We start from the raw sequence: 144,179 nt of genomic DNA on the forward strand, positions 1-144,179 counted from the left end.
AGCAGCAAGGGAAAAACAAAAAATAACATATAAAGAATTCCGATAAGGTTATCAGCTGATTTTTCAGCAGAACTCTGGAGGCCAGAAGGGAGTGGCAGGATATACTTAAAGTGATGAAAGAGAAAAACCTACAACCAAGATTACTCTACCCAGCAAAGACCTCATTCAGATTCAAAGGAGAAATCAAAAGCTTTTCAACAAGAAAAAGCTAAGAGAATTCAGCACCACCAAACCAGCTTTACAACAAATGCTAAAGGAACTTCTCTAGGCAGGAAACATAAGAGAAGAAAAAGACCCACCAAAACAAACCCAAAACAATTCAGAAAATGGTAATAGGAACATACATATCAATAATAACCTTGAATGTGAATGGATTAAATGCCCCAACCAAAAGACAGAGACTGGTGAATAGATATAAAAAGAAGACCCATATACATGCTGTCTACAAGAGGCCCATTTCAGACTTAGGGACACATAGAGACTGAAAGTGAAGGGATGGAAAAAGATATTCCATGTAAATGGAAATAAAAAGAAAGCTGGAGTAGCAATAATTGTATCAGATAAAATAGATTTTAAAATAAAGACTATTACAAGAGACAAAGAAGGACACTACATAATGATCAAATGATCAATCCAAGAAGAAGATAAAGCAATTATAAATGTTTATGCACCTAACATAGGAGCACCTCAATACATAAGGCAAATGCTAAAAACCATGAAAGGAGAAATCAACAGTAACACAATAATAGTAGGGGACTTTAACACACCACTTACACCTGTGGGCAGATTGTCCAAACAGAAAATAAATAAGGAAACACAAGCTTTAAATGACACAGTAGGCCAGATAGATTTAATTGATATTTATAGAACATTCCACCTAAAAATGGCAGAATACACTTTCTTCTCAAATGCACACAGAACATTCTCCAGGATAGATCACATCTTGGGTCACAAATCAAGCCTCAGAAAAGTTAAGAAAATTGAAATCGTATCAAGCATCTTTTCTGACCACAACGCTATGAGACTGGAAATCAATTACAGGAAAAAAACTGTAAAACTCACAAATACATAGAGGCTAACCAGTGTGCTACTAAGTAACTAAGAGATCACTGAAGAAATCAAAGAAGAAATAAAAAAATACATAGAAACAAATGACAACGAAAACACGATGACCCAAAACCTATGGGATGCAACAAAAGCAGTTCTAAGAGGGAAGTTTATAGCAATTCAATCTCACCTCAGGAAACAAGAAAAATCTCAAATAAACAACCTAACCCTACACTTAAAACAACTAGAGAAAGAAGAACAAAGAAAACCCAAAGGCAGTAGAAGGAAAGAAATCATAAAGATCAGAGGAGAAATAAATGAAATAGAAAAAAAGAAAACAATAGCAAAGATCAATAAAACTAAAAGCTGGTTCTTTGAGAAGGTAAAAAAATTGATAAACCTTCAGCCAGACTCATCAAGAAAAAAAGGGAGAGGATGCAAATCAGTAAAATTAGAAATGAAAAAGGAGAAATCACAACTGACACTGCAGAAATACAAACAATTATAAGAGACAGTTACAACCAACTATATGCCAATAAAATGTACAACCATGAAGAAATGGACAAGTTCTTGGAAAGGTACAATTTTCCAAGACTGAACCAGGAAGAATTACAAAATATAAACAGACCTTTCATAGGTAATGAAATTGAAACCATAATTTAAAATCTTCCAACAAACAAAAGTCCAGGACCACATGACCTCACAGGCGTTCTATCAAACATTTAGAGAAGAGTTAACACCCATCCTTCTCAAACTCTTCCAAAGAATTGCAGCGGGAGAAACACTCCCAAATTCATTCTATGAAGCCACCATCACCCTGATACCGAAACCAGAAAAAGATATCACAAAAAAAGAAAATTATAGACCAATATCACTGATGACCATAGATGCAAAAATCCTGAAAAAAATACTAGCAAATAGAATCCAACAACACATTATAAGGATCATACACCATGCTCAAGTGGGATTTATTCCAGGGATGCAAGGATTCTTCAACATATGCAAATGAATCAATGTGATAACCACATTAACAAATTAAGGAATAAAAAACATATGATGCTCTCAATAGATGCAGAAAAACTTCTGACAAAATTCAACACCCAATTATGATAAAAACTCTCCAGAAAATGGGCATACAGGGAACCTACCTCAACATAATAAAGGCTATATATGACAAACCCACAGCAAGCAACATACTCAATGGTGAAAAACTGAAAGCATTTCCACTAAGATCAGGAACAAGACAAGGATGTCCACTTTTGCCACTCTTATTCAACATAGTTTTGGAAGTCCTAGCCATGGCAATCAGAGAAGAAAAACAAATAAAATGAATAAAAATTGGAAAACAATAAGTAAAACTGTCACTGTTTGTGGATGACATGATACTATACATGGAAAATCCTAAAGATGCCACCAGAAAACTACTTGAACTACTCAATGAATTTGGTATGGTTGCAGGATACAAAATTCATGCACAGAAATCCCTGGCATTCCTATACACCAACAATGAAAAATCAGCAAGAGAAATTAAGGAAACAATCCCATTTACTATCACAACAAAAAAAATAAAATACCTAGAAATAAACCTGCCTCAGGAGGCGAAAGACTTGTACTCAGAAAACTGTAAAACACTGATGAAAGAAATCAAAGATGACATAAACAGATGGAGAAAAATACCATGTTCTTGGATTGGAAGAATCAATATTGTGAAAATGACTATACTACCCAAGCAATCTACAGATTCAACGTAATCCCTATCAAATTACCAAAGGCATTTTACAGAATTAGAACAAAAAATGTTTACAATTCATATGGAAACATAAAAGACCCCAAATAGCCAAAGCAATCTTGAGAAAGAAAAACGGAGTTGCAGGAATCAGGCTCCCCAGCTTCAAAGTATACCACAAAGCTACAGTAATGAAGACAGTACGGTACGGGAACAAAAACAGAAATATAGATCAATGGTACAGGATAGAATGCCCAGAGATAATTCCACGCACATATGGTCACCTTATTTTTGATAAAGGAGGCAAGAATATACAATGGAGAAAAGACAGCCTCTTCAATAAGTGGTGCTGGGAAAACTGGACAGCTACATGTAAAAGAATGAAATTAGAACACTCCCTAACACCATACACAAAAATAAACTCCAAATGGATTAAAGACCTAAATGTAAAACTAGACACTATAAAACTCTTAGAGGAAAACATAGGAAAAACACTCTTTGACATAAACCACAGCAAGATCTTTTTTGACCCACCTCCTAGAGTAATGGAAATAAAAACAAAAATAAACAAACGGGACTTAATTAAGCTTAAAAGCTTTTGCACAGCAAAGGAAACCATAAACAAGATAAAAAGACAACCCTCAGAATGGGAGAAAATATTTGCAAATGAAGCAACAGAAAAAGGATTAATCTCTAAAATATACAAACAGCTCATGGAGCTCAATAGCAAAAAACCAAGAAATCCCATTAATAAATGGGCAGAAGACCTAAATAGACATTCCACCAAACAAGACATACAGATGGCCAAGAGGCACATGAAAAGATGCTCAACATCATTAATCATTAGAGAAATGCAAATCAAAACTACAATGAGGTATCACCTCACGTCGGTCAGAATGGCTATTATCAAAAAATCTAGAAACAATAAGTGCTGGAAAGGGTGTGGTGAAAAGGGAACCCTCCTGTACTGTTGGTGGGAATGTAAATTGATAACAACCACTATGGTAAACACTATGGAGGTTCCTTAAAAAACTAAAAATAGAACTACCATATGACCCAGCAATCCCACTACTGAGCATATACCCTGAGAAAACCATAATTCAAAAAGAGACATGTACCACAATGTTCATTGCAGCACTATTTACAACAGCCAGGACACGGAAGCAACCTAAGTGTCCATCGACAGATGAATGGATAAAGAAGATGTGGCACATATATACAATGGAATATGACTCAGCCATAAAGAGAAACGAAATTGAGTTATTTGTAGTGAGCTGGATGGACCCAGAGTCTGTCATACAGAGTGAAGTAAGTCAGAAAGAGAAAAAACAAATACTGTATGCTAACACATATATATGGAACCGAAAAAAAAATGGTACTGATGAACCTATTTGCAGGACAGGAATAAAGAGGTAGATATAGAGAATCGACTTGAGGACATGGGATGGGAGGAGGAAGCTGGGGCTAAGTGAGAGTAGCATCGACATATATACACTACGGAATGTAAAATAGTTAGCTAGTGGGAACAAGTAGCATAGCACAGGGAGATCAGCTCTGTGCTTTGCAATGACCTAGAGGGGTGGGATAGGGAGGATGGGAGGGAGGCTCAAGAGGGAGGGGATATGGGGACATATGTATGCATGTGGCTGATTCACTTTGGTGTACAACAGAAACTAACACATTATTGCAAAGCAATTATACTCCAATACAGATCTATTAAAAAAATAATAAAGCATATGTACGTTCATCATACTTGAGCATCATACGTTGAGCATCATACGTTGATGGTGTAGCTCCTACTCTATGAAATCTCTTCTGAAGAGAGAGATGTCTCAAAAATTATATGTTGTGCCATCCAGAGCTTTGGGCAAATTCCTTAACTACCAAATTAAAGGTTCTTCTTTGTACTGCAATGACTTCTAAACTACATGAGAAAACACATTCTGCATATTCTCACTTCAGTGCTCTTTATAAAATAAATTGGTAGGCTGCCAACTTAATTTTTTTCATCAGAAGTGAAGTCGATTTCTCAGGTGTTTGGTTACCTACTCCTATTTTTGTAATGTGTTATAAAAAATCAGGTTTTTTTGGGCTTCCCTGGTGGTGTAGTGGTTGAGAGTCTGCCTGCCAATGCAGGGGACACGGGTTCGAGCCCTGGTCTGGGAAGATCCCACATGCTGCGGAACAAATGGGCCCGTGAGCCACAACTACTGAGCCTGCGCGTCTGGAGCCTGTGCTCCGCAACAAGGGAGGCCGCGATAGTGAGAGGCCCGCGCACCGCAATGAAGAGTGGCCCCCGCTTGCCGCAACTAGAGAAAGCCCTCGCACAGAAACGAAGACCCAACACAGCCATAAATAAATAAATAAATAAATAAATAAATAAATTAAAAAAAAATTAAAAAGATAAAAAATAAAAAATAATCAGGTACTTATTTTAAAAAATCAGTTTTTTAAAATAAACAAGACAGCAATATTGTTGATACATTTAAAAAGACAAGGTTTATCCATTGCCTGGCTTACAACAGATGTGTTCTAAATTTGTGGGCCCATCTATGCAAGGAACTGGTAATAGCCAAAGGCACCTTATCTGCTTTTATATAGAAAACTTTAATTTGCATGAAGTGTATTAAATTTTCTGATTGATTTTATTTTTGAAAACATCTTTTGTTGGGAGAATATGCTTCTCTAGTATACTGGAGATACTGCTGTAACAATAAATGTATGCTGGATTTATTTATTTTTAATGTATATTTTATGACTAATAGTGATTTGATGAGAGACTCTCCCTTAATAGATGAAAGATGAAACAATAGGCAAGTCAAAATACAGTTGGAGAAAATGAAATTTTGGAATTTATCTTATGCTCATCTCTCACAGTTTCAACAAGCGGTATAAATAGTACTAGAGATCCTTGTGCATTTAAAAATACATATTTATATCAGATAAGGTATCAGTTACGGTTGCACATAAATAAAAAGATCCAGAAACAACTTAGATTTGAGTTATAGCTTTCTGAGGGTTACTTTTAAAAAAATAATTAGCCTCATCAATAAAATCTACAGTAGAAATTTACCAAGCAAGTAGATATTTTAAAAGTATAAAGTTTATTTGTATAATATTATAAAATGAAAATAAAATATTTCCCTCTTCCATTTTGTAGTTATGTTATAAATGAACTACACAAAGACTTATGCCAGTAATTCTTAAAAATTTGAAGAATTGTAATTTGTCATATCATTAAGAACCATTATTTTAGAAACTAAACAATCTAAAATTGGAATTGAATCTCATAAAACCTTCTCTACATGGCAGAGGTATGATGTATCTGCAAAGGGAAAGGAGATATTTTGCCTAAAATATGTTGATGGATATTATTTTGTACGTATTTATTTTTGTGGTTTTTGACTCTCAGCATATCACTATTTAATCTGCCATTTATCACAATCAACAAAGCATTCAAGTGATCACCACCTCCTAATAAGTGGTTGGATTGTTAGAAATCACAGAATGAATCAGCTAATTTTACTGAAACACAAAATACAATAGAAAACAAAATTGCTAGATTTTTTAAAACAAAAAGTATGAATATTTCATAATGGTAGTGGTCTACAAGATATTACTCAGAAAATGCTAAGGTGTGTCACATGAGTAAACATCAGCAATGCTGTTGAGTTGATATATATCTACTTCAAGTTGCTGTGCAACTTGTCAAGTTGTTGAGAATACTAGAAATTAGAGCATTACAGGAAACAGTAATATCAGGCAATACACTGAAATTTTCATGTTAGCCATTTGTGTAAAACTCTTCCTCCACCAAAGCATTCACCATCACTGCTATGAAGCTGTGAAATTGATTGATTGGATTTACACCTCCTCTTTCTTCCCTTCCCACCTTTTTGTTGACAGTGCTAGTGGACTGTCAAATGGCTAGAAACAAACAGTCAAATCCTGGCAGCAAGAATATGCAGAAGTGAGGGGCACAGAGTTAAGCCTATTAAGTAATCTGTTGTTTTTTTTTAACTAATTGAGAGGTGAATGTAATGAGCCTTTGCTTACTTTGGGACATCCTCAATTTTTATCATCTGGATCGTATACTTCGTATATCTGGCACACAAAATAATATCAGCATAACAGAAGCAATTCTATTGACACTTTAACTGTCTAAATATAACCCATTAATCTTAGCATTTACCTGAAGAGAATGTGTTAAAGGAGAAAGTCATTGATTTGTATCAGAAATCTTCATTAAAGAACTGTCAACACACTCTTAGTTCTGGTGTCAAAAGTAGAATTTCTTTAAGCACTAACTACATTCTTTGGCAGAGCTTGGTAGGCAGGTGCCAAGTCTACATTTGATTCCTATAACCAGAAAATTAACATGGAAAAATACTGCTTCCTACTCTCTTGATCAAATATCACTGATATTTGACAAAACATAGTCTTATCTAAAAGGAAAATTAAAGGACATTAAGTGACATGTTAGAAATTAAAGTTTACTTTTACATAAAAAGAGTTTCAGCAACAGGGTGTACTGATAAAGAGTATTTAGAACAATACTCCAAATAGTCATCAGTGAAGGTGTATGGAACTAATTTGACCAGAACAAGTAGGTTCACTAATACAGGCTGATGAACTTGCACATGGAGTACTGGGTTTGGGGTTGCTGAAGGCTGAGTGTCATAGGGACACTGAAGTATTTGATATATAAGAATTGAAGAATGTTTAGCCTATAGAATTTAAGAATAATATCAGTTTAATAATTAACATTTATTATTATTCATATTATTAAATCAGTAATTAAATAATAATTAGAATTCTATCTGGGTGTAGGGCTGACTCAAATGAATGTGAGTCATAATTTTTTCTGGGCACCTGCTTTCCCAGAACTGTTCAGGAACCTCAAATGGCTTTGAACTATTTAGGTCTTACTGTTTCCATATCTGGTATTTCTTTTGGGGGTTACTTCTTGTCTTGACCTTTCCACTCTCCACTTAACTGATACATTACTACTTATCCCCATTCTGATATCTTAATCTCTGGAGATCTAACTCATTTAGTTCTTCCTGTCTGGTCCCAATAACTGTCACTTACGTTATCTTGCCCAGTGTTATCTTCTTCATGGTTGATTCTATCATTCCACTAGGCAGTCCTGCCCCTCTGCCTGGTATGTATATTTATAATTCATGGCTCTATGGTTATTTATCACTTCAGCCAACTATATGTAGTTTATTGTTTTCTATCTTCAGTTCAAAGTTGAGTTGTCAATAGCCATTGCTTCTTAAAAGTCCGTGTAGTAAATATCTTCCTGTCTTGTTCTGTTTGTCTTCTTGCTCATGTCAATTTGCTACATGGTGGGCAAAGTTCTCTGAGTTTGGTACCATATGGGAAAATAAACATTAGAGATGCCACAAGGTTCTCAGTGACTTAATCTATTTAAGGTTAGTTTGGTGGGATTTTAGAGCAGTTGGCTTTGAATTTGTTTTAAATCAAATTATTCTTTTAAAATATATTTCAATAATATAAAAGAGACCTTTTCTGGCATTATGACCCAGCATTGCTGTAGGGAGAATTACAGGATTTGTAACAGAATATACAACCATCTGTTCCTTCTCAGAGCCTGCTCTGGAGATTCTTGAGAGTAACAGTGACTTCAATCAACATTATTATCAGAAATATACTCTCCAAGTTCTCTTAAATAAACCAGGCAGAATCAGAATACTCTACATATCATGAATATAATTTCAAAACAGCAAGATCAGGAATAGCAGACCTTAAGATCTACCACTGGGGCTTCCTTTGGTGGCGCAGTGGTTGAGAATCTGCCTGCCAATGCAGGGGACACGGGTTCGAGCCCTGGTCTGGGAGGATCCCACATGCCGCGGAGCAACTGGGCCCGTGAGCCACAATTGCTGAGCCTGCGTGTCTGGAGCCTGTGCTCCGCAACAAGAGAGGCCGCGATAGTGAGAGGCCCGCGCACCGCGATGAAGAGTGGCCCCCACTTGCCGCAACTGGAGAAAGCCCTCGCACAGAAACGAAGACCCAACGCAGCCAAAAATAAATAAATAAATAAAATTAAAAAAAAAAAAAAAAAAAAGAGTCAATTTGTATTTGTAACCTAAAATATTAAAAAAAAAAAAAAAAAAAAAAAAAAAAGATCTACCACTAACTATTATCTGGGGTAGAGGGAGATTACTGATTAGACATTCTTCACTACATGCCCACCCATTAACTAAAACCCTGTATTTTTTTTTTTTAACCAACACTACTCCATAGCTGGAAGTTAAATATTGTAACTGAGGCAGTGAGACTGTAACTAGAGACTCTCAGCTCCTCTACCCTACTTCAGCATTAACTTAGCTTGCTGTTGATGGAGAAAGTTGTTGATGCATATCAAGATTGAAGATTAGTTGTTCTATAGGATATACCCTTGTGCCTCATTCTCCAGGAATAGCTAACCAAAGATTTATGGCTCAGATAATACTCCAACCTCAAGCAAGACCTGACAGCTACTTGGAACCACGTGATTGAGACAACCATCTCTGAAAATAGAAAGATTACCTACTCCCCAGCACGTAGCTCCTTCCTCTTTTCCCTGTATAATCTCTGAGCAAAACCTGGGGAGTTGGGACTTGGTTCTTAGGGGCATGAGGCCACCTTCTCCCCAGGACTGCCAGTTTCCTCAATAAAGCTATCTTTCCTTTACCCAACATGTGTGGTAACAATGTTAATGTATTACACCTCACTGAGTATAAAGAATATCCACATGATATTTCGAAGTCTATCTAAAAAGCGTACACTCTGAACCTCTATTAAGCAACGTTGTAGCCAAATATTAAGAAAGCAGTCTGTCCAATGTCCAATCTAGGACATTTTCCTTCTGTTCAGATTCACATCTTCAAAGGTTAACAGCTAACAGCTTAGTTAAATTTACCATCCCAAGAAAGTCCTTACTAACTCTGATTAATTACTTGGAACTCAGAATACTTACTTACAAGAATACAAATCTCTGTAGAACAAAATCTGAATATCGAGAGTTTCTTTCCAAAATGAGACTTTCAGAAAAACATGACTAAAAATGGAGGATATATGTGGAAATCATTAAGCACTTTGAACTCAGTATTATGAAATTTTCAGAGATTTGTTCTTGTAAACACCTAGCACAATCTATTTTTATATATGAATTTAAGAGTAAATATTTAACTTATTTCTTATACTCTTAAAGTTAGGATTCATAATCATCAAGCTCAATTTCTCTCTTGGTTCAAAAATGTCTCTTGCCTCTTTGAAAGAGGGGCATTTGACCTCTTCTTGGCCACCATTAGATCTTTCTACTTTGGGACGTTTCTGATTTAAAATTCTTCCCCACATTGCTCCAAAACCCACCCTCTCTACTCCTGCCCATCAGAGTAATACAGCACTGGTGTTTCCTCTCTTCTATATGACAACAATTTAAGGGAAGTCTCCAATTGTTCATAAAGTCATTTCACATATCCTATAAATTATAGAGCCTTCCCGTCTTGATCACATACTAGTTGATCAGTGTGCTTCTTTACATGTTCTATGTCATATTTTAGCCTAAAGTAATTTTAGGATGAACAAAACCAACATCAGTTTTTCCTTTGAACTATTACCCAGGCAAGCCTGCATTACTTATCATTTGAGAAGTTGTTATATGAATGTGAACATTTATATCTGTTAAGTTTCATTGTCGTCACCTACCTTACCCATGCTCCCTGCTGAGCTGACTCTGGATCAGGTGATCCCAAACTCTGATCACAACTGATTGGACTGAGTGTGGTTCCACACCTACTTATTCAAGAGCAGTCATTTTATTGACTGTTCAGGGACATATCTCTTTGGCGACCTATATCAGAAAGATGGGAAGAGCTGATTAGGTCAGTCATCTCAAGAATTAAAACAAAAACAGTATATCTGAGTGTGATATGTATACCAGTAGTAGCATACAAAATTACTTTATGTGGCATATGCATGAATTAAACAAAGGATGTTGAACATGTTTGATTGTCTATAATTAGTAAAAAATAACACATCAAAACCACTATTTTATGGACAGTGATTGTTTAGAGCAGGTTAAGAAAAAAAGATAAATTTGAAGTTGGTTAAAAGAAAAAAATACTAAGTAAATAAAAGAGCCCTAATGAAAACTAACGACCAGAACATATTTTGAGAACAATTCCTCTGATATCAGTTTTTATTACAAAATACATCTAGCCTTCCTAAGAATGTACACATTCAAGTTTTATAACCATGTATTCCATAGATCCTTTCAGTCACCGATAAATTCGGGATTGAGATTCATAGATAGAAAGAAAGGAAACTACCAATTATTGGTGCTTATTTTCTATCAAATAAAATCCCACTTCTTACAGATCAGCTAAGGCAAAACCTCCCCCATCTACCAGGACAGATTTCGTAATTCTGTGTCTGTGCTCCCATAGCTGTTTTCATTTCTGCTTTCTGGAGTTTTAGAATCATGTCTATTTTGTTGACTTTCCAGGAGTATATGAGTATATGTACATAGTATCTGAGGTATAGTGCTATTATTTTTTTAATCAAACAAAAGACTGTAGTTGAAACTCTGTTACCACTACACAAGTTATTTTTTCATACAAAGGTGACAGGTAAAAGTAAAGATAGAAATATCAAAAGACCTGGAAAGGTGGCCTTTCTATGATGAGGAAATAGGGAACAAAGTAAAGAGAAGGCTTAGGACAAGGCAGACATGGATTTGAGGTCCTGCTCTTCTACTTAGCAGCTAAATGAATTGAAGCAAATCATTTGTCATTCCTGAGACTGAACTTCCTTGTCTATAAAATGGGAACCTGCATGTAAAGTGCCAGGGACAAAGTAAATCCATCCAATAACTACTATCAATAAGACTGCATGATTCTTAATTCAGAAAAAAATTGATGCAAGTGTTACCAAACTCAGGTTTGGCTGCTTGCTGCTCGAAAGCCAGTACTCAAGAGACAAGTGTTGGTTGAAAAAGGAAAGGTTGCTTTATTCAGGAGTTTGGCAACCTGGGGAAAAGGTGGACTCATGTCCAAAAACAAATTCTGAAGATTCTGCTCAACCATAAAGTTTTTAAAGGGAGAGTCATTTGGGGGCTGAGTCAGAGTCTTCGTTTTCTTCCACTATGTGCAGACTTTCTTTTGATTGGTTGGTGGTGAGGTAACAGGGCAGTGTTCCAGGAACCTTGTGCTCAGCCTGAAGTTACCATCCTCCACCTGGGTGGAGGCCTTAGTTCCTACAGAAGAACTTAAAGGTATCACTTATATTCCTTGAGGAGGAACCAGGACTCGGTCCCACATCTGCACTATTGCTTCTTGACTGCTACTCCTTTGTTTCTGCATTCCCTCCCTTCCCTGATAAGCAACTATTTGAATCTGCCCTTTGGAACTCAGGGAAGGTCAGGGAGGCTGAATGAAGTGAATGAAGCCTATTTTCTACAAACAAGAAACAAGGGACATGGAAGGAATCTGTACTTGGGTGGGCCCCACAGGGTCCTGCTCCATTTCACAAGGTTTTGAGAATAAACTTTCATGTGACTCATAAAAACTTTTTACCAGCATTCCTTCTTAAGTAAACAATCAAACAGACAAAAACACTGTATCAGTAAAATTCACTTTATGCTAAAGCTTATGAATGATCCAAAAGTTATAAATAATTAAAGAGAACACACTTGAATTCCCTATTTTATAGTTTTCTTTTGGATTCTTATTAGTTTAATGATATTGGGGTTCTTCTATTTTTATATAGAAAAAATATGTATCTTTTAAATCTTAAACTCTTTTTTAAAACAGTCGATACCCTGGTAAAAGTTTATTCCAATTAAAATGAGATTCATTAATTAAAATATTTTAATTCTAATTGATAGAGATTAGTTAATTAAAAGTATGTTAATTCTAATTGATAGAAATTCATAGTTACAAAGTCTTTAAATTCATAGTTACAAAGGTACAAGATACCTAAGGTAATCTTTTCAAGTATAATATAAAATTGGACTAGTTTCACATCTCCCCAATAAAATCTGAATCTCCTCAGAGCATTTACTCGGCGATATCTGAGTAGAAGTTGGTTGGCTTTTTATTTTAAAATTTTTCACCACTAGTATTCACATATATGCAATTTCAGAAATTTAAAGTCAATGACATGACTTACACTCAAATGCATTTGGAGAGGGAAAATACACAGTGATGGAATTTTATTCTGTGTTTCTTAGAGGCTGATGCACAAGAAAGATTTGATAAAAGAATGACAGAGAGTAAAATATGATATTTTAAAAAATATACAGTCAAAACTGGAATTTTTTAGTCTTCCTTCTAATTAGATATTGTCACTATGGTAGACGAGTTAAGTTTAGAGTGTGTCTTCTCCAGAGTAGAAGTGTGAAATGAATGTGCAATTTCAGAGGAGTGTAATATAATTAGAAAATCCTTGGTGAATTGTTGACATCAGGAAAGACATTAAAAACTCAGTCATGGATCTTTTAAAAAATCAAATTCCATTAAATGGAAAACCTGAGAAGATCAGTGAACTCAGTCACAAAGGTAAAATAAGATTGAAGTGGTCAGTACTTTGCAGCCCCATGTGCTCAGCTTTCCATGATTTGTTTTTGAAACAGTGACCCTGGTGGCAGGAATTGAAAGCAAGTTACCCCTTCATAAATTGTTCCCTACTATGTGTCATTTAACAAGTAATGGTAGTTCCACAACCAGAAACCATGCTTGAAGATGGATGAACACTCAGGCAATGCAAGTGGCTTCCACTGTTACTGAATACAAAAAAAATCCAGCCACTTTTCTCCATGGCACTTATCACATCTAACATACTATATACTTTACATATTTAATTTGTTAATAAAATATCTTTCCTCACCAAAGTTAAAGTTCCTTAATGACACAAATACCTAGAAGAGAACCTGGGACAAAGTAAGTGCTCAATGTTTATTGAATAAATAAATAAGGGAGAGAATGAATGAATGAAAATAATGATTTATCTTTGAATCATACCTCTTAACACAGGAAAGGCAGAGTGCTAATTTTAATTAAAGTTGCCAGGATTAATCAGACATGGACTCTTTCTTCAAAATGCTTATGATCTAGTAGAAGAAATTAATCATCTTTATAAGTAACTTTAACATATTATAGAGAATGCTGAGCACTTAAATGTCAATGAGGTCAATAAGACAGAAAAAATAGACTGCATTCGGCTCACAAAAGGAGAGAAGCTTCATGGAAGAGATGACATTTGAAGTTGTTTTAAAATATAGAGAAGAGAGAGTTCCCAAAATAGCAGAGTAGAAAGACCTTGAGCTCACCTCCTCCCATGGGCACACAAAAACTACAACTATTTGCAGAAAAACTATTGATGACAAAAACTGGAACCTACTGAAACCAGGCAGGACCCTGTGGGGCTCCTGGGCATGGAAGCCTTTCCATGCCCTCCATTTCTTGTTTGTAGGGAACAGACTCCAGCCTTCATGACCTTCCCTGAGTTCCAAAGTGCAGATTCGAACTGTTGCTAATCAGGGAAGGGAGGGGATGCAGAGGCAAGGGAGGAGCAGCCAAGAAACAATAGTGCAACCTTGGGGAAGGGTCTGGTTCTGCTTCAGGGGATACACATAACAATATCTTTGAGCTCTTTACAGAACTAAAACCCCCAACAAATGGAAGGTGTTAGCATTCTTCATTCCAGAGAAGACCACCTGAAGCCAGAGTAAAGGAATCAGAGAAGCTCATCAAGAGATTACCGGAGACCAGATTAAAGGAGTGCAGGCCCTGCACACACCCTAATCTTATCAGCAACTCCACCCTTGAACCATTGCTATAAAACTCCTTACCAAATTCTCCCAGGTTAGGACATATAGTTTTTGAGGGGCATGAGCCCACTGTGTCCCCCTTTGCCTGGCAAAGCAATAAAGCTATTCTTTTCTACTTCACCTAAAACTCTGTTTCTGAGATTTGATTTGGCACTGGTGCACAGAGGGCGAGTTTTTCGGCATCATTATCAGAAAAGATCTTCTACAACTAAAGATATAAAGAAGGAACCACAACAAGATGGGTAGGAGGGGTGGAGTTGCAGTATAGTCAAGACCCATACCCCTGGGCGGGTGACCCCTGAGTGACAGAATAATTACAACTGTAGAGGTTCTCCCCAGCTTGGGGGTTCTGTGCTGGAAGATGAGCCCCAGAACACCTGGCTTTGAAGACCAGCAGGGCTTACTTTCAGGAGACCTAGAGGGCTATGGGAAGTAGAGACTCCACTCTTAAACAGCACAAACAAAATCTCACACTCCCTGGGACCCACAGCAGAAGCAGCAATTTGAAAGGAGTCTGGGTCAGACCTACCTCCTGATCTTGGAGAGTCTCTTGGAGAGGCAGGAGGAAACTGGAGCTCACCCTGGGGACACCAATACTGGCAACAGCCATTTTGGGGAGCTCATTCTACAACATGGACACTGGTGATGGCAAACACCATTTTGGAATCCTCCCTCTAGCTTATTAGTCTCTGGACCCAGCCCTGCACTTACCCACCAGGCTATAGGCACCCATACTGGGACTCCTCAGGCCAAGCAACTAACTGGGTTGGGACATAGCCTTACCCACCATCAGACAGGCTGCCTTAAAGACCCACTGAGCCCACAGTAGCCCTTGGACATGGCTCAGTCCACCAGAGGGCACAGATCACAGCCCCACACACCAGTGTGCAAGCACTAGACCCAAGATCCCCAGGGGCCTGCAGTCAGGGACACCGGGATCCAGCTGCACCCACCATTGGGCAGGCACCAGACCCAGCATCCTCTAGACACCTGCCCTGCATACTAGTTAGCCTCCTCTAGCCTCAGGACCAGCTTCACACACTAGTAGGTGGACACCAACTCCAAGACAACCACAGCCCCACAGCCTGCTGTGTCAGGACCCAGGTCATCCATCCACAGGCCAGAACCAGCCCTGGGACTGGCCGGGCAAGAGCACCACCCACCAGCAGGACAATACAAGCTTCAGAACACCCTGGACCCTGCAGCCAGCTATGTCAGAAACCAGCCCCACCCACCAACAGTATAATGCCAGCTCTGGGTCTCCTGGGCCCTGTAGCCAGAGCTCAGGACACAGCTCTGCTCACCAGTGGGCTGGCATTAGCTCCAGGAAATGGCTTCACTCACTTGTGGGCTAACACAAGACCTTATATCTCCTGGAACCTGACTCCACTCACCAGTGAGCCAGGACTAGTCCCAAGGCCCCGTGGGGTTCAGCAGCCAGTTGCCTCATGACCTGACCCCATGAATCAGTGGCTGGCAGCCTCCAAACAAGGCAGGGCCTGGCAACCGAGAAGGCCAGGGGCCAGCCACACATACCAGACCACTCACAGTAGTCAGCCTGCCACAACAGAAGGACCCACACAGTACACAGAGGGGGCACCCCTAGAGCATACAGCTCTTGTGGCCAGGAGGGAGTGTGATGCTGAGATGCATACACATCTCCTACAAAAGGCCACGTCTTAAAAGCTGGAAAACATAACCAACCTACCAAATACACAGAAATAAAAACAGCAAATTAGACAAAATGAGGTGACAGAGGATCTTGCTCAAAACAAAGAAACAAGATAAAACTCCAGAAGAAGAACTAAATGAAGCGGAGATAGGCATTCTATCCAAGAAAGTGTTCAAGGTGATAATCATAAAGATGATCAAAGAACTCAGGAGAAGAATGTGTGTCAGACCAAGAAGTTAGAAGTTTTTAACAAAGATTTGGAAAGTATAAAAAACAACCAAACAGAGATGAAGAATACAATAATGGAAATAAAAAAATACACTGGAAGGAATCAACAGTAGACTAAATGATACAAAGGAACAGATCAGCTAAGGGCAAGATAGTGGTAGGGGATTAAGAGGTACAAACAGCTATGTATGAAGTAAATAAGCTGTAAGGATATATTGTACAGCACAGGGAATATAACCAGCATTTTATAATAACTATAAATGGAGTATAAGCTATAAAAATTTTGAATCACTATGTTGTACACCTGAAACTAACACACTATTGTAAAACAACTATACCTCAATTTAAAAACAAAAAAAAAATGAGAGACAGAGAGAGAGAGGATTTAGATATGTTCATATGAATGGGCAGGGAGAGTAGTCAAGAAGAAGACAGTGTAAACAAAGGCTCAAATCTGTGTGGCCTCTAAGCACAAGTACATTAAACTCCTCTGTTTGGCTGCAATATAAGCCATATAAAAGAGAACACAGAGAAAGAAGATTGGAAAGAAGAGTCAAATTATGAACATTCCCATCAAAGATGAAGCATTTTAATATGATTTATTGCTATTTGAATGTAGTTGCTTTGATCCTTGCTTAAACCTTGGACTTTGTCCCCCATGCTTTGTCCTAATCACCTTTGAAGTTTCATTTTCTTCTGGGAAAGTCTTTGGCAATCAGTAAAAAGTAGAATGTTTCCTTGGGGTCTTTGGGGCAGTTAGGGATTCTTCCTCTTCCCACCTCTTCTCTATTTTCTTAGGTCACTTATCTGCCTGATGGATCAAGGTGCCAAGCTGTGTCCTTCACAGCTAGAGGCTTAAAATCTTACCTGCTATTGGGGCATTTTGAGGCAGGTGAAAAGTAGTTATATCAGGGAAATAGCTTCAGTAGGGATCTGTTAACTAAGAGAAATTAGATCCAAACTAAGAAATTTATGACTAACTCTGTCTACTTTGAATCAGTCTTTTGAAATTTTTAATCTGAATTTTTTTTAGTCTCCTTTACTTTTCTCTTAAAGCTAAACTTTTTATTTATATATTGAAAATATATTACTTATGTTTCAATTACTTATTAAAAATAATTTATTTACTTCAAATGTTTCTACTTTTTAAATAATGTTTATATTTTTGCTCCTGACCTTTTTTATTTCTTAATTAGAGCTATATTTGGATCCAACTTGAAATTTTTTCACTCTCCCTCATGGGTCCTCATTTCTTGTTTTTTGTATCTCATTTGATTATTTTTAAATCTTGTTAGCCCTAAGCCTTTTTTCTTGCTTTGAATCCTTCCATAAACCCTTAATGTATTTAAATGTCTTACTATGGAACTTTACATTTTAGTTTCTCCCTCTCTCCACTTATTTTTACATGCATAACTTTACACCTTTCAACCCTATATGTTTTCCACTTATATGATAATCTATTTTTGCTATTCTCTTCTTCTCCTTTTACCTTTTAACAATCTACTGAAAAAAGTTTTTTGAGAATTCCCTGGTGATCCAGTGGTTAGGACTCCACACTTTCACTGTTGAGGGCCCGGATTCAATCCCTGGTCAGGGAACTAAGATCCCACAAGCCATGTAGGGCAGCCAAAAAAAAAAAAAAAAATTCATACAGGTCAACAAGAATTTCATATGTGGAATCTATAAAGTAATGCAAATGAACTTATTTACAAAACAGAAACAGACTCACAGACATAAAATACAAACTTATGGTTACCAAAGGGGAAAGGAGTGGGGAAGGATAAATTAGGAGTATGGGATTAACAGATATATACCACTGCATATAAAATAGATAAAAAACAAGGATTTACTGTATAGTATAGGGAACTACATTCAATATCTTGTAATAACATATAATGGAAAAGAATCTAAAAAAGAATATATATATATATATATATATATATATATATATACACAAATGAATCATTTTTCTGTACACCTGAAATTAACACAATATTGTAAATAACTATAGTGTAATAAAAAAAGTTCAAATGCAAGATGGAAACATGAATAAAAGCCAAACTATGCATAAATATGGTAAGAAGCTTTCTCAGTTTTCCAGCACCACATCCCCACCTCTATCCTTCAACAACACATTTAGTTGAGAGGGATAGCGTTCCAAAAAATTAACCTGGAAAACATCAGGGCACTCATGAGTTAATTCTCCCAAATGTTATAAGCAACCACCACCACCTGCCACACACACACACACACACACACACACACACACACACACACTTATACAGCACCATTAATTTTCTTGGGTTACATTACATGCTTACACCATCCTACCCTATCCTTACATGAGAAAACCATGTCCCTGATACATGCTCTCTGATACAGATAGGCACTGCATACTTAGAAAATCATGGACAAATAATGCCATAAACTAGGAGAGGATGTAATGAGAAGTGTCATATCAGAGAAAAGACCTTTGATTGCTTCGCTCAGATGATGAATCCAAGAGTGTTACAGCTCCTAATAGATATCCAAGGAAGGAGGAAAAGGAGGGATTTCTCATCCAGATATTTTGCACTAATTTTAAACTAGCCTGGTTTTAGTATATTCTCTCTGTTCTTACCATTAGGATCAAGGAAAATCCCCTGTAAAATAAAATAAATAGATTAAATTTGATCAACTATGTCCCTTTTTATGAGATTCCTTTATCATCACAGGCGCTACTGTATAATTCAGACCAGCCCAGGGGTTAAAACGTGAGGAGAGCTGACCAACTCAGTGAGCCTATTAAGACCTAACTTCTAAGGCCATTTTTGAGTACCTGAGACAGTACAGAAAGTTATTCTGGGGAGCCTTGATTCCTTAAAGGTGATATATAATAAATTTAGATGGATGTCATTTTGATGTTTTTGATTTTATGTCATTTTGACCTACTGGATCTCTTATTTAGTCTCTTTTCCCTGGTTGGGAGACTTTAGTGGAGTTTCTCTAGATTATTACACTTTTGCCTCAATTTCAAAATGTGATATCTCCCTTTCAATTTTCTGGCTAAGAATTTGATCAACTTGCCACCATCACTCACTATTCTATTCTTATTCTTCTTTTGGTTTCTTTACCAGTAAGTCTCACTCTGGCAGCGGAGAAAAACTGGCCCCCAAAGAATTTACATAACACAGAAAACCTGGATAGAAATGTCCTAACTTAGTTCAGAAATGCCACTATGTGGGGACAAGCCCTTGTTACAGTTGGAAAGACATTTAGTGGGACCTAAATGGCAGCTCTAGAGATCTGGTAGACCTAAAAGGTTTTGACCCACAATGGCAAAGACTTCTCTCCTGGAATATAGCACAATGCATACTTAAAAGTAAGCCTACTTATATTCTGAGATACTGGAGGAGATTTACTACTTTTTTTTAACCATTGCAAGTCTCGAAGGAAACTCATTTTGAATAGCTTTAGGACAACTGAGAGGGATTTCACATAGCTCCCTAGGCCTCAAAACTTAAGACCAAATGACTGGAAGTAGTATCAGGAAATTACATAGACCAGACGTTACGTTTTATAAAAGAGAGAATAAGGCATCTTTTTCCCAAAATGTCTATGATATGAGTTCAAAGATTAATTTAAAAGGTAGCTTTTAGGAAAGAGAAATAGAGGAAGGAAAGAAGAAAGGAAGGAAGGAAAGAGGGAAGGAAGGAAGGAAAGAAGGAAGGAAGAGAGGGAGGAAGGAAAGGGAAAGGAAGGAAGGAAAGGAAGGGCAGCCTAAAACTTTTCTGAGTGTATTTTAATATAGAAGGTTTTTAATTTCTTCTTTACATTTTTTCCTCACTTTAATTTTCTCCATTATGGTTTCCATAAGAAGCATATGAAATTATCAGGTACTAATATGGTACTCAATACATACTTTTACTTTGCTTTTATTTTGTTATTTTTATATCTGTTTTATCCCCCCATTTTAATTCCACTTATTTTCACACTTCTCTGTCCTAATTTCCTTCTAATCCCCATTCCCCTCTTTCAGAAAGTACACATTTTCATCCTTGCTTGTGACAGAAATAAGATGAGCACCTCTCACTAAATGATGTTATCAAAAACACCAAATAGTTTGTAACATCCATTCCATATGTAATGCACCCTGAAATTCTCTCCTTAGCACATGGAGAAGGGGAAGTGGTTTGACCTCACTGTCACTGACGAATGGGATACCAGTGTCGGGCTTTAGCAAGATTCACCAACTTCTGATTATTTTTTCTGCCCTGAATATGCCCCAGTGTGTCTCACAGGCACTGCTGCCCTGCTGTGAAGACTCATTCAGTTCCATTCCCCAGGTCTCTCTGAAGATCACTCTGAAGCCCAATATGGGCTTGTGCCAGGCAGGAGGTTATTTCATGAAAATCAGCCAAGATTTCTTTCATTTCCTTTCATCACTTGACTCCCTGTTAAGCCTCTAGTGGGGGAATTTTTGACGTTACCATCCGGTAGCTATAGCTCAAGGAGGACAGTTGCACTCTGTAATTGGAGGCTTCATCTCAGCTTTAGATTGGAAATTTAGCACAGAGAGTGTTTGAAAGTCAGAAGCAGAAAACTGGGAAATGAGGAACCTCTGTCATTTACATACTCTCTCTCAATATACAACAGTGTCTGGAGATGTCATCTACAGGCACTCTTAATTTAAAAATTAGATGGTAGATATACAGAAGTATGAAGGCTTTCCTCTAAGCTCGTTTACATTATTCAACCTTTTCATATGTCCACCAAAGAAAAAAATTTTTTAAAAATTAAACAAAAGAGGAGGGCAGCAAAAGCCCAGAGACTGGAGAGTTCTGTTTTGCTTAATTTAATATCATATTAAAACTATATGAACAGTTTCATATAAAGTTTGAAATCTGATGGGACAATGATGATTTCATCTCACTATATTAAAGTCAGTATATATAAATTTAGAATACATTAACTTTCAATTTGTGATAATTTGTATATTGCTACGATTATTTTCCTTTCATTGTTGAAAACAAATTGGACTCCAAAGAAAATATATCATATAAGAAGAGGGTATAACCAATTTATAAAACAAACCACTTTCAATCATTTTTTAGATATACTTTCAAACAAGTATGTTAATTCCAAATCCTTTAAGATATATTGATTAAAGTGGAACCCCTAACCAGCAGACTTTTTCCTAGTATGGTTTATATCAATTGTACTAGGGAATTAACAGAGTATTTCTAATAAAATACCCTCCAATTGAATAGAATAAAATTCACTGATTTATAATGTTTTTTCCATCCAATTAGGCTTCTCAGTTTTACTTGAAATTCACGGGGCTTTGTAACACTGTTACTTGATGTCTTCCAAAAATTTTGGAAAATTACTATCTCTGCAAATATTTCTTCTGCCTTTTGGCTACTGGACATAAGATCATAAAGGTTATAGACACCTAAACATATAAAGCCTTGTAGTCTCTGAACCTGAAATGCAGCACCACTGTGAGATTTTAAGCAGAAGAGTGACATCATCTCATATTTTAACATGATTACTCTAACTGGTAGATGAAGATAGATTGGTAGGGGCAAGGGTAGAAGCAGGGACACCTGTTAGGAATCCAGGTGAGAGATGGTAGTAAAATGGAAGTAGCTGGGGAAGTTACTGGAAGTGTAATTCTATAATCCACATTTATTTTCTGTCTCTAGGTAGGAATACAGGTATCCCCAGCCAGACATATTGCTCCCTACCTAACCAGAAGGTAGGACACAAGAAATGGCAAGGACTCAGGATGACAGTGGATGCTGAGAGAGCCAGGGAGAATCCTTGAGCTTTGACTAAGACAGAGAACCCATGAGAGTGAGCAGATCATCAGGTAGAGCAGCCATGGACTTCAGCAATAAATACCTGGAATAAAAGACATCAACTAGGAGAGAATACAGGACCACACAGGATCTGAGTCTTTCCCTTCACCACAGGGATGCAACACCCTCCTCTCAAATACAAGACAGAGAAGCTATATTAGAGAGAAGCTGGGGGAGGCAACTTGAAAACTTGATCACTTCTTCCTTAGAAATAGTTTATTTTATTTTATTTTATTTATTTTTTTATACAGAAGGTTCTTATTAGCTATTTATTGTATACATATTAGGGTATACATGTCAATCCCCATCTCCCAATTCATTCCACCACCACCCCCAACCCCCCGCTTTCCCCTCTTGGTGTCCATACGTTTGTTTTCTACATCTGTGTCTCTATTACTGCCTTGCAAACTGGTTCATCTGAACAATTTTTCTAGATTCCACAAATATGCATTAATATACAATATTTGTTTTTCTCTTTCCGACCTACTTCACTCTGTATGACAGTCTGTAGGTCCATCCATGTGTCTACAAATGACCCAATTTCATTCCTTTTTATGGCAGAGTAATATTCCATTGTATATATGTACCATATCTTCTTTATCCATTCGTCTGTCGATGGGCATTTAGGTTGCTTCCATGACCTGGCTATTGTAAACAGTGCATATTGGAGTGCATGTGTCTTTTTGGATTATGGTTTTCTCTGGGTATATGCCCAGTAATGGGATTGCTGGGTCATATGGTAATTCTATTTTTAGTTTTTTAAGGAACCTCCATACTGTTCTCCATAGTGGCTGTATCAATTTACATTCCTACCAACAGTGCAAGAGGGTTCCCTTTTCTCCACACTCTCTCCAGAATTTGTTGTTTGCAGATTTTCTGATGATGCCCATTCTAACCAGTGTGAAGTGATACCTCATTGTAGTTATCATTTTCATTTCTCTAATAATTAGTGATGTTGAGCATCTTTGCATGTGCCTCTTGGCCATCTCTATGTCTTCTTTGGAGAAATGTCTATTTAGGTCTTCTGCCCATTTTTGGATTGGGTTGTTTGTTATTTTGATATTGAGCTGCATGAGCTGTTAATATATTTTGAAGATTAATCCTTTGTCCATTGATTGGTTTGCAGAAATTTTCTCCCATTCTGAGTGTTGTCTTTTCGTCTTCTTTATAGTTTCCTTGGCTGTGCAAAAGCTTTTAAGTTTCATTAGGTCCCATTTGTTTATTTTTGTTTTTATTTCCATTACTTTAGGAGGTGGGTCAAAAAAGATCTTGCTGTGATTTATGTTGAAGAGTGTTCTTCTTATGTTTTCCTCTAAGAGTTTTATAGTGTCCGGTCTTACATTTAGGTCTTTAATTCATTTTGAGCTTATTTTTGCGTATGGTGTTAGGGAGTGTTCTAACTTCATTCTTTTACATGTAGCTGTCCAGTTTCCCCAGCACCACTTATTGAAGAGGCTGTCTTTGCTCCATTGTATACTTTTGCCTCCTTTATCAAAGATAAGGTGACCATATGTGCGTGGGTTTAACTCTGGGCATTCTATCCTGTTCCATTGATCTATATTTCTGTTTTTGTGCCAGTACCATATTGTCCTGATTACTGTAGCTTTGTAGTATAGGCTGAAGTCAGGGAGTCTGATTCCTCCAGCTCCGTTTTTTCCCTCAAGACTGCTTTGGCTATTCAGGGTCTTTTGTGTCTCCATACAAATTTTAAGATTTTTTGTTCTAGTTCTGAAAAAAATGCCACTGCTAATTTGATAGGGATTGCATTGAATCCATAGATTGCTTTGGGTAGTATAGTCATTTTCACAATATTGATTCTTCCAATCCAAGAACATGGTATATTTCTCCATCTGTTTGTGTCATCTTTGATGTCTTCCAACAGTGTCTTACTGTATTCGGAGTACAGGTCCTTTACCTCCTTAGGTAGGTTTATTCCTAGGTATTTTATGTTTTTTGTTGCAATGGTGAATGGCATTGTTTCCTTAATTTCTCTTTCTGATCATTCATTGTTAGTGTATAGGAATGCAAGAGATTTCTGTACATTAATTTTGTACCCTGCAACTTTACCAAATTTACTGATGAGCTCTAGTAGTTTTCTAGTAGTCTAGTAGTTTTCTGGTGGCATCTTTAGGATTATCTAAAGATGTTGTCCTCTGCAAACAGTGACAGTTTTACTTCTTCTTTTCCAATTTGTTTTCGTTTTATTTTTTTTTTTTCTGATTGCCATGGCTAGGGCTTCCAAAACTATGTTGAATAATAGTAGTGAGAGTGGGCAACCTTGTCTTGTTCCTGATCTTAGAGGAAATGCTTTCAGTTTTTCACCATTGAGAATGATGTTTGCTGTGGGTTTGCCATATATGGCCTTTATTATGTTGAGGCAGTTTCCCTCTATGCCCACTTTCTGGAGAGTTTTTCTCATAAATGGGTGTTGAATTTTGTCAAAAGCTTTCTCTGCATCTACTGAGATGATCATATGTTTTTTCTTCTTCAATTTGTTAATATGGTATATCACATTTTTTGATGTGCATATATTGAAGAATCCTTGCATCCCTGAGATAAATCCCACTTAATCATGGTGTATGATCCTTTCAATGTGTTGTTGGATTCTGTTAGCTAGTATTTTGTTGAGGATCTTTGCATCTATATTCATCAGTGATATTGCTCTGTAATTTTCTTTTTTTGTAGTATTTTTGTCTGGTTTTGGTATCAGGGTGATGCTGGCCATATAGAATGAGTTTGGAAGTGTTCTTCCCCCTGCAATATTTTGGAAGAGTTTGAGAAGGATAGGTGTTAGATCTTCTCTAAATGTATGATAGAATTCACCTGTGAAGCCAGCTGGTCCTGCACTTTGTTTCTTGGAAAATTTTTTTTTTTTTTTAATAAATTTATTTATTTATTTATTTTTGGCTGCGGGCAGGCTTTTCTCTAGTTGTGGCGAGCGGGGGCTACTCTTCGTTACGGTGCACGGGCTTCTCATTGCAGTGGCTTCTCTTGTTGCGGAGCATGGACTCTAGGCACGCGGGCTTCAGTAGTTGTGGCACACAGGCTCAGTAGTTGTGGTGCACAGGCTTAGTTGCTCCGCGGCATGTGGGATCTTCCTGGACCAGGGCTCGAACCCGTGTTGCCTGCATTGGCAGGCAGATTCTTAACCACTGCACCATCAGGGAGATCCCCTTGGAAGATTTTTAATCACAGTTTCAATTTCATTACTTGTGATTGTTCTGTTCATATTTTCTATTTCTTCCTGGCTCAGTCTTGGAAGGTTATACCTTTCTAAGAATTTGTCCATTTCTTCCAGGTTGTCCATTTTATTGGCATAGAGTTGTCTGTAGTAGTCTCTTATGATGCTTTGTATTTCTGCGGTGTCTGTTGTAACTTCTCCTTTTTCATTTCTAATTTTATTGATCTGAGTCCTCTCCCTCTTTTTCCTGATGAGTCCGGCTAAAGGTTTATCAATTTTCTTTATCTTCTTAAAGAACCAGCTTTTAGTTTTATTTTTCTTTGCTATTGTTTTCTTTGTTTCTATTTCATTTATTTCTTCTCTGATATTTATGATTTCCTTCCTTCTAGTAACCTTCGGGTTTGTTTGTTTTTCTTTCTCTAGTTCCTTTAGGTGTAGGGTTAGTTTGTTTATTTCAGATTTTTCTTGTTTCTTGAGGTAGGACTGTATTGCTATAAAGTTCCCTCTTAGAACTGCTTTTGCTATGTCCCATAGGCTTTGGATCTTCGTGTTTTCGTTGTCATTTGTCTCAAGGTATTTTTTGATTTCCTCTTTGATTTCTTCAGTGATCTCTTGGTTATTTAGTAACATATTGTTTAGCCTTCATGTGTTTGTGTTTTTTACATTTTTTCCCCTGTAATTGGTTTCTAATCTCACAGCATTGTGGTCGGAAAAGATGCTTGATATGATTTCAATTTTCTTAAATTTACCAAGGCTTGATTTGTGACCCAGGAGGTGATCTATCCTGGAGAATGTTCCATGTGCACTTGAGAAGAAAGTGTAATCTGCTGTTTTCGGATGGAATGTCCTATAAATATCAATTAAATCTATCTGGTCTATTGTGTCATTTAAAGCTTGTGTTTCCTTATAAACTTTCTGTCTGGATGATCTGTCCATTGTTGTAAATGAGGTGTTGAAGTCCCCTACTATTATTGTGTTACTATTTCTCCTTTCATGGTTGTTAGCATTTGCCTTATGTATTGAGGTGCTCCTATGTTGGGTGCATATATATTTATAATTGTTATATCTTCTTCTTGGATTGATCCCTTGACCATTATGTAGTGTCCTTCCTTGTCTCTTGTAACATTCTTTATTTTAAAGTCCATTTTATCTCATATGAGTATTGCTACTCCAGCTTTCTTTTGGTTTCCATTCGCATGGAATATCCTTTTCCATGCGCTCACTTTCAGTCTGTATGTGCCCCTAGGTCTGAAGTGTGTCTCTTGTAGATAGCATATATATGAATCTTGTTTGTATCATTCAGCAACCTTGTGTCTTTTGGTTGGAGCATTTAATCCATTCACATTTAAGCTAATTATCAATATGTATGTTCCTATTACCATTTTCTTAATTGTTATGGGTTTGTTTTTGTAGGTCCTTTTCTTCTCTTGTGTTTCCCACTTAGAGAAGTTCCTTTAGCATTTGTTGTAGAGCTGCTTTGGTGGTGTTGAATTCTCTTAGCTTTTGCTTGTCTGTAAAGCTTTTTATTTTTCCATTGAATCTGAATGAGATCCTTGCTGGGTAGAGTAATCTTGGTTGTAGGTTCTTCCCTTTCATCACTTTAAATATATCATACCACTCGCTTCTGGCTTGTAGAGTTTCTGCTGAGAAATCAGCTGTTAACCTTATGGGAGTTCCCTTGTATGTCATTTGTTATTTTTCACTTGTTGCTTTTAATAATTTTTCTTTGTCTTTAATTTTTGTCAGTTTGATTACTATGTGTCTCAGCGTGTTTCTCCTTGGGTTTTTCCTGCCTGGGACTCTCTGCTCTTCCTGGACTTGGATGGCTATTTCTTTTTCCATCTTAGGGAATTTTTCAACTATAGTCTCTTCAAATATTTTCTCAGGTCCTTTCTCTTTCTCTTCTCCTTCTGGGACTCCTATAATGTGAATGTGCATTTAATGTAGTCCCAGGAATCTCTTAGGCTGTCTTCATTTCTTTTCTTTCTTTTTTCTTTATTCTGTTGCACTGTAGTGATTTCCACCATTCTGTCTTCCAGGTCACTTTTCCATTCTTCTGCCTCAGTTATTCTGCTATTGATTCCTTCTAGTGTATTGTTCATTTCAGTTATTGTATTGTTCATCTCTGTTTGTTCTTTAATTCTTCTAGATCTTTGTTAAACATTTCTTGCATCTTCTCGATCTTTGCCTCCATTCTTTTTCCGAGGTCCTGGATCATCTTCACTATCATTATTCTGAATTCTTTTTCTGGAAGGTTGCCTATCTCCACTTCATTTAGTTGTTTTTCTGGGGTTTTATCTTGTTCCTTCATGTGTTACATAGTCCTCTGCCTTTTCATTTTGTCTATCTTTCTGTGAATGTGGTTTTCGTTCCACAGGTTGCAGGACTGTAGCTCTTCTTACTTCTGCTATCTGCCCTCTGATGTATGAGGCTATCTAAGAGGCTTGTGCAAGCTTCTTGATGGAAGGGACTGGAGGTGGGTAGAGCTAGATGTTGCTCTGGTGGGCAGAGCTCAGTAAAACTTTAATCCACTTGTCTGCTGATGGGTGGGGCTAAGTTCCCTCCCTGTTGGTTGTTTGGCCTGAGGAGACCCAGCACTGGAGCCTACCCGGCTCTTTAGTGGGGCTAATGGTGGACTCTGGGAGGGGTCACACCAAGGATTACTTCCCAGAACTTCTGTTGCCAGTGTCCTTGTCCCTGTGGTGAGCCACAGCCACCCCCTGGCTCTGCAGGAGACCCTCCAATACTAACAGTAGTTCTGGTTGAGTCTCCTATGGGGTCACTGCTCCTTCCCTCTGGGTCCTGATGAGCACACTACTTTGTGTGTGCCCTCCAAGATTGGAGTCTCTGTTTTGCCCAGTCCTGACAAAGCCCTGCAGTCAAATCCTGCTAGCCTTCAAAGTCTGATTCTCTGGGAATTCCTCCTCCCATTGTCGGACCCCCAGCTTGGGAAGCCTGATGTGGGCCTCAGAACCTTCACTCCAGTAGGTGGTCTTCTGTGGTATAACTGTTCTCCAATTTTTGAGTCACCCACCCAGCAGTTACGGGATTTGATTTTATTGTGATTGTACCCCTCCTACCGTCTCATTGCAGCTTCTCCTTTGTTTTTGGATGTAAGGTATCTTTTTTGGTGAGTTCCAGTGTCTTCCTGTCGATGACTGTTCAGCAGTTAGCTGTGATTCTGGTGCTCTCACAAGAGGGAGTGAGCGCACGTCCATCTATTCCGCCATCTTGAGCCAATCTCTAGAAATCTTTTTAAGGATAATTTAAGTAGTCAGTTTGAATTAAACTTTAACCTGGAAAAAACACTTTTTAACTTTCTTCTCCTCTAGCCAGCAGGTGGCAGCTAACAAGAAGGCAAGCATAGCAGTAGACAAAATTACATATTTTCTCCACACCAAAATTAGAGTTACATTGCATGATTCTATTTTGTGTTTGTTTACCTATATTAAAAAAAGAATTCCCTTAACCCTAACTGTCTTATCAACTACAATCCCTATTTCCTTCATCTCCAAATCTGTTGAATTAATTTTCTTCCTGCTAACACCAATATCCTCTGCTTCCATTCTCTCTTCACCTCTACTCTGATTGCTCATCCCTCCTCATCACATTACTACAATCCTTCTCTTCAAGATCACCAATAAGCTGCAAGTTGCCAAGGTCAATGTGCATTCCTCTGCACTCACTTTACCAATCTCTCAGCACCATTTGGCACAGATGACCTTCTCCTCTCTCTAAAATAGCTTATTCTGGATTTTAGTATTAGCTTATCTCTTCTGCCTCACCTGATGCAACTTTTCTATTCCTTTTGCTCAGTATTTAACCCAATTATCTTTTCCACACTCTTCCTGTGTGACCGTCTCTATGTCCATGGCATTTTTAACATACTATCTATCCAGCAATGACTCCCATCTCTTTTCAGGAGTTCCAGACATTATGCTTGACTGTGCCTTTTTTCCTCACACCCCATATCCAATCTCATCAGCAAATTCTCTGGCTCTACTTTTCCAAACCTACAGACTTATTACCATCTCCAAGACCACTACCATCTTCCAATCATCATTAGTCCTCAGCAAGACTAACCCATTAAGCACTGAACTGGTCTTTCTTTGTATCCCTTTTGTCCCATATTCATAATAGCCACAGTAACTTTGTGACATTTTCTCTTTTAAATTATTTATTTATAAGAAAATAATACAGTTACAGGAATGTTTGTTTGGTATTGAAAAAATAAAATGTCTATTGCAGAAGTCAGTTTGACTATCTTGCTCTCATAGAGGAGGCCTACTGTGGAGTAGCCATATGTATTAGTTTAACCAGTGTGTGAGGTTTGCATTTCCCCAAAAGCAAATGCATATGTATAAAAGCAGGCTCACACATAGATTATTTCTTTGAGTACAAGAAAGCTGAGAACAATTTTAAGCAAAAGGTGTTCTTTAGAAGAGATATACAGATTGACAGAGAGACCTATAGCAGAATGAGAGAAAAGAAAATGACAAAGTATCCCATAAGCACAGTGAATGTTCAACAACTATTTGTTGTTGTTTATGATGAAAAGGCTTTCTAATGGGATCAATGCAATGCCTGGTAGTGAAATTTTTTCTCATTTTTCCAAAGTTGAGAGAAATAAAGGAGTTATTTAGTTGCATGGATTCCATAAAGTTGCATGGATTCTGTTGAGCTGAAGAGGGTAGATGGACATCTCTTTAGAAAAATGACAACAGCTCTGGTCATCCATCTAACAAATGTGTATCATTAATCCAGTGGAGACAGTGAGAAAGAGCATGAATCAAACCAAATCTGAGGTAAAGCAGAAACGGTGCTGAGCTGGGAGTTACAGAATCTGAGTACTAGACACGAATCTCTTATTAATGGGCAGTGTCACCTTGTGCAAGTCTTTAAGCCTCTGGCTGCTTATAAGGTAACTGGACTAGATAAACTTCAAGGTCCTTCTACGTTATACCCTTCTAGAATTTATAATTCTAATCCTGCTATTGGAAATACAACAGATGCTGTACTGAATACGGAAGATTAGTAGAATTATCCTCATATACAAAGAAGGCACAATGCCTTTAGACATGTGGGGGAGCTATCCAGTTGAGCTGTCCCCTCACAGAGTATTCCGAATCACTTACTGACTGCGACTCCAAAGTTCCCATTACTTACACGAATTTATGCTTCTGGAACTTACCAGGGGTCCTTTGCTTGAGGACAAGGAGAGGTCAATTCTTTATTGTAGAGCTGTCTGAAATAAAAAGTTGGAAAAGTTACTATGAGGCATAAAATGTCTTAGGTATATACATTATATACAAAATCCAGAGCATAAAATTGTCGAATTGTGTTTTCAAAAAGTGTGTATCAGAATACATAAAGCTGGAAATTTAAAAAGTACATGAGGTTATACAATAGATTAGATTTGCTATGGTTTAAAATAAGATTTCTTAAAATACAAGATTCATTATATTCAAGAAAAGGAAAAAAATAAGAGTTTAGGCAATACATTTGGCCCACAATTTGGATAACAGATTAAACTAAGGTTTACAGCTCTGAAGGAAGGTGGAGCTCCCTGAACAACTGAAATGTAGGCTCTGAGAAAGCTTATCTTTTATGGAACATTTTGGAGGAAAGTGCCATGAGCTAAAGAAGAACCCCAGTTAAAGAAACAGTGTAGTGATAGGCATATGATAGCAAAAAATAGAGTCATCTAGAAGGAGAAGGTACCCTCATTAAAGTGAGGCCCTTGGATAACATGGTAAATAACAAAAATTAAGATACTTATCACTGACTTAGTACCTCCTACATTCCAGGCCAGTACTAAGTACTTTACATTTCCCATTTCATTCACCCTCACAGCAAACCTAGGAGTTATATAATATTATTCCCATTTTGCAGTTGAAGAAACTGATGCTTAAAACGATGAGGTAATTTTCTATAGTGACAAAGGCAGTATGAAACAGAGTAAACAGTAAAACTCAGGCCCATCCAATTTCTAAGCTAATGCAGTTTCAGTTACTTTAAGCTACCTAAACGCCTAAAACATCATTATGCTGAGAAGAAGTTGTACAGGAGAATCAAGTAAAGGATAGGTACATCACAAAATAAAAAAAAAAAAAATACTTGAAGCCAAAGTGATCTATGATAACTTAAGAAAAGAAACTCATTGCTTCTGTAGTATTGGAATAGCAAATTTCAAACTTTTTACCTGAATGAAAAAAAAGCATTCATATATAAACTCCACATTACTAAATAATCAAAGGAAATAGTTTCAGTTGCAGTTTTGTATTTAATAAAAGCTTGGATATATTTGATTTGAAATTTCAAACACTACCCACCTTATCAAAATACAGCTTTATACATTCCATAAGAAGGCCAAGTACTACTTCAAACAGACTTTATTTTTTTAACCAGAAATTTATTGAACTCAAAACTAACCTGGAAGACAATTTGTTTGGTGTGCATAAACTCTAATTTGTTAATGAAAAAAGGAGACTTTGGTTATTCAATAAGAATTGATAAAATGTTACCAAAATTTTCAGTTGATAAGGGAAAATTTGAGTCTATTGCTTATTGCAGTAAGAGTGATAACTATCTCAACAGAATTTGGGTAGCATTTCAGAGGAGGAACAGCAAAACTGAGACTTCTATGAGGTTTGGCAGCCTGGCTTAAGGCAATGTATTTCATCAGGATTGGGTAAGGTTCATAATATAATAGTTTAGGATTGATGGACATAGCAAGCTAAGGTTTTAAGAAAAGAGTTTCAAAGGGAGTCTTCAGAAGCAGTCTTTTCATTCTACCTATTGTAAATTGAACAGTCTTATGTTCATTTTAAATGGGCTTCTGGGAAGTTCTTAGAATGAACAATAAAGTTATTTGCAATTTTTCTCTTCCTGAGCAAGAGTTAACTGGATAGTAATGTCATGCTAATGCAGAAAGGAAGTTGGTAGTTGTAGATAGTTTTGGTTCCAGAATCATGAAAATAGAAAATGATTTTAGTTGGTTATTAATTTGTCCTAAGAAAATTAATTCTTTATTACATTTGATTTATTATCAATCTTTGCATAGTTCGAGGAAAAATTTGAAGAATAATTTTTCATGAAGTGTGATTGAGAAACTTTATGTTAAGAGAAGTTTTGATTAAATTCTGTTCATTATTATTTATAATTGCTATTATTGACGGACATTTTATGATATTTAAATAAATATGATTCTCATTTTGCTGTTTTCATCCAGAAACACTGTCTTATGACACAGAAAAAGACATTTCTATGGGCAAATACTTAATTCACCATTTTTTATCCTATCAATAAGACTAATAAAATCATTTCTTCAACTACTGAACTGCTAAAAGTAGAAAAGGCATAATTTAAAAAATAAAATCAGATGGACTAGATAGATTAGCTTTCAGTTAATTTTTAAACTTAGTTGAAAATAAAGTTAAATGGTTAACGTGGCAAGAACTATAAAAGACACCGAACTCAATAACACAACAGGGATTAAAAAAGAAAAAGAACTATTAGTTCTTACTACTGTTGGTCTCCAAATTGGTACCAGTACCAGAGGGCAAGGAGAGACTGAAGATAGAGGCAGGCCACTCCAGATTGGTAGGTGGTGAGTTTCGTAAGCAAGGGAATTTACATACGAGTCTTGCCTTGGGCGGCTGAAAACCACTGGATTGCTACATCTGCCACCAGAATCTTAAAAGTGTATATAGAGGCCTTACTTAGGTTCAGTCACCTATTTATTTAGTCCAGATGGTCTCAACAACACCTTACCCTCTCAAGTCTGTGTCCTTGAAAACAGTTCCCACTGTGGGAACAGTGGGCAGAATGTGCATTCCAAAGACAGGGGAGATGGTGAGGAGCCTCCTATGGCCTTGGTCTAGCTCATGGGTCAATCCGGCGGTCACGTCCTCTCAGTGACCTCCTCCAACAACTACTGATCCCAGTAAGTGTCAGTAAGGAAGTGGTGTTTGAGCTAACCTTGAAGGAGGTGAAAGGCATTCCTAAATGAGAGGATAGAAAGGCCCAGTAGGCTAAGAACACAGGCTAATGGGCCAAATGCATATTGCCTAAGCTATTATATTTTCCTTTTTTTGAATACAGTGAATCCTGTATTTAAAAAACCTTATTTTTTTTTATTTTTATAAATTTATTTATTTTATTTATTTATTTTTGGCTGCATTGGGTCTTTGTTACTGCGTGCAGGCTTTCTCTAGTTGCGGTGAGCAGGGGCTACTCTTCGTTGCAGCGCACGGGCTTCTCATTGAGGTGGCTTCTCTTGCTGTGGAGCACGGGCTCTAGGGGCGTGGGCTTCAGTAGTTGTGGCATGCGGTTTCAGTAGTTGTGTCTCGCAAGCTCTAGAGCACAGGCTTAGTAGTTGTGGTGCACGGGTTTAAGTTGTTCAGCGGCATGTGGGATCTTCCCGGACCAGGGCTTGAATCCGTGTCCCCTGCATTGGCAGGCAGATTCTCAACCACTGCACCACCAGGGAAGCCCCAAAACCTTATTTTAAACCATAGCAAATCTAATCTATCATATAACCTCATGCACCATTAAAATGGCCAATCTTTATGTATTCTGATATATACTTTTAAAAAACATTACCAGTCCCTCAGCCATAAAAAGAACAAAATAATGTCATTTGCAGCAACATGGTTGGACCTAGAGATTGTCATACTGAGTGAAGTAAGTCAGATACAGAAAGACAAATATCATATGATATCGCTTAAATGTGGAATCTAAAAAAAATGGGTACAAATGAACTTATTTACAAAACAAAGTAGAGCCACGGATGTAGGAAACAAACTTATGGTTACCAGGGGGTAAGGAAGGGTAAGGATAAATTGGGAGATTGGGATTGACAGATACACACTACTATATATAAAATAGATAACTAATAAGGACCTATTGTATAGCACAGGGAACTCTACTCAATACTCTGTAATGGCCTATATGGGAAAAGAATATTTTAAAAAAAGTGGATATATGTATATGTATAACTGATTCACTTTGCTGTACAACTGAAACTAACATGACATTGTAAATCAACTATACTTCAATAAAATTTTTTTTAAAAATTACCAGGCTAATGGAATGGGAAGCTCAGCCTGACAGGAAGTTGCTCTTATTGCTTTCTCTTCTTTTTTTATAAATTTATTTATTTATTTATTTATTTATTTATTTATTTTTGGCTGCATTGATTCTTCGTTGCTGCACACGGGCTTTCTCTAGTTGCCACGAGCCAGGGCTACTTTTTCTCACATGCGCAGGCTTCTCATTGTGGTGGCTTTTCTTGTTGCACAGGCTCTAGGCACGTGGGCTTCGGTAGTTGTGGCACACGAGCTTCAGAACACAGGCTCAGTAGTTATGGTGCATGGGCTTAGTTGCTCTGCGGCATGTGGGATCTTCCTGGACCAGGGATCAAACTCGTGTCCCCTGCATTGGCAGGTGGATTCTTAACCACTGTGCCACCAGGGAAGTCCCTCTTTCTCTTCTTAAACTTAGTTTCTTTTCTTGGCCAGAACAAGAAAATCTTTTAAAAAGCAATTCATTTCACTCCATTAAGCTGTTAAATTGGTTATAATGTCAATGGAATATTCAAATGAAACTGCAAATATGTTTTCTCAATAGCGTTTAACACAATTATAAATTAAATAATTATATATGAGTGACACCTATCTTCTCTGACATGCATCATCTTTGCATCTCTAGTGCCAGGTCCATGGTATGATTGAATTATTAAATGACTATATCAAGTGTATGATTTGATTTGGTTTGTCTTACAATGGAAGTTTGTTTTTGTCCTCAGAAAATATCCACTTTGAAAGCTAACCACTTTTATACACACACACACACACACACACACACACACACACACTTATGTATATATACACACACACTTATATATATGAGGTAGTTATTGTTTGGGAATCCCAAGTCATTTTTCAAATGCTAAAAACCACTCCTGGTTATAACAGTCAATAAGGCATCCCTGGGCCTTGTAAAATTATGCATTTTTAATATGTTTGTGTTAGCATAGCATACCCTTTAAGTTGCTTTTCTAATTTTACTTGCTAGACCTTTACCTTTGTTGTTACTCTTGTGAAATTTTTTTTTCTATGTTTGTCTTATGTTTTGTTATTTTTTCTCTGAAGCTAGGTGGTTCATACAAGGATGGAAACCTTGGCCTTTGCTTCAAAAGCACCTGCTCTCCACAGGGAATATACTTATTCCAAAGAGAATAAGAATATACTTATTACAAAGGAGTAATTTAGGAGGGACAGAAGATTTCAATAGTAAATGCTAAATGTCCACACTTCTTTAATCTAGATGTTCTCTTGTTGACCCTACTTGTCAGTTATCCATCTGTGACCTTTCTACTGGTAAGAGGAGTTATCTAGAAATTTGATATATCCTCAAATCTTACATTATCAATTGTCTTTGGTGTGTTGCTTCACTTCTAACTCATTATTACTCTAACCTGGCAGGAATCAGCTCTATTATGCTAGATACAGGGCACACAGGCTTTCCTTCCTTTCGTGTCCTTGGTAGCTCTCACCAATGTATTCTGATACTCTTCACCTCTAGGTGAGGAGGGACACAGTTTCAGAAACCGCAACACAAAACTGCAGCATCCAGGGGCATTAGTTTTTGAAATTAAATCTCTTTGCCACCCTTAAATTTTCCTTAGTATTTTCCCCCTTTCTCACATGGAAATTTTTTGGAAGTTTGTACGAGTATACCTTTTATAATAATATTAGTGGAGAGCGGCATTTTTGCATTTGAGGAAATGTCCTTTTCTTTGCTTTTATGTATCTCATTCATTAAGAGAAAGGATAGGCATTATATTAACGGCCTGTAACTATACTCACTGAATATGTGTTTCTTTATTTTACTTTAAGAGGTTAATAAGCACCAGAAATCTAGCCAGACAACTGGACTAACTCTGTCAGAATCACACCACTGGTCACAATTTAAAATCAGCCAGATGCAACCATGTTGCTTCAGAAATAGCTTTTGTTTAGAGGCAGAATACGGCAATTTGTTCCAGTACAAATTCAACTGGAAGGGACAATAAAAATTACTTCTGTTGCTTTTGGAAAGTTATCTCTTTCAAATATTCTACTGATGAATGTGTATTTTTACACAGATTTCCCATAAACAGGGAGAAAAGAGTAGATGGGTCAGTTTACAGGGAGGGGTTCTCATTGCTTCATATCAATGAAGCACAGTGTAGGGCATGACAAGAGTTCATTTACAAGGTTCATGTGCCTCCCTCAACAACAGGCAGGTTTAAGCCTTTATATTCCTAATTGGGGCATTTCTTCAATGTCAGTGACACATATTTAGAATAGCATAAAAGAAAAGAATAATTGGAAATGTGTCAATTAGGTCTCTTACTCTGAGAGTTTTAACATTTAAAGGAAAAACTGAAAGCCACAGCACTGAATATGCCCTAGTTGTACAAGACATCAAAGGAAGGTATGATTTCATTCTACATGGAATTCTTCAGCCAATTCCAACTATATTATTTACATCCATGCTTCATAAGATTGATTATATTGAGTCTTAGCTATCTTTATATAAATAATATAGTCAAAGCTTGTTGACATGAATTCAATTATATTAATTTTTTTTGACAATGTAATTGGCATCAAATCTAATTCTAATGATCTGCTAAAGTTATGGTTTCTTTTGTCTTCCTAATTGTAATGGAGTTATTTAAAAGAGCAAGGCTATTGTCATCTTCTCTGTTACCCTTAAACAAAAAAAAGTATTTAGTTTAAATTTATTCATACCAGAGAAAAGAATACCAACTAATTATTATTCACCATGTTAAAAAAATCCTAATAGGTGGTTCACATTAAAGATGAAAAAAAACCCAACAAACCTGCTAACCATTTATTTTCTAGAGGTTCACCCCTTGCTAATAAGTGACCTTAACCAAAGGAATGCTTCTTTATAAAACAGTTGTAACTTGCTGAATCATCTTCATGACTTGCTTATAGATGTCTCTTTCTGTCATGGCACCTAAAATTCCTTCTCGTATGAGCCTTTATATACTGAATGTGGGCACTGTTTTGCTATTGATTATAAGCAAATAGAGTAAAATTCGAGGTGGGAGCTTTTAAGTTCTCTTGCTCCACAGAAAGTTCAAAGCAAACCGGTTTTCTTGAGGTCAGTGCCACTCCTGAACATTCTCCCTCAACTGCTTTCTTTTTTCAGAGCTATTCTTATTTCTAGGAAATAGCCCTGCAAAAATGAGCTGCATTTCAAAATTGGTATGGGAATCATGATGGATATAGTGTTCATGTTAATGATGGACCATTGGAAGAGCATGTGTTCGCAGATTTACTCCCATAGCAGTGAGGAAGGTGTATTTTCTGTTATTTTTCACTTTTACCAACGCTTTCTCTCTGGTGAGCTACTCTTTTATGTTCTCTCCATCTTACCCTGGCTGCTAGTATCCCCACCCAGGGCTGCACAAAGACCATGTGCTCTATTGTAGAATATATTTCTTCAAGTGAGCTCTAAGAGCTCACTTTGAGTGGTAAGTTCCCTTCAGATTTCTCTTAACCTAACACTCCATCCCATGTAGCAACTTTACAACAGCGTACCCCAGGAATTTGCTTTATTCCATCACTGACTAAAAGGGAATGATACACCTCAAGTATATTAATGGCAAGATTATACATATATAGTTAGTTAGTTAAAATATGTTTTAAGTTTTAGCTGCTACTCTTAGTTCTGCTCTGTGCTAATAAAGAACATATCTAAATATTCTTTTACATAGCAATCCATTAAATATTTTCATTTATTTATCATGCATCTACATTAAGTCCTCCATTTTTCTAGCTTCTATTCTTGCTATTACCTATATTATCTCATAGTATGGAGGTCTCAACACATCCTTACAACAGGGTGATAATTATGAAAATAATGCACAACACACTCTCTTTCATCTTGGACTCTCTCAAAGTTTGCCACCCAGAAAATAGAAACTAAATACTACAAAATGGTTGTTAACCAGCCAGGTCATGCTATTATCTAATGTTAACATTTTTGCCAACAAAATTTTGCTACATATTTCTTCCAAGAACTCCTGCCAAGCCAATTTTTTTCCCCATCTTGTACTTAATGAGATATGCAGGATTTAACTTTTGTCTATTATGGATTTCAGCTTGACATATCAGCCTATCAGATAATTTTGAGTCTGAGTTGACATTAGACACATTAATTTCATTTAAATTTATTGTCACTTGAAGCATTAGATCTCTAATATATGAAGAGATTCTGAAAACAAAGAAGGGACTACCCAAAAAACCTTACTGAAAATTCAATCAATACATGCAGAAAAAGCATTTGACAAAATCCAACACCCACATTCTCATCAAACTGGGAATAGAAGGTAACTTCCTCAACATGATTAAAAGTATCTACCAAAAACCTACAGCTAACATTTTACTTAATGGTGAGAAAATAGATGGTTTTTCCCCAAAGGTTAGGAACAAAGCAAGAATGTGCTCTCTCATCACTCCTATTCAATGTCATACTGGAAGGCCTAGCTAATGCAATAAGAGAAGAAAATAAAATACAAGGTAAATAGACTGGGAAGGAAGAAAGAAAATTGTCTTTGTTCACAGATGACATGATTGTCTTTGTAAAAAACCTCCAAAGAAACAATAACAACAATAAAACTCTTGGAACTAATAAACAATTATAGCAAGTTAGCAGGATACAAGGTTAGCCTCCAAAGCCAACTGCTTTCTTATTTACCAGCAATGAGAAACTGGAATTTGAAAATAAAAACACAGTACCATTTATATTAGCATTCCTCAAAAGGAAATATTTAGGTATAAATCTAACAAAATATGTATAAGATCTATATGAAGAACACTGTCAAAAACTGATTAAAGATATTAAAGAAGGTCTAAATAAACAGATATTTCATGTTTTTGGAGAGAAAGACAATATTGTTAATGTTGTCTCAACTTGATATATAGGATTCAACACAACCCCAATCCCAGTCTATATTCCAGCAAATTATTTTATGGATATCAACAAACTGATTTTAAAGTTTATCTGGGAAAAACACAGAATAGGCAACACAATAATGAAGAGGAAGTTTAGAGCACTGGTACTACCTGATTTTAATACTTACTGTAAAGCTTCAGTGATCAAGAAATGTGGGGTATTGGGGTAAGAATACAGAAATAAGTCAGTGGAACACAACAGAGGTTCCAGAAATAGATCCACACAAATATAGTCAATGGATCTGACAAAGAAGCAGAATAAATTCAGTAGAAAAAGAATAGTGTTTTCAACAAAGTGTTCTGGAACAACTAGATATCTATACACAGAAAAGTAAATCTAGATACTGACCTTATACCTTTCATAAATAACAATTTAAAATGGATCACAGACCTAATTGTAAAATGTAAAACTACAAACCTTTTAGAAGATAACACAGGAGAAAATCTAGGTGACCTTGGATTTGGAAATGCCTTTTTAGATACAACACCAAAAGTACAATCCATAATAGAAAAAATTGGTAAGTTAAACTTCATTAAAATTAAAAACATCTGCTTTGTGAAAGACATTCCTAAAAGAATTAAAAGATAATCCACAGACTGAGAGAAAATATTTGCTATCCACTTATCTGACAAAGTTATACATTTGTCAAGACCATTAGAAATGAACATCTTAAAGAGTGAACTCTAATGTAATCTATGGACTTTAGTTATAAAAATGTATCAATATTGCTTCATTAATTGTAACAAATGTACCACATTAATGCAAGATGTGAATAATAGGAGAAGCTCTGTGTGGGGAGAAGGAATATTTGAGAGGGAAATCTCTGTACTTTCTGCTCAATTTTTCTGTAAATTTAAAGTTGTTCTAACCAATAATTTTTCAATAAAAAATAATAAAAAAAATTGAACTGGAACCATGAAAATAGAGTACATTACAGATAAAAATCACTGAAATATGCCTGGAAATTACCACATTACCGAATTGAAACTAGTAAATATAGGAGGGAAATTAAGTATTTATTCTGCTTTTTTATATGAGCTATACTATAATTGAAGAGGAGAAATTTCTCTTTTTGGAAATGTTTAAACTGATACACAGTGAAAAATGATAGAAGTAGAAAATCACCATTCTGCCGTGCCCTAATGGATTAATGGACCTAAACAATGATCATCAGTTACTGATAACATCAGAAAGAGGAAAAAACATACTTACAAATCTCCTTACAGAAGTACACTACACTGCCTATTAAGTAGTTTATCCAATACTAACTGAATACATTAAAAAAAAATTGAACCTGAATTTGATCAAACATTTAGATCTAATATCAATTTATGATAAATTCAAGGTACAGAGAAACATGTTTAAAATAGCACAAACATACAGCTCCAGTTTACACTGGAGAACTTTTGCAAGAAAAATCTTCTGGTTTCTCATAGAAAAACATTGTAAAAAAGAAAAAAGATGCAGGAGGAAACTAGAGTTTAAAAGAGTCTAAAACCTAAACATAATGTGACCTCCTGGAATGGATCCTGGATTAGTGGTAAAACTGGTAAAACTTGAATAAAGTCAGTAGTTTAGTTTATAATATTGTATCAATGTTAACTTCTTCATTTTGATGTATCATGGTTTTATAAGATGCTAAAATTAGCAAAAACTGAGTAAAGGACATTGAGGAACCCACTCTACTATCTGTGCAGCTTTTCTGTAAATCTAAAATTATTCTAAAATAAAAAGCTTATTTGTAAAAAGACACTTAAAAGACATATCAACTAATATGGGACATTATTTTGATCCCAATGCAAAGACTGTAAAAAATAACAATAATTGCAAGGCAATTGGAGAAATATGAACATTGGCTGAATATTTGATGTTATGAATTAATGATAATAATATTAATTATTGTTAATAATTTAGGTATCATAATTTCACAAAAGTTATGTTATTAAGGAATTTCTTTAGTGTTAAAGATATACATTGATATACTTCAAGATGTAACATATCTGGTAATTGCTTCAAAATAACGTGGGTGGGAGTGTCCATATAGTAACAAGTTTTAAAAAAAGATGGGTTGTTATAATAATTTTATAATATAGACATTATACAACTGAATAACTCAAGTATCAGAGTGGTTAATTATCTTTCCCTAAGACAAAAAAACCATTAAGTAATAGAGCCAAGATTAGAATCCAGATCTGTGTGTCTCTGAAGCTGGTGCCCTTTTCTTGAGAAAATACTTTCTAGTAAGTGAATTGTTTCAGGATCACAAGCTCCAGACCACAGGTAAGAGAGCAAACCTTGCATACCGAGAACTCATTCATAGGTGATGCCACTGTGCCACGTGGGGTGCTGCGAAGACTGGCTGTATTGGTTTGTTTCCTAGCAATGGGGATAGTTTACACTCCCCCAACCACGTAATTATATTTAGTCCCTTCTAATACCAACAGGTCACCCTCAAAATGATAGATGACTGAGGTCAGGGATGCAGGCTGAAGTCACTTTTTTCATTATCTGAAACCAACATGTGATTAGAATATGTAAAATGATGATGATGATGATGATGATGATAATCATATTGACAGGACCATGTCCTAATGAGCTGCCATCCAGATGCAAGTAAGGACAGGGACAGACTTCCTGCATCACATCTTGCAGCAAAAGCTTGAGTTTATTGCAATTTGGTACGGATAAATCTCATGGTTTTAGGATGAAGCCTCAGTAGATTTCCATATGAAAAGATATCAGAGGGACGGTAATGACAACCTGTAGTGTTCATCCTATGGGAAGTTTCGAAATGATCTTAAAATGCTCCTTATGGTAATTACTATTTGAATGTACTTGTAGCTGGCACTGATTCAAGGATTCTGTACAACCCTTTTATACAACTCAACATATTTTGATATTAAATATTAATAAGTTAGATACAATGAATGCTAAAGTATGTCAACTCTGTAAGTGGTTATACCACTACATTTTCATATTGTTCCTTAATAATAATAATGTTAATAATAATAGTCAAAAAACCCATATCCTGTTCTTTTCCAGGTAATGTGACTCTATATGAGTGTCCTCATTTTAGTCTCACAACAACCCCTTGGAAACAAAATTATTGGCTCTATTTTATAAATGAAAGCACATAGAAAATATAACTATTTGTATAAGGTCAAGCAGCTAGATCAGCCCAGATCATGTCTCTTCTGTGAGGTTATTATTTTTCTGGTATTAAGGAACTGCCACCATAGCTCCTGCTCCTGCTGCTGCTTTGAAAGATGACATTTCCTTGGCAGAGATACCTTATATTCTTCCTCTGCCATCCTAATGGCAAGTGGGGAATTGTCCAAACAGAGCCACACCCTCTGGGGAATGAAGTGACAATCTCAGCACTGTATTATAGGTAGGTTGGTGGCTCTTAAGAAAATTCACTCAGTGAAGTTTTGTTCTCTGCCTGCTCTGGGATCAGAAGTGATATCAGTCATAGCTATGGGGAGAACTTCTGCCAAAAAGATATCATTAGAAAACAGTAATGAAAAAGGGGTAGGGGATCTCTGGTTCTCCTATATAAAGCTGGTGTTTATGGGTTTTGTCATCCATTTTGCAGATGTATTGCTTTAGGTTCTGAAATTGGCCAAATCTTTTCAAATCTTTTTATAGGTAGTATGTATATATGTTTATTGTGTGTGTGTGTGTGTGTGTGTATGTGTGTGTGTGAGAGAGAGAGAGAGAGAAAGAGAGAGACTGATTAGCAGATTAGAGATAGCTGCAAATTTTCTGTCATTCCTCCCATTGAGAGATGGTCTCTGTGTCACCTCCCCTTGAGTATGGGCAGGCTCTGTGACTGCTCTGATCAATGGAATGTAACACAAGTGATGCTATCCTAGTTTCCAGGCTGAGGTCAGCTCCTATTTCCTGTCCTGGGAAACATTTCCTGTCTTATTCATGGAACATTTGCTCTTGAGGAAGCCAACTGCTATGTAGGAAGTCTGACTAGCCTGAGACTGCCATGCTGTGAGAGCCCAAGATACATGAGGAGGACACAGAAGATCAGACGGCGAGGTGGAGAGAGAGAGGCCAGAAAATACTACGGTGCCAGATATGTGAGGGAAGACATCCTTTTGGAGCCAGATCCCTTACGTCTGGGGTACTCTGATGATGTCATATGAATCAGAGACAAACCACTCAGTCAAGCCCTTCCAGAATTCCTAGACTCACAAAGTTGTGAGCAACATAAATTGTTATTTTCAGCCACTAGGTTTTGGGGTACTTTGCTTTACAACAATAGATAATTTTAAAAATATACTAAAAATAATCAGATAATCAGTTTTTTTAAAAAAGTCTTTCTGAAATAATTAGGAACACAAATCCAATACAGGAAACTTTGGTTGAAAGGAAAGGGGTGAGCAACCTTTTCCAAAGTGGAAACACTCATTTGTTACAGTTAAAACTTAATCTTAGGCATTTGTGATTAATACCTAAGATTAATGGTTCAGAATTTAATGGTATGGGAAAAAAATGGCAAGGGATTCATTTTATAGTTTTCATATAAGGTAGTAATTTTTCAGAAAATTAAAGGTCTATGATGGGCACTTTCCTATGTACTAGATTATTAACATAGTAAGGGATAATATCTCTCCTGTAGGAAAACAGATAATGTGCTTGCAGAGGGACCTGGAACATAAGAGAACTCCCAGTTCTTGTGACAATTATGATATAGAAGTGAGAATAATAAATGTTTCAAAGATATAGAATCTTTTTCCTCAAGGAGGCCAAAAACATTGTAGGACCCAGAAATATACACAGATTTTTCATATGCTTGAGTATTTATCAAAGTACATTAACATTTGGTTAATGACAGTGCACTGAATGCATAAATTTACTTTTGCTTCCCTTCAACAGCTTCATTAAAACAACGGTAAAAGATGTTTCAAACATCATAAACCCCCAACAAAAGGCAACAAAATAGGAAAGAAGATAAGAGCAATAAAATTTTGGAACCTGGAAAACAGAACCTTAAATTGACTTAGCAGTCAGAAAAAAGCAGAGATATAATCTGATGCACATTGTTGATTCTCCAAAAAGAACTGGGGGCAAAAGGTATATTTGCAAAATGGAATGAAGATTGGTCTGAAAATAGACTCTTCAAGATGTAGTTAGTTCTCCTCCTCTACAAAATATCCTCTCCCCTATCTTGTTATAAGACTAGAGGTTTATGTTTTGCAGAGGTTAATATAGAGGATCCTGGGGTTTGGGAAGAGATTGAAGGTAGGGACACCATACCAGCAGCAGGAAGATAAGAGAACACACACATATTGAATACTGAGGCCCAAATTCAACTCCATTTCTTGAGTCTGCTTTCAGATAAGGCAATTAATTCTATTCCTTCCATACAAGAAATTGAAAGGTCCTTCTCCAGGAAATCTGACCAGTTCTAGTGGGGGTAACCTAAAATTACTGACATCAGAGGCTCCTCAAAGAAACAGACCTGGCAAATCACCCTACAGCAAAGCTCAGAGTGGATAAACTCACAAACACACTCAAAGACTCCATCTGTATTCACAATGCTCACTCTTAAATCTGAGTAAACAACCTAAGTTCGCCAGGTTCAAACTATCTGAAGAAAAATTCCCATGTAACAAGTAGAGAACAAATCAAACAAAAGCAATAAGCAAGTTGAAGAAAAGGAGAATATGTAGAGAAAAGAAGACGACGATGGAGGAAAAAGTTATATTAATACCCTCAGAGAGGTAAGAGAAGAAGCTGAATTTATGAAACAAGAACAGGAATTCCACTAAGAAAGAATAAGAGGAAAGGAACTGTCTTCAGATAAAATTAAGGGAAAAGGGCAATGGAGCAGAGAGAAACGTGGATGATGTTAACAAACTGGGTGATGAGGAATCCCAGAAGCTCTAAATTGTGGATGGGTGTACGCAAACCCTCCCCTCTCTCCTTTTACCCCCTCCCCCCAAGAGCAGGGTCAAGAAGAAACAGCAATTGTGTGGCAGGAGCAGCAGGAAATGAAATGGAATCAAAGATGGAACCCCAAATAGGCAACATATCCCTCCAATGAGAGAGGATGCTACTATAAATGGAAACTGAGTCTGAGAACAACTAGCTGAAAGGGAAGATGGCCCCACAGCCTCCAAGTTGTGGGTGAGTGCAACAAATACCTAATGAGTCACTAAGAAATTAAAAGAGATAAGGTACCAAAGAGTACTGTAACAACAAAAGATCAGCACAGCTTCTCAAGGTGAGAGCACCTTCTCCAAAGGTAAAGCTTGATGCACTCTGGGAAACCTGGATGAGGGATAGGAAACCTTTCAGAGCCAGGCCTAGCTCTGATTCAGAAGCAGTTCACAGAGGGCCAGAGGGCCATATCCTAACCACTGAGAATGAAGCCCTGCAACTTTATCAATAAACACATGAAGGATTCCTTGTTCACCCAAGACTGAATTAATCTCTTGAGACAGTTCAACAGAAATATTCCTCAAGAGATTGCAGTCCCTTTGAGTAGAAACACTATTCACGCATGACACATTACTAACGTTAAAAAGGTCCCTGACTGGTTGGGTTATTAGGTTCGAAGTTATATCAATACATATGAAAGTCAAAATACACTCTTCACACCAGTTCTGCCATTAACAAATTACACTTTTTCAATCTTGGGCCTTCCCTCGTCTTCCTGTAAAACAGGGACAATAATAGAACACTCTCATGGGTATTTTGTGAAGATTCAGTAACATAAAACATTGAAAATAAGTCTGGCACATAGTAAGCATTAAATAAATATTTGCTTATGTCATTATGATTAATATCAATATTATCCAGTTGTACAGTTATGGAACACACTTTGGGCCCTGGTCAGCCTCAGTGCATAAAAAGATCAGGAAGGATCATGTAGTGAAAAGATAGGGATACACCCTTAAACACCAAAGAGACTCAGGTGCAAATCCATAAACCCAGAAGAGACTCTGGATTTCCCCTCTGGAATCTCATTGCCTGCGATAGTATCTGATACTCAATGAATTCATAGTAAATAAGAAGCAAAGAACTTTCACCACTCCTAGAGAAATAATTCAAAGCCCACATTCAATATTCAATATTTAAATACTGCCAGCTTCTTGCAATTATTATGTCTGAGAAGGTATAATTTTTGACTTTATTGTTTTTATTTTCTGCACAAATAAATCATGAATACATTTTCATCATACAAATTTAGTATGGTTTTTGCTTGTTTCAGAAAATTTTTAAATGAAAGAAGAAATATACATAACTGCAATTTTAAAAATTAAAATAGTGTTCTTAATATTAGTATACAAGATAGTATAGTTATTCTAAGGCTAAGAACAATATGTATTGTCCAGGTAATTTAAAATATTAAGCAATAAAAATATCACAATTATATTCATATTCTCATTCAGCATTCAGAAATAAATGTTTTACTCTTTTTTTCTTTAAGAAAAGGACATAGAACTCTTAGCAAACACCTTTTATTTTTCTATATGAAGTGGACAATACACCTTGTGAGACAGAATATGCTGCTCTTCTGATTTTGAGCCAAAACATGTTTCAATAATCCATATTATATCAAATGAAAAAGGTATAAGTCCACTAGATGCCCAACCTCAGGGTAATAGTCTAAGTATTTAACTGATTCTGTCTGGATATTGACCAGTGATAAAGGATGTAAGCTAGCAATTCTTTATCACTGTGACCTAGCAATTCTACTCCTAGGTATATATCTAACGAAATGAATGCTTATGGCCACCAAAAGACATGTATGAGAAAACAGAAAATGCTGATAGACAATTACCTGACCATGAAGAGCTTAGCGTGCCAGGCCAATAGGAGACCAGAATTCCCCAAAGCAGGCTGAAGTTCCTCAAATGGCCATGAGTTAATAATATCAATACAATGCATACCTTAAACAACACTAAATTGAGAAAAATAACATCTTACATTTATATGAATCTCTATTTTTCAATATTTTGTAAGCCATATTGATTAGTTGTAAATATATGGAGAAAGATACACATTCAAGCAATATTCAGGAGGTAAACTCAGGAATGGGGTAAAAGAGCAGGAGGAGTCAGAGATTACTTTCAGTTTTCCTGTTTGGATGACCAGATGGTTGGTGGCAATAATAAATAATGTTGAGAATATAGGGTGAAGGTAATGTTTGAAATAAAGTTGACTAGTTTACTTCTGTGTTAGACACTGAGCTTGAGGTACCTGTATAGAATGATCATGCATCGTGGTTTGCCTGAACTGTGCTGATTTATGCCTGTTATCCTAGCTTAGTAATAGCACCCTCTTTCCTCTCAAAAGTCTCTTGTTCTGGGCAGTAAATTATATCATCATTCTTAACCTATAAAACTTACAGGTGAAGATGTCCTTCAGATGGTTGCATATGAGTCAAAATAGAAATCTGGAGAGGTCACATGATTTAAGGGTGATCTGAATATTTGTTGTACTTGAAACTGAGTGTGAATGAAATTACCTAGGTAAAGTACATTTTTGTCATTATGGATAAAGATGGATTCCTTGTTGACAGCAACACTTTCATGACAGGTGGGAAGCGAAGTTCTCATACATATAATCAGAGAAGAAGAAAAAAGTAAAAGAAAACAACCTCCAAAAGTCCTCCTTGAACTTGACAATTGCAGAATCGTTGCTAAAGGGGGCAAGAGTCATTTAAGTAGAGGGTTCAAACTGGAGGCCAGATTGCAGTGGGTTGAGAAGTAAAGGAAAGCTGAGGAAATATAATTTTGAAATATCTTTTATAGGAAGGAGACTGGATGATAGTTAAAGCGGTATGTATGGCTAAGGGAGTTTGAGGTCTTTGGGTTTTTTTTAGAATCAGAGAAACTTGAGAATGATTGAAGATAAGGATTCAGGAGACAAAAAGGAAGAGGGAGAGGGAGGGTCAGAGGGAAAGAGAGAGAAAGAAAGAGAGAGGGGAGGAAGAGAAGAAAGGGGAAGAAGAAGAGAGAAAAGAAGGAAACAGGGAAATACAGACAAAATCTACAGGAAAGAGAAATGGATTACCAATGATGCAGATACCTGGAAAATAAGAAAATAAAAGAAATTGGAGGTGGAAGAGCTGGACTTGAATTGGGTGTTGGGTATGTCATCCTCTGTGCCTGTGGCTGTCAGTTTATACTTAACCCATCATAAACAGAAGGTGATTCTCAAGGACAGAAGTCGGTCAGGGGTTGAAGAGTAGAAAGTTTGTCACTAAGGGGGCACTATCAGCAGATACTGGAAGAACTCATGAAGGGGCAGGCTAATGCAGATGCCAAGGAGGCTCTGATTCCATAGCAATAGGATTTTTTTCCAAGGCTCAAGAAGATAGAAGGTTTAAATTATAGACTGAATACTGAGTTCATGGTTTTACATGGGTGGAAAGGGAGTGCAAAAGCTAAACTCCTCATACTTTGGAGAGAGAGGAACTAAATCTACATTCTAAAAACTGAAGTGGGCCCTGGGTTCTGGAACCCCTAAAGCAGGTTCTGATGTTGTGCTATTGGAGCTATCAGAAACCCAGAAGATTTTGTTCCTGGTGAAATTTTGGGACCGTGTCTGAAGCTTAACACTAATCTTCATTCCCAGGAAGTAAAGAGATCTAAAAACATGATACAGACTTCTAGGAGGAAGTTGAGACAATCGAGTGTGTCTCAGCACCTAAGAAATAGAAATAGTAGCAAGGTCTGAGACACAGATGAACATTCTAAAGGAGCAGAGGAAGTCAATGACGTGTGGAGAAAGTAGATCCTCAGCTATACTTCTAACTCATTATGTGAAACTGTACAAATTGCATAACTCTCTAATCCTCAAAACCTCTTTTTATCTCAGAAAAAGAGGTTCTTGTGGAGGCAAACTATTTTCAAGGGCCTTCCTGCTTTAAAGTTCTTTGATGAATGTGGGCTTAGGATGATGTAGGAGCAAACAGCAAGATTCCGTTTTTAAGTGAACAAAGAAAAAATATCAGTCAAGGAACAAATTAATAAATCCATTTTGATTTTAATTGTACTATATAAGTCAAAGATATCTTTGTGTAATGAAAGGAGATAGAGTTTGAATCCAAATAGTCAGTGAGGTAAAGACTTAGAAACCAGATGAATAGCAATGGATCAAGAGATGCACGACTCAAGCACAGGCCTAGGGATAACTGATTTTCAGGGGTCAGTGTCCAGGGACATACGGATCAAAAACCAGCAAGAGGAACTGAAGGTGCGTAGCAATGTGACTGATGTAGTGCTGGATGGATATCATACAAAGGCAACTACTCCTTTCAGGTTTCCTGCCCAAGTTGAAATTAAAGTCTAGACTTATAGTTTATGGATTCTTAGCAAATATCAAGCTAATATCAATGCTAAGCTGTGCTGCAAACTAGAATCAAAAATTAAACATAATACTACCCCTACCATCAAGGAGGTCACAATCTGGATAGTACTGAGTATGAGGTAAGGATATCTGACCAGAGCTCAGTCTCAACAGCCACAAACTAGTCTATTCTCAACAAGGAAGGAAATATTTCTTTAGGCCATCAGTCCTCCTTAGGTTTGCTAGGTTCCATCATTTTAGTGCTGAGGAGCCAGTGCAACAAGTAAGAATATTGGGTTATAAAACTTAATTTAAACTATCTAATACAAATATATCTACAACTTTGGCCTAGAGGTCTAAGCATCACTTTGTGCAAGTAAATTAGGGTCTCGTAGTTCTGCTGGGTTTCCAGTGAAAAAGGCAATAGTGCCCCTTGAAGATATAAATAACTAAATCCATTTTAAATTTAATTGTACTACTCAAGTCAAGGATACCTTAGGGAATGACTATAAATATTATCTTGAATTCAGGTATACATAGTGAAACAAAGAGGCAATAGGGAAAAGGACCTAGTGTTGATGTAATCATATTTCCCATCAGATTCTTGCAAATCTAAGTTTGTCAATGAATAGCATGTGAAAGACACATATATAACCTTATCTGTCTACTTAATTCTCTAAAAATAAGACTCTTATTTACACTAACTTGGACCCATCATGCATTCTATGTTCTTACACAAATTGTCAACTTCATGAAACTGCTATTGCAGACTAACTATAGTTAGAATTTCAGATACCTGGAAAATATGATAGGTACCCATCACTTGCCTTCACAATGACACCGTGGATGATTCTTCTGCCCCAGCTAACCCTTGGGTAGTGCGAGGCAAATAGGGAAAAGCTTATTTTGTCATAGTGGTATGTGTTGATCACCCTTGAAAATCTTAAACTCAGTCTCAGCAGGTTTTACTAGTGACAGGAAGGAAAGCCAGCATGTCTAAAAGGATGTAAAATATTACCTACCATAACAAGGCACTCAATAAATATGGATACATGAATTAAACTGGGATATCAGTGTCTGCATTAAAGAACTAGATGTGTGCGAGATCAAAATAAATAGGTAAAAAGATATTTTTTAAAAAATTTTTCATGTATTTCTAAAAAAATCAGTCAGGTCTTCCAGAAAATTTCCACATGTGATGTTAGAAAAAATCTTTTCACATCTGTGTTCAGTTGTATAATAAAGTCTGACATGTGAAATGACTCATTAAATGTCTACTCTTCATCCAGGCACTTTGGTCTTGCACAGAAATGGATTATGTCCATACTTTCTAAAAAGGAAAAAAGGCCTCTCCTTTTTCCTCTGAAGCTGACTATGGTATGAATCCACTATCCTGTGTTCAACTAGTATATATTCATCCCTAAACCTATTCCATCCAATGGTCAGTCTGAAGCCAGCTGTGAACAGGAAGTACAGCTATAGGAATAATGCTCTTTACATTTTCCATATCTCAGCACACTTAGCGTCACCATTTCCTAAACTATAAGTTCAATTGAGAAGATAAACACCTCACCAGAATGGATCCTTGGTCCATTCAGCTCAGTGACTTTTTCTCTGACAGAAGCACCAAAGTATGTGCCATGTGTACAAAAGATTAATACACTCCTTGAACTAGTAGCAAAAGTTTAGGGTTATTTCCCAAGTAGCATGCATCACATAATAAATTTTATTATATATTATATTTTCCAAAACTTATCTATAGCCATTTATAGACTTTATTTTAAAATTCATGATGTCCCAGATCATAAACTATGTTGGGTATAAATGAACTTCTTTTGAACTTCAAGAGAGTGATCCTTAGTATCAGATCAGCATCAAATATTTGATTAATTTATATATATATAAATTAATATATATTTTATATATATATATTTTTAAGGGCCTCTTTATCCCTCACATAATTATCCATTTTAACTTTGATTCTTCAAAAATGGGCAGTTTAATCATTAAGTTTTGACTTTGACAGCAGCTGTTTTGTACATATCCTCACCTCCTTCTCTTAATCAGTTTGATTCTTATTCTTTGACTACCTCCCACTTGAATTATTTGATTCTAGAGTAAGGTAACAAAATCTGCATGCATTCCTTAAATATTCCAAGGGAGAGGACATCACAGTTTTATAAAAGTAAAGGATAAATTATACTTTTGCCACACTTGAACAAACTCTTCAGCATTCGCTCAGGATCTCATTTTGAGATTCAAAAGAGTAACCTCTTTGTATTTCATTAACCGAACATGAATATGATCCTGGCCTCTCATTCAACTCTATAGGCTTAACTTTACTGTTAATTTTATTATAAAGTTGGGTGTAAGGGTTTCCATTAAAATGATTTTTTTATGTAAAATAAAACCTGTTACTTTCTCAATCTTTCTTGAGGTTGCTGTGGCTATTTTATATATGTTCAATGGCTGTCAGAGCTATGCCTTACTTATGAGTACTGCACAGGTGTGTTGTGTCAGCACTCTTTTCTTCCTATCTCATCATAATGGCAGCAAATTTGAGGATTTCAGGAAGATGTTTACCTATAAACATTGGACAGAATTAAAGGGCTCAGTGTAAAATGAAACCAAATGTCATTATTACTTTAAAATTTATTACTAAAGATTTGTAGATCACAAAAAAATGCTAATTATATCTACTCACCATTTTGATTGCTTTTTGCCATAATTACTCTGTGATGATATTTGTCATTTTCATTTCCTTAGAGAAACTGAGAATTAGGCAACCTCTCCCATAGTATGCATACTTCTCCATGTCTTCAGAACTCCTTCCAAGTCCTATGTATTTCAGTACCAATAGTGATTTTTAAACACTAAAACATTTGTTTGGTTTTCTCCTCATTGTAATCAGCTCTGTCTCAAGCTGCCAAGATCACCCCTTCCCTGTTCTCATCCACGTGGTACATAGAGTTCAAGAAATAAACCTTTTTTTAAGCAGTAAACTACTCTCTGTGTTCCGGAGACAGACAAGAAAGGGAGGATAAGCCTCCTATTTCATATCTCTTTCCAGTCATAAAACATGCAGGTTGTTTCTGACCTCTGCCACATGACAGAGGAGTGGAAAGAAAGGAGCAGGTACACAGATAATAGAAACTCTGTGAATCTATATGAACTTTAACATATCTTTTGTTGTGGAAGATTGACACTGAAAATCCATTTTAAAAGCAACATAACAATCTGGGATGGTGCTAGGCTGTGAGAGCCGGAAGGCTAAAAGAATTTGGTAGGAGGATCAACAGGGCAGTGAAGCCTTCTTCAGAGAACTAGACATTTGGATCCTCACTTGGCAGAGTGAAAGGTTCAACAGAAGAACAGGACAGAAAAGGAAAAACACAGATTTTAGAAAAAGATTTAACTTCACAAGAGGGAATAATTCATCTGTGGGAGTTACTGTAATATATACCTATAGATTGACAGAATACAGTCCACCTATCAATCAAACCTCCACTCACATGTTTAACAAACCTTTGATTTTTTTTGTAGCAGGCACTGTTCTAGGTTCTAGAAAAAAAAAAAAGAACATGGCTCTTATAGGGGTTTCCATGTTAGGAAGATGAATATTGGTTAGATGGGCACACCACAAATTTAGAGACCCATTTAAAGTCATTGCAAAGCAAATGTAGGTATTCAGGGTAGCCTACAAAACAAAGACAGAAGTACCTATGAGCTATGCAGTCTTTGAGAGTACACCTTTCCTTAAGCAGAAAGAAAAGGGGGACCAATCTGATTAGTTGCTGTTTAAAGGGTGTATTTATCTTGCTTATTTTCATCACTGAAGTCCATTTCCAAGTGGCTTCAAAGAGCACTGATATGTTCTTGGAACTTGGCCAGAGCCGCTTTGGCTTTTCTATTTGCACCGGCAGGAAAAGATTGGTGCATGAACTGTAACACCTATGACAACTAAGATCCTAGAATATTAAATTGCATCATTTTTTCAAAGACAGAGTGGAGTACCACTTTCCAAGTGCAGGCACTCTAGAGATGAGTTTTAGGTCAGCCTCTGTGAAGGTTTCCCAAATAACGCCAAATATGACCTGAATTTGGAAAACACAATTTGCCTTATATATTGTTATTACTGAACTATTATGTTTAAAGAAATGACTATTTTCAATGTGAATTAGCCCATTCTAGGCAATAAGTGCATGAAATAAATAAAAAATAATACAAGTGAAATTGAAGCAGATGTCTTTGGATAAAGAAAAGTACTCAACATAACAATTACAATTGTTCTTATTTCTTACTTCAATAAGAAACAAAGTCCCATGAATACAAAAAAGGTTGGAACCTAATAGTTACTACGCTTCTCATGCCAATTCATAGCTTGGTAAGATTTCCTATTCCTATTTACTCCACTGGTTCCAAAAGGAAATAGAAATTCCACAGCGCTTCCGGATAGGAAAGTAGAGAATGCCAACAGGATTATAGCTCTTCACTTATGCTGGTGTCTATGATAAAATGTGCAAGATTTAAAGAGAGAAGGTAAAGATATATTAAATTGGGAATTATTACTGGGCCGACATTGTTCCACTAGCCAGGATCTATTCCATCAAGTGGAAAAATCAAAAACAGAAGTGCCACAATAGACTGCTGCTACGCTTGTTAATATTAATGTGATGTAATGAGATGTACGAACTACCAAAGTTTCTCAGGAGTTGGGAGTGGAGGGAGTAGTCGCTGAAAAAATTACCGTCCATATTCCAACATTATTTTAGTGAAAATTATTTTTTTCCACTCTCAAAATAATATGTTTACCCAGTATGCATTTAATTACAGTTCCCAATTCATCAGTAAGGAATTTCAAATACAATGCATTTTGAAAAAAGGCTATAAACAGACAGTATGATTCACTCAAATGAAAGAAGAAATACTTAAATTAGATTTATAATGTAGTGGTATAGTCAATGCCTGTGTTTATTTTTATTTTTATTTCTCAGAGGAAATAATGCTTGAATTAGAATTGATAGGTAGAAGATTTTCTAGTCTATTGATCTTCGCGCATTGTTTTAATGTGCAAAAGCTTTTATTCAAAAGCAATCTAAAAAAGAAATCCAGCAAAAATAAAGCTGTTCTTGCTGATGTGTAATCTTCCATGAGATGGCTCTGTCTTTGCTCTATCTTCGCTCTCTCCCTACCCCTCAGATCCCATCTTTATTTACTTCACTAACTCCTCTTCCCACTTCCAGCTTGTAGACATATTTCCCCAAGTGTAGGACTTGACTCCTCTGTTCTTCTCTCTTTCAACTCAGTTTCTTAAAAGAACAGATTTACTTCCCCCCACCCAAATCCTTAGCACATCCTCTAGCCAGAGAGCCTCGGAAACGTCAAGAAACCTTTTCAACACTTTATTGTCTCATTTCTAACTCTTCCATCCATAGACAGCATGACTGGGGGTTTCTTGGAGTAGAATTTGAATTACAGGAGAAATGGAAACAGCAGATTACTTATTTGAGAACTTTGTCCAAGAAAAGAAGAGATCAAGCATTTCCCAGAAGAGCCAAGGAAGAGTTGAATATACAACAGGCCAATTCTATAAGATAGAATGTTAATACCCCCAACATAACACAATTCTCGGCATACATTGGTCCCTGTGGTTCTGTTTTGACTGTTCCTTGTTTTTCTCCCCAAATAATGGGAACCAACTTGGGTTTTGCCTGTCCATGGCCTTCATACATGGCCCACTCTGCAGAGCTGGAATAGCACTAAACAAACATAGACAAGGCATTTTTAAAGGTTCAGGTCAAGTATGCCCCATTAATATGTTATGTGGAAAACACGTCTATGCACCATAGGAAAGATAATTCATTATCATGTGTGGAAGGTGACACTACTGGTCTCATAGGCACTTATGCAAAGCTTGTCTTCATCCTTTGTGAGGCATGCCTTATTTCAAACGACTAGTTTTGCTCCTTTCTGTATAGTTTTCCTTCATCAATAGTAACAGGAATAATTCTCTAATTTATGTGTTTATAGTTACAAGCACTTTTTCTCACAAATTATTTTACTTGATCTACCAACAAACTGGCCAGGTATTTATCAGATAAGGAAACTGAGAACCAGTTAATAAGTGATAAAAGTAAGTCTAAAGTTACGTCTATTGTCTATCATCCCTTCACTCTGGTCTTGACAACTACATTCTGCTGTGTCACATGGAACACAGTAATAAAAGATATTCTATTTAAGAGAGTGAAAACATAAAAGCACACTTGAGAGACCCTAAAACATATAAAATATAATAAAAACATAAAATAAATACAAGTGAAAGGCTGGCTGATATGCTGAGGCTCCTGCGACAAACACCAGTGAAACTTGACCGCTTGACACCTGGCATTTTCTTGAAGCCAGTAGAAGTCTACAGGACTCACGATTTTTTTCACTGTTGTTTTTCCTTGGATTATTGGCAATAACACCAATTTTCAAGAAATAAAAATCTAAGGAATACCATCAAAATTTGCACAAAACCTGACAGCCTCTTTGTACCTACAAGATTTTTTTTCATGTTGAACTTTCCTGATTAAAACAGAAATGTTAAAAAATAATAAAAAAGGGGCTTCCCTGGTGGCGCAGTGGTTGAGAATCTGCCTGCCAATGCAGGGGACACGGGTTCGAGCCCTGGTCTGGGAAGATCCCACATGCCACGGAGCAACTGGGCCCGTGAGCCACAAATTACTGAACCTGCGCGTCTGGAGCCTGTGCTCCGCAACAAGAGAGGCCGCGATAGTGAGAGGCCCGTGCAAAGCGATGAAGAGTGGTCCCCACTTGCCACAACTAGAGAAAGCCCTCGCACAGAAACGAAGACCCAACACAGCAATCAATCAATCAATCAATAAGAACGTGAATTTCTAAAAAAATTAAAAAAATAAAAATAAAAATAAAAAAATAAAAATTAAAAAATAAATAAATAAAATAAAATCTCTTTAGAAAAAAAAAATAATAAAAATATTATTCTAAGCCTACATACAAATTTTATTAAAGAAGTTATTACCAGCAGAGACAAATGATTTCTGCACTCGATTAAGGGTGCCATGATAAATATTAACATTTGCAATATTTTGAGAAAAATAAGCAGTAGATCTGTAATTTACCCAGAGTAACACTGGCACACATCAATATCAATACAATGTCAAAAGACTTTCATACAGTGGCAGACAGAAAAGGTAGTCAAAAAGTGAAAATGGGTGTAAGAAACATTTTATAGTTTATGTACTGTTCCTTATTTTTTTAAGCCTGGGGTACACAAAAATCCCTAGGAGATACAGAGTTGGGTTGGAGACCAGACATAAATCACATTTCCCCTGCATAACTATGATTTTCCAGGTAAAATTATGACAAAATGAATGTCAAGAGGAAAAGCAGTTATAAACGGGAAGGCCTACATTGTGGTATAATGAATATAGAATGTTTAATATTTGTAGTTTTAGATTCACAGAACAATCACAAACATAGTAAAAAGATTACCATATACTTCATACCCCAATTCCCCATTATTAATATCTTACATTAAATTTTGTTACATTTGTCATAATTAATGAATTTACTACCAATACATTATTATTAACTATCCATATTTTATTCAACTTTCCTTAGTTTTTATCTAATGTCTTTTTTCACCAAGGTGTTTTGTAGAGTGACTCTTAATTGGTAGCATTTGGGCCCTGGGGAGGAAGATCACAGAAGTCAAGTGTCATTCTAATCACACATATCAAGGGTACATACTATCAATATGACTTACCACTGTTGGTGTTAACTTGTTCACCAGGCTAAGGCAGTGTTTATCAGGTTTCTCCACTGTACAGTTACTCTTTGGAAGGAAGTCACTACGCACAGCCCACACTTAAGGACTGGAGAGCTTTGCTCCACCTCCGTGAGGGAGGAGCATCTATATAAATTATTTGGACAACTTTTATATAGGAAATTTGTCTATTCTCCCCATGTATTTATTTATTCAATCATCTATATAAGTATGGATCCAGGAACATTTATTCTATGCTTTGAAATATAATCCAGTATACTTTATTTTGTTGTTCAAACTGTTCAAGCCTTAGCCTTTGGGAGCTCTTTCAGTTGGTTCCTGTGTCCCTTTTGGCACACCCTATTCAATGCATCTGTTTGTTTTTTTTTAAACTATCTTACTTTCCATCACTACAAGATGTTCCAGGCTCATCTTGAGTATATTCTATTCCAGTCCTAGAATCAGCCATTTTTCAAAGGAGTAGAATGGGTTTTAATACAGAAATATATAGATTCAAATCCTGGCTCCATACATACTCACCTATGATCTTGGGCAAGTTATTTAGCATCTCTGAGACTCAGTGTCCTCACTTGTAAAATGAGAACAGTACTAACCTCAAAGGTTAAGACTAGTACACTAGTACAAAGAACTAATAACTGTTAGGTCTAAACAAGACAACAAATGTAAAAGCCTAGTTCCCAGCTCTTTAAATACTTAATAAATATTAATTCTTTTTCATCCCCCTCTCTTTATCACCAGTGAGCAGAGCAACCTACTTCTTCCCTGCTAGTAGTCTCCCTGAATCACTGCCCATCTTCTCCCAACTGAGGCAGCCTTCAAAACAACTAGCCTGGAACAGTGACTCTTAGTTATTAACAATCTAGGGATGTCTCTCTCTGTGCATAAACTAAAACTTACACACACACACACACACACACACACACACACAGATGTTATGTTACTTCACATAAGTGTAAGATATTTCCAAGCTAACGTCTGTCCTTAGTATAACATACCTTTTATATTAAATGCATCATAGTAGCAATTTTGAGACACTAGTATTTCAGATGATTAATTTAGAGAAAAAGGAAAAAATCTGTCAGAATGAATAGCTACCATAACAACTACATGCAAGTGTTTTGTTTTGTTTTGTTTTGTGTGTGTTTTTTGGCAGTCACTTCATCATCATTTAAAAAATCTCAGTTTCCATGACAACCAAATGCAGTTAACATTACCTCTAAATATACTCCCCAGGTATTTTTTTTTTCTTTCATTTTATACTAAAGGTCTTTCATTTTATACTAAAGAGGTCAAGGCTATCTGGAGAAACTTACTGTAAAATCTATCAAAGACAATCCTTTATCATGAAAAGATGATCAATATCAAATAGAGTTGGATACTATGGATATTTTTTTCTCTTAATCATGTTTATCAAGGAGTTTTAAGAAAAAATACTAGAAATGATCAAAGGAAATTTGGCTAAATTTCTAGCACAGGTTATGCCCAAAGAAATAAATATTTAGTTCAGAGAGTCAGACCTCATCCTGTGTTATTAGCTTGTATTTTTATAGCACAGCTAACCTTTTAGTCACTTAGAGACATGAAACACACAACTCTGGTCCCAGTGTAGTTCACTTATCTGCAAAGGCTTTCATGGAACTGAACTTATTTCTGTTGAAGCTGAAGTTGTAATTTCATTTTTTCCCTCTACTAGTCCTGTTCTAACTTCTCTTTCTCTTTTTTCATTTATTCTCCCTTAATCCTCTCCTACTCTTCTCCTATTTTCTCCTCTTTCCTTCCCTTCACCTTCTCCTTTTCTCTCCTTTCTTCTCCACCCATTACCCACTGTGTTATATTCTGGTAGCAATAGTAGTGGTAACGGTAGTAACACAAGTCAGGGATGATGTGCTTAATAAACATTTTCTTGAGGTCAAAATACTACTTGGGAAAAACTGTAATCAAAATTTCACAGACATCAAAATACAAATACTTTATAAAAAGAACACTAAGGTGGGGACTCAGTATCTACTTAGCTTTCAGAATCATTTAATTTGAGGGTTCATTATCATGAGGCTGACTCTATAATGTACTAGTGAGTATTAGAAAAGCATATGCCTCTATTTCAGCAATTGCAAGAGATAGACAAGTATTGTTCTGTATCTATTTTTGTTCAGATATGTTCTCAATAGGCATGCCAGAAAGGTATACATAACAATTGACCTGAATGAGATCTTTTTAAAGATTCTGCAGCTACTAATTTGCCCGGGATCAACTTAATGCTAATCAACATTGTGATACCACATGATGCTGTTATTTTTCTGAGCCTTTTATAAACTTAAACCCTATAAAATCAAGCATAACATGAAGAGGTAAAGCAATCATGGTCCCACAGTTCAATTATTTTTACTGGTATCAGCTTTACCTTTTCAGAAAGGTCCTCAGTTAGTAATTTATAGTTGTATTTTCCTTTCAGTATTCCTCAGAAAAATATTTTATATGGAACAGGTCTTACCCACTCACTTTGATTTCACTTTTGATCTAAGAACAGGGGGTGGGGGAAGATTTAATTATCACAAAAATATATAAACTTGGGAAATTGCAGATAATGTATCAAACGTAAAAGTTTACATATTATAGTTAGGATATTATTTCAGCTGTATGTAACACAGACCCAAAACAACGGTGATTTAAACAAGATAGAAGTATTTTATGTTCTCACATAACAGGTTTCTATAACAGCTGTGGTCACTTAAGGACCCTGGTGCTTTTCCTTTCCTGGGATGTCATCTTGGTTCAGGATGTGATATAATCATGTTCGTGTTCCAAGCAACAGAATGGAGGCCGGGTGTGAGAAAGGCATGACCCTCCCTTTTAGGACATGAGCTAGAAGTTCCACATTTCACTTCTGCTAACACCCTACTGTCCAGAACTTAGTCTAGTTGGTCATGTGACAGTTAAAAATAGATTCTATTTTTATGAGAAGGAAGTAGAGAATAGATACTGGGAGACAGCTGTCAATCTCTTAATTTCCATTTTCTCTAGAAAGGTGTGTGTGTGTGTGTGTGTGTGTATTTCTAATTTCCCCAAATTCAAAGGAGATACAGAAGAAACCAAGATAATTCTTTAATCTTAAATAAATTTGGGCCTATAAATTGGTTAAAACTGTCCAGCAAAATATGCCATAGGAAAATATCAAGGCCTAACCATAGCTCTAATTTATGTACATCAAAGTATGGAGAAAGAACTCCAAGCACTTTAGCCTTTAGGAAAAACCTATCACAATTAAGAAACCTTGATTTAGCACCTGAAAAAGTATAGAAAGATCCATCTTTGTAATGTACCATGGAAAAACTGGTGTCTTCTATATATTTTTCAGAGAAACCAAGTAGGAATTATAGAAGTATAGATTACTTTCAATATCAAAATCAGCTTTAGGCTTCAGACATAGTTTCCAGACAATGATTTCATTTCAACAATATCTACTTGGCAAATTTTTAGTATGTCCAAGAAAATGTGGTATCAACTTCTGAAAGAAAAATCTAATTTTCCTATAAGAGATATGGTTTATGAATATATAACTCACATTTCCAACTTACAAAGTCCTTAAATTATAGTGATTTACCATATCTACTACAAACAGTCTAAGATATAGTTCAATATGGTAACTCATACAGGGTTGAAGACTGGGTTATCTAGGGGCAGAACTTGAGTCAGGGATTCAAGTGCACATGACTTAGTGCAGAAGTGCAATTCAGGAACAGCCTTCAAAGAAAGGAGGAAAACAGGAGCAAGGATGTGGTTTCAGGTAAAGTCTAGCTTTGACCTGATTTGTGGGGGTTTCGAGGCTCTCATAGTTCTTACTCTATAGGTCACAGAATCAGCGTGAAGGTTTTATCAATGCTAAGTGTATTTCAATCGTACATTGGGCAACAGGGAAATGACCATTGGATGTGTCCACACACCCAGTGGACCTACAGTGAGATGGACCTGAGCCATAAGTCGAGTGTCTGACTCATCTGTGCCTGCTCTATCAGAGGAGTCTTAATGATGGTGCTTTGGGTCCTTGAGTAACAGAGTCAATTTAGACCCCACATCCAACAGCCCTTGAAAGGTCCAGTTAGTCCTCATTTCTCAGGGTATGGTTTCCAAAGTAAATAGCTGTAGGTCTTATAGGGAAGAACTAGGTGAATCGTTACTGTATATACTTGCCTTGTTCTTGTTGTATGGTCCTTCCTAAAGTGTTTTTGCCTTTCCTTCAGTTGATGGTTTCTGGGTCTGATACCAGGATCAGTTTTTAAAACTAGTCAAGAGTTAGTGACTTTCTAATGGGGTATCTGACCTCAGCCTTTTGTTGACCTATTCTTGAACTCTTTTGGTTGTATATATTAAGCAATATTCTCACTGGCTGCCCCTCTATCTTTTCCCTAGAAACAGCATTCTCTGCTGTCTATCTCCATAGATCTTTGTAGATGCTCTTCTAACTTTTCTGCCCATAAAGGTAATCGTGTCTCCATTGGTTTAGACACTTAAGAGCTGTCAATTGGCCTCTGCTATTGTAGGGTCTTGGCATCTACTACTATCAGCCCTGGCCTAAAAAGAATAGGCACTACAGTGCTTCTCACTGATGTCAGTGCCCCTCACCAGAGCATTATACATTGCTGTGGTATATGCAGTGTCCCCTGAGGCCCTTTTCAGGTAGCTGCTAGGCTACCAGTCAGCTGCTAGGCTTTCCAGTCTTATGTAGTGGACCATCACACCATGCATGCTTCTCTCTGGGCCTTTTGATTCCATCCTCCATGGTCTGCCATAGCAGTTCTGGAATCTCTTTTCCAAGCCTCTTTGAGTTTTCACAGAAGCATATTAAAACTGGGTGTCAGGGTGTATCACAGGAGAATTTTCCCATATTAACAAACTCTCCCTTACTAGCTTTATATTCTGCCCTCCTTGACCCAGTACCCTCAGGTTTAGCATCTGCAAGTTTAATTACTATTGCTGCCTAAGTTACCTATGACATTTTCACTCAATCAGCATCAAATGAACACCTAGGGGTGTGAGAGCTATGCTAAACCTAACTCTAATAAAAGTTAGTAAAGCAGTATCAGATAAAATTAATGTTGCTGTGAGTGTTTTCGGTGCCCTCAAAAGACTGGACAGTGGTTTGCTTTGTATTTAAAATTAATATTCAGATTATTACAGTTATAAATTCAAAGCCCTATTTTTATGCTAAATCTTTAAGTTTAGCATACAAATCTTATTTTTCTATTTATAAACCTAGCAAATTTAAATAATTACTTTCAAGGGACTTTGAATAATGCTTGGCTCCTTTTACAAATTTTATTGTATACCCTCAAATATTTCAATTACATTTGCAAATTTAATTAAGTGAATTTATATTTTAAAGTACTTTATCTACTTTAGCAAACAAAACCTTCCAGATTATAGTATAAATAGTTCACATAAATTAAATCAACTTTATAAGAACTGTGAATATAAATTTATCTTAGATATTTCAAAACATCACATAAACTTAAGATTTCAACTGAAAATCATAACAACTATGTTTTACTACAATTATGTTTTTTCTACTCAATTTTACACTTTAAATTATTGGGCTTATAAGATTATCACACTAATACATCAAATTATCTTAAAATTTGTAAATAGATGAAAAGTATCTATCACATATCTTCCAAAGATTAAAAATTAATTCTAATATTTTTACTTTTTAATAATTTTGTTCTTAATTTTAAGTATCCTGGAGTTGAAATATGTGTACCCACTAAGGAAGAAAATTATCTCAGTTAATTGAGGTTATATAACATCTTGAACAGGAGACAGAGCTGTCAACTTCTAGAGAGATTTGTTTCAAACCTGCACAATGAGGCTGAGCCCTTTTCAATACTTCAAACCTTTCAGTACTTCAAAACAATTTATTCTTGCAGTTCACACAACCTACTTTTTATTTCAGTTCTCACCCAGGTTGATCATTTGATTGAATTTTGCATTGAGGGGGTTTTAAAAGATCTAAATTTCTTCCTGCCTAACCCTAAAGCCCTTTGAATTTAACACAATCCTAGGTTATGTATTTGTTTGTTATTTTTCTTTTAATTTAAAGACCCTGATTGAGTTTTGGCAGACTGCATTTGTCTGTGTCCTTAATACCATGCAACTCTTCTGTATATTTAAAATGATTCCCAATTAATTTTGATATTTCACATTAGCTTTACTTGACTGTAGATGCAACTTACAAAGTCCTTCTATTGACAAATAATAAGGTACCATTGCACACTCAGAAAGCAATCATTTCTTCATCTGAAGTTCCCACTGCTGCAAATTTGTCTAACCATCCATCCATTCATTCATTCACTGAACATTTAGCAAAGCCCTCACTGCTTATGGAATACCTTCTCAGGGAGGAAATCAACTAACTGAGAATTTATTGCCTCTTGTTGAGGAGAAATATGTAAGAAAAGAAGCATTCCAAGTTCTCTCATCTGTATGATGAGAATAATGAATATAAAACTGCACAGTGCTGAGGAATATAGTCAACCTTGAATAAAGGTATACCAGAGCACTTAAGATAAAACTGGACTCTGTTTGGAGGTGTATTCCTGGGAAATGAGCATAAGGATCACCCCATCTCTTTGTAAACAATCAGGAATTTGGTGAGGTTGTTTGTTACTTGTCTGTGACTGGGGTGAATATAAGGCATTTAGTTTCACTCTCAGTGGTTTCTTAAATGACATTGGAGCTTGGAGCATCATGGTATTTATCTATAGTCTGAATACACGTTTCTACAGTTTGTAGAAACGAAAAAAAAAGAATTCATTAACAAGTATCTGTTAAGCATCCACTGCTCATCCATTATTCAGCACTGTTCTGCATGCTGAGGATACAGGAATGAACAAAACAGATAGACCAAATTCCTATTTTCATGGAGCTTACATTCTGGTGGCTATTGTCTCCAGATGACTAGGGTATAAGAGGAAGCCAAGAGGATTTTTTAAAAATACCTGTAAAAATGTGGAAAAGAAGTTTTTCATGCCTGGTATAACCCACTTTACATGGGAGGTATCATCAGTAATCTACCTGTCCCTGTGGTGAACTCTGGAGCATTCTGTGTTGTTTCTTGCTTTGTTTTGTTTTAGCAACCCCAATTAATTTGTATATATGTACCATTGAGGACAATTTATTAAGACTTTTTTTTGGTGCCTTTCCGTCATTGCATTATGAAAACCACAGAGCTAATAAATGTGAAAAAAAGTAATCATGGTATATAACATGAATTATTACTATACTATAATTTGTGTTGAACTGCACATTACAATCCTATTTCAAAACACTACACTTTAAGGCAGCTTGAACTGATTTCTTGGAATTTTATACTTTCTCTTAAGACTTTTATGTGACTGATTCAAGACATCTGATGAAAAGTGACTGGAACTGTAATTTATGTAATTATTTAATGTTCTTTGGGATTTATTCTAATGAATTGAGTGTCATAGTCTAGCACTGGACTCTTCTCATACAGTCTTTACTCCATTGTGTTGATAAACAATGTTGTTATAATCTTTACCAGCATGACAGCTGACTTATGTGGCTGATCTCTAGCTATTCTAGAATTTGCATCTCTGTGTTTTCCTGGTGAGCTCACACAGTTGTTATGTTATGGGTGCCACATATACTGTATTTTCATTTTTAATTTCTGTGATTGATAGTGATTCAGCCTCATTGCCCATTACCTTTTCTTACATGATTTGATTTTATTTTAATTTTTTGATGAGGACATTTAAGTTCTACTCTCTTCTTAGATGATTTTAAATTTCAAATCTTACTCAGTGAAGCTCTATTGCAAAGCTTTATTATGAACTCCACATGCAAAGTTTTTCCTGACACATGGAGGTGAGAAATTTCCAAACTCGTAGTGTTAACAGAATTATTACAGCTCTGCAATATAAGTAGGTAGTTCAATTTGTGAAGTTGAAATCCTATAAGTGAGTCAAATTGATTGAGTCTCAGAAAGAAAATTCATAAATGTTCATGTTCATCATTTAAAATCACCAAAAACTGGAAATAACACAAATATCCATGAACAGGTAAATAAACAAAATGTTGTATGTGCAGAGAATAAAACATTACTTGGCAGTGAAATGAAATGAACTACTGATATCATGGATGGTTTACAAAAACATTATGCTGAGTCAAAGAAGCAAGAGAAAAATAGAATACATACTCGATTCAATTTATATAAGATGCAAATTAATCTACAATGACACAGAGCAGATCAGTGGGGCAAGGGGTGGGAAGAGGGATCGACTACAGAGGGACATGAGGGTTTTTGGGGGGGCAGTGAAGATGTTCTGTTCTGTAATGAGGTGATGGTTTCATTAGCATCTACAATTGACATGATTCACAAAACTATATACTTTAAATGAATAAATTTATTGCATATAAATTATTCCTCAGTAACATCGATAAGAGAAATAAATTTCTTGAGAGAATGAAAGAAAAATCACGTATAAAGTGAAGACAATCTATTGGGTTGGCCAAAACATTCCTTTGGTTTTTAAGTAAAAAAAAACACATTTTTCACTTTCACCAAGAACTTTATTGAACAATGTATTCATCATTTTGTTCCACTACCTTCTGCCATTTTTCAGGCAACTTCATAATTCCATCTTTCCAAAACTTGTTATCTTTTTGAGCTAAGAACTGCTCCAGGTGTCTTTTACAGTTTTCCAGTGAATTGAAATATTTTCCATTAAGAGAATTTTGTAAAGACCCAAGTAAATGGAAATCCGAAGGTGCGATATCTGGTGAATAAGGCAGATGAATCAGAACTTCCCAGCCAAGCTGTAAGAGTTTTTGCCTGGTCATCAAAGAAACATGCAGTCTTGCGTTATCCTGATGGAAGATTATGCATTTTCTGGTGACTAATTCTGGTCGCTTTTCATCGAGTGCTGCTTTCAGTTGGTCTAACTGGGAGCAGTACTTGTTGGAATTAATCGTTTGGTTTTCCAGAAGGAGCTCATAATAGAGGACTCCCTTCCAATCCCACAATATACACAACATCACCTTCTTTGGATGAAGACCAGCCTTTGGTGCGGTTGGTGGTGGTTCATTTCGCTTGCCCCATGATCTCTTCCGTTCCACATTATTGTACAGTATCCACTTTTCATGGCCTGTCACAATTTGTTTTAAAAATGGAACATCTTTCGTTACATTTAAGTAGAGAACTGCATGTGGAAATACGGTCAAGAAGGTTTTTTTTGCTTAACTTATGTGGAACCCAAACATCAAAGCAATTAACGTAACCAAGCTGGTACAAATTATTTTCATCGCTTGATTTGGATATTTTGAGTATGTCGGCTATCTCCTGCGTGGTATAACATTGATTGTTCTCAATTAATGTCTCAATTTGATGGCTACCAACTTCAACTGGTTTACCTGACTATGGAGCATCGTCCAGAGAGAAATCTCCAGCACGAAACTCCACAAACCACTTCTGACACGTTCAATCAGTCACAGCACCTTCTCCATATACTGCACAAATCTTTTTGTGCATTTCAGTTGTGTTTTTACCTTTCTTGAAAAATAAAACATAATATGCCGAAAATGTTGCTTTTTTTCCCCATCTTCAATATTAAAATGGCTACACACAAATTCACCAGTTTTGATAAGTTTTTTTTAAAATGCATGCTGATAATGACAGCTGTCACAATACAGTCTAACAAAATTGTTTTGGATGAAGTTAAATACAACTAAGGGCTACTAGAGCCATCTTACAGAAAAAAACAATGAACGAGCTTTTTGGCCAACCCAATAGTATAACATTAGAATTACCTTCAACACTAAAATCTCAAATTCATTAGTACTTCTTCAAAATAAGGCAGACAGAGGAATTTAGCTCTTTATTCTAGAAGCCTTATTCAAATGTCTCTCTCTCTTTCACTGTACACACACACACACACACATACACACACACATACATTGCACTTTAAATTTCATATGCAAAGGCCACTTCTGTTATCCCCTTTACAGAACTAACTCAAGTGCTAAAACTGAGATAAGAAGTTATGAGCCAAATGAAAATACATGAAGGTGATGAAGAGTAGAAATTTTTGTTCCCCTAAACTTTCTGTTCCTGAATGAAACATGCAACCTCAATCTCTGGCTTCTATGGTGCTTATGTTTCTAATCATGCTTTTGAAGGGATCAAACAGTCCTAAATTCCCTGCCAACACCAAGCAACCCTTCCTCATTGGCCAGAGTTTGAAATAATCATTGCAGAATTTGCCTCAGTAACCATACTGGATAGTGCAGTTAACGTTAATGTTTTGAGTGGCAGCTTCTGCTTCTTGGAAAATACAAAAATGCATCACATGAAAAATTCAGGGGTTACTGTCAGGGCCTACCTCTGAACGTGGGTCACTTCAGCAGAGCTCCAGGACAGATTCAGATCATCTCCTCGTTGTTACTCTAAGGGCAGAAACTGCACCTAGAAAAACTGCTGCATTTCTGATGGAAGAAGGATTGTTCAGTTAGGGCAGAGTCACTTACAATGTAGCTAGAACCTTCCTACAGCTGACATGTACATGCTTCTTGTTATAACAAACATGCCCCCAACTGAAATAATTAAATATTTTCTCATTAAGGTGAGTTTGAATTGCCAGTCTGCTTTTACAAACCCATAAAGGGAAAAATTAACTCAGTGTTCCTTCTGACTGGAGTCCTTCGTGCCACTGTTCATCCCAGATACCTGCATGGCTTGCTCTCTCACCTACTTTAGGTGCTTATTAAAACAGGACCTTTCTCAGCAAAACATCTTTGACCACTTATTTAAAATAGAATCTTACCAAATCTCACCCCTCTACATATGCACAGGCACACACACACCACTATGTCCCTTTTTGTTTTATATTGTATCCCTCATTCCATAATATGATAAACTTTGTATTTTACTCATTTATTTTCCATCTTCCCTCCTCATCCCATTAACCTCCACATTTTTTTTTTTTCTGATTTGTTCACTCACTACTGTATTCTGAGGTCTAGAAGAATTCCTGGAACACAGTGGGCACCAATTAAATATTGATTAATAAATGAATGAATGAATGGCTATGATACAGAGAGGAGATGATAGTTGCAATACACAGATTAGAGCCCAATTAACTAACAGACTGGTAGGAGTAAGCAGGGAGTTTTCCTCACATTTTGATTTGGAAAGCTTCCATGAGCCTTCATGAACAGAGCATCTAGAATTCTAAACTCCACTATTTTCCAAACGATTACAATTATTGTTCCATAAGATCTTGATATGTGTTTGTTATTAAATAGTGTCTATGGATAATTACATTTTAGAAATATACATTATATTTATTTCTTAAAGAAGCATAAAGCACACTTTATTAAGAACTCAGAAATTCATGGATAAAATCGAATTTTTAAAAAAACACATCAACGAGCTAATTTTTAAACCCACTTTCCCGAATTTATTTGACAATGTTCCCTTCCCCTTTGAAACATCTGTTAACATCTCACTGAGAAGTAGTATTCAGGGAAGCACAGTTTAGAGAAAAACTCTACTAGCCACATAAGAACTCAGAAGGTATAACACCAAAACAGACTTCTGAAAAGAACTGCTTAAGAATTAAATTTAACCAAATGAGAAGTGAATAATAAAAATGAATCAAAGTGAGAAGGACAAATATTTTGTAGAAACTATGAACCATGGATTTACATTTAAGGCTTAGTAATAAAATTATATAGAGTTAGGGCTAAATCCATGTAATTGCTGAGTAATTTTTTGAAGTTTAGTGCAGTTTAAGAAAGGATTTTGAAATAGAATAAAGAATACAAAAAAAAATTGATGTTACATAAGTGAGAATCTAGAAATAATGAAAGTTACACTTATAAATAGTAGATAGATTCTTCATTAAATTTTGGGACAACTGACCCTCCACTTGGTGTAGGGGAATGCCCAACACACAGACAAAAATTAATCACTGATTAATTATGGGTTAAAATTTAACATAAAAAATCATGACAAGATGAATAAGAAAGAGATACTTCAATAATTTTGGGCTAAAGTCTTTTGAAGCAGAATGCCATGGTCAGAAAACTATTCAAAAAGTCACAGGTATGTCTCCATTGTACTTAATTATTTGTACATGAAAAAGTCACAAAAAGTTAAGGAGAAACAACAATGTTTAAAATATATGACAAAGCATTATGTCTTTTACTGAGATTTTTATAATTTAATTAAAACGAATACAAGCACCCTCAAATCCATGTTTTTTTTTTCATCAAAGAAGGATACACAAGTAAAGCATTAAACTTTTGAAGAGGCTTGAATTCTTTTAATTAGCATCTATCAATTTGTCAAAATTAACAAGATTGATAATTCTTAGAACCAGCAAGTGTTTGGGGAAATAGGTACTATCAAATATATCATTGATAAGAGTGTCCTTCTCTCCCAATAAGTATCAGAATTAAAACTACTTTCACCTCAACAACTCTACTTCTAAAAATTGATCTAAATGAAGGAACTAGAAATATGGAAAACAACATGTCTATATTCAATGGAGCTTTTCTCTTTTTTAATTCAGAAATTAACTATTAACAGTTAAAATTTGGGGGAATTTGTAACATAATTTTTAAACTATGGGCTTTGGAATTAGGACCCAGCTATACTGACTACTCAGACCTTAATTTCCTTAAGTCTCAGTTTTTCATGTAATAGACAAACACACACACACACACACACACACACACACACACACCCCTGAATATACTGATTCAATAGAACATTATGCAGCTTTTCAAACAAATGACATATGTCATGCCTTGACATGGAAAAAGTTCATGATACATTGTTAAGTGAAAAACAACCTGGTCCAGTAGACACATTAGATATCTCATATGCCCAACTATATATCATATAGCGTAACATGAAAAAATACATATTAAAGTATTAGCAATGATTATCTCAGAGAATAGAGAGATGGTAGGTCAGGGGAAAGGACTAAGTATAAGAGGAGACTTCGGTTTTCTACTTCATATATTCTATAATCTTTAAATATTTTTCAACTAATGGGTATCACTTTTATAAATCAGCAAAAACAAAAATATAATATCTCCAAAAAACATCAAGCCAAACAAGCCTATTTGGTGTATCTTTATAACACTCTCTGAAGCTTCCCCCTGAAGGCAGGACATGTTATCAATGTTGTTCAATTTAAAATTAAAAAGGAAAGTCCAGCCTGTACTCAAAGTTAGGTATACCTGAGATTCATAGATCCCCATCTATTAATCTTTTTATAAAAAAAAAACTTCCCAATAATTTATTTTTGAATCCTAAGGACTGAATTCTCCATCGGGTAATTAATCCTGTTACAGGATTAGAATAAGATTTAATAAGGAACTCAAGGGAATGCTATTTAAAATCATTTTTTAAACTCTTCTGGATTTGAAAGTGAAATAAGACACTGAGTTGAGACACAAAGAGCAAGCTAATCTCAAAGTTAGAGGTTAATCCTAGGATCATGAATTTTAATAGTTATTATGTAATTTTGTCATTTGAAGGAAAAGACTTAAATGCTATTTCCATGTTTGCTTAAATAATCTCTCAATGCAGCAATTCACTGAAATTTAATTACAGCCTGGAAGGTGATTCTTCTGCCCGACCTGGAACACTGGTATAGACTCATCCAGTGTTCATTGTAAACTGGAACACAACTCCAAGAGTATGTGGAGCAATGATGTGGGTGGAGAAAGAACACCAGATCACACAAAGAAAGACACCTGGTGATTTAATTACTCTAAAAAGAGTAGTTCTATTAAAACATCTTCTGGGGATAATTTTCTAACTAAGAAGAGAGAGTTCACCATCCACTTAATAATATGAATTTATTCTAGAACCAGACCAATATTTCTGGAGTTCATAGAATCAGAAACCCAACATCTTCAGAACACCTTTTTTAAAATAAAAATCTTTGCACAATGCAGTGAAACTTCTCACGTTGACATTTGGAGTAGATCATAATTCAGAGGAAATGTTATATTGGAAATGCACCATTAAAATATATTTTGAATTTAAAAATTGCTATTTCATATCTGAAGAGGTGATCTATTGTACTTTCCCAAACAAAATAAATAATCTGAAGCTACTAAATTAAGATGACATTTTTAGAACTCCTATAGTTCACTTTAATAAGATTTTATTAAAGTTGTCCCTAAGCTTTCTCACTTTAATTCAATTTATAACTTCTAAATATATCCTTCAGAAGACATGCAAACATTTAATCAAAATACTCTATATATTAACCCTTTGAAGATACTGCAAATACCTACCGTATCATTTCACCACGTACACCAGTAGCTCTCCAGTGATGACCACCAGCGTCTCACACACAGACTTCTGCACGTCTTCTTCAATACTCCCCAGTTTTCTTCAGTACTTCCTGTGGTTTGCTCTCCTAACAGCAGCCAAAGAGATTCTTTTAAAATTTAACTCCCATCATCGCACTCTCCTGCACAAAATTTTCCCATAACCCTAGCCCTCCCCTGCACCCCCAATTACAGAATAATCCAAAGACCACAGTCAACTTTATGATCTGGCAGATCTAGCATTCTCTTCCCTTCCACTGTTTTGGAGGCACTGTCCTGCATTGTGCTCCTCAAATACACCCTTACCTTCCTTCCTACATGAAAAGGTCTGTCCATAGGTATCTCTACTGCTTCCTTCCTCTCTTCCTTTAGATCTCTGCTTAAATGTCACCTCAACAGAGAAGCCTCTTCTGAGACCCACTACCATTCGTATCGCATTCTTATGTCTGATAGTATATTTTATATTTATTTTATATATTATATATATTTATTTATATATATTTGTTTTGGTTTTGCTACTCTTTTTATTTCTCATCACAAGAATATAAGCTCCATTAAAGTATAGGTTTTAACTGTTTTCAATACCAGACACATAGTGGGTACCCAATAAATATTTGTTGAATAAATTGATGAGGATTTGAAGAAATAACTCACTGTTATTTATTTTCCAGAGTATATGACTTTTAATATCTCTAACATTCTCTACAAGCCCTGATATGCAATATGCCCAATCTATTATTTTTTTCACTTTTCCATATTCTTAAACTATGAAGCTCAGTACTAGCCATTTGAAGGTTATGAGTATTATCATATGTAGAATGTAAGAATTTTTTCTGAGTATAAAACCTACGTTGGATTTTTCTTTCAGAATTAAAAAAATAATATTCTATTTTTTTGTTTCTATTACTTATTTCTAGTAATAAGGCAGAAGTCAGTCTAATTTTTCTTTATTTTAGTGCAATCTCTCTAGTCTCTCACTGAACTTATATTTTCTTTGTTTTTAATTTTCTACAGTTTAGCTTTGAGGGTCTTAAACATGGATTTTAAAAAAAATTTTGTTTGGGTTCATAAGTCTTCTTGAATCTCCGGTTTAATGTATTTTATCATTTTGAAAAAAATAGCCATAATCTATTTAAATATCCCTTCTGTTTCATTCTTTCATTTATTTCTTTCTAGAACCTTAATTATATTAAATTGAAATTTGTCACTGTATCCTTTTTGTCTCCAAACTTTTCTTCTGTATTTTTCATTTTTGTCTCTGTTTTTCAATCTGAATGTGTTTTTCTTACCTATATTTCACTTATTATATCTTTGGTTGTCCTTAACCTACTTTTAAATATATCCATTAAGATCTTAATTTTTAATGTATTTTTTAGTTCTAAAATATCTTTGTTTTCTTTTTCAGTTCTGCTATCTCCCTTTTTAAAATATTTTCCAGCTATCTACTGAAGTTCCTTATCTTGTTCTTTCTCTCCTTGAACATAAAAGCATACTTATTTTAAACTATCTCATAACTGCAATTACAATATCTCAATCCCCTAAAAGTCTGTTTCTATTTTCTGTTATGTCTAGTTCTCATTTGTGTTATCTCACAGCATGGTTTGTCCAGTTATTTTTTATTGCATGCCAAACACTAATATGAAAAATTACTTTTAGAAATAGTCTGAGGCCTAGAATGATGGTATATTTCTTCAGAGAGAATTTTTATTTGCTTTGCCAGGTTCTTGGGAACACTAGCAATCTGGGATAACCATAATCTAACTTCTGGTGTTAGGTGATTTGGTTTCAGGTTTCATTCCCTATAAGGGCTATACTACTTCTAATGCATCCTTATTCCTAGGAATCAGAACTTCGGTGTCCCACATGAAATAGCAGAGAGTTTATTAGACCTTTTTCTACATTTGAGAGGCTCAAGACTTCAACTTTCTTCCCCCTGAGCCACACAAAACTGTCAAACACTGGTTAGTTTTTTGATCACTTATTTTGGGATTGGAAAGTGCCCCTAGGAGAAATGTGCCCCTAGAGTCCAGGCTTGCACAAGTTGAGATTTGCTTAATCTCTCCGATTTTGGTTCAGGTCTTCTTTACTATCAGCTTTTTAATCCTTCAAGCCAAAGGTTTGAATATACTTGTCGAGCTTACCTATTACTCAGTCTGCCACTGAAAATAAAACATGTTGTATTTAAATGAGGAGGTGAATATAGAAGCAGATACCAGAGTTCCAGAATAGTAGGATGTGGTGAGACCAAGGATCCAAGATGGTGTACATCTCAGTTCATAACAGTTTAACTTGATAATTAGTAAAGACCAGTCCCTCAATGTTCCTCAAACAATACCGTGATACTCTGTAAATCCTCAGGAAAAAGAAGTTAGGGAAGAATATCTTAATTAACTGAGAAAAACCACTATAGAATTTAAACATATTTAAAGAGAAGATAAAGTTAGTCATCTAGGGCACTACGAGACATATCTGGGCCCCAATCTATGCCTATTTAAAGCCATATATAGCTAACCTCAGGTATGGCCTCAGGATCAACCTATGGTGTGCAGAAAATGTTTAATTCCTCACTGGATGATTTTCTATTGGGTTTAACTTAGTATAAAATTAGAAACACATTTTATAAGTTCTTAATTTAATAAAATTAGCATTAATTAAAAGTCCTAGTTATTGAATCTTCTATATGTCAAGAACCATTCTAAGCTCTTTTAGATATATTACAGAGATAATGTATCTGCCTGGGTTCAAATCCTAGCTCTGCTTCTTACAAGCTGTTTGACCTTGTGAAAGTTATTCCATCTCTGGATACCTCAATTTCCTTGTGCAAAATTGGAATAATGATAGCACCTACCTCATAATGTTGATTTAACAACTAAATGAGTTCAATTACGTAAAGTTTTTAAACCAGGACCTGGTAGGTAGAAAGTGCTCAATAAATGTTGGTTACTATTACCTCCAAATTTAAGATAACTCTTCAAGATTGGAGTTATTATTCCCATTTTTCAAGGCAGTAGATTCAGTGATGGGAAGTAACATTTCAAAAGTTATAAAATAAGTGGCAGAGCCTAGAAATGACTTTGAGTTTATCAGGTTCCAAAATTTGTAGTACATTCACTTTATGGCAATGACCCTATTTTATCTCAGCATATGGCCTACTTTCCTGTTTGGCTGAGACCAAGAACATAACACTGAATATATCAAATTCCTTCCCCTGACATCCAAATCTCTCAGTATAATTTTATCCTTTTCCCTTGTCTTTTTATTTCCTTGACTAAATTATATGTCTTAGTTTTTACTACTTTCCTTCTCCATTGGATTCCTTCTACCCATAAATATACTTGTCCTTCTATTCTAAAACAATTAAACAATAAAATATACATAAAAATAAACTCTTTATTTTACTCCTTCATGAACCTCTACTATTTCTCTCCTTTAAATATCCAGCTTTTTAAAAAAAATTAATCTTATTCAGTGCCCTAAAGCACCCATCCACTAGTAAATCCTATAATTTAGCTTCCATTCCTACCATTCAATGGAAATTGCTCCCTTAAGACTGAATTTCCAAATCAGCTGTTGTTCCTCTACCATCTACCTTTGATCTTCCTGCAAGATTTGACAGTTAACATTCCTCTCTGGACCATTCTATTGTTTTCTTTTTGTGTTGCTCTGAACTATCCAAGATTCCTTCCTATTTTAATTATATTTCGTTGGTTAACTTTTTTGAAAATTTCTAATATTCCCTCATCTTCTAAATGATGGAATTTCTCCCAACTCTCTGAACTAAGCATTCTTTCTCTCTGAATTTGTGGTCACATTCACTCCTAAACCTTGACTATAAATTATACAGATGTTTCTAAAACCTTATCTTGGGACCTTCAGTCCTACCCAAATCCAGGCACATTTTCAACTGCTTAGAGAATTCTTTAAGGATGTGCTCTTCCAATCCTCAATCTCAACATAAATCTCTTAGTCTATAAACTATCATTAATAAGTGGAAGTGGAATCTCAGCTTTCTTATCCCAACTACATACATTCTCACTTGTTCAAACTTTTCTTTCCACTCTGTTCCTTACTTGACCTGAGACACATACTGCCAGGACTTGAAGTAAAGTATATCATCTATGTGAAAATACTTTAAAGGCCATAAGGATATTTCACTGTGCTTTATTTATGTTTTTAAATTTGCCAATATTTAAGGTCTACTTCCTCTTCCTGTTCTGGTATCAGTATAAAAGAAAATAGTCATTATATTATTCTGTATTATGATTTTCCACAACTTATCAAGTAACCCTCTATTTTCTTTTCTATTCCAACAAGTGGTATACAGTCAAATATTTAACAAGAAGCTCTCCAGAAGTGAGAGATCTTGCATTTATTATGTGGAAGGTAAAGTCAGAGTGCTGGGAATAATACATAAGGCAGACAGACAAAATATTGTTCCAAACAGCTTATATTCTTATTGGGGGTTGGGGGAGACAGATAACAAACAACAACAAAAATAGACAAAATATTTTCTTATAATAAAATTGGCTAAGTAGGAAATGAATAGAGTTATGAAATTAGAAAGTAATAGTAGTTCATAACTAACAGAATGGCTCTTTCTTCTATTTTCTAGGTCCTAAAAGTCTTACTTAGTAAAGCCCTAATGCCCTAACTTACTTTGTATAACTATGGGAATAATTGATTTTTACCTGTTCTGTGAAGTTTGATGCCATTTTCAGAACTTTCAAATCAACTGACAGTAATACAAAATGGCAGAATTTAGTGTCATAAATAAAGTAAACAAGTATATTCTTCCTCCCCCTTACCTCTTATGCAGGGCCAGAAAGGAAGGGACATTGTCAGAGGTATAGGATTATTGAACTTTAATACTGAAAGGAAATGAAAGGTACTCAGGTGGGGAGGAAGTAATTTCTTTTATGGTTTGAAAGTGCTCTAGGCTTTTTTTTTCCTTTTTAAAGAATTATTTCTAAAAAATCTTTGCAGAAATATCTATTATGCCATTGATGTCTTAAATTAGTAACAGAACTATAATTTATTATTAAGCAACATTCAGCAATTATGTTGAAACAACTGCCAATTAGCTTCCACATAATATCATCACTAAGAAAGGATTACAGTGTTTAGTTTTTGATCCAATAACTGTATACAAATAGTGAAATAGTTACTTATATAAATGATAAGCATTCATAAGTGTATTATAAATCATAGCATGGGTTATGCTTTTATTGTGTATTTCACAGATATTTTCAATTATGACTTGAGAGCTGTGAAAATACTTTCTTATTTAGATAGTTACATTTTGTACAGCTTTCCTTAGACTTCAAGACCTAATTCAGGCAATTGGCTTGGGAATGTGAGTACATGTATTATTATTTTCATTACCATATTATTAATTTATATAGCATCTCTCTTCCTCAAGGGTCTCAAGGTGATTTACAAACATTAATTGCCAAGTGTTCCCATAGTGTTCCTTTGAGATATGTAAACCTAAAGTTGGACTAATTAAAAATTATAATCAAATCCCCATCTTACACACACACCACACACAGACACACACACACACACACAACTTATTTACTTATTTATAAACCCACCCCTTCTAGGCTGTGGAAGTGTAACTGTTCAGGAGTGAGTGATAGGGTAACAATGGCAGAAGCTGGAAACAGGACTCAGGAGAATCTTGCCCTTTTTTGAAGTGATTTGTCTATGTGGGAAACCAAAAATGAGAGGATATGAAGCTAAGTCCATGAAAATTTTGATCTTTTACCAAGAAAAATCATCACAACAAAAATGAGATGGTATGAAGCTAAGTCCATAAGAAGTTTGATTATACCAACACAATTCTAACTGCAACCTTGCACTTGCAGTATAGTAGGAAAATTCCACCTCAGCCATTATTGAACTTGCTTCTCCATTCTAGTACTGCATTAGACTCTCAAAGACCCATGTGATATTCAAAGGAAAGATCTCTAATATCTGAGCTCTCTGGGCTTCGCTTGACATCCTCACTAATGTTGGTTCATTGCTGTCTAGTGATTCTCTGCCTTTGGGCCACATGCATACACACTGCCTCCCTGATCACACAAGGAAGCCAGCCCCTCTAAGTTCTGGCTGCCTCACTGGGGTACTGCTGTAGAGAATAGCAACAGAGCCAAAAATTAATTTTTTGAAAAAATTAATAAATTTGATGAACCTCCAGTGAGACTTGATCAAGATAAAAAGAGCAAGCCAAATAACCAATACCAAGAATAAAAGGAAACATCAATAAAGATCAGGCATTAAAAGACAGTACAATATAAACAACTCTGTTGACAAATAAAATTTTAGATGAAATTTAAAAATTCTATAAACTAAAATTCATAAAACTAAAAAAAAATAGAAAAATCTATATAGTACACATTTAACTATTAAAGATATTTTCAATAATTTCAGGTACATGAGATAAGTCAAGCACCTAGGGCTGTCAGTACCAAATATGTCACTCTTTCCCTGGCATTAGTTTTCCCTACTGTAAATAGGAAGTTCAACTGTATTATCATTGCACAAAGAAAATTCCAGACCAATACGTTTTCACCAGAGAATTCTGCCAAACACATAAGAAAGAAATAACACCAGTGTTACATACCCTCTTCCAGAGAATAGAAAAAGTGGGTACATTTTTCAGCTCCTTGTGGGGCCATCAGAACTCTGATACCAAACCACAAAAATAACAGTACAAGAAAAGAAGAACATAGACCAAACTCACTCATGTACATAGATGCAAAATATTCTAAACAAAGTATTAGCAAAACTATTTCAATAAGCAATGCAATATATTATGATATAGTAGCATTTATTTCAGAAATGCAATGTTGATTTAACATTAGAAAATCATTGTACACTATCCTTTGAGTAAAGAAGAAAAACCACATGATCATCTCAATTAATGTAGAAAAAAACGTTTAATGAAATTTAATATTGATCCAAGATTTAAAAAGAAAATCTTGGAAAACTAAAAATGGAAGGGATATTTCTTAATCTTCTACAGGTATTTACCAAAAGCCTACAGCAAAATATCTTATTTAATGAATAGTCATACTTTCTCTTTGACATTAGGAATAAAACAAGGATCATTTGAATTCAAAACTTTTTTAAAAAGCTAGACACCAATGATACACACATATACACGTGCACACACACAACAAAAGTAAGAATAGTTGTCTTCAGGAAGGTAAAAATAAATAAGGTTGGTCAGGTTTATTCAAAACTATGTATTAATGTAACAGCAGTAAGGATAGCTTGATGTTTGGGATCATGTCAATCAACACATTATAATGGATGTAGAGGATAACAGTACAACAACCCAGGAAACCTGAATTTCAGGCAAAGGGGACAGAGAAAAGGTAAGGGTGCCAAGAATAAAATCTTACCTGACTAACAGAATTCTAATCAGATGTAGGTGAATTCTGTGTGGCATGTGCCTTTGGCTGGCCCTTTCGCCAGCAGGCTGCTTTCAAGAATTTTTCAGTTCCTAATGCCTGGTGGGAAGCCCACTGAGAGAAGCCTTCTTAAGTGTTGTCATAAATGTTTACTTTCCTCGGTAACCCAGACAAGACACAGCATGCAACATGGCTTCATCAACCTTTCGAGTACAGCTCCCTACCAAATTGTAATCTCTCTCTGGAGCTATGAGAAAGTTCTCTCTGTAAGCCTCAGCTTCCTTATCTGTAAAATGGAGACATTAATTGTTCCTACCTCAGAGTTGTTATACAGGTAACAGTTGACATATATAAAACATTTAGAATATTGTTTGGCATATAGTAAGTGCTCAGTAGGTATTAGCTATTATTATCTTGATCATTAATACCCACCACAGGTGGATTTATTCTTTAGTTCCTAAACAACAATTATATCAGAATATAATCAGTATATTAGATTATTTGATCTTGTGTGGCAGGATGAGTTGAATATCCATTGGCTAATCCATGTCAAGCTAAGCCAAGAAGAAGCTGGTCTTAGGCGTCCCTGGTGGCACAGTGGTTAAGAATCTGCCTGCCAATGCAGGGGACATGGGTTCGAGTCCTGGTCCAGGAAGATCCCACATGCTGCGGAGCAACTAAGCCAATGCACCACAACTACTGAGCCCACACGCCACAACTACTGAAGCCCGCATGCCTACAGCCCATGCTCCGCAATAAGAGAAGACACTGCAATGAGAAGCCTGCGCACTGCAACCAAGAGTAGCCCCGGCTCACTGCAACAAAAGAAAGCCCGCACGCAGCAACAAAGACCCAACGCAGCCAAAATTTAATTAATTAATTAATTAATTAAAAAAATTATGAAAGAATCTGGTCTTTTCTCATAGTCTTGCTTTCCCATAGATGGACATCAAGCATCAAGCCTGAAAACCCATTCCTGCTGATTTCCCATCTCATGCTCTCCTATTTCAGGTGAAGAACTACTCAAATAAAAGCTGTCTCTCTCCTTCTCTCTCTCTCACATGTTCTTACTTGCACAGACATATGCATGTACATAAGATGTGCAAGACAAAAATTACAGACACAAGCTATTTGTACCAGGAAAAGGAAATCTCCCCACACAATCCCCCCAAAAGTCTTAGAGCCACAGCTCTGCCTCAGCCTCCCATAGGATTTCCTTTACCAATTTTCATTAAGAATCTCAGGCTACAAGAGCTGCATTTAAAAAATAGTTTTCCTTAAGGAAAATTGAGGTGTACCTCTGCATTATAAGATAGGTCTTAAAGGATACATTCAGGTATGTTTTCCCCCCAAACAAGGGACAGTCTGCTCCAAAAGTACATTCAAGTCTCAACCTCTTATAAAACAGAAAGTATTCTCAACTTGTTAATAATAGTAATTAAAAAACAAAATTTAGTGTCAAGTTTCAGACAGGATTGTAAAAAGAGAAATCTCAATAACGTATTTTTGGGATCTTTTTTGGACAATTGTATGAGTCCATGTTTCAAATATTTCCCTCAAAAGTATTAAAAAATGAAAAATGAGGAGAAGACCTGGATGTTTGTCTTAATTTGAGCTTCTGTTCTTTGAGATTCTTACCAACTGTAAATTCTTAAGTATATGAATAAGCTGTGATTACTGGGGGAGCCCAGTGGGACAACCGCTTATATGGAAGGATATGGAAGCAAGTCACTTCTGCTACACTGATGGCCACCGCACTGCTGGTGTCAGTGGCCTCAGGCATCATCCTGGGGCTTTGGGGAAGAAGAAACAGTTGGAGACGATGTTAGATGAAACCAGCATCCTGTAGTAAAAGCCCAGGTTTGGTGCAAATGGAGAAAAGTGGTGGATTTCCACTAGTACTTTTCTCCAGGTGAATTAAGTTATTCACTAAGCCAGCAGTTGTTACCTATGTGCTCACTAAAACTTCAGTGAGTTCTAGAGTAACTGAGGCAGAATGGTCCTATTGGCTCCTTGGCCCTAACATATTTTGCAGGGAACACAAGTAAACTTAGATATGATTATGTGGGGTCCTAATTAAAATGCAGTGGTAGTGTGCATATGCCTTTCTCAGTGTTATTTCCTACATTTTTTTCAAGGTGAATTTGCCAACCTCAGAAAAAAAATAGAAAATAAAGCTCATTATCTCACAAATGGGAAAAAGAATTTGCAAAAACAAAAAAAGAACTCTCTTTAACTTTCTTACTCACACATTCTAGACTGACATATTTCTTTTTATTTATTTATATTAAATAGGGTATATTTATTTCCAAAATGCTTTCTCCTCTTTTTTCCCCTTTCTGTATCTTACTGTCACAGCATTCTGTATTGATTAATTCATAGAATTATAAATACTTTTCCAGGTGCAAGACTTTTAAAAATTGATAATTATTCTTATGTCACTAAAGTTTTATAGTGAAATTGCTGATAAAAATATTCATATGAATGTACATCATATAAATGCTATAAAACATAACAATGTATACCATATCTATATCTACATAATATCTCATATGCAATGTATGATAGCTGATATATATCTTGAAGGCTATATTTGGCTCAGGTTGGAGACAAAAACCAGTCAGTAGAAAATGAAAAGTGTCTTAGAGGTACCACCAAGCCTCATTTAGTAACAATAGTGATGTGTGACAGCACTTAATGAAATATATCTTTTCAATTAAAATTGTATATACTGGAGGTTTATTTAAATTATGCCAAATAGTTTTCAAGTCTAGAGCTCAGTGAGGCATCAGAGAATGAACTATGTGCTATTTTGAAGCATTCATGTGAACACTTGATCATTATTTTTCATTATTAAAAAAACCACTTTTCCCAAAATAATAAATATTGAGAGAAATGAGTGTCTTATAATACATCTATTTTTATTTTAAATGATTTATCCATTTCTGAAGAGCCAAAAGAAAATTAAATTTCATCAAAAGTCCTATTCATGCTTTCCAAACCAGAATTAATAGCCTGTCATTTCACTTATGCAGTTCTTTCAATTCTGTGATTATGGAATCGCAGTTTTATGATTTGTTTCTTCCAATGTGGGCAGATGTCTATATACTGCAGTTAGCTGATATTTGCCTGGAAGGAAATTTATCACCAGTGCATTGTGGGAATATGTGGTACAGAATCCTTGCCAGTGACTCTGAGAATCAGAAAATGTGCAAAATATATCCAGCACCTCCTTTTTTCAGTCACAATTATAAAAGCAGCAGACATATACATTTTATAAAAGATTGATTAAATGCTTCAAACAATCCCTTTAGATGGAATTGGTAGATTCCAGATTATCATTATGAGACCATCCAGAAAAGAAAAGGGCAAGTTTAGATAAAAGAAGTGTTTTTCATTTATTTTTCTTATGTTTGTGTGTGTATATTATCGAGCTAATGGCTCCAGGAATTATCAAATTAGTAGATTTTGCATCTGCTTATTTCTCTATTTTTCAATCTCATAGTTAATGTATTTAACTGCCTCCTCATTAGGAGTTCTTAGGAAATAATATCACCATTTAACCGAGTAGGCTTTATAGGCTTGGCAAAATCCTTCAATATCCATTCCTTATTATTTGATCTCTGTAATACTTTTGGTAAAATTGGGCTGACATTATTTTACCAGTAAAGGACCTAAACTCAGAGAAAGTATATGACTTATTTCAAGTATATACTGCCTTTTTAAAAGCTGTAACTAAATAGAATTTTCCTATTACTAGTAGAATGATATTTCTACTCTACAATATGGCCACTCATGATGATATTTCTTCATGAATTGCACAAAACAAAAGTAAAGATAACAGCAATTACCATTTTGTATCATTTGATTTGGGCTGTTATGTGCACCATCAGTTCTGGAAAATAGAGTCACCATCAAATACATGGATTATTATAAGTTTTTAAAAGTACCAAAAATAATTAGACAGATGTTGCTAGACATTAGCCAGCTGATGGACTAGGTGAGATACACTCACAAAAAAGATTCAAGGGAAGTCGAGGCTGGAATTCTACTGAAGACACTTTTCTTTGGCTACTTGTCACCCAACTTCTCATCTTCCTCAACTGTCATTCCAGTGTCCATAATTATCTTGAACAGTGAAGAGGGGTAGATGAGGTGCCTTCCTACTCCATCACAGAACATGTTTTGTCACTACTGAGAAGTAAGGTATATCAGTAACAATTTAAACCGGTGCGCCTTTATTTATGCCAATGAATTTTAACATATATTATCTCTTTTGATCCAAAGAAGATCTTTGTGAAATAAGCGAAGATAAAAACCACATTTGGGAGCAAGAGAGACCACCGAAGCTTGGCAAAGTGAAGTGATTTCCTTAAGTTCCCACAGCTCATAAGAGGCAGGTTAGGAATAATAATTCATTTTTTTTACTCCAAATTCAGCATTTTTTGAACCATATCTGTGAGACCAGAGAACCTATGAACTTTTCCTGGAAATATTTTTTGCTTCTTCTGTCCTCTCAGTAGAGGTGACTAGGAGCTCATCACCCCTGGGATATCGATTGCATAAAGGGTTTCTTGTCTCTCTCAGTGGACACAAAGGGAAGGCCAAGACCTCTTATCCATTTTTCTTTCCCATCAACTAAAATGGTAATATGTAGGCTTGTTTTATTAGAGAAATGCAAGCATGAGGCCAAGTGGGATGGGAAACAGATTTTGTACTGCCTGAAGCCTATACGACTTGGGTGGTTCTTTTTAAGAAAAATAATTCAAAATTATAAATTCAAGTTAGATATTCAAGCAAATGTTTGTTTAAAACAAGAAGTCTCAAACAAATCACAAATTTTAAAAAAACCTGACAAACTGTAATATATGGAAAATTAACATGTCATTGTTAATTAACACATGTCTAAAATACTGGTGTCCTACATTCTCTGTGAATATTTTTTGCCTCTTCAGATGACAAGGATTTTGTCATATAATTTTCAATAAAGAAAGAAAAAAAAAGATAATTGTTGATCTTCTGCCATGTTGTTCTCTCCCCACTCACAAACTTGGGAACCAAACCTCATAAAGCACATTCATACTGAAATATGCCCTCGGGCCTCCATCTTGGGTGAGTGGGCACAATGGGTAGGAACAGCATTATGGGAAGACACTTCTACATCAGGAGGGTTTAAATAAAGGCTAGTCAGGGTTCCCTAAAGGAAGAGCTCCGCAACAGCAGCTTAGAAACCCTTGCAGGTAACCATCTAACTAGAACTGGTGGTGCAGAAGACACACACAGACACGTTGGAAAACGCCCATGCTGCCAAAACATAAGAGAAGCACTCGCGTACATGGTTCCTTCCTAGCTTGAGAAAATGCGGCAGAGGGAAGGTTTTTCCTACAGACACAGAGCAAAAAGTAGTCTGCTCTCAGGAGCAGTACTAATAACGCTCTGACTGATCCCCCTTTTCATTGAATTCATTCAACATACACACGTGCACCCGCGCACATGCACACACGATCTTCGTTGTACCAGGCAGTATGCTAAACTAAGCACTGGAGACATAATTCCATCTATGCTACCTTAGAGCTTACCTTTCACTGTTGAGAGATTGTCACATGTATGGAATTTCTATTTCCAGATAGAACAGAAATTCTATCTGGGTAGAAGATCCTAGGGTGGAAAAAAGTGAGTTCCCTGGGAAACCCTGAACAATTGTTTTCTAAGTAATTTTTAAGGAATTCTTGCCTCTTGACTGTAGGTTGAAGTAACTGGAAAATTACTTAGCTTTTTTCGTCATGGGAATTAGTATCATGCAGGCACATTTCACTTGCTGACATCTGGCCCCCGAGGTCCTTGTAATACAAATGAATCCTCAGTAGCAATAATGGTGCTAGCTACATAAAATTACAGAAGCAATTTAAGCTAGAAAAGAAGTATCTCCTCACATGAACTCTCTATGACAGGGCAGGGCTGAGCTACCCTATTATTTTTAAACCCATACCATAGCAGAAAAGTTTTAAACTGCCAGAACTCCCTTCAGCAGAATTTAGACCATCACTCGCATGACATGTTACATTTTGAGGCACATCTGCATCATTACTCATTGTGTTTGTCACAAATAATTGATATTACAAACAAAACTCTTATTTTAAAAACTTCATTTTTTGGCATCTAATTATCCTCCCAAAGCTATAATCCTTTGTGAAATCAAAATTTATTCCTATGGAAATATGATTATGACTTCAGGTAAGGGAATAAATAGGAGAAACATGAAACTTTTAAAAGTATCCCTCTTTCGTGCAAATCTCTCTAGCAATAAAGCGAGAATTAAGAAAATAGAAAATTCATGATGAGCTGGTAAAATTGTGGCTAAATATACTGTTTCTAAAATTTCCTCAGCACCAGGTTCTTGAAAGTACACAACTTATTTAGGATGACTGCAAGTGCTATCTCTTTCTTTTCCATTTTTATTTGGGGGTACTTTAATATTTTGGAAAATTTTGTACTTAATTCTTAAATATCACTCGACCCATAAATATTATAACTTTTCCAAACTCCGATTTCATCCAAATGGGTAAAATTTCCAAAGGTCGTAATTATTTCAGTAGCTTTCAGGATGAATTCTACAAATTGCTTTGTAGGTCACTGACTTTCTAACATTGTATATTTACAACAGCAAAAAATGTTAATGTAGAACCTTACATATAATATACTTATCTGATAGTAGTAGGTATACTGTGATTAACTTATTCAATCTGAATTATTTCCCCCAAATTCCGCTCGTTACATTATTATCATATCCAATGGTATATTTCTTCTAAATTCTTATTGTAGATTTTGTTGTTTTAAAAAAAACTACTGATCTGCCCAACTTCTTTACCCTTTCCCCTTCCCTGGGGTCACTGACATCCCTCTCTCCTGGTTCTCCTTCTGCATCCCTGATCACTCCTTCTTGGCCTCTCTTCTGTGCTTCCAAGCATCTTCTAGCACCTAAATGAGGCAATTTCACAAGCCTCCAACACTGAACTTCTGCTTTGATTTCTCTCATTCATGCTTTTGTGTTTACTCCAAATCTGATGGCATCAGATGCCACTGCACGTCAATGTTTCTTAGATCAAACTCTTCCTGCCCTCACTTTCAAATTGGCCCATAGGATGCCTCCTCATGGATATCCTCCTCAGAGATAACATCATGTCACACTCAACAAGCTAAGGAAAAGAGCTTTTTTCTAAAATACGCTCCCTTTCTTTTCCATTTCTTGCTGCTAGTGGCTGCAACAGTCTTTTTACCTCCCAGACTAGAAACCGTGAAGCCATCTCTAAATTTTCTGTCTGCCTCATCTTCTGAATCCAGTCTGTCAGTGTATCAATATTTTTTCCTTATTTAAAATATCTCCTTTCTCTGCACTCCTACACCAGTCCCATAACTGGAGCCTTTATCAACATCAACTATCTACTTCCCAGCTGATCTCCTACCCTCACCATTACTCACCCTAAGAAACAAAAATGGATTGATCAGCCCTAAACAGCCCATTAAGCATGCTAATTCCTATTTCAAGAACATGATGCAGTTCCCCACTTTCCACTTCCTGCTTCTGATTTAATATCTTCTTCTCCATCTTATTTATCCAACTTCATTTCTAACCTCCATTATATGGTTTGTAATACAGTAGTCCCACTTCCCAAATATTTTCCTACTGCACTTTCTCTTAGTATCTTTGTTCATGTTGTTCTCAGTCCAGTAAGGCATAATTTTTGTCTCCACCCATTCAAATTCTACTCCTCCTTCAAAGACCACCAAATTTCCCTGCCTCTGAAAAGTCCAGACACACTGATCTCTCCCATCTCTAACATGCTATCACGCTCAAGTTCTAAGCCACTTGGCACAGTTCTAATAAATGGCTGAGGCTGCCTGGATGATGATTTGGGGCCAGATCTCATAGGGTTGCTCCACCTTAGTGAATTCACCATCATTCCAGCTGAGAAAAAAAAAAAGGTTGGATTAATTCTAAGTCCAGGTCAACAATCCACAGCCATATGAACTCAAGAAAGTGACTTAAATTTTCCTAAGTTTTCGATTCCTCATGGTTAATATTGGGTTATTAATATCAACTTTCCTTAACACACTACCCTGCTATGGAAATTAAACAAGATAATTTATGTGGAAGAACATTGTAAAGCATTATACAAATGTACAGAATTATTATTAATTCATGATAACAAGATTCATGAGATACTTCGTTCTAAGCCATAAAGTTAATTTAATAATTTATAAAGAGGAATAAATATTTCCACTGACTAGAGAGATGTATGTGCTCTTGAGGTAAAACCATACTTGTATTCAAGGATCTACAGAGCTGAGTAAGTAAATAATTATAAGATCTTGGAGAAATAAATCCTAAGAGACTTGAATCATTTTGAATGACAGCTTGTGATAATTCTTGATCTTTTAGGGGGCAGTGGGTAAGTGGTGCAAATAAGAACTCTTTTCTGCAGATAGCCAACCCTACCTTGGCATGGGAATTTGCGTTAGATTTGAGAACATAAGATAGTTGTATTTTCTGAATTTATATATTTTTCATGGAATGGGAGACCAGTTGCACCTTATCACTGATAACTGAACCCTAATGATAATCTGGCTCATAGTGCTTTCAAGTCCCTCAGCATCATATTTCCTCTAAGAAGAAATTGTTTCCTCCTCCTTTATTTGAAAAATGTGGGAACCAGATGGCCTGAGATCAGACCCTAGCTCTGTCACTTACTGGTTATGTTATCTTGGGCAGGTTACTTCACACACCTCTATGCCTCCATGTTTTCCCATCTGTAAAATGGGAATAATAATGTACTTACATCATAGGCTATGTTGAGGATTAAATGAATTAATGCATGGCATTTAGTAAGTGCTCAATAACCTTTGTATGTTGCTTTAACATCTATTTCATTCTGCTTTGTATCATAACCATCTCTTTGAATATCTGTCTACTCAGCCATACTGTAAGCACCTTCAAAATATAGATCTTATTTCTCTTTGTTAGCTTCTCATCACTTCTGTATTGCTTTGGGAAAAATCCAAGGCTATTTTATGTAGGTGTCTTGCCTTTCCAACTAATATTTGATATTGGAAGTTTTCTAACTCCTCATTCAAGGCTAAAGTTATGTCTGATACTCTTTATTTCTTCCAAACAACAGGTGCTTAATAAATATTGATGATTGATTGATTGTACATAAAGTAGGTCCCAACATCCTCATGAAACATGAGTAATGAAGCATCTTGGTCCAGGACTCTTATCCTATATTTTCCTTTATCTTCCCTCTTGCCATATGCCCTCAGTTCCTATAGCATCAATCAGTGGTAACAATGACCACAATAGTGCCAAGTATGTGCAAAGCCAACTATAGAAGAGTTACAAATCTAATCACAGAAACAAGTACTTCAAAGATAATAAAATATTAATTGGTACTTTACTAAGACTTTGGAAGAAACCAAGAAGCACAGAGAATTAATAACTAGACAGTGTTTTCAATATGATAGAAAACAAAGGTATGAAAACAAGGCCCTTTAGGCACAGCATGGAGAGACTAAGAATTTGAAAGAATGGCACTCACTGATGCTCCATTTTCTTCAGAGATAAGAAATAATTTCTTTCTTTTACCAAAGCATAGATAATTACTGATGGTACCACCCTGCAATAAATAGCATTGTCACAAGATTATTATTTTCCTGATTTTATATAAACTTATTTTGATGTCACTTTATTTTCTAGAGAAGGATTTCTATTCATATGTTGAATAATTCAATTAAATTACAATTTTTAATCACCAAGAATACAGTTCTCTAACTCTCTAGGAGAAATCCAAATTCCAAGGTTCTGGGAGTTTCAAACAAAATATAAGAACTAATGCTTGCCTTCAAGAGGCCTGCAATGAAGTTGAAGACAATATATACTTATTAAAAATAATAATATAATATTAAACTTCAACTTCTAGTTATAATAGTACCTGATGCTAAAGTAATCCTCCTACCATAAACAACTATAAAATTGGGTAAAATTATGGAGAGAAGGGAGCCCCATGTTTTCTCTAGCTCTATCTACAGAGACAATGTCCCCAAACAGCACAGAAAAATGGAGCCCAAGTGGGACACAGTGGCTCCACTGTGATGAGGAGACAGACATCAGGGCTTAAGGCTACATAAATCTTCAGGGAAGGATACCAGAGAGGACTGGCTTGGGGTCAAGGTCAATTTCAGATGTCTACATGGAAGTCCTCATGAGTCCTTGGCCAAAGTCTTGGCACACACAGGTTGATCCTACATCAGTAAGTGACTCCTATGAGGATGACAGTAGAACAGACAGAAAGGAAGTCCAACAGTAATGAGAGATTTTGGAGTGTTGTACCAGCCAGAGTGGACAGATCTGCTTCACACAATGGGCATCCAGAAAAACACAAAAAGTGCATGCCTTAGAAGTTAAAACTACACTGTAGAGTAAAATCTACTCCGGTTCTACCTTAAAAATACTACCTAAAAATGAACATTGACAAGATCCACAGAAAAGACAATGTTTGGAGCTTAAGTTCCAGCATGTTTAGAGGGCCTTCTTAAATACTTTGAGCTTTCCACTGACCCACCCTAACAAAAGAAGATTACACAACTTCAGGGTGATCATCCAGTAAAAGACTTCCTGTTAGAGAAAGAATCAACTTTCTTCAGAGGAATATAAGTGAGCACAGGGTCCCTTTAGTGTACCATTCAAAATGTCCATAAGCAATCAAAAATTACTAGATATGCAAAGAAACAGAAAAATGAGGACCATATTCAAGGGAAAAAGTAGACCAAAAAAAAAGAAAAAACTTGACCCAAGTTAAACCAGATATTAGATTTAGCAGACACAATCTTAAACATACACATATGCATACTGTTAAAATGCAGGCCAGACGATATTGAGGTTTTATCTTTAAAGTGCTGAATAAAGAAAGAAAAATATTAAACAAAATTCTATATTCAACAGAATATTTTTTAAATAAATATGAAATTAAAACATTTTCAGATGAATAAAAAGTGAATGAAATTGTCAGTAGCAGACATGCACTATAAGAAACACTAATGGATGTTCTTCTGGCTGAAGGAAAATGATAATAAATGAAAAATTAGATCTAGAGGAAGAACTTTAATTCCTAGGGCAAAAACTGAAAAAAATAACAAAACTTAAAACTTTCAAGAAATAATTTTTTTTAAAAACTAAGAACAGTACAGGGGAATTCCCATATACCCTCTACCGGAAACACACAGGTTCTCATATTATTAACGTCTTGCATTAATGTGGTGTACTTGTTACAATTAGTATTATTAATTTTGGACAATTCTTAGCCGTTATTGCTTTAAATGTTTCTTCAGCTCCTTTCTCTTTTTCTTCTCCTTCTGTGTATGCCCATTACTAGTATGTTATATTTTTTATATTTGTTCATAGCTCTTAGATATGCTGTTCTTTTTATCATTATTATTCTTTTTCCTCTTTGCATTTCAGTTTGATATGTTTCTATTGACGGTTACCATGTAAGTGTTCCCACCTGTTTATGGTTACAGTGGTTTCTGCTTTACTTTAGCTAATCTCAGCTGTGGATCTCTGCATTTAATTCACTTGTCTCTCCAGATTTCAGAGTGGTGGTTTGCCCTGTGACCTCAATTCCCTGATAGATCTAAGAAAAGCCATTAATTATCAATTCTGGGGGCTTTTTTTTGTGAGGACAAGAGTGATAACTTCCAAGCTCTTTACATGTCAAAGCTTACACTAGAAGTCATTAATTTGTTTTCCTATTCTCTTAGCATATTTCCAGTGTTCAATATAGTATTATTAAGCATAATCCTCATGCCTGTGCTTTAGTTCCCTAGACTTATTCATCCTATATAACTACAACTTTGTACCATTTGACCAGCATTTTCTCATTTCTCCCAAATCCCCAGCCCCTGGTAACCACTGTTCTACTCTCCACTTCTGTGATACAACTAGTTAGGGAAACAGTTTGAAAGTTTCTTATACTTTAAAATATATACCTTCCATGTGATTCAGCAATTCTATCCATAGGTTTAATGAAGAGAAATATAAAATTCCTTTAAGAGAAATATTTGTACACAAATGTTTATAGCAGCATTATTCACAATAGCAAGAAATTAAAAACAATCCAAATATCCATTAACAGGTAATAAAGAAATACGTGGACATTTGTACAATGGAATACTTGTCAATAAAATATGTACAATATGTGAAAAATGTAACAGATTAATCTTGCAGACATAATTATGAGCAAAAGAAGACAGAATTAAAGATATCATGTGGTATGACTTCATTTTTTTGAAGTTTAAATATCATGATAAGCTATGGTGATGGGCGGAGACAGGGGTGTCGGGGGGGCAGGGTAGACTATTAGGTGCACAAAGAGACTTTTGGACTTTGGAGATGATGGGAATATTTTACATCTTGAGCGTGGCATAGTTTACACAGGTGTGAGTATTTGTAAAAACTCACTGAACTCTTCACTTATAATCTGTGCATTTTATTGAATGTAAATTAACTTCAATAAAGTTGATTTAAAAAATATATTTGTCCACACTTTGTCCACAGTCTAGAGAAAAGCCTAGCACATAATAGGTTCTTGATAAATATTTGTCAAATGAATGAGTGAATTAACTAATTCTATTAACATATGTGCAAATGTATGAATACTTAAATAAATGAAAAAACAACATATAATTTAGTTCTGGGATGAATTGTATAGACAATAATTACTGTAGAATGTCAAGTAAGGAAGAGCTTGGGGAGAAAGTTTAGGGGGAAGGCAAGGTGATTCCAATTCAACCTGGAAAGGTACATCAATTGTAAATAAGAAATGGCTCCCTTTTTGAAAAATGAAGGCCAGCATTTGAGAAAAGGTATAAAGACAGGAGTGAATATGAGTATTCATATAATAATGAAAAGACAAATCTTGATCTGAAATCTCTCACTGGAATTATACTAAAGAATTTTAATTAGTAAATAATTATTGAAATAAATAATTTTAACTAGGTATAATGGATTAAATTTATGAATGAAAGAAATCAGGAAAATCTGTTACAATAATCTATGACAATATGATAATAATCAGATAATAATCTAAGAACCAAGAGGTAAGAACCTAGATTATGGTACCAGCATGTGACATAATGAGAAATATATATTTAATCTCTGCCCCTGAGGCAGAGCTCCTAAAAATCTGGTAAATTTCTGAGTAATAGCAGTGCTAGGAGCATCTTTTGTTCTAATATTTGGTATTTGACTCCAGTTCCTGACACTTGGAATCTCTGGAAAGATAAGAATGTCTTTTTGTATGAAATGACTGGTGGCTGGAGGTCCCTAGGTAGCTCCAGGATAAGGGCTGTTACCAGAAAGACCAAGGCATTATCCAGGATTGGAATTTTCAACCGGCCCCAACCTCTGAGGACAGGAGAGAGGCTAGAAATTGAGTTAATCACCAATGGTCAATGATTTAATCAAACATGACTATGTAATGAATCTCTGTAAAAGCCATAAATGAAGGGGTTCAGAGAGCTTCCAGGTTGGTGAACACATGGAGGTGCTAGGGGTGGTGCACCCAGAGGAGGCATGGAAGTGCCCTGTCTCTTTCCACATACCTTGCCCTATGTATCCCTTTTATTTGGCTGTTCCAAGCTGTATTCTTTACAGGAAACCAGTAATTGTAAGTGAATTTTTTTCCTGAGTTCTGTGAGCCATTCTATCAAATTATCACACTTGATGAGGAGGGCATGGGAACTTCTAATTTATAGCCAGTTGGTTGGAAATATGGGAGGCCCAGACTTGTGACTGGCAACTGAAGGGGGGCAATCCTGTGAGACTGAGCCCTTAATGTGTAGGATCTGACACTAACTCTGGGTAGGTAGTGCCAGAATGGAATTGAATTCTAGGATACCCAGCTGGTGTTGGATAATTGGTCAGTGTGGGGAAAATCTCACACATTTGGTGTCAGAAGTGTTGTGAGTAGAGAGAAATAGTTTTCCCTTCATAGAAGTAGGACTGGAAATCAAGAAATAAATGAGAAGTTTGTGGGAAATATCAATAGCACAAGAAGTTAAATTTAGTTCATTTCAATAAATATGCCTTGATGGTTTTTTCTGAGCACCTCTACTACTACCCTAGTCCTCATCACCAAGACTTTCCCTAGCAGTGGTCCTCTACTTGGTCTCCCAAGTTCTACCCTTTTCCTCCTTTATCCCCCAATCTCACATCAGCTCACATAAAACACACCAATTCCCTATTCAAAAGCTTCCAATGGCTTCCCATCACTCTGACAAATTAAATCCAAACTTTTTACTATAGCCAACAAGAGCCTTCATGATCTATGCCTAACTAACACTCCAGATTCATTTCCCACTGCTCTGCCTGTGCCCATACTGCTCGGGCCACTCTGGCCTTCTTGCTGTGAGGGGATTATGTCACTGCTTTCTATCTTTAGGGTCTTTACTGAGAAAACTTTTCCCTAAAACATTCATAAGGTTTGATTCATCACTCCATTCAAAAGCTCAGTTCAAATGTCACTGCCCCAGGGAAGACTGATTTCATCACTCTATCAAAAAATAGGATAAAAATTATCCCTTCACTCTCCTCTTACTGTGATTTTTCATCATAGACTTCATATCTCCAGGAAAACATGTTCCTTAGTTATTTATTTGCTTGCTGATTGTTTGAATCTTTCTCTGACTCTAGAATATAAGCTCTATGAGGAGAGGCGTCTTATTCACTCATGACTCCCCAAAGTCTTTTTTGAGTAAATGAATGGATCAGAAAAGCCCAGCTCCAACCCTTACTAGCTATGTGAACTTGGAGAAGTTACTTAAATTTTCTCTCAGAATCATCATTCCTTTAATGGAGATAAAAATAAGACTACTGCTATCCAGGGTTTTATGAGGGTTAAATTGAAAACTATATTTAAAGAACCCAATATACTGCTAGCCCAGAGTAAGCAATAAATAAATGGTAGTCCCCACAGATTAGATGTATCAAATGCATTCCAGCACCTTAAAAGATGATAAATTATAAGGTTCTTCCATTTCTAATGTAGGGGGAAAATATTCCCCATAATGCTAATGGCTCTTCTTCTCAGAGTCCCCATTTGTGTAGCCACTTAAGGCTCTGGGAAAACCGACATGAAAAATTATTAGCATATGTTTTCCTCTAAGAGTTTGATAGTGTCTGCCCTTACACTTAGGTCTTTAATCCATTTTGAGTTTATTTTTGTGCATGGTGTCAGGGAATGTTCTAATTTCATACTTTTACATGTACCTGTCCAATTTTCCCAGCACCACTTATTGAAGAGGCTGTCTTTTCTCCACTGTATATGCTTGCCTCCTTTATCAAAGATAAGGTGACCATATGTGTGTGGGTTTATCTCTGGGCTTTCTATCCTGTTCCATTGATCTATATTTCTGTTTTTGTGCCAGTACCAAACTGTCTTGATTACTGAAGCTTTGTATTACTCAGCCATAAAAAGAAATGAAATGGAGGTATTTGTAATGAGGTGGATGGAGTTAGAGTCTGTCATACAGAGTGAAGTAAGTCAGAAAGAGAAAAACAAATACAGTATGCTAACACATATATACGGAATCTAAGGAAAAAAAAAAAAAAAAGGCCATGAAGAACCTAGTGGCAAGACAGGAATAAAGACACAGACCTACTAGAGAATGGACTTGAGGATATGGGGAGGGGGTGGGGTGAGATGTGACAGGGTAAGAGAGTGTCATGGACATATATACACTACCAAATGTAAAATAGATAGCTAGTGGGAAGCAGCCGCATAGCACAGGGAGATCAGCTCGGTGCTTTGTGACCACCTAGAGGGGTGGGATGGGGAGGGTGGGAGGGAGGGAGATGCAAGAGGGAAGAGAAATGGGAACATATTGTATATGTATAACTGATTCACTTTGTTATAAAGCAGAAGCTAACACACCATTGTAAGGCAATTATACTTCAATAAAGATGTTTAAAAAAAAATTATTAGCAAAGTTTCAGGGCATAAAGCTTCATGTTCTCATTTGTTCAATTTTTAAAACAGACTCAGCTCACATGCTCTTCCTGTAGAACAACCATTTATAGAGCTCACTGATATCGTGATTCCTTCAGGCAATCTGACTATAAACTTGTTTAAGAGAAAATGAAAAAAAACAGTCTCACCTTTCATTTCAGTTCAAGTTATTGGAGTTTTGGTTCCAACATGATTCCAAGTATATAAAAATTCAATCTGGAGTGAAGACGTTTACAATGCAGTTGGTGAATGTACCATAAAGGGATGAAACATCACATGACCAGGTGCACAATTGAAGCTTCCCAGAGCGGGTCATGCAGGGGAGTAAACATGTATCATATCCACCACAGCAGAAAAGTAAGTTTCCAGAACCATTCCACTGGACACTGACATACAAAAATCTGTGTTCGCTCTGTATTATAAAAACACTCTTTAGTTTTAGGAAATAACTTGGGAGACTGTGATAAAGAAAGCCTATTCTACTGAAGCTTTATTATTTTAAGATATTTATCTCAGTACCATGTAAGTCATGCCTGGTCTCTGAAAACTGATTTCATGTGGCCACAAATCCTGCAGAAAAATTTTATGCAGAAGTTCAGTGCTCCCAAACTAGTTTTACCACCACTATTCTAATTTGTTTCACATACTACTAGTAGATAAATATGCCCAAAATGTACTATTTTTCCTGCCAGAACTTTCCACAGGCACTTATTAGATTCTCCATTGTTTATGATTTGAAGCTCAAATTTCTGAGGTTATAGTCCAAGGCCCTGAACATTTGGCTCTTGCTCACCTTTCTAATCTTATCTCCTATTACTCCCTTCAATATGCTCTTACTTCTTGATAAATATAGTTTTCCAATTGGTGCTTTTCTATCCCTGGGCCTTTCTCACCTCATTTTTCCTTCTAGATGGCTCATTAGACTTGTCTCTTTCTGTCCAAATCCTTGTGAAATTCTTAAATAACTTGAGAATCTCTTGGTTTTATTTTTGTATTTTACTTCTACCCTTTGTACCACTGCATGTCTTCCAGCTCATCCATTTTATTCATTCCATAAATTTCTACCAGCTGCCAGGTACCATGCTAGGCACTGGAGCTTCAGTGTTGAACAAAAATAGACTTGATTCCTGATCTCATGGCAATTTTAACTAGTGGATCTTTAGATATTAACAAAATAATGGTGGAAACAAATGTTCTATCATAACCATAACAGTGAATGAGAGGTACAAAGGCTATGAGACCCTAAAACACTTAACTTGACCCAGTCAAGAAGATTAGGAAGGCTTGCCTAAGGAAATGACAACTGAGATGATGAAATTTGAGGAATAACTTCAAGTTTACTGGATAAAGAAGGTAGGAAAAAGGCTTTCTGGCAGAATGACCTGTCTTGGAAGGGAATAAGGCAAGAACAAGGGACTGATGGAGTAGAAAAAGAGAGGTGTGTTATGGAGAAAGATGAATTTGGAAAGTTAGGCAGTGACCAGGCCATTGTTGGCGTAGACCAGTGCTTTCCAAATGTTTTAGTCTCAGGAACTCTTTGTACTCTTAAGAGCTAGAACTCCAAAGAGCTTTTGTGTGTTATAGCTATCAATACTATCTTATAAATTAAACCTGAGAAAGTTTAAAAGATTAATTCATTCATTTAAAATAACAAAAATAAATCTATGATGTGTTAACATGAATCATGAATGACATTTTAATTTTTTTAAGAAAACTATGCTTATGGTTACCAAAGGGGAAAGGTGGGGGGAGGGATAAATTAGAAGGTTGGGATTAACATATGCACACTACTGTATATAAAATAGATAATCAACAAGGATCTACTGTATGGCACAGGGAACTCTACTCAGTACTCTGTAATAATCTATGTGGGAAAATAATCTGAAAAAAAAAAAAGATATATGTATAACTACATCACTTTGCTGTATACCTGAAATTAACACAACATTGTAAATCAACTATACTCCAATATAAAACAAAAATTTTAAAAAACTATGTATATCAAAACAAAAAACCATTAGTGAGAAGAGTGATTTTTTCTGTTTGTTTTTGCAAGCCCCTCTAATATTTGCCCTAATAGAAGATAATTGGATTCTCACATCTGCTTCTGCATTCATTCTGTTGCAATATTACAGGTCAGGTTGCCATGGAAAACACCAGTCCAATGAGAGAGAATGAGAATGAAAAAGTTGTAGTATTAATAAGAAAATAATTTTGACCTTGTAGAATCCCTGAATAGATTCCCAAATGACACTTGGAAAATAGCTGATCTATATCATGTAGTAGATTTTTGTCCCATGCCATGTGGAGAAAGGATTATAAGGAAATAAAAGAAGATGTAAGTAGATGAATACAGTAGTATTTTATAGTATTTTAGTGACACTAGTAGCTAGGACTAGGGTTTTCACACTCATAGAGAAGAGGGACGATTCAGGTACTTAGGAGATTTAATAGACAATATTTGGTGATAGATTTGACATGGGAAAGAAAAGAAATAGTTGAAAAGGATGAGTTTTAGTTTTTTTGTTTGTACCAGAAGGTGGATAGTTAGACTCTTCACTGAAATAGGAAACAAAATAATAGGAACAGTTTTGGGGAACACAATCATGAGTTTAGTTTGGATAAGTTGAGTCTTAAGTGTCTTTGAGACATCCCTCCCAAAATGACAAAAAAGCAGTTGCCTATATATGCCCAGAGCATGGAGTAGAAATATATATTTATAAGCCATGTGCCTATGGTGGTTAGTAAAGTTACTGGTGTGTGTAAGTTTGCTTAAGAGAAAATATAGAGAAACTATAGTATAGAACCAAGCCTTGAAGAATACCTAAATGTAATGTTTGAGGTAAGGAAGCCATATTAGTAATGCCAAAAACAGACATGGTAGCCATAGAGGCAGAAGAAAATCCAGGAGAGTCTTCTCTTAGGGACTAACCAATAGAGTAAGAGTCCTGAGAAGAAACAGGATCTAAGTTAACATTTTGTTGTTCTTGAATGTCACCCTAGAAGCAAAAGTACCAGGGATCCAAACATTCAATTTTATGATAATGGGACAAAATTCAAATATAAAAATTAGGTAGAAAGTGGCTATTCAGAAGCTAGAAGTGAGATTTTGATTGGAAAGTAATTTATCTGGCAGACAGTGCTTGTGTTAAGAGCTATAGGTAAAAATGATACCGAAGAACCACATAGTCATGACATCTGGTTAGGTAATGCAGGTAAGAGAGATTGTGGATGCTACACCCATTTATTCAATACTTCAAACAAGCCTTAGGGAGAAAATCATATGAAAATATTTCATCCTTGACTAAAAGTAGAAGATTCTTCATGGCTCTACAAAATCTAAGTGCTTGACCATTGAATTTCTACTTATGAAGTTAATATGTGTTAAGGTCTTCTTAAAGGCACTTAGAAATTATGATCCAATGTAAGCTGGGATGTTTCCCTCTTGAAATTCTTTTAGTAAGAAAATTGTCTCAGAAAGCAAATGTATCTGATCCTATGCAACATGCTTCCCTATGGGAACTAATGAATTTAATGGAAATTTTAGTCTATAATATTGATCAGGAAGAGGAGTAAGCAAAACAAAGAAAAGTTGGAGAAGCAAACAGCTGAGAATTTCCTTTCTGCGTGACAAAGGAAAAGCACATATTAATACACTAGCTAACTTGGAGCAGCAGATATTTTAGCACATCAACCATGTGCCAAAAACCTTTACAGATATCTCAGATAAAATATGAAAAGGAGAACATTATCCTAGAATAGGCATGTGTAAATGTGCAATTCCAAAACAATGTGGTTAGTGTGTTGCTTATCTTAGTCTTTCTCTTTCTACTGATCGAAGCAAAAGGTCCAAGGGTTTTAAACTCTCTGAGAGATAATAAGGTATTGAAAAGACAAGGAAAAAACATCTCCTAGAATTAGAAGAAATTATGAGAGGCATGGATCTCATACTAGATGAAGTTAAAGGGTAGTTTATTTAGGTCCATCAGAAATATCTACACTTCAGAGAAACCTAGGTATTTTGAAAACAAATTAAGTAAGCAGGAACAGAAAAGTTGAAGGACTTTTACTGCCTGTACTTTTTTTTTTTTTAATCTATCATTCACATTTTTTAAAAACAGATCTTTATTGGAATATAATTGCTTCACAATACCATGTTAGTTTCTGTTGCACAACAAAGCGAATCAGCCATACGTATACACGTGCCCATATCCCCTCCCTGTTGAGCCTCCCACCCATCCTCCATATCTCACCCCTCTGGTCATTGCAAAGCACCGAGCTGATCCCCCTGTGCTATGCTGCTGCTTCCCACCAGCCAACTATTTTACATTCGGTAGTGTATATATGTTGATGCTACTCTCACTTTGCCCCAGCTTCGCCCTGCCACCCCATGTCATCAAGTCCATATAGAAAGATAGAAGATATCTTTGTTCAAGGATCTCATGTACTTATGAGGAGGAAAAAAATAAGACAAATACAACAAAGACATTAAGGTAGTGGTTAAGTGCTATGAAGACAAAAGAGGGTTGCACGAAGATAATGCAATAAGTTAAGATTGCAGAAGAGGAGTATAGACACATAGAGTGTTAAAGGACAGCCCCACAAAGAAAGTGACATTGAGTAGAGACTTGTATGGTAAGAAGAAAATGGCCTGGTGAAAATCTGTGACAGAGGAGTTTAGGCAAAAGGAATGGCAAAGACAAAGGCCCTGAGACAGGAACAAGCATGTTCCTGTCTTTGAAAGCTTTGCTATCTTTGAAGAAGAGGAAAGCCCACTGTAGCTGAAGAAGAGTGTTCATGGCAATCCAAACAGAGGACTACTGGAAACCAAAGGAGGTGGGACATGTCAATTACTGATGAGAAGGTGAACACTGGGGTGGAGCTAAGGTTCCTAGTAGGCTAACTAGGATATCACTGATGTTTTTAAGAGTACAATTTTAGTAGAACAGTTGGGAAGGTCGGCTTCTTAATTGAGGGAGTCCAATAAATGAGTTAAGTGATGAGAAAATGAAGACATCCTAGGCTTTTTGCAGACAAAGAAAGAAGAGAGACTGGAATGAATTGAAATGCAAGCAAGAGAGATGATCATCAATGAAGACCTCAAAGGATTAAATGATATAATTCAGGATATAAAGAGAAACTATATTTAGAAGGAGAGCAGCTTTTGCTAAGAGGCTGGGTTGTAAAGAAAGGGAGGAGTGATAAAAATATAGTAACTGAAAAATGTGAGGTGGGAAGGAAAAAAATCGGCGGTAGCTCATGGCATCTAGTATTTTATTTTCCTCCAATAAAGTAGATGGTAAAGGTGTCTCTTAAGAATGGAATTAATAGGAGCAGGATTGGTCATCTGAGTAGAATGGCAAATATAGGTAACACAGAAAGAGGAGAGTAGTAGTAATGCCCAATGGATTGTAAACTAATTGAAAGCCAAAAATCATGTCTTATTCATCCCTGGGTCCCTCGCTCTACATAAAATATCTTTCACAGAAAAGCCATTTAGTTCTCCTCATCCAAAAAATGAGTGTTTTGGATTTACAGAGGAAGAATGTGGGAGTCTTAATTTGGGGAATCATGTCATTCTTCTCTCTACAGCATCAAGTCTAAACTCCTTAGCATAGAACACAATGCCTCTCATGATCGGGTCACAGCCTAACTTTCTAGCCTTCCTTCCTGCAGCTTCTACCACAAGCCCATTCTTGTAGCCCAGCTAACCTGTTTTCTATTCCCATAATAGGCTGTGCTTCAAGGTTTTAAGTCTTTGTACATGCGGTTCACTCAATCTGGAATACCACATCTCATCATGAATGCCTGCTAAATCCCAACTCATCTTCTAAAGCTCTGAATAACAGTTTCCTCTTCTTTGAAATCTTGCCATTCTCTCCATAGAATTTTTCTCTGACTTCTCCAGGTTCCTTCAGCATTTTATACACAACTTTATAACATTTATCACAGTGTATTTTCATTACTTGTTTGCATGTGTAAGTAGCTCATGATCAGGGACCATGCCATATTTAACTTTAAATACTCAAAATCTATTCTTACAATGCCTGGAGTGCATTAGACCCTCAATATGCTTTTACTATGTGAATGAATGATCAGCATATCTAATACCTTTTTTCTAGTGCTATTTTATTGAGCAAGGTTTTAATAGCTGATGATCTAGTAAGATAATAATTTTAAATATATTATAAATACATTAGGACAAGGCTTTATGTTATGTGCTGAAATGAGTAATGTTAGCTTTAGCAACCATATCTGAGAAGGATCAGGACACAACTTTATGGTGAAAAAAATATGTAAAAGATACTCATAACTTTGTCCAGATGTTAAGTCAATCCACTTCGAAAGAAATAGAAGGAGGACTAACATTAGCAAAATGACAGAGTAGGAAGCCTGTTGCTCCACAAAAACAAAAGACAAGCAGACTGTCAGAACCAACTTTGTCAGAACTCTGGAAAACAATAAAAAGTTTATAGCAACCAAGAAAATGCTGATTAAAAAAAAAAAAAAAGGTAACTTGAAAACAGTAGGAAACCTTGGTATTTTTACTGGCCCTTGTTCCATTCCCTCCTCAGTTTAACAAGAGTCCTGAAGATGGCAGCCTGCATTCCCAGTGTGGGACCTTGGTACCCGGTTCCAGAGGGAGCAGAGCAGACCTTAACTGAAATTACTGGGTTTGTCTATTCTAACCTGTATGGGGGTTACCTGAAGGACTCATGCAAGACACTCATCTCTGTTTCACTTAACTTGGAATCACTGAGGGCAAAATAATGGCAGACACTCCTCAAAAACACTGTATAGATAAAATGAAAAGAAAATCCACAGCCTCCTGGGATAAAAGGCTATGGCTGAGACATACAAAATACAGCCTAAAGCCTGAAAGCAAAAGCTGGGGACAATGTTTCTTTGGGAAAGTAGCACTTTCAAAACCCACCCATGTAAACTCAGGAATTTAGGAAGCCATGCTCATACTCAGGGCAGAATACATGCTCATAAAGTACCTGAGAAGACTCTATGCTTTCTCCTTTGGCTGCTCTCTAGGCTCAATGCAGGCATGAAGCGAAGGCTAAGACAAAGTTGTAAATGGCCTAGCTAAATGTTAAAGAAGTGCCACAGCATGGAGCCATCTGCAAAAACTGGGGTAGGTTTTGTTTGTTTGTTTGTTTTAGTTCCCAGTGTGATAGAGAAAATTTTTATCGTAACACTAGCTGAATAAAACTCAGTGAGTACACATAACAAGGAATACAGTTATTGCAAAAATAGTTTGGAAAAGTAACTAAACAGTTGATTGCAACCTTCAACAATCAAGAATAGCAAACCTTGAGGGAGGAAAAGAACCTTATTTCCAAAGTTACCATACTATAATATTTAATTGTCTAGTTTTTGACAAGAAAAAATCACAAAGCATGCAAAGAAACAAGAAAGTGTTGCCCATTCAAAGGAAAAAAAATAGATGAACAGAAACATCTCTGGGGAAGCCCAGACATTGGATATACTAGACAAAGACTTTAAATCAACTGTCAAGACACAGTGATGCTTGCACCTATAAAATAAGTCATTATTTCAGCATTATTTCTGGACAAGAGCTTTTGATTTTTTTTGAGCCAGTGATTGATTGAGGTTTTCAAGTTCTGCATCATATTAACAAAAAAGTGTTATCCAAATCCTTAAAAGTGTTTGGGGTGTATGTTACCAGCTGAACTATCTCTAAAGAATATCTAGCTGGATAACTTCTGATAAACAGAAACATTTTAAAGAATTGCCCCAGTGTGTCTGCTTTAATAAGTGATGACTTACTGGCTAAATGCTTCCATGAAGTCTTAAATTAATTCAGTTTTGGAAATGTGTGTTACAAAATAGTTGTGATTCTGCCTACAAAAAGAAATAACTATTTTTCAAGTACTTAGTATGTGCTAGGCAATGTGTTAAACACTTTACATGAAATTTTTCATAAGAACTGTCTGAAAGAAATATAATTATCATCCCCATTTTACTGATGAGAGAAAACAGGCTTAAAGAATTTGAACAATTAACCAAAAAGCTCAGAAACAGCTAGTGAGAGAGTAGAGATTTGAATACCTCCCTTCACAGCTTATCCACACTTATCTACCCAAGGTGTCTCCCTAATGCTGTAGACTAGAGCATCCCAGGTAGTTCAGAATATCTTTTTAATTTTTTTTTATGTTACACACTACTATATATAAAATAGATAACTTATAAGAACCTGCTGTATAGCACAGGGAACTGTACTCAATACCCTGTAATGGCCTACATGGGAAAAGAATATTACAAAAAGAAGAGTGGAGATATATATATATAAAAGATTCACTTTGCTATACACCTGAAACTAACACAATGTTGTAAATCAACTATACTCCAATAAAATTTTTTTAAAAAATCATCTACGTTTGTCAAGAAGGTAAAACTCAGCTTTGTTATATTTGATCATCCAGTAAAAATATATCAAGTCCGTAAGTCAGAGCAGTCCTCTGGATTTAACATCTAACATTTAACACAATTAATATCAGACACATTCAGTAATAAAGACTATAAATAGCACCACAGACATCTGCCAGCTTAACTATTTTAATCTTAAAAATGTGTGACTCTCTTACTACTTAAAGTTTACCACATACATATGTTCTCCACTTCTAGAATTAAAGAAAACATCAACTGGCTACTATAGTTAATTCCTTGCCTTGCATTTAAAAAAGAAAAGAACAAGCCTCTATTTCAAACAAACTTGCAGTGGTACATGTCTTTCAGATAGGTTGGTTCAGCTGCAAATTTGAATGACCCTTCAGTAACTGACATAATAAAAGTGAAGTTAAGAGATACAAAAATATATGGCAGGTGTATATATTTGATGCGTAGTTACTGAAAAACAGATAACACAACTGAGGAATAAAGACTAACAGTCGTTATACCCAAGTGGTTTGGAAAATTCTTGGTAAGGAATTTGGTGTTAGAGCTAAGGTTTTCATTCTGAAATCCAATATTCTTCCTTTTCACCTTGATGATTTAAAAGTCCTAAATGGGAGTTTGGATAAGGATGGTTATGGGGAGAACCAGAGAAGGAAGTGGGTACAAAGAGAAAGAGATTGAGGAACTGCTGAGACTAGAAACAAACATTTACTTTTCAAGTGGCAATCGAGCCCAGCACAGAGTTAGGTTAACTCCATTGGAGAGAGCACACTGCACACAAAAGTGAAGAACAGAGGTGGTTAATGGACAGAATGACTCACCTGATATATTTTTCTAGCAAACAGAATTTCTAAATCATCTTTTGTTATGAGTGTCAAGAGAATACAAAGACAGTCTATATCCAACAAAGGAAATCATTGATTCAAAAAGAATAGATGAAAACCCATTGATAATGAGCCCCAGAGCAATTCAACCTCAAAAATATTTGGCAGTATATACTGAAACGTGGCTCACCTCCTTAGGGAATATCATGCCCAAAGACTCATCCCAGGATTTTATTATCATTAGCAAATTCTCTTTAATTAAGATGACTTTTATTTAGTACTGAGGTCACATTTATAAAACTTTATCCTGCCTAGAAAAACAGTGTACCGAGGGGCTACTCCTAGTATTTAATCATGGCTTTGGACGTTTTGCTCACATCTGATATTCAACTCAGCAACTTCCAGATGTGTCACATTGCTTTGGTTTTACCTATCCTTGTTACCCAAGGGCATTTGGACAAACTAAATCTCAATCTACTGCCATTTAGAGAAATTAGGGTCTTTATAGTACTGATGAGTTTTCAAGCTAATTTTCATGGTTTCAGCTGAACATTACTTCGTGCTTCATCTAGACCTTTACAATACAATGAAGGTTTCCAGATTTTGAGGAACACAATACGTGTGAATTCAAGTCACATCCTTCTCCTTTTCATCCTTTTATCCATCAACCTTGAGTTTAAAAAAATGATTATTTTCTGCAGGGTGATGGAGCGGGTATGTAGGAGAACAAATCAGCTAACTACACATCCCTTTGTCCAGTTTTGACCTTTTAAGGCAGAATAAATAAGTAAATTTTGTGCCTTCTATGAGGATCCGATCTTTTTGTACCTTATATATCAAAACAGACCAATAACATAGATTTCAAGTCAAAATTTTGTAAAAAAGAACTCTTGTTTTTGTCACAGCTTAGGATGGCATTATTTATTTAGTGAATGTAAGTACAATAGACAGCTGAGGTAATTTGCACCTAACAGAATAAAACCTATTTTTCTTTTTTTGCAAGAATTGTTGTTGGTGTTTTAAATAAATCCTTCAGAAGAAATCTCTTATCCCTGTGATACTTTATTTTCTTTAACCTTTGTGAAACTTACCACATTCTACTCTATATTAAAATTACTCATGATAGTTTATCTCTTCTAATGGATTCCTTGATGGAAATGGCCTCATCTCTACATGATCCTAGAACAGTTATAACAGTACTTAGAAGATGGCAGTTGCTCACTGGTTAAACAAACAAGTAAGTCATTGGTTCCTAAAGGAACCCTGCCCCCATGTTTTTGTTGTGTGTGTGTGTGTACATGTGTTTGTGTGTGTTTTCTTTTTTCCCTGTACAAAAGCTCAGGTTGAGTATAACTGAGAATCCAAGCTAAGCTATGAGATATGAATAAGTTTTACCTTATGGTTCTTTGTAGATAAAGCAAACTGTTATCTCAGCTACTCACTACCCCAAGTAAGCAGTTACCACCTGCAGGTACAACCAAGAGGGCCTTCTGCAAATGCCAGCTGTCATATCTTTCTTGGTCACCTTGTAATCACCTTGCATTCTTGACTGATGTCCAAACTTCTGGATCATAGCCTACCATCTGGACTTCTGTCCTCCTCCAAGGGCATTGTCTGCACTGGGCCACTGCTCAGTTGTTAATTAGTGACACTGACTAGCGCCAAATCGCCCAACTCAGGATCACTGAGATTTTTTTTTTTCCAACGGCAATAATTGCCAAACATCCTTCATTCCCAACTTCATCCTAATTTTCAGTTTAACATACGTTATTTGTACCTTAAGAATAAATTTTGTAAGAGGTTTGCCCAGAGAAATAGTCCTTCTCTAAATTTTCAGGGATTGAAGTTTTAAAAAGGAGATATTGAAAGAGCAAACAAAATCATTGAATGGTTAAGGTTGGAGCTGGAATATTCCAGACTTGCCAGCTGGGTCCAGCCAGCTGCCTGTGACTTTCCACACATTAGCAAGTTCCCCTCATAAAAGGTTTACAGCTCAAGCCAGGCTGACCGCAGACAGAGTTAAACCAACACGGTACAAAACAGTGAGGGGAAAACAGTGTGAGACCAATTAAAACAAATAGGTAATGAAAGCAACAGCTGGATGTCAACATGTTCTGCTCTGTTAATGGCATGTCAACGGGGTAATTTTTAAAGAAACTGGCGCTGTCTGAAGGTAAGGAGGGACTAGTGCCCTAATGGGACACAGCAGGCTTGTACCGCACCAGAGGCATTCCTGTGCACTCACTTGGGAAGGCCACCTGCGCAGATGAAAACCCATGCAAGAAACTTTTCTCTCTTCTAAAGCCTCCCACTGAACTGTCACCACAGGGAATAGCATCCTTCCACCTTAATGCAGAGTTCATTTAACAAATGATGTTATGACAGAGGAGGGCAGCCAACACAGCCTGAAAAGCACTGGGAAGGCAGATAACCTAGGTTCTGAGTCCAGCACTGTCATTATGACCTTTGTCCCTGCTACAACTCAAACACCTTATCTGGAGACTTCCCTGGTGGTTCAGTGGTAAAGAATCCTCCTTCCAGTGCAGGGGACGTGGGTTCCATCCCTGGTCGGGGAACTAAGATCCTACATGCCGTGGGGCAACTAAGCCCACGAACCGCAGCTACTGAGCTGGTACGCCTCAACGACAGAACCCGAGTGCCGCAAACTACAGAGCCCATGCACCCTGGAGCCTGTGCACCACAACTAGAGAGAGCAAAAAACCCACACGCCACAACTAGAGAGAAGTCCATGTGCCACAATGAAGAGCCTGCGTGCCGCAACTAAGACCCAATGCAGCCAAAACAGTGAAGAAATTTTTTTAAAAAAACACCTTATCTGCAAAAAGAAGAATCATATCCTTTTTGCCTACCTTACAGGGATATCTCCAAGATGACATGAGAAATTATAAATAAAGATAGTTTGGAAATTACAAACATTGCCCAGAAAATAAGGAACTCTTCTTAAATGGCTGGATGGAGTGATTTTGAAAACTGGTTTCATAACTATGCATGTAAAGGTGAGCAGGTTGAACCACCTGCTTCTTCTCACAGCACAGGTAAATCCAGGACCACATCACTGCTAAGAAATTGTAGTTCAGATGTAGTATCACCTGTTGGTTGAGTGTATATGTGCTAGATCTTTTAATCATTTTGCCCTCCTAACAAGCCTCTGAATTAGGTACTATCATTCCACGTTATAGATAAAGAAATCGAGGCTCAGAGAAGTTAAGTTGCTCAAAGTCATACAGCTATTTAGTTGCAGAACCAGGACTTGAACCACAAAGCCTTTGCTTTTAACCACCATGCTACATCCCTTCATTTTGCCCATTTTAACCAACATGCAACAGCATGTTGAAATGGGATTAAACCCCATCGGCCAGCAGCAAAATAATACGTGCCAAGGGCCTAAATATGAACCACTTACCACGATAGAGCATGGGGTAATTTGAGTTTCTGTCCAAAAAGACAGCTTTAACTTAAAAGGCCATTCCAAGGAGGTACCTCACACCCTCCTAAGAAGTGGATCCTTTCTGGGGAAGTGGGGTTTTCCATAAACATATGAAAGCAGCCCATGAGAGAACATCAGCTGTGAGCAACTATCAAGCCCAGAAAGGGCAACATGCCAGTTCAAAAAAGTATTAGTCAACAGAGATGTTTTCTACCACCTACCAATCCTGCATGCCTTCATTCTAACCTTGTTGGAGCCAGAGGCTACGTAGTGAGAAGGAACCGACGAGGAGAAGTAAAACACATGGGGATGGGAGAAAGAGAAAAAATACTTCCTACCTCAACAGGTCCCCAACTGAAGGAAGGGAGTATGAACTCAGAATGAAGTATGGAATTTTTATTACCCTGGAGGTAACACTTTTACTTTTTTTTTTTTAATGTACTACATGGGGAAACTACAGAAACTTGGGAAACGCCCCACGTTTTCACTTAATGTCAGAAAAGAACTAGGCTTCTGAGGGAGTTTGGAATTAAAGAGAAGAAAACCATTAAGTTGCTTTATGAATTACTCCACTCTTTTAAAATATTTAGTTCCACTTTCCTAGGCCTAGAAATGGAAATGGCTACGGTTTCAAAAATACTATTTTCAATGCAGACATGAAGCATGGTTTGAAACTAGCTACGTGTTTCAGAGGAAGAATGCCTGTGGGAGGAAAAGGTAGGATCTGGAAGAACCTTCTATGTTAAAAAATCCCCAGGCCAGGCCAGGTCCTTTGAAGTTCTCTGTGTGTGTGGAACTCCTTTCTGGTTCTCAGCCCCAGCCTGAGGCTCTGGCAAAGCAGCCAGCCTGTCTAGTGCCTCCTTAGATGCCAAGTGCCTCTCATGTCTCTCTCTGATTCCTTCCCCCTTCCTCTTCTTCCTCCTGTCCTTTGGAGAGCTGTACTTTCTCCTCTGAGATGTCAAGTGTAAAATGGACCATGTAGTCATTTCCCCAGCCAAGAATATATTCTTATAGACCCATGTAGTCATACATCAGAGATTGCAACAACTGCAGATTTACAGAATTAAAAGAAAACTAAGCACAAATAAATACTGTACCAGTTTGGTGGAGGGTGATAGGAAATCTAAGCAGCCCACTGTCCAATATTTGTTGGTTCCCTTAGCCTTCGAGGAAATGGATGGCAAGTGGACATATTTATATACAAAAAAATGAGGAAAACTGAATAAAATTCATTTGCAGAAAGTGAAACAATAGGTTACATATATACATATGCCCTAGGCAACTTTAGCCATAGGTTATAACAGAAGTCCGAAGGTATAATTTATGCACACAACTGTTCATTTTTCCCACATAGGCAATTTCATAATTAAGTAATTAGTCATTACCAAAAATATAATTTTAATAATTCACTGAGATTCTAAAACCTAATGAATACCAAGAGACATAACCTCCCTGGACAATCAGCCTGCTACTATCCTTGGGACCAAAGCTCTAGAACCACGTGGCAGAAGCCTTCAAAACTTGTTCCAGATTTTCTCCAGAACCAAGCTTGGTATTGATTTACTGTTCTTGCAGCACAGAATCAACAAAGTGGAAATAAAATCTCCAGAGTGGGAATAAAAAACTACATTTATTACCACCTAATATGTGCCTATGTCATCCACTATTTACTTTTCATGGCAGCTGTATAAGGTAGTCAGTATTATCCTCATTTTACAGATGAGCATATTGGCACTCAGAGAAGTTGTGTCATGCTCAGTGGTGGCAAAGCTAAAACCAGAGCTCTTGAATGCCACTGCAGAACAATTACCAGCACCTTCCATTGCCTTCCCGCTCACCAGAATTAAAATTGGCATCAGCATTCACCTCAGTGAAGAAGCTGATAAAACTGTTCATTGATGGCTCTAGGTTCTTCATCTCTGAACCCTCTGTCACTGCAGCATTTCTCCTTTTTCATCAAGGTACAGTGCCATTATCATCAAGTGATGCTCAAAGTGGGAGTCCTTGAAGTTGGCCCAGGCAAGGTTGATTCCTTGGTGTGCCACCTAGGCGGCCTCGCAGGAGCCCACACTCAAAAGGCCCCTGTGTTTCTTTTATGCTCTGTTGTCACTGTCTTGAAATTCTTCATAATTTATCACTGAGCATGTGTTTTAGAGTTAAGTCCAAAGGGATGATGGAGCACAGTTGTGAACAAAGGAGTTAAGTGCAATATGTGAATATGCATCTCTGCCCTGTTCCTTGACATCCTATTTGCATATAGCACTGGAGATGCTCCATGAGCACAGAATTTCGGTGAATTCAAGAACAATGGGAGTTCAACCAGACTCAAAGCAAGTGTAAGATCAGCATGTTACATCTACAACTAAATAAGCAGGAGCACTGATAGTCCCAAGAGGCTATGCTTTCCTTTAGAAAAAGAACTTGCTTCAAACTCAGAAAGAAGACAATGGTATTCTAAGAGACACAGTGACCAAAGAAATCTATTCTTACTCATGTTACTTACCTGTATAGTTCCTTTACCTTTCAGTCCTTCCTTACTCATCAATAAACTAAAGGTAGACAATGTTGGTAGATATGCCTGCATCGTGGACTTAAAATAAACACGTTTGAGTTATTTTGCGCATATATGTCCTCTCATGCAAGTATTTGCATTACTGAGAAATATGAACTGTGTAATTTTAGTGATACCATGTATGACTTCAATGCTTTTATATTTCCATTAAACTGAGATTGTACAATATGAAGATGAATGGTAAAATTCATGCAAATTATTTACAATTTATTCTGTCCATACTTAGAATGACATTAAATAGTAAAAATTTTTAAAAACACTATAAGTCAAGAGAGAGAGAGAAACAACCAAAGAAAGGAAAACACTTTTTATTTTCATATCTATAATGGCACTTTTTCCTGCTTTATGAGCAAGGGCCCCCTCATTTTTTTTTCACATTGGGCCCGTCAGATTAAATAGTTGGCCCCAGATCTAGGCGTGCAAGCATTCTGCACTCTTCAAAATGCAACCTCACATTCTGCATCAGCTTGACCTTTCGTGACCTGGGTGGAGCCTTAGAGCTTGAGATCAAATTGCCCTCCAATAACAGAGGACTCAGTAAAGGAAGTTTAAAGTCATGGCTGTAAGCATACAAGGTTTACATTCTGTTTCTAGAGCAAAAATCTTATATTTTGCTGCTACTTGTGAAAATAAGATATTAATCTAGGAAGTAGCTTCCAGCTGAAAGACTTGAATTACACAAATTTTACCCCATGGTTTCAAGGTACAGGGAATAAGATTTGTCTTGGATGTTAGGGTTTGGGCTGCAGAATCTAATGACATTGTGATAGGAAGAGTTGTACTGGTCATTGAAATCAACCCATTTTCTGAGAAGGACAGGGAAAGCATATTCTAATGATTAAAAGCATGAATCCAGACTGACCCGAATATGTCCATTTATTGCTAAATTAAGGAAAGATCTGTTGCCTTGGTTTCCCCAAAAGGAAATTTCTTCTGAAGAGCTCACTCATCTCTACTTGAAGCCAAGTAAAGCTTTCCCTGACTCTTTCCTTGGAAAAACTTCTCCCTCTCTTTTAAGTTTTGTCTTCCAGTCCCTTGCTTAGGCACTGAGCATAGTCTCTCTGTATTCTCATCTAAAGGCATGCTTTAGAGTCCCTCCACTCCCTCAACTGTAACTTCTCAAAAATAAAGTATATAAGTCAATCTCAGGTCATCACCCTTACTCCACCGTAAGGCCTGGGACACTATACTGCTCATCCTAAAAGGATCTCAAAGTTTGTGACATGAAAGGACAATCTCTACTTCTCACACTTTCAATATACCATGGATAACTTTATGTATGAAAGGAATGGAAGCTTTTGCTTTTCCATTCGAGGATCTGGAGAAAGGTCAAGTAGAAAGCACAAGGTCTTCTCCTACAGTGGGCCTTCTGCATTCACCATGGGCTACTTGCGTCACTACCACAGTTTTCCCCCCTACCCCCAACAAAGGCTTATCATTGACTGAAAAGCAAAGCCCAGAGCCTTTTGCGTGGCATTCAAGATTCCACCCAAACTTGTCTCATTCTACCGCTCCAGTATTATCTCCTACTATTTTTTTAAACACATCTTATATTTAAGTTCCTTGACCTGGCACCAGTCTTCAACACGTCTGATTTCCCAAGCCTGTATCCATTTGAATATACTGTTTGTTCTGCCTGAAATAGAAGTCCTCCCCTCCCTTTCCTCTCTGGCTACTTAGTTCACAACTCAAAACTTCCCTTTTCCTCCATTCCATCTCCTCTACACAGAGTCTCTCCTTCTCCTTGTTCCCATAGCTCTTCTCCCACTGAGTTATATCATCTTTATCTTTATATCTTTGAATCATCACATAACACCTGATACGATGAGAATTTACTAAACTGATGAATGAATGAATGAATGAACTGTGTGTAACATCTACTCCACAGGTTTTCTCTACTCTTTCTCACTCTGTCTCAGGTTCATTTATTTCTGGTCCACTACAGAACTATTACAAGTAGACTCTTAGCATGCAGATTTTAAATTACCAGCTTCAACTATAAGCAAGTGACTCAGCAAGTCCATGACATTTAGTAATCTACAATCATTTTTATAAGATCTAAATTTTAATTATTTATTGAGGATGCCTGTAGTAAATAGTTAGCTAGCTGATAAGTAAGACTAAATGTATTCCAAGCACCCACGTCTAAATGTGGTTTGTGGTTCTCTACTTACTGTTACATACCAAGTAACTGTATATAAGATATATGTCATTTTACAATGAAGTAAAAACAATCAAATGTCACTATGTCTCTATCACAGTGGTGCTCAAAAGAAGCTAATTGCTAATTTGAGAGACAGAAAGTATGTTAGTTTGCTAAGGCTGCTATAATAAAGTACCAGAAACAGGGTAGCTTAAACAGAAATTATTGTCTCACAGTTCTGGAAGCTAGAAGCCTGAAATCAAGATATCAGCAGGGTTGATTCCTTCTGAGGGTTATGAGGGAAAGATCTGTTCCAGAACTCTCTCCTAGGTTTATAAATGGCCATCTCCTCCCTAAATCTCTGCACATGGAGTTCTCGCTACACGTGTCTCTGAGTCCAAATTTTCCCTTTTTATAAAGACACTGGTCATATAAGGATTAGTACCCACCCTAATGAGCTCACCTTGACTAATTATATCTGCAACAACCTATTTCCAAAAAAGGTCACATTCTGAAGTCTGAAGTACTGGAAGTTAAGACTTCAACATACGAATTTAGCGGGATACAAGTCAATCCATAGCAGAAGAGAACACACACACAGTGTTTTCAGTGAAATACAGAGTTGAAAGTCAGTTTTGGCAGTGGTTTCAGGTATGACCAGAAGCAGTCCAATATCAGCTTCATTACAAAATAAGAAAAAGCAATCTAGAAAATGATTTCAGTTAAGCTGTGTGCCAGAATTTATTTTAATAACCTAATAGTCAATTAGTATGGCTGAAGTATAAAGTCATGTGGTGAACAGAGACAGATGAGAGAGAGAGACAGAGCTAGGCAGACCCGAAAGGCCTGATGTGCCAGACAAAGGATTTGAGACTTTATCTTATCTCAAATTCCTAACTTTCTCCCCAAGTATTCCCTCAAGGCAAGGGAGAGTGACAGGACACCTTAATAAGGTCTAGGGATACAGCCTCAAAAGGGCCTGCTACTGTACAAAATGTCTCTGAAGTCTTATAGTTCATCCTAACATTTCACCAACATTTGCCTTAAGCTAGATAATTAGGTACATTTTATTCTAATAGTGTCCTTCATCACTTCTTCAAGCAAAAACTTTCTCTGGAAAATTTCAGCATTCTCTTTTATTCTCCTGGAGTTACCTTTAACATATCATCTTGACCTATTTAAAAGGAAAGTGACAGACAAGAAGATGCTTTTTATGTTTAAAACTGACAAGTGACTTATTTATAAAATACCAATGAACTTCTTCAAGTTAGAAAAAAAGATGAAACCAACAAAAACCCCATAGAAAAATGAAGACATTTATGAATATGTACTTTATAGAAACAGAAATCCAAAAAGCTAATGGGTATATAAAGCATCCTTATAACCATGAAAATGTTTCTGAGTGCTCAGTTTTTGATCTCTAGTCCACTGATCTGTTTGTTCATTACCACACAATCACTGATTATTTCTGTTACTATGGCTTTGTAATTTATCTTACTATTGAGCAAGATACGTTCTCCCTCTTCTCTGTTTTCAATGTGACCTAGTTGTTCGTAGCAGTCTCAAGATCTTTTACTGTGGAATTAGTTGTAATGTCTCATTTTTCTTTTATGATTTTATGTATTTGAGTCTTCTCTCTTTGTTTCTTATTGGTATAGCTAAAGGCTCGTTGACTTTGTTGTCTTTTCAAAAAAACAGCTCAGTTTTATTATCTTTACTATTGTTTTCCTACTCTCTAATTTATTTCTGGTCTAATCTTTATTATTTCCTTCCTTCTACTCACCTTGGGCTTAGTTTGTTCATCTTTCTCCATTTCCTTGAAGTGTAAAGTTAGGTTGTTTTGGAACCTTCTTTTTTCTTAACATAGGTATTTATAACTATAAATTTCCCTCTTAGAACTGGCTTTCCAAGCTGAAATGTTTTATTTGTTTTTTGCTTTCTTTGAAGAGGCAGAGTAGTGGGGGATCCTATCCTGAGCAACCCTATTTCTGGTTCCTTTCTCTACTTCTTTCTCTCCTTTGATAGCCCCATTCACATCTTCCTATCCTCCTAGAAGTTTCCAGCTGTTTCTCCCAGCTGCTATCTGATGCCTAAAGGAGACAAGCTTGTCCTTCTTACAGGGTAAGTCTTAGAATTGTATGCTTTCTCTCAATCCCACAAAGCCAGGTCAGATGCTGAGAACCTGTTTATTTTCCCAGGGCAGTGCCCTGAAGTATTCAAAGTCAAGCACCTTCCCTCAACACAGCAGAGTTGAATTAGCTGTCAGTGAGAGCTCATGCATAATCTGCAGAGATTCAGGGGGACCAGTGAGGCACACACAGAGCTCTAGCTATGAGTGAGGAAGGAACATGCAGAGTGCTGGGAGTACATGGGGGTGACTGAGGGAACTGAGGGGGTGTTCTGTAGGTGATGCATCCTATGAGGTCCATGAGCAGTCCTTTTGGTAAAGTCTACCAGACAATTAGTAGAAAGCACGGCCTTTTTGTTGAGCTCTGTACCCTGGTTTCTGGGAGCCCCCACCCCTTTTCTCTGATCCTAGCAGCCTGTAAGATTCTTCAGGTATTCTGATCCCTTCAGTGTCCTGGGTGGGATGAGAAATAAGTGAGCCTCTTGGGCAACGCCCTGATTGGTTGGGGAAGCAGGACACTCACTATACTCTCTTCTTCCCCTGGAAGAGAAGGTGGTCACTCTTGGCACTGTGCTCCGCTGCCTTGGGAGAGGGGTGATGCAGGTGGAGAACAACTGTTCTTCTTACCCTCTGCAATGCATCTATTCTCAGATTTTTTGCTCCAAAAATGTGCTGGGACCTCTCTGCTGGACTCCTACACTCCCACGAAGGTACTCTCTTCTGTAGGTGGTTGTTAAAATCAGTGTTTCTGGTGGTGGTATGGGAAATAAGGCCTGAAAACTCCTATTCTGCCACCTTCCTAATGTCACATTTCTCAATATCTATTTCTTAATATGGTAAAAAAAAAAAACTCCTTAAATAATATTTAATGTATAGCGTTCAATAGTATTCAATGGATATTTTACAATTCTATCAATATATATAACTGATTTACTGATTTATGTATTATTATAAAACTAGTATATATATATAAAACTGACATAGGTTTATATATAAAACTGATATATATTTACTTTTCATTTGTTTATTAAATATATAATTTGAGACTATATAAAACCATTAGATATATTTATATAAACATACATGTTATATATAAAACACATATAAAATCACATATACTGATACAGAAATATTTGATTACATTGGAGAAGGAAGGTCATTTTGATTGACTCAAAATCCAGAAACCATAAAATAAATGATTGATAACTTTAACCACATAAAAATCAAAATCTTCAACATCACACAAAATATTGTAAAGTTAAAGGAAGTGACAAATAAGGAAACTATCTGCAAATCATTTTGTAGATAGAAGACTAATTTATTTAATATATGTAAGAACCTAGAAATCAAAATAGAATCTAAAGTGATAATTTACATAAAAGGATATTCATATAAAAGTTGCTCAAATTTACACATGATAAAAGAAATGCAAATTATAGTTACAAGATACTATTGTTTTTACTTATTATATTGTACAAAAAAGTTCCACAACATACTTTAGCAAGACTATATTGAGATAAGCGCCCTTAGATTCTGCAAGTGTGAGTGTAGAAGAATACAACACCTATAAAAGCCAATTGGGAAATGTTAATCAAACTTACAAATTCATCTACCCTTGCCCCAGAAATCCCACTTCAAGAAATTTATTTGTAAATATGCCTGAATTTATCTAAAATGATATATTTACAAGGTTATTTGTTAGAGAATTTTTTTCAAAAGCCAAAAATTGTATCTATCCAAGTCATCACCTATGGGAATATACAGGTGACCCTTAAACAACATGGGTTTGAACTGCACTGGTCCACTTATATACAATTTTTTTTTCTATAGCAAATACCACAGTACTACACGATCCACAGTTGGTAGAATCCATGGATACAGAACCTCGGATACGGAAGAACCACAGATATGGAGGGTTGACTGTAAATTACACATGGATTTTTGATTCCATGTAAAGTGTAAATGCCCCTAACCTCTGTGTTGTTCAAGGGTCAACTATAGTTTAATATGGTATAACTCTAAAGTAGAATACTACAAAGCTGCAAAAAAAAAAGGACACACAAACTCTCTGTTCTAGTTACTACTGCCATATAACAAACCATCCCAAACTTAGTGATACAAAACAACAGCCATTTTATTATGCTCATGGGTTCTCTGGGCCAAGAATTCAGAAAGGGCAGAGTAGGAACAGCTTATCATGCTTCCATCAGTTGTGGGGGCCTCAACTGGGAGTTGACTCCACTCCTTGAGGCTGAAATAAGGAGAAGGTCTGCTCACTCATAAATTTGGTGTGAAGGCTGGCTTTTGTAACCTCAGCTGGGGCTGAAGCTGCAATACCTTCATCTGGCCTCTTAGGCTTCCTTACAGCATGGTGGCTGGGTTCCAAGAGCAGCATACTAAAAAGAAAGCCAGGAGGAACCTGTATTGCTTTTTTTGTCCTATGCTAATCACAGTATCACTCCCTCCATGGTCACAATCCTATTCAGATTCAAGGAAAAGGAACATGGAATTATCTCTTGATAGGAAGAGTGTCAAAGTCACAATGAAAGAAGAGCAGGTGGGATGGAAACTATGCAGAAAGATTTATAAAGTATAAAATTAAGTCAAAAAGCAAGATATATAAAGGTGTGGAATATGCTATCTTTTCTGAAAACAAAGGTAAGAATTAAGTTTGGATAAGGAAACCCTGGAAAAACACACAGGAAACTAACAAAAGTAGTTAAATTTTGTGGGGGAAGTTTGAGGAGATTGTAGGGATATAGGTAAATGAGTCCAGGTGAAAGAGATATTTCACTTCTTTTGTTTTTCAAACTTGGGAATATGCATCATTTGAAAAAAATATTAAAAAGTAATAACTGATAAACACACCAACAGACACACACATTTACACACATCTATATCATTCTTCTACTAGAATGACTATGTAGGTTTATATTCTTTTTAAGTTTTAAGAAGTATTTACATATGTAAGCCTGCCCTGGCACCCCTAAGCAAAAATCAGATTTGGGGTACAAAAAAATTATCTTAAATTGTTCTATATGCTGAGAAATAGAAAATTGACTTTTCTACATGCATACTTTGTACAGCAGTCAGTGATACTTACCCACAGTATAGGCTTGGAATCAATTCTTTTTCATTGCATTTCATTTCTCACTGTGAAGGTTAAAGTGTCAGTTGATTTTGAATGTTTAGTAATAATATCTCTCTCTCTCTCCTAATAAACACTATTTGTTTAGTGTTACCTGAGCCTGGCTATTTGCTAATCATTTCAAATCCAACATATGCTTTAATCCTTAGAATAACATTATAAGGAAGGAGCTATTATTTTGCCAATTTTACAGATGAGTTTGTAAAATACCAAAATACACATTGTATGTAGTGGATACAATGCCTGTGAAGGTTTAGTAGGCTCCAAAACTCAATCTCTAAACTCGATTGCAAGACCTCACATTCTAACACCTGGAGTTAACACTCATCTGGAAAACCCTTTAACAAACTATGAGATCATTTAGTCAGAGTACTTAAACCAATCTTTTTAATTATAAAAAAGGAAATTTAGGTCAGAGAAACAAAACATCATGCAAACCCCACAGAACTTCTACAAGTAGAATCCAGGTCTCCTGATTCCTAGTGCAGTGTGCTTCCCACTGCAGCAAATGCCCTGCTTTAGAAACAGAAGAATTCACTTGCCACCTAATAACCCTGCCCCAAGTTCCTGGGAGAGGTTTTGTTCAAATCTAGAACATTTTGAAGTACACACACACAAGAGCTGCAATAGCTGAGTGGGAGGCTGATCAGCATCACAAAAGGAGAGAAATGGCCCACTTTCCCTTGGCTATAAGAAGAGTTCTAATTATGCTAACACATTTAGAAAATATTTATAGATGGTATAGGAAGCCGTTAACAAACATCCAGGAAACCTGAATGGTCCCTAACCCAGGAATTCACTTTAGTTATGCAGATGAAGGACACTCCCAGAGGAAGGCATTTCAGATACTCTCACTGTCTTTGGACTTCCAGCAGAACATCACCAAGCAGGTCTTCAAGCAGGAGCTATTTTTACTTACTAAGGCTAACTTTGAACATACGTACTACCCAGTTTATCATATGTATGAAATGAAGAGTATGCCCCAGAAAGAGCCTTTCACTGACATTAAATATCTGTTCATACATGGAGCAATGACTCATCCAGCGCCTTCTCTGTGCCTGGCACTCTCTCAAGACCAGGATGAGGTGAGGCAGATATGACTCAGGCACAGTGGCTGAAAGCTGCTAACCTCCAGCACAGTGTGGATCAACTCATTTCCCTAGTCAATGCTAATGTCAAATGTTTTCTACTTTATAATCCCTTGATTCTTCAGTCAAAAAGTTGGGGGTTTTTTTTTTCAGCTTTACTGTGGTGTAATTGACAATGATTTTTTTTAACCTCCAGTTGTAAGCTTGATTTGGGGTTTTTTTTTCAGCTTTATTGTGGTGTAATTGACAATGATTTTTTTTAACCTCCAGTTGTAAGCTTGATACTCTACACACATTTTTGTTTTCATATACTAATCATTGCTGTTGCTGAGGAGGTAAGGAGCAGACTTCCAAAAACCAGCTTCACATTAAAATCCCTTAGTTAAAGGATTTTAATGTTCCACCCATAGTCAAAGCCAAAGTTTAGGGCTATAATGGAAGGCATGAAAAAAAGCATCACAAGAGAAGGCAATAGGAACTGGAAGATTACTGTAGTGGAAATTAACTTCTGATAGGACAATTCATAGTGCTTAAATTATTTATGCCTACCTTGTTTTATTGTCCCATGCCAGATTTTTACCAAGCCAATGGTAAAGCTGTGACTTTTTCAAAGATGGCTGCCTTAAAAAAAGTGTAACCAAGGTGCTAATTTCTGATGTTAAGGATCAACACTTAACTGAGCTGTGTGAATAATAAAAGCACCTGATATTCTACATACTTCTAACAAAATATTGCTTAGTATTCCTGATTTCCAAGACCTTAAAACATAACTATGTTTGATTTTCTCTGTTTCCAACAAACAGCATTAAGCTCAAGCACAGGAATAAAAGAGAACCTCCCCTCTTACCTAAACCAATACAAGAAAGTACCTTGTGCTGTCCGGATGGGGCATTAGAAGTAGCCATCTCCCTGCGCTTGAACTGACATTTCCCTATGTAACTTGTAGATTTCCTTTTTAATGTTTTTCTTACAAGGTGCATAGATTTTTTTTTCAGTTTTCATTATTCTGATATAATACTGATATATAGGTAACATATATATATATATTACAGCTATATAGCTATATAGCTCTCTCTCTCTATATATATATAGAGAGAGAGCTATATAGCTTCTGCCATGACTTAACATTCTCATATCCCCCAAAGATGCAGCAACATCTCATGAAAGGGTTTACACGATAAAGAAGGAAATCTGAGTACTAAAGCCAATGTTATCACTTCACAGCTGATTCTGAATCAGTAATAAACTCTCTGGATGACACTTTCAAATCTATAAAATGGGGTTAATTATACTTTGTCCTAATTTTCTGTCCAAAGTTTTATAAACCACAAATAGGAAAATTCATGTGAAAGCCCTTTGAAAACCACAGATCATAAAAAATTTATAGAGTATTATCTAAAATAAAGATTACAGTTGTAATAAATGTGATTAATTAAAACAAACTATGACTTCATTAGTGATGTTTCCACTTGGCCTATACAGAGTGTATTAGTCAGGGCTCTCCAGAGAAACAACAGAACCAACAAGGGGTGTGTGTGTGTGTGTGTGTGTGTGTGTATGTGTGTGTGTGTGTACACAGAGAGGTATTTCTTTTAAGGAATTGGCTCACATGATTGTGGAAACTGTTAAGTCAAAATCTGCAGGGTAGGCCAGCAGGCTGAAGACCCAAAAAGAGTTGCAGTCCAAGTCCAAAGGCAGCTTGCTGGCAGAATTCCTTTTTCCATGAAGGTCAACTGTTTCCTATTAAGGTCTTCAACTGATTGGGTGAGGCCCACACACATTACGGAGGGTAATCTGCTTTACTCAAAGTCTACTGATTTAAATGTTAATCTCATTTTAAAAATACGTTCACAGGAAAGCCCAGGCCAGTTTTTGGTCAAATATCTGGGTACCATGGCCTAGTCAAGTTGACACATAAAATTAACCATCACAGAGAGTTACTATCCAGATCCACTTAGAAAGTTCATTGAAGAATAATGACTTTTTCATCTCCCTCAACCCACGTCTGTAAGATTTTGTAAGAATAAATGCATTAAAAAAAGTTTGTTTAATAAGTGGATGGAAATTAGAAATGCATCTAGAATAATATGGCTTCATGGTAAATTTCACCTTTCTGAATAAATCTGTAAATATCAAAACTGAGAGGAAACATCCAAAAGGTAAAGGTATGGATATTCAAAGGATTGCTGTCCAAAATAGCTATGATAGACCATAGAGAACACCTGGCTTTTCCTTTCTTTGCTTTCTTGTCAGGCTCTGAAGTCACCATCTAATCTGATGCTGGCCCTCTTTGGTGTCCCCCTTCATTGGCCTTCAAGGTACATCCAGAATTTTCCTAATTTCCTAATCACCACTTGTTTTCAGCATCACATCCACAACTTAAATGAACAACACACAATTATCCTGCAAAAGATAACCTACCTCAGATTAGAACATGGGGGAATTAAAATCTTAAAAAAGCCCAATAAAATCCCATGTGTCATAATATTCTTATAAATATCATTGGCTTGGAGAGAAAGTAAATAGAATTTTGTGATGTCCAATCCTTCTATTGCTATAAATTTCTATCTAACACAATATCACTGGCTGAGTTGTGTAAATAATTAACTACACCACGCTTTCTGACTCAAGTAGGCTTGGAAAATTATAGTTTATCAGGCACAATTAATAAACATTTCATGCTAGCTGTAATATGGTTGTAAAACCAAGTATTACCATATGTTGTTTTTAAAGTTCAGAATATAGAAGGGAACAATTAACCTGAAAAAATAGTTAAGCATTCACTGCATTTTATGCTCTGCCAGGTAAACTGATGAACAAAGAAGTGTTTAGAACTGGCAAATCTACCCTTTTAGTTGTGCTGAAATAGCCATTACAGTTATTCATCCCCAAGGCAAGGGTTTGCAAATCTTCTCTTTGGTAACTTGATGCCCAGGTAAGGAGAGGAAAAAATCTCCCAAGGAAAATGTAAACACTTTTTCCTTGCCATGGGTGCTGTGGTGAGGTGAAATAAGAATCATATTTAGATTCATAACATCTGACTATAAGTTCCTCTTCAGCCATATACTAGCTGAGTGACTCGGCCATTAAAATAAAGAATGCTTAAATCCTGTGTTGTACATATGACTAATGGAGATATAAGAAATACCAGTGTCTATTGTATAGGAATATACTGCTATGAAGTATTCCCAAGGGGGGGATTTCCTATCATAAAGATATATGATTTTAAATTATCCTAAGGTAATATAGTGGTTCAGAGCTTAACTACTAAATACATCATAAGACAAATAAGGTCTCATTACAACATTAAGGGAATTATTCAAACTTTCTGAGCCATTTTAACCACTGATTTTTTTGAAACTCTAATTTTAAAAAATGATTATGAGGTAAGTGTACTAACATCAACATTCCATAATAAACCTTTATGCTAATTTGAAACTCATTCTAAATTGTGTACATATTAATCACTCCAGCTCTCCCTTATAGAGAAAAAAGGGTCTTCTAAAATTGACAAATAAGATTTTAATCTCATTGACAACCCTAATACTAACTCATAGGCAAAATCATAAAATAAGCCTAACTTCTATTTTACCTCTTCACTTAGAACCTTTAGTGTCACATTTATCAGAATCTCATCTTTTGTAAATTTTGTAACACTTTATTTTTTGTTTGTGTCTATTCATTCATTATACATACAGTTGACCCTTGAATAACACAGGTTTGAACTGCACGAGTACACTTACATGCAGATTTTTTCAATAGTAAATACTACAATACTACATGATCCACAATTGGTTGAATTCATGGATGTGGATCCTTGGATAGAGAGGAACCACGTACAGGGAGGGCTGACTATAAGTGATACTCGTATTTACATGAAGGGTCAGCACACCTGACTCTCATGCTGTTCAAGGATCAACTGTATATATCAGCATATAATGAATAAAAAATATATATATACACACATACGTATAACTTGACACACACATACATACACGCGCGTGTGCACACACACACTAGATACATCAAAATATTAGATTATATAAATCAAGGCGAATTATACAGAAACAGTCTCTGCCCTCATGGAGCTTACTTCCTAGGATGGTTCTAGAATGTTAAAATTGAAGAACAGAGAGTGCCATAGAACATATAATAAATGTATATTGAATGTCTTTTATCCCCATGCCCACAGAAATGAATGAAACTCACCCCTCAAGACCTAGTATAAATGCTACCCTCTCCAGGAATCCTTTCCTGATATCTGATCCAATTGGAAATGACTTTTTCCTCCTCTCAACTTCCATAGTAGTTCATTATTCATTTATCTATTTCTTCACTCAACATGTATTTAATAAACACTTACTCTGTACCCAGAATAACCACACAAGAGAAACCTGCTTAATAAATGAACCAATGAGTGCATGGGTGTTAGACAACAAAGTAATATTTATCACCCACTTACTAAAGACCAGAAGTGATGCTAAGTGCCCTACACGCACTTTTTTATTCCACAGTATTCCGATGTGATAGAGATTGTTCAAAAGACTGAGGATATAGCAGTGAATAAAACAAAGAAAGCTTCTTTGAAACTTATGTTCCAGTGGGAGAGTCAGACAATAAAATAAACAAAATAAGTATGTAAAATTTAAGTGAGATATAATAACTTAGTGTGAAGTGTCATGAGGAAAAGTAAAGTGAGGTACTGGGATGGGGATGAGAGTGGTGTAATTTTAGATAGGGGATTTTATTTGAGTGGAGTTCTGAATGAAGTGAAGGAGCAAAACACAGGGCAGATCCAAGGGGAGAACATTCCAGGCAAAGGGAAAAGCACATATAAAGTCCCTGAGGCCAGAACACGTGAGTGTGGCTAAAGAGGAGTGAGTGGGAGAGAGAGAGAAAATGAAGTCAGAAAGAGACCTAAGAGGCAGGTTCTGTAGTATTTTGTAGGTCAGGTTAAGGAGTTTGGCAGGAAATTACTATTATGCTGCCTTAAAATTATAAAATGTTTGCATTTCAATAAGGCAGATGTGGTAGGTATAACATAGTAGGAAGAAGAACGTTATACTTGCATCCAAACAAATAAACAAAAACTCTGAAGAGAAGTAAACATGTGGAGTCCTTCTTCCCAAGTTATTAACATTCCTTGAGCCTGTTTTCATTTTGTGAAATGAAGACAGAACTGCCTGAAGTCAGGGATGAAAAAAAATACAGTCCTAAAAGCCAAGCGTTAAACCTTAAAACCGGCACAGTTATATGAAATCCCTTTTATATGAAAAGCACCTTAAGGAAGAAAAAGTATTCCCTATGCCAGAAGCAGAAGGGAAAAGAATCCGGCTGTTACTATATTGTTAAAAATCACATATCTCAAGAAAGAATGAGTTCAGGAGAAAATGAATCAGTCAGTAAGGAGTATGAGAGAAAGGATGGCATGAATTACCACTATACCTCCAGCACTGACTGGGGAACAACGTGTCTAGGAAGATAAAATGACGCAAACATGCCCAGTTCTCCTTATTGTCGAGACAGATCTATCAGACCATTGGAGCCTGATGCCCTTAAACACATGAGTTATCCAGCCAACTCTCCTTGTTCTGATTTCATGCTCACAAGCTACCTTCTGATCATCTAGCCTCCCAGGATGTTTTTCTACAGGGAGAGAATGTTCTGATGTGCCAGAAAGTTACATTTCTCTCTATAAATTATAGCATTGGCATTCTGTATTTCATACTTCATTCTCCTGTGGATTTAGTTGATGTGAATCAGCATGCCTAAATCCAATAAAGCTCTGAGACACTGACACTGTCTGTTTTCTGAATCTGTGAGACTGAGGGGTCAGACCCTGGACTGTGATGAACTCAGCAGGTGATGCCTCTCCAGGGACTGATGGTAACTAGCCAGTCATACATATTATTTTTTAACTTCTCCACTGCCTAATTCACAAAGGTTTTGGGGTTCAGATGAAATAGTGTATTTGAAAGCTATAGAGTTCTTCTGAGGAACACTGAAAAGTGCTGAAAAGATGGCGAAAGAAACATACTAAGTGTGTACTATGGACCTTGCACATCTAGCTATTTGGGACCATCTGTGGTATAGAAGAAAAACCTTGCAATCTAGGAGCAATGGGTGTATCTGCCCCAGGAAGAATGTAAAATTCACAGGGACAGGTTCAGATATTGAGTAAGTTATCTGTCCTTGTCTGAATAATTTTATTCCATAGATAGAAATTCTGGATTTTCCTTTTAAGAATACAACACTCCTATACAAAAATCTGGAACTACCACTGATTCTTTTGTAAGGCATATAGATATAGATATAAATATATAGTACATCTGATGTTCCAGGCAATGGGCCCTGCTATATAACCTTGTAGGACCCTGTGCAAAATGAAAATGCAGAGTCCTTTGTTCAAAAATCAAGGAAGAAATGCTGTAAAAGGTATTAAAATATCAAGATTTTTCTTTTCTTTCATGGTCTCTCTCTTCACTTGCGGTGTTTTTCATTTGCTACTTAATGTCATTCTAAGTAAAGAAAATTAATTTAAAAAAATTTTTGCATTAATTTTATTGTCCATCTTTATATAGTGCAATGCCAGCTTTAAATGAAAATATAAGAGCACTTATCTACACAATCATCAAAATTTCAAAAATTCATACCTCTCACAGGTCACATGTGCATATGTACTTCCTTCTTGCTAGAACAAAGAAAGCATTGCACAAAAATAATTCAGCTGTTTTTATTTTTACCAATGTTCTCTACCTTTAGTTTACTAATGAATAAGGGCAGACTGATAGGAAGAAGAACTAGGAGTTCTTTCCTTTTTTTATGTCATTATTTTCTGCATAAGTAGTTGACTAATACAAGGAAGTAACATGAGTAAGAAAGAATATTATAGGGTTTTTGGTCATTATGTTTCTTAGAATGTCATTGCCTTCTTTCTGCCTTTGAAAAAAGTTCTGGTCTGAATAAAAATTGTGGTCTCTTGGGGTTGTCAGCAAGCCTGACACTTCTCACTCAGCCAGTTGTAGACGTAATATACTTGATGTAATATACTTAGCTTGTACTTGCTTTGTGTCTTACTGATCTCCCACATATTTGGGTCCACTAGGATTCTTGCTCATGGGGCAGTGCAAATGTTATGTGCTTATGCAGCAGCAAGGAACAGAGAGATCATGCATATTATGTGTATCTCTTCTGCTCTCATGCATGCTTAAAATTATCAGGAATAATAAGAAATTATTAAGAATTTTAAGACAGCATAACATTAAACCAAGCATGGGTTTGGTCTGACCATGGTGGCCTGATCAACTGCCCAGGTCACAAGACCATGAAACCAGCCCTGCCAGTCTGTTTCATAACAATTATATGAGGTTAGCACTATAATTATCTCCCAATTCAGAATGAGGAAACAGGCACACAGAGGTTAAGTAGCTCATTCAAGTGTTATTAAAATCTAATAAGTGGCAGAACTGGGATTTGAATCCCGACTTTCAAGCTCAAGATACCATGATCTTAACCAATACACAGTGTTGCTTCTAAAGGCATTGATTTTAAATTCAATCCCAAGATTCCTTGCTCCGCGCCACTTGCTTACTTTCTAAAAATATAAAAGGCAATTCATATTCATCATCTAAAAAACCGCACAGATATTGTGGGTATTTATCGTCATTGACTGTAGTTTACATTAGCTGGTATAAGGAATAATAACAGTTATCACTGAATGCTTCCTCTGGGCCTAGCAATTTGATGAGGTGGTTGCGGTTATTACCTGTGCTTACAGATGAGAACACAGAAGTTTAGAGAAATTAAGTAACTTTTGTCAGATTTAGGTAATAAGTGTAAGAGTCAGGATTGGCCTCAGACAATTTGGCATCAACATCCAGGGGCTTACATATTTTGTCATAGCACTATAACTTTCCTGATGCCCTTTTTAATGGTGCCAGGGCGAGCAACTGGGATCAGACCTATATGGATAGAGTTTATTTCTGCCAGATTTCTGCTCAATCCCACAGGTTCAAAATGAGAAGTATAATTCAATTGCAAGAAATAAAGTGCTTGACATTCAAATATGTACCCCAGTGCAAATCTGTTGTTTTCCTTTAACAGATTCTTCCTCTGTCTGCAGAAAGTTCAAATAGATTTAGCCTAGAATGAAATGCCAGAAACATAAAGAAGCCACAAGAGTTTGGGATGCTGCCCTTGGAGAAACTGTTATCACTAACTGATCACCTCTAAGCAAACAGAGGTAGTAATTGGATGAGCTCTCTTAATTGAATCCGATAGAGAAAGGAAGCTCAAGTCCTGGTCTTTGTTCTGATGTTCATAATTCTTTGGACAACCTTGAGATCAAAAGAGACAGGCATAAAACTGGAAAGCTCCCAGATCGGTCTCAAGAAGAGCTTTCTTTCCATTTAGAAGCTGCTTTCAGAAAGCATAATCGTTACCGTAGATCACATAATTAAATAACAAAAGCATCATCAGAATAACCATCTCCAAAAATCTTACTAAATTAGGTGACATAAAAAAGGAAACAAAGCCTAAAGAAGCAATTTTGGTTTAGGACATAAAATTAACTGAGGAGCTAAGGGACTGTTAAAGTCCAGAAGCCGTGTGCAGTGATGAAAAACTTTTAAATTCCTGGCAAATTTTCAAGGCACATAAAGGAAAATTAGGACTGTTCTTCCTAAGAGATTTTTAATTATAAGAGGATTTTATTCAAAAGTAGTTGAATTCTTTCACCCTCCATTGTATATTCTGCAATTAACTGAAGATCCATCACAGAACACTTGGTTCTTCTATTGTTGTTCACCTAAAGGAAATCAACATGTCAGAGACATTTTCAAAATAACTGAAGACGTAAACTCATTTTAAAAAGCAGGAAATAAAGGGATACAGAAGCACACCTAGTGAAAAAAAGGCATTCATTCCTTTCCCTATTCCTTTAAGGGACCACACAGCTCCTATTTATGTTTTTTTAAACAGAAGTTGCCTTAACTTGAGTTTCTCCAGAAGAAAAGAGCCAGGGACAAAGGATTACATGCAATAATTTAGTGGGGAGTTTGATGGAGGTGTCAGGAATGAGGGATAAGGGAGTTGAAACAGGGAATAAGGGAAAATACAAGAATGCATTATGGAGCTGGCCTCTGCTACTATGGGAAAATGGTGCTATGATTGAAAGGACCAAATGAGAAGCCATGTGAAATATATCTAGGAAAAAAAGGGAGACATTTACCCACTGGCCCTTATTCATTGGTCAAAGGACTCTCCCATTAACACACACACACACACACACTTTAAGATCAACACTTGTGAGTGCCAAATGGGTTCCTGTGGATGTTGCACACCCTTGTGGAAGAGAAGCTATAGGTCAGGCAGCCAAAGGCATGCACTGGTCAGACCTGAGATGGGTGCTGTCAGGATGCTCCTGCATGAAGCTGGGTAAAGCCAGCATAGAACAGGTCACTGCAGCTGCAGCTGGAGTAAGAGGTGTGATAGAGAGGATTAAGTGGTTCCAAGAGGGGTTGGATAGAGTAAAGATGCCTACTTCAGACCAATTTCCATTCTTGAGTTCTAAGCAGCTGTCTTAAGTTTGGTGGCACAGATAAACTCTACTACTGTCTTCTTAAAGTAATAATAATGATGTTTCAAATGACTCACTAACATATCTTGAAGTGGATTTAAATTTTCTCCATTCCCAAATCCCTCAAATCCTGAACTCTCCTCCTCTAATGAAAAGCGAACCCCTACAGGGTCCACATTAGCCCCCCACATCTTTGCTGTTAACTCTATTCACTCACACCCGCTTAAGGTTAGTGATGCCTCCCTGAACTGCCAAATCTAGCAGTCTTCTCTCTGCCTAGAACATTCTCTTTGTTCCATTGCACTGGCATGGTTAGGCACCCTGTCTCTGAAGATGAACATTTTTTGCTTCCTCTGGCATTTTTCTTCAGCTTATACTATTTCTCTGCATTGACCTTCATCATCCTTTCTTACCTTACTCTCTCTCTCCTCTCTAAAGTTGTAATTTCCCCAAGATTCTGACCTTCATCCTCAAAATTCCCTCAGTGAACACAGCAGCATCTGTGTCCCCACCACAGAAGGTCCTTTTTCCCACTCCCAACCGTCCAATCACTCCTTCAGCTGTATTCTTTAAAGTCCAGTCTTAAGTGTGGAGACCAGCATCTCAAGTGCAGCCTGTTCTAACTAAATCTGTGACCTTTTCTCTGAAGCTCTCCTTCTGTGTTTCCTATTTCTGCTAATGATACATTCATTATTGCAGGCTCCCAGGTCCTAAATTCTGTTTATCAGCACCCACACACATTTATTCTACATATTTCTCAAGAAGAAATAGGATATGATTCACCTCCTTTTAAGTAATTCAATGGGAAATGCGCCCAAACTGTAAATGCCCTGGAGTTCATTTATATCTTTAAGAGTCCTCAGCATGGTGACCTCTTGGTCCTAGAAAAGTTTGGCAAAACAAAAGGTAAGGTCTGGAAGAGATCCATCCATTCAGGACCAGCCAAGGGTTTGGCTCAAACAGTTTTAAAACTTCTTTTTATATGCATCATCATATAATTCTGATTTTACATACCTGAATAAATATGATCATGTCATTCATTCCTTTTAATTCATTTTTAATGTATCCTTTACTTTTTTGCTTCTCCCCTTGTGCCCCACTCTACTCACATATCTTCCTTCCTGCTTCACCCCCAAGTTAACAATCTAAATGTCTCCTTTAATATTTTTGCTCCATGCTCATGTAGATATGTACATATTCATATATAATATATACATGCATATGTATATACATACATATACATACATAAGCATTTTGTAACAAAAATGGAATAATTACAGTATTTTAGCTATTGTTTTTCTGTGCAATTACACAGAAATCTTTCAAAGTACCTAGTATAGTTCTCATTGTTTTCAGTGATTTGGAAGCACAATAATTTATCTATCCTTTTTATTATTGATGGATTTTTTTTCCCCCACTCTGAATAATGCTGATGTAAACAAACTTGTAGATAATCCTTATGGACTTAAAGTTTTCTTTATATAGAATAGATTATCAGGAAAGGGATTACTGGGCCATAAGCATATATGTACTTTTTTTTATAGATGCCAAAGGGATTGCTTTCGTATTTATTTTAGTATTTTATAAGCATGCCGTTTTTCCCACTCCCAGACAGCAATAGATTTTTTGTTCATTTCAATATTTGTCAGTCTGAAGAGTTAAAAAATGAAATCCATTACTTTATCTTTTCCTTCTACTAATGTGTGTGTGCATCTTTTCATGTATTTTTGACTATGCAGATTTTCACTGCTATAAACATTTTTTTCATACTCATTGCTACTTTTCTATCAGTTACATCTTTCTCATCAATTTTTGAGTCTTTTGTAGAGTATAGATATTAGGTTTTTCCTCTAATTTACAAGTTTTTCTTCATTTATTGTTGGTTTATTCACTTCATTTATGGTATCTTTGCCATAATGAAAAATGTTTAATTATATACACTTAATTAGTTCTCACTTTTCTTACATAGCTTCTAAGTATAATCTCTACTACTAATCCTTCCCTTGCCTCTAGAATGTTCACATGGCTTTCTAGAATTTTCTAACAAGATTTTTATTTTATTTTTTACATTTAATACATTTACAGTTAATATCTAAACTAGCTGGAGAGTATATGGGATGAGAAAAAGACCCATTTTTAATTTTTTCTTGGTGGGCAGCTAGTCATGCTTTATGAAATAATCCTTTGCCTTTATTTACTGAATAATGCAGGTATTAAATAATCTTTCATTTTCTTCTATATTGAAATATTCCCTTTGTCATATGTTAAATGCTCATATATATCAGGATCTACTTTTGGATTCTATCAACCTTCCATGTTTTCCATTTTGTCTATTCTTATGGCCATATCATAATGATTTATGAGCAGAAGTTTTCTGTTTAGTAATATATTCTGAATCTCTAAGGCAAGTCACTTCCCACTATCCTTCCCTTGGACATTCTTGAAGATTCATGTTTATGTATAAACTTAAAGATTACTTAAGTAAACAAAAAACTATTGAGATCCTAACTGTAAACATATTGAATATGGGAGAATTTATATTTTTATAGTATTAAATCTTCTAAGGCAAGACAAAATCTTGTTTAATATCCTTAGCTTTTACAATGTCCTTCATGCAGGTCTTATGCCTTTCTTGTTTATTACTAAATAATGTGTTGATATTTTGCTATTAAGAGTAGACTATTCATCTCATTTCTTTTTTTAGGTACTGAGCTCAATTGCTGTATTTTAGACTTGGCTTTTCTGGGCACTGTGTTTCCCCAAAACCCCTTCCTTGTATACATGCAGGTTGGCGCTGGTCAAAAATGAAGTTGCATGAATTTTTGGAGGCATAAATTAAGCATCAGCCATTAGGCTCTGAATAGAGGCACAAGCAGTTTTCAGTCTCTATTTGTTCCTCCCAGGTTCTCCTTCCTGACCACTGGTCCTACTGGCAGCTAGTCACCTGACACCAACACTTCACTATGAACTCCTAGAGACAGAGGCCATGAAGAGCCAACAATCATCCACTGGCATCTACACAATCTTCAATGAACTTCTACACCAGCCTCCTTCATGGTTCTAACTAAAGAGACCAGACACAACTATTATCCAGGTATGCAAGCTTCTAAAAACCTACACCAAAGTTGGTTAGTCATTTTTCTCTGCTTTTTTGACTCTCCTTTTGAGACGTTTACTTTCCAAGCTCTCCCTGAACTGAAAAATGTTTAAATCCTGTAATAAATTTCTTTTTCCATAATATTCTTAGTAGTTTCACTTCCCTGATTGATGCAAAAATAATACTATAGGGTAAGTATGATTTTTGAAATTTTTTTTAATTTTTGAATATTTATATTATACTGAACCACTTTACCAAATTATCTTACCAATTTATCTTAGATTTTTGTAAAATATCTTATGTTTTCTAGTATACAATATTATTATTTTTTTAAATAGTGTTACATTTTCAATGTTTACATCAATTCTTTTCTTCCTTAATTTTTTTCTTTTCATGACATTTAATAGAGCCTCTAGGTCAAAGCTGAATAAAATGAGGAAACCAAACCCTGCAGGCTAGTGGTATAGTAGCGTACAGGCTGCCAGTCCCTGGATATAATCTTAGGAGGAAGTTTCTCTGCTCCTCAGTCTCCTTAAACTCCTTGAGCCTCATGGATGGAAGGACACAGCCCATCAGTTCAGTGCCTTGACTTCTTGGACTAGAGAGTCTGACACAATCATATAAGGTTGATGCTTATGCCCTCCTTTCCTTAACACCTACACCTACCCAGGACCAGCTTCATGGGTGTGTGATCTGTGTAGTCTCATAAAACCATGAAATTAAAAAGGCCCAACATTTGGTTTAATATTCTGCTATCACCATCTAAAAAAAATCTTAATTTTTGAACTGGAGTTCCTGTATTTCTCTTTTATCCTAGGTCCCCAAATTATGTAGCTGGTATGGCTCCCACATATCATTTAGCTGAGCTCTCACAGGGACCTTCTGAGTTCTAACCCTTGTCCCTGAGCTATTAGGTGTTACTATTCAGTCTTTGCTCTGGTCCACACCAGTTCTCACCATCTGGGTTTCCACAGCACCCCATGCATTATATGCCTCCAAGAATGTGCTGCCCCGGAAGCCATTTTAACCTATAAGAGAAGGATGACTAGCATTGGAAGAGAGGGTAAAAAAAACATGGATATGTCCCATTTTCCTAGAATTCCTTGATGAATATTTAATGTGTCAACCCTAGGGTTAAAAGTGAGTAAAATTATACACTTGTGTCCAAAAAGGGAACTGAACAATTTTAACAAATGTGAGGACAAATCCATTGTCATGTTGAAGGAAGAGAATAGGTTCAGTGGAAGTGAATGAACAGAGGAAATATCAAAACAGAGCCAAAAAACTAAAGGGTTAATTGTAGATAAGACAGAGATTCATATTGAATGAGATAATTGATATTTTACTGGATGTACAGTCTATTGAGAAGAATTAAAAGGTGATGGCAAAGTTCAATAATAAAACTCACAGTTATTGAAAATCTTCTTTAATTATTTGTTACTTACCTGTCCTTAAACAACTATGCTTAATATATTTTAAACTTTCTTCAAAAATTAAGTATTTTTAGTTTTTTAGCTCATCATTCTGAAACTTCATGAATCTTTGTAGCGCTGTATAGATCAAACAAAAGGTACAAACTTCCAGTTATAAGATAAATATGTACTAGGGATGTAATGTACAACCTAATTAATATAATTAACACTGCTTCATGTTATATATGAAAAGTTTTTAAAAAAGTAAATCCTAAGAGTTCTCATCACAAGAAAAATTTTTTTCTTTTTTGTTTATTTCATAAGTTATGACATGATGGATGCTCACTAAACTTATTGTGGTTATCATTTCATGATGTATATAAGTCAAATCATTATGCTGTACACCTTAAACATATACAGTGCTGTATGTCAATTATATCTCAATAAAACTGGAAGAAAAAAATAAAATTTATTTTCACAGGAAAAAGTAAAAAATAATAAAACTATGATTGAAGTATTCAAGTGTATACTTTAACAAAGGGAAAGAGAAAATGTAAAGACATGATTCAGATTCATAAAGTGGCTTAATGATGTTAATTAGCTGTAAGTGATATTTCTATTAATAAAAAATGAATTGAAAGTGGCATAATCCACTGATTTCTGTTTGTGGCATTGCATTAAATATTTTGCACATACAAAAAAAAAAAGAATCTGAGTAGAGCAGTGTAGATGTACAAGATATACAGTATTGAATTTAACATCACTGAACACTAGGACACATACTGGGAGTTGTATATATGATATAGAAATTATATTCAAATATTTGATTCAACATCAACAAATATTTTGAGGGTTTACAACTTGCCAAGCAACATATGCTTTTTAACAGATTTACATTATTTCATCCTCAAAAGAATTCTATAAATTGAGTACTATTATTCTCCTTATAAATAAGGAAGGCAAACCTCAAAGAGATCTAATGACTAGTTTAAGTTCACACAGGAGCCAGAATTCAAATCCAGAAAACACCTAATAATCTCTCTTTTAAAGATGTACTACTTACACAAAGTCCCTTTGATCTGTCTATCTGGCAACAATCTAGCTCATTTACTCAATAACTCAGATTATCAAGAAAACTTAGAAATCCAGATGTGGAGATCCTTTGCCACTAGTTCCTGATCCAGAGAAAGGGAATATTTTTCTAACTGTTTAGAGGAGTACAAATTATTAATGTGTCTTCCCATGTATGTGTGTATGTGTATTTGTAAGGGTGTGTGTGTGTATGTGTGTGTGTCTGTGTAAGAGTGGTGTGGTGGTGGTGATGATGAGTTCTCTGAGAGTGAAGGACCAGAGAACATGATCCTGAACTACCTTATACTGTTACCAGAATGAAGATATTTCTGTTATTTTTTCCTCTTGGCAAGGGAGTTGGGCTTTTATGTCCCACACCAGTCTAGTCAGTGGCCATGGGCTACTGTGAAACTGATATAGACTCCCAGACACCTGGCTTCCCCATGATGTGTCTCTCTCCATGGGCCAGGGTAGCCCAGGGCAATCCTATGGATACTGCACTTGTAAGGCAATAGCAGCAAAGACATAGAGATGAAGGATGGTCTCAAAGGATTTGTAAAGTAGATCTAAGGGGATCTTTTCAGGGCACCGGCAGTCTCCACTACATGTGGACACATGAAATAAGTCTGGTCAATTACTGTATTCATTGCCCCTGGACATAATGAATGGTTTTGTAATAGCATGTGTCCAAAGGCTATCTAATCAGACAGTTGAGAAGCACCCAAAGAAGGATGCAGAGAGGTTAAATGTAAGTTTGGAGCTTCTGGCAGTCATCTTCCCACCGTAAAGGGTACCTTCCTGAGAATGGTATAACTTGAAGAGAGAATCAGAGTGAAGAGATGGTAAGCACAAGGCTGTGTCTGGTGACATTATTTGAATCACTCTATCACCTGGTTTGATGTCTAAACCAGAGTTTTTTTGGCTGTTAACAAATTCCCTTTTTATGCTTGAGCTAGTTTGAGTTGCATTTCTCTTACTTGCAATGAAAACAGTCATATTTTAATGATTATTAATAAGGTAAGACTGTTGAATCATTTTCTGAAGCCTAAATCCACATACATTTACTCTATGAAATCTGTTAGTCTGATGTAAAATATCTACATGTATAATTCTATTGAAGGGAGCTATTATCATGGCCCTGGAAATGAAAAGTAGCAACTTAGAAGGCAGACCATGCATCGTTCACAGGCAGGATGACTAACCATGACCAAAATCAAACGGTCTTACAATTTAATATTTTTGTTTTACTGTATGAAGTTTGAAGAAGAAAAACAAATGACGGCCAATTTTTCAATTCCATCTCTCCATACTGAAAGACAGATGATCAGGAAGAGCTTCAGAAAAGACATAGTGAAATTCACACTATGAAGAGAAAATGCTGAGCCAAAAAAATGAAGAAAAAAGAGTGAAAAAAAAATAGTGTAAGTGAAATTGGTAGCTCAAGATTAGGAGAATTTAAAAGATCAAAATATAGATAAAAGATAAAGTATAAATATTCTTATGATATATTTTCATTCATCATATACTTATTTATTTATTCATTTAGTAATCATTGATTAGAGTGATTGACTATATCTCAGCCATTGTATTAGGTACTAGGGATACAGAAAATGTTCCTGACTTCATGAAGCACTTATCTTTCTTCCTTCTCTTCTCCTTGTTCCCTTTCTTCTTCTTCTCTTTCTTATTCTTTTATTAATAAACTCTTCCCCACACAGCATCTGGCACATAACAACTGCTCTATAAATGTTCAAATGAAGAAATCAATATATTAGGGCTAGAAACTATTTAAAAGAATACAACCAAATTTTAAACAAATAAGTAGGTGAAAAGAATAAAGAGTACAACTCAAGACAAATAGGTCAAAAGAAAACAATAAAAAGTGTTAATTTTTAACTTAATAGACATTTTAAAAAATTATCTACTCTGCAACCTACACAGGGTTAAGAGCTATTCATAAGACTTATGTTTTGGTTCTCTTTTAAAAGTTCCTATTTATCTTCTGAGATGTTGTAATTTTTCATACATTATGAGCATATTTTCCTTTATATTACTGAGGATAGTCATAAAGCTTTCTTTAAAATACTTGTCTAATGTCAACATTTTGGTCACCTTGCAGTCAGTCTTCATTGTCTCCATTGCTTATCTTTTCTCTTCGGAACTGATCACATCTTCCTGGTTCTCAAATGTTAAATAATTTTGAATTGTGTTATGAACATTGTTGTGGAGACTTGGTTCCTTGTTTGTTTTAACAGGTAATTCATTTGTTTGGACTCAAGCAGTAAACACTGTATTTTAAGAGATAGTTCAGGGGATTCCCTGGTGGCACAGTGGTTGGGAATCCTCCTGCCAATGCAGGGGACACGGGTTTGAGCCCTGGTCTGGGACGATCCCACATGCTGTGGAGCAACTAAGCCCATGCACCACAACTACTGAGCCCACGTGCCAGAACTACTGAAGCTCACGCACCTAGAGCCCATGTTCTACAACAAGAGAAGCCACCATAATGAGAAGCCTGTGCACCGCAGAGAGGAGTGGCCCCCGCTTGTTGCAACTAGAGAAAGCCCACGTGCAGCAACAAAGACCCAACACAACCAAAAATTAATAAATTAAATGAATAAATTAAAAAAAAAAAAAGATATAGTTCAAATCTCAGTTCAGTTCTTTTGACCTCTGCTTTACAGCCCAGAGTCTGTTCCATTCACACATAGTTGAGGTATGTGCCAGATATTTGGGCAAAGTTTCTCTACTCAGAATCTAGAGCTTCCTGTTTCTTACTTTTTCTTTCCTGGGATTCCTTTTCCATTTTCTGGCAGCTATGGTTGTTCCAAACTGTACCCTATGGTTCTTCAAGATTGAAAAATTTTCTGTTTCTGCCCCCTCTATCAGCCCCTCAAATCACTTGCCACAGCTTATACCCAGGCTAAAACCTATAAAAGTAGAAAAGTCAATCATGGTTTTTTCCCCTCTTCTATACAACTCCTCCAAAATACACTTGCTTTTATTTCACTTTCTAGTGTCTTGAGGTGGTTTTCATTTTTGTTTTCCAATTTTACCCAGAATTTATAGTTGCTATCTATGAGAGGGTCAATCTGGTAGGAGCTTTGTCAGTCATACAAGAAGTAGAAGTCTCCAATATATTTTAAAAGTTTTTAGTTACAGGTAAAAGAATATATAAGTATTTAAAATGTGAATATTTTAACTCTAAGTACTTTGAGAATCAAACTAGTATAGATGTGAAAATACAGATGTGAAAAATATAAAGTCACTGAACAAGGAAATTATGTCCATTTGTTGTATTGTGAGTTCAACTGTGAGTTCAAGCATGCCTCTGTTAATTGTACTTATATTTTGCAGTTGACAATGACTTCTAAGGTTATTAGGGCAATTATTTTCACATTAATACATTTTGGAGGCAAAAAACAAAAGTTTGAGGTATCTGGAGAAATCAGTATTAGTATCTACTAACTTGTCTTAAAAGTATTTATTTGTTTGATTAAATTTGGTAGTTTTCTGCCAAATTTGGGGAGGGGGAATCAGGTACTTCCTCACAATCATTCTTTAATCATTTCATAAAAAACAAATTTATAGTTTCCTTAGCATGAGCCACTGAGGCCACTGCAAACTACACATCTTCTGGGTGACAAAATAAATCTACATAGCCATTTTATTGATCCATCCCAAACTGCACAAACCTTTAAACTGAGAGTGACATTGTTTGACTTTATAGTATCTTAAAGAGAACTTAGGTGTAGACCTAGACATGAGCAGTAAAAAACCAAGCATGGCTGGTTTTATTTCTTAACAGTTGAGCAGAAAATTTAGAAAATGTATTTGGCAGAACTCAATGCAAATTGTTTCTCCACTCTTCTAATTTTCTTAACAATAACCTCACAAAAAGATGAAGTTATATTTAATTTTTTTTAATGTTACTAATTAAAAAGTGAGGAATTCACCAGGAAGCTGGAAAGGGATTTGTCTACATTAGTAGTGGATCTCTCCTTGGTAACAGAAGCCCATAAATTTTATTTCAGACAGTGAAAATCTTCCCTTTTGTAGATTGCAGCATCAGAGTCATATGCCAGTCCTAATCCCAACAGACCAGAAAGGGCAGCCTCAGTCCAAGGAAGATCACTTTCCACTGACCACTAGCCTCCTGTCTGGAATAGCTCAAGGTTGTCCCCCAGTGCCTTCAGCTTCCATAGGATGATATGAGTCACGGCAAAAATGGGGAAGATGGTTGGAGACCGCCTGAGTCTAATGTTACTATCTGGAAAATTTAGCTTTTAACCCTGATTAGGACATCTTTTTAGATAAGACCAATGAAGTCTAGATCTTGCACCATAGAAATGACCACTACACTTCTCTAATCCCCAAGTGTACCTCACAGATTTCTCCAAATACAGGTAATTAGACATAAAGTCTATCTGAGTTCTCTATAATGTATTTGACCTTCTAAGTCTCCAGCATATTTAATTCTTACAAATTTTCTCCTTTGGGCTTTTCTCTGATAGGTTACCTTTCCCTTTGAGGTTACTTAAGTCACTGCACAAAAATTCTCAGCTTAATTTCTTTCATGGCACCCAGGCCAGGATGCAGTGGTTGTTTGACACTTTATCAGAGTAATGTCCCAGTGTTCTGATATGAGCAGGCCAATATCAAATTAGTATCTGTGGTACTGGGTGTCTTTACAGCTCCATGAGAATATAAACCCATGGGGACCAGGGCCATTGCCTATTTTGTATACCACTATAACTCTAGCACTTAGACCAATGCCTGATGAATAGTTGCTTACATTTATTTGCTGAATAAATTAATAACTAAATTAATAAGTTAAATAACTCAACACCCCCTAATGATCTTCATTCAAAAAAGAAATGTAATTGTCCTTGTTCTTCTTCTCTTCCTGAGAAGTAAACTTCTAAAGTCATTAGGTGGGACAGGGCAAGGTAGCTGTCCACACTGGAGGGGGTGGGATGGGGAAGCTGCCATGGTAAGAATAGATGTGAGAGACCCTGAGTAGAGAAGAAGGTGGCTACACCAAAGGGGTGGATTGTTGTTAGATGTGGGGTGTCAAAGTTCAAACAAGGTGAGGCCGGTGCCCATGCAGGAGATTAGACCAAGCAAGGTGAGGAAAGCAACACACAGGGATGGCCCAGAGTGGTAAAAGTAGCATTTCAACAGAGGGATGAACCAGCATGTGGTGTCAGAGTTCAAGTAAAATGAAGAAGGCGGCCTCCAGAGGTGAAGGCAGCCCAGTAAGGGGAGTCAGATTCTGAGTGGGTGATGTGGGTATTCATGAGAAGTGGGGAGCCAGTCTGGTGCAGATTGTCAGAATTCAAGCATGAAGAGGTTGGGGAAACAGAACCCATGGTGAAAGGGCATCCATGCCTAGGGGTGGCCCGGCACAAGGTTTTAGAGAACAAGCAAAGTCATAAGTAATCCGTCCTGGGATGCATCTTAGAATGGAGAGTCAGAGACAAAGAGGGTTGAGAAGTGTGTCTGTGATGGAGAGAAATATGCCCTGGGGTGATGGACTAGTGTACACAATGGGGGTGAGGAGGGAAATATCTGAGGAGGGAGTAGGCAGAGATAGATTGGTAAACATGCAGGGGATAAACAAAATTAGTAAATATATTAAAGGCAATGGATCTATGTTTCTCACTATCAGAGAAAGGAGTTACAAATGTGGAAAGGGGAAAACTAGAATAAACTGTGCTTTTGGATTGAAATTAGAGGTATCCATATAAACTCATGTTTTTTTAAAATAGAGAGACAGATAAAGCAATATAGATGCTGATGTGTGCACATGTGTACATCTGCAGTCTCGATTCCTTAGTGCTGTCTACTGCAAGGGCCTGGGAGCACTGGCATCTCAATAATAATAAGCACATCTAGCACCCAAATCTCGACTCCTAAATACCATTCTCCACTACAAGGAATTAGAGCTCCTTGAAGAAATAGCTGATTTCAGGTGTGGGGCAGGGTAAGCATAAATTGAGAACATATTGTTGTATAAGGAAGTAAGAAAGTACTCAAAGAGGTTAGAGATATGTCGAAAAGACAGAAACCAGATAAAAAGGGACTCCACCTGGTCAAACTGGGGAAAATTAAACATCAAAATAAATAATGACAACAATGAATAATAACTCAAATAAAATAAAACAAAGAATCTTAATGTGTCTATACAGATAAAAATAAATAATAAATGACTAATTTGAAAGTTTAATGAGGAACACTATATTTACATAGTTCAAAGTGCTTTCTTACAGTCTTCTTATTACCTGCAAAAGGGAAAAGGTAAGTGGAAAAGTCTGACAGACACCTACAGAATCAAATGATCAAAGTGAGCATCACTAATTTTGAACAAGTCAAAATTGTGCACCCTTTGATAGGATATAAAAAATATATATCACTTCTGTGATATTCTTGCCAAAGATGCATAACCTGAATCTGGTCATAATGAAAAACCCAAACTGAGAGGCATTTAACTAAAAAAAGTAGCCTATCTTCAAGAGTACTAAGGTCATGAAAGTCAAGGAAAGACTGTTCTAGACCTAATGAGAATAAAGAGAAATGACAACGAAATATAACACATGATTTTGAATTGGATCATCCTACTATAAAGAACATAGGGGAACAACTGCTGAAACTTGAATGCGTCTGAGGATTAGATAATGTTGCAGTCATGTGTCTGTGTGAAACATCACTCCATACACTAAGCTAAAATATTCTGAGGTGATTGGGAACTAGTCACCAGCTTGAGCTCAAAAAGGTTCAGGGGAAAAATAGATATTTATACTGTACTTTAAACTTTTCTGTAAATTTATGACTATTTCAAAATAAAAAATACATATTTTTAGTAAAGCTATGAAACTTTCTTTAAAAGTTTTTATGAGGGACAATGAAGATATATAAACTCACGCTATCGGGTCCCTTCCTTCTGGGTTCTCTGCAGAAATCAGGCTGATGAACTCACAATAAAATGTGGTTATGAGTCATACAGAAATTCTTTCTCTATCCTCCTACAAAACCTACTGTCTGCAGCACACATCTTTACCTTGTAGCCTCTAGTGTTTATATGCACATATATATATTGATACATCATATACGTGCATGTTACATAATATATTATGTTTTCATTGAATAGCTAATGGATTAATTGCTGGCACCAATTTATGCATCCGAAAATAAAGTTCCTACATTTACATCTGTGTTAATGCAAAGAATACTCCACCAGGACAAAGTTATTTAAAGAAAATAAAAGCCAAATTGTACAGTGAAGTCTTCAGAGAACCACAAAAAATTGCATTAAACACTTGAATGCCCTTCTTTTTAGGTTAATGTGGTAAAGCTACCTTGCTATTCTGGAACTCTTTTCCCTTTCCTCCTGGGCTCACAGGCAGACTTCATTTCATAGAGCACTTGTCAGCCTAGATTCCTCAATGACTCTGTGGAACAGAGCCCTTCTCCCCCATCACCATTTCACGTTTAAATGAAAAACGTTTCTACATTTTAATTCACTGAGATTTTTCCCTGCCATAGCAACTGCTACCATCACCTAAACCAGTGAATGTTTTTTACTCTCAGATCTGGTGTGGAGACCACTGCTGATTGTGGGGACTGTTAGGTCCCTGAGTTTCCTTAGAGTGAAGCATTTATACAACAAACCAGCCATTCTGCTAATATTAGCTGCTTCTTAGAGAATGAAACTTCTCCTCATTGTGCTAATGAAATCATTCATTTTTCCCCACCTATCAAAGGCTTGCTTCCAGGAAGGGAGTGAGGAAGAATCAAATAGAACAAGCTGCCCCACATTCCTCACTATCCGTCCATCTGTTAACATCTAATGACAGAAGCCTCTGACACCTACTATGTGCAGAATGTCAAATCTAGTGCATGAGAAAATGTACACCAAGTGTAACGTCATTACTTCAGATAATTCTAGAAAAGTGTGAATGTAAGAGCAGAGGACCTAGAGTGCTGTGGCAGCAAGCAGCAGAATACTTAATCTGGTCTAGGAATGAGGAAAGTCTTCCCAAGGAACATCAGCACTGATCTCTGAATCCTTCTGTATAGGCTGCTTTCCTGAATTTGGGTTTCTGCTGATCAGCATTTCACTCTGTGTGGGATTCTCCATGGTATCTAACAAGCCATTTTATCTCTACTTTCTGTTGGTTCAAACAATTTCAGTTTTCCTATCTGTAAAGTGGGAATAGAAATACATATTTTACAGGTATATTATGAGGTTTAAGACACAGAAGTATGAAGGGCCTAGCAAACCAACTGACACATAATAGGCAAACAAATGCAATTTTATACCTTGAGGCCAGATTTCTTCAATATTATAATCTAATCTAGCTACCAGACATTCATATCTTATTCCTCATCCACTTTGGGAGTTTATGTTACCTTTTGTCACATGCTTAAAGAAAAATAAATATTTGAGTATTAAATTTCTGGTTTCCCTGAATCTCATCCTTCTGGCTTCAATTCCCTCCTTAGTTGAACTTGACTATATCTTTGCTCTCCCAGGTTAGTGACAAATATAGGTATGTTGGCTCAGGTTAAACCCTTTACCCATCTCCCTGTGTATAAAGTAATGACCTTGTCAACCCAGAGAGCCACAGTCAAATCATCATCATCATCATCACCATCATCACCACTATCATCATAATATTAATATTAGAGCTACATTTTTTTGAATTTTTACTAAGTATCAAGCATGTTCTAGGTACATATAATGCTATTTTTACCTCATAAATCCTAAAATAGTTAGCAATATTTACATTTTAAGAATGAGTGTATCAAAGCTTACAGTGGCTGAGTAATTTGCCCAGGATCACACAACTAGCTGGCAACAGAAGTGGGATTCAACCTGAGGTCTGTTTGCCTCCAACATCTATGTTTTCCACTGTATTAAATGTCTTTCCACAAGAACTTTCCAAATGTTTTCTTATAACTTTTTTATTGTCACATTCTTGAGCCACAGTCGTGGTGGCATTTGATGTACCCATTTGATATATCAATGGATCATCAAATATCAGTGCATCAAAATGCCATGAACCTGGAACCTGAGGATAAAGTCAGGAAAAAGCAACCTAAAAGTCTAAAATATAAAGACTGAATTAAAGTGCACTATTTTGGAAATTGTAACATAACATCATGTAATGAAAAAAGGTTTTGGATGACTGAAAAACAAATTGAGTAGTAAAAATGTTGCCTGTGCTACTCCAGCACTAACCAGGGTAAAGGGCCCTTGACTAGTATCTATTTTCTGGCTTGTTTACCAGGTTATAGTACTAAAGAAAGACGAGTACATTGTGCTATAGTAACTGATCCCACTGTTAGTTAAAATCAGTTTGTTTCTCAAACTATTGTTTTTCTCCCTAATCTTAGCTTCCTGGTAACTGGATTCCCTTATTGGAAGAGTATGTGCTGATCAATTGAATCAGATATCTTGTTCTGCTTAACAGGGATCAGATCTTCCAATCTGTTTGAGTGGGTGCTATGTGAAAGGCGCTCTAGAGAGAATTCTATTTCTAGGCATAAATAATTGACCTTCTTGTTGATTAGTAGTCTCCTGCATTTGACTCAGTGTCCCCACAAACTGCACCCTGAGGAATAATTAAAATGGATTCCTTAAGGTGAAGAAACCCCATCTGCAACCCACAGCCAGCATCAATCTTCCAACTATTGCTCCT

Source organism: Balaenoptera physalus, assembly GCF_965194825.1.
Source record: "Balaenoptera physalus genome assembly, chromosome: 15".
Lineage (NCBI taxonomy): Eukaryota > Metazoa > Chordata > Mammalia > Artiodactyla > Balaenopteridae > Balaenoptera > Balaenoptera physalus.